Raw genomic sequence first — 144,179 nt, forward strand, 5'->3', positions numbered from 1 at the left:
TTCCTTCTTCAGTTGTAAAACTGATGGTCTGTGAAGAGACTTTGTGCAAAAACTGTCTCGTTTAAAAATGTTTTTTATTTTGCATTAGTGTTTTCCTGAAAATGTATAGGTTTCCTTTTAAATATATATATATACAGTTTGTATACAACTATTTTTACATCATTGAATAATTATGCATAACTCACATTTAATTATACTTTTCATTATGTATCATAGAATAACATAACAATATACAGTGCTTTCACCAAATGTCATCCTTTTGTGATGTTCAAGCCTTTTCTGACCTAAAATCAAAAGTGTAAGTAAATGATAATCGAGTTGCACTATAAATAGCATACAGTATAACAACTACAATCCACAGCACAATTTTACAACAAATGATCCTGAAATGCAAATAGAGTGCTAATTTTTAAAATAACACCAGAAAATTTCATAGCATTGATAGAGCAAAATTAGTCTCTGTACTGTATACTGTACATGTAATGCACAGCTTACACCTCTTTGTTGAAAAAAATATATTGTCTAAATATACATCAAGGCTATTTACATTTTCAAGTCATTTATTTAGTAGTGCGAGGTTCCTCACAGAGGTAACATAAGACTTGTTTTCACAAGATTTAACAGAAATAATCTTTAACCATAGAAAAGGACACTGTCACTAACTGTTAAAGGGCGCACTAAGGGATTGGACTCTTTTCATCACTAAATTTACAGCTATAAATGGAAATGTCTGAATGGAAAATAAAAATGGTTTTAAATAGAAAGTGTAATTATTCATTTTGTAATTAAGCAATCACAAAAGTGCAGGGCTCTTAACCCATATGTCTAAAAAATTTCACTCTGGGCTTCAGCAATCTAGCTATCTAAAGCTCCCCTTAATTGAAACAGTTTCTCACTGATCTGTTGGAGAAGTGTAGTGAGGCTGCTGTTGCATAATGGCTGCCATGCATCACCCAGGTGGGTACTTTATTTAAGTAGTGGATGAATTATCCTATTTATGTAACTCGCTTTGGAATCATATGGGATGAAACATGTTTTCTTAATGCAGTTAATGTGTAAACAGATTTTAAAGACTCCATATCCTCTTCACACTACCTGATATAGAATCATCATGTGTTTTTGCTAGTATTTTGCAGTACTCATGAATATGTAAAGCAAAAACAAATATTGTATTGCAATTACTATGAATGTATAAGTTTGTATTACAAAGGTTTTCTTAAGCAACCAAGAACAGAATCAGTGGGGCAATTAATTAGGGAGCACCTACTGTACTGTATGAGTGCCCACAGCTGAAGTAATTGAATCTACTGTAGGTTAAAAGGAAATGAAAATAGTGTTATCTGATTGTTTAAGGAATAAAACACCCCTGTAAATTACTAAAAATGTGTGTGACCTGTATATTACTTTCTATTAGAGAAAACACAAAAGCTGAAGCTGATATGAAGATTATTTCAGCTATTGAAGTTCTCAGTAACTGAGACTTCAAAAAACATCTCTCCTGTTTAATGGTTCTAAGATCACCTGTTTGGATAACTGATGAGGCCTTTAGATTGCAGATTTGGAGGTAAGAATAACCAATTTACCTTTCATATTTTTATTCCACAGCTCTTAAGCAATTACAGAATGTTGAAAATTTGTTTTGTCCTCTACAAACAACAGTATAAAATGGGCTCAGGTAATCTTATTAATCTAAAGAAAGAGCATGCACTGTTAAGAATGTTGCTATAGAAAGGATGGATGTACTTAAAAGCATAAAGACTATGAGCTGTCTTTTAGTCCTGGTAAAGGACATGGTAAACAAAGCCTATCCCAGACAGTGGGATTGCACTCTTATCTGAATGCCAGTCAGTCAGAAGGCACACACACACATAGACACAATTTAGAGACCTTAATCAACCTAACAAACCAGTCTTTCATAGGTCAAGCACATCTAAAAAATTCATGACCTCAGTCTGAAATTGAACCCAGAACCAAAGATCAGTAAGGTAGCAGTGCCAACTGCCTCACGCCTCACCACCATTCCTCCCTGCTTTTAGGTACAAATTATTTTGATGTAAAAAATTGAAACGAGCTTGTCATTCTTGCTAAAATAATAAAAACTGGAAAGCTTCTTATTTAACCAAGGTAACAGCGAACATTGAAAGCAGCGAAAGACACAAATGAGGCACTCCAGTGCAGTACAGCTCTTATTAACTGACCCTAACATGTACTGTAAGTGTAATTAATATTACAGTGGAGGGCAGCAATGTTACAGGTTCATATTGGCAAAGCCAAGAACCCAGGGTTAATAAAGTGGCAGGTTTCAAATGACTAAAGCCAAATTGTAATGCAAGTAAAAGTCAATTCCAATTATTTTCATCATTCTGACATACCATGGAGCATTTCCTCAGAATGTAAATCTTGGCTTTTTCTACACTTTGACCAAACGTCATTAATGCTGTTGTATTTCAAACAGATGGATATCAAAATGTATTAGTAAAATGTAAAGCTAATTGGCTCAGAATTGGGACTTCTTTTAACTTCACTTGAAACTATCACATTGTTTTTTTTTTCAGTTCTTAGAAATGTCAGGTAAAATCCTGCATATGTGTGTGTGTGTTCCAAAAAACTTGTTGCTTTAAAAAAAATTATCTTATTTTTTTCGAGTTTCATTTATTTCTGTTATGTTGGTCCACAGGAATCAAATCTAACCTTTTCTCCTGGTATTGTGGTGTATACTGTATCTCATTATTAATTCTATATTGAGCATACCCCTAAATTAAAAGTAGTGGGTTTCAAAGGAAAGCATAGTGGATCTGGAAATACATTATTTTGTAGCTAGTATTGACTTTTTTTTTATTTGTTTAAAAATACAGCTGATAAACCATTGTTATTTTGCTGAGCTCCCAAACGTGTTTTTAATATAACTTTCAGCCTGATACAAGAAATAATGATAAAACGATGAAGCTCATTTCCTCTTTGGGTTACTCAAATGATAAAAAGCACATCAAGTTGTCGATGGACCACAAGTAGTGCATAGACTTTTAGTAAAAACTGTAGTGGCTTGCAGTTGACAATAATTGAAGTGCAATTTACACCTGTAGTTATACTGTATATATTATGGCATTGGAAAGGACAAACGTTACACAATGTTGTATTTACACCTTTAAAGAAATTCTCTTTAGAGGCTTACAATGGATCCTCTAACTGGCAAAACCGTACCGAACCAATATTTTCTACTGTAACTTTCAGTGATAGAGTTACCTCAGGTGATTCTACACACTGATGTAGTCCTGCACTGTTGGCATCTGTGGAGTCTCATAAATACTGACTGGAATTCATGAGAATCATTTAGTTTTCTTCAGTCCTTCCCAAGCCTGCGAAGGACTTACCGGGACTGAATATCTATTAACATGGACAGCAAAGCTCACATCTAAGCCTCTTGCACAGGAAAGCAAAGGAATAAAATCCTTCCTAACTGTTCCAAAGATTCGAAGACTAGTTTTTTAGGCATTTGTTTATATGAGCAGGATGGGTAAGACAGGTCACGGTATGCCCAATTAAATTTTGGTAATTAGTTTGTCATACTTTTCTGACTATAGCTGAATAAAGACCATCTGCTGCTGCCAAGCTAAAGGAAAGACAATGTAGAGAGAGGCAGGCAGGTGAAATCAATGTCACTACTGTATGTTTCTGTTCAGTTTGACACACCTTGGGTTTATTCAATTTCTTGGTTGATTTGTGAACCGATTTTTTAACATAGATTTTCACTCTGGTTTGAATCAGCATTCGTGTAAAGAGAGAGCTGCTGATAGCACATCCTGCAATCCAGCACTTGTCATCCCAGTCATTTGCTGTACCTACGGGGCATTCGTGTGAGTGGTGATCATGGAAATGCTGTGACGGGTCTCTTTCACTCCCAGCTTCTGCCACTTCATCTCAAGGCAATGCTTCAGCCGTTCTTGGAATGAAGCAGTCGTGATGGTGTAGAGGATGGGATTTAGGGCACTGTTGATGGGCAAGATGAAAATCACAACCCACAGGATTATTGTACCTACAAGTGTGAAATGAAATAGAAGTCAAAAGGAGGACCTATAAAATAGCAATTCACCTTAAAAGCAGAGCTGTATACTTTAAAAAAATATATTGGATTTTTAAAAATTATATATATATACAATTATAAAATTATATTTTGTTTCTACAATTTAATGTATTATGCTAAATTCATAAGAATATAATTCCTTTTTTTGTGACCTTTCAGTTTCTTATTCTTTTTATCATTTCTGTTCTGAATTTAGGTTTACTTGAAAACCAAGTGATCAACATCTGTGTCCTTACATTGCAGCCATCAATCTAGACATCTGATGTAATAACAGCCCTTCTGAAACTTTTTATGCCATGTGTAAAATCCAGAATAAAGTGGCACAAAAAAGCCTTAAAATAGACCAGAAATCCAAGCCAGTAAAATTAGTGTTCTGACAAATCAATCAATCAATAACTAAATGTCAATTTAAACTTAGTTTGCTTAAAAAAATGAACAAATTCAAAACATAGAGCAGAACTATTTTGTCTGGACATGTTACCTGTAATTTCCACTTGTAACAGTGAGAGGATTTTGAGCAGAAAAATTGGTATCCAGCATAAAGCATCAGTGAACACAATGAAGAAGAATCGCTTGGCAATGGCCACCTCCCGGTTAAAGACACTTTGCCTTGCTGTTTTGGCACCAGTTTTCCGCACTGAATAAAACATGCTGGTGTATGAGAAGACAATGGTGATGAAAGCAAAAAGATTTAGACCTGAAAGAGAGAGAAAAGTGCAGTGCTTCAAACATACAATGATTAAAAAAAAACAGAACTCATGTTTTGTGCACCAATAGAAGAATATCCCACATTGCTTGCAAATGCTGAAATTTGCAATTAAGATTTTTTATAAAAACACTTTTCAAAAGCATCAGGATGTTGGATAGACTTTGTAAACATTTTCAAAATGTGCAAAACATGAATTGCTATCAATAATTCTGATTATACAATAATAATACTCGACTATACTGTTTTCATATTATTACTGGCTTCAGTGAAGGTGTTGGGGTAAGACTTGGACTTACCATTTTCAGTCCTAAGGACTCTCTATACCTGTTCATTTTCATGATGTCTAATCTCCACTACGTAATCAAGCCTTTAATTGCTTAATTTCAAAGTCAAATGTCACATCTACTGTTAGGTTATATAATTGACCTAATGAGATTACTTTATGCTTTAAAAGTGTGTGCGTGTCTGTGTTTGCATTTGCATGTGCCATCCAGTGGACTGGTGTACTATCCAGAGCATAGCCTGCCTTGCACCTGTTGCTTGCCCTGATAGGAGTTAGAGAACTTTATTTATAACCTGGGCAGTTGTTGGTTCAAATACCAAGTGTGTACTGCTGTTATACTCTAGTAAAGTACTTTTCTCAGATTACTAAAGTAAATACATATGCTGTACGAATCTAAGTTGTTTTGGGTTAAAATACCAGCCAAATAAATGATTAATAATAGGTGTTGAAGAGAAAGCTCAATATTCTCTTATTAAAAAGTGTTTCAATCTCAATCACTGAAGAGGATTTCTTCCCATTTAATTTTTCTCTGCATGAAAACTTTTGTTTGTATTTCATCTAGAGAAGGTGTAAATACAGTCTTTCATTTGACCTTATCCATTGCAGGAAATGTTAAGTTGAGTGAGAGATAACCTTTAAAGCTTCAAATGGTTGAATTCAATCTTGCACGCTGGATGATGAAAATCCTATAATGATTATGGCATGTCTTGGAGTAAAATAAGATGAAATGGAAACTTAATCCGTGAACAAAAGAACACATCCTTCTTAAACTTTATCCTGAACTGCACAAACAGCCCTAAGGACTTCTCTATTCAGTTCTCTTACCAAGAAATATTCCAGTCGAGTAGCTCCTGGCTCCTGGTTTTTCTGTGAGATCAGAATGCAGAGGGAAACAGACTCCATTCCTTCCATAGTAATTTCCAAAAGTGTTCTTGTCCCAGAAAGGGATTACAGCAATGATAAAGCCCAGAATCCAAATCGCAATGAGGGTTGAAAGAGTCTGTTTCTTCCCTGCTCGGTAATTGTGAAAAGGGAAGACAATGCACAGGTATTTCTCTAAGGTCATGTAGGTCAGCAGCATCACAGATACTTCTGTTGAAAGCATGGCCAAAGAACCAATCAGCTGACACTGCAAGCTTTCCATCCAGTGCTGAGCATGTCTGTTATATTCACCACAATATCTAATATCAAAGGCTCCAATGAAGAAGAGATAGACTCCCATCAAACAGTCTGCACCTGGGAGATAAACAGATCAGAACTGTTATTTTTATATATATTTTTTAAGTGGTAAGCGACATTCATCCCTTTTTGGTAATAACTTGTTTTTTTTACACATGCCACTTCAATCATCTTCATCTACAGTTTTTTTTTCAAAATAAAAAAAAGAGAAACCTCGCAAATAAGTGGGACATGGAAGTATAGTACGACTAACTGTTCTCTGATTAAAACCCTTTTCATTAAGTAGCTGCATGAGAAGATTATGTATGTTGGTAAACAAATCTATGTAACTGATTGTTAAATACAGTGGTGTGAAAAAGTGTTTGCCCCCTTCCTGATTTCTTATTTTTTTGCATGTTTGTCACACTGAAATGTTTCAGATCATCAAACAAATTGAGATATTAGACAAAGATAACACAAGTAAACACAAAATGCAGTTTTTAAATGAAGGTTTTTATTATTAAGGGAAAAAAAAAATCCAAACCTACATGGCCCTGTGTGAAAAAGTAATTGCCCCCTAAACCTAATAACTGGTTGGACCACCCTTAGCAGCAACAACTGCAATCAAGCGTTTGCAATAACTGGCAATGAGTCTTTTACAGCGCTGCAGAGGAATTTTGGCCCACTCATCTTTGCAGAATTGTTGTAATTCAGCCACATTGGAGGGTTTTCGAGCCTTAACCGCTTTTTTAAGGTCATACCACAACATCTCAATCGGATTCAGGTCAGGACTTTGACTAGGCCACTCCAAAGTCTTCATTTTGTTTTTCTTAAGCCATTCAGAGGTGGACTTGCTGGTGTGTTTTGGATCATTGTCCTGCTGCAGAACCCAAGCGCGCTTCAGCTTGAGGTCACGAACAGATGGCCGGACATTCTCCTTCAGGATTTTTTGGTAGACAGCAGAATTCATGGTTCCATTTACCACAGCAAGTCTTCCAGGTCCTGAAGCAGCAAAACAGCCCCAGACCATCACACTACCACCACCATATTTTACTGTTGGTATGATGTTCCTTTTCTGAAATGCTGTGTTACTTTTACGCCAGATGTAATGGGACACACACCTTCCAAAAAGTTCAACTTTTGTCTCGTCAATCCACAGAGTATTTTCCCAAAAGTCTTGGGGATCATCAAAATGTTTTCTGGCAAAACTGAGATGAGCCTTTATGTTCTTTTTGCTCAGCAGTGGTCTTTCTCTTGGAACTCTGCCACGCAGGCCATTTTTGCCCAGTCTCTTTCTTATGGTGGAGTCATGTACACTGACCTTAACTGAGGCAAGTGAAGCCTGCAGTTCTTTGAATGTTGTTGTGGGGTTTTTTCTGACCTCTTGGATGAGTCGTCACTGCGCTCTTGGGGTAATTTTGGTCGGCCGGCCACTCCTGGGAAGGTTCACCACTGTTCCATGTTTTTGCCATTTGTGGATAATGGCTCTCACTGTGGTTCGCTGGAGTCCCAAAGCTTTAGAAATGGCCTTATAACCTTTTCCAGACTGATAAATCTCAATTACTCTGTTTCTCATTTGTTCCTGAATTTCTTTGGATCGCAGCATGATGTCTAGCTTTTGAGGATCTCTTGGTCTACTTCACTTTGTCAGGCAGGTCCTATTTAAGTGATTTCTTGATTGAGAACAGGTGTGGCAGTAATCAGGCCTGGGTGTGGCTAGAGAAATTGAACTCAGCTTTCCGAAGATGTGATAAACCACAGTTGATTTATGTTTTAACAGGGGGGGGGGCAATCACTTTTTCACACAGGGCCATGTAGGTTTGGATTTTTTTTCCCTTAATAATAAAAACCTTCATTTAAAAACTGCATTTTGTGTTTACTTGTGTTATCTTTGTCTAATATCTCAATTTGTTTGATGATCTGAAACATTTCAGTGTGACAAACATGCAAAAAAATAAGATATCAGGAAGGGGGCAAACACTTTTTCACACCACTGTATATCTGAACGCTTTTGGTTTCACTAACACAAGATATGTTAATCTGATAGATGTGCACCTCCTTTAGAGCACAGACAACATTATGGAGGTCAGAGATGTTTTATACAGGGCAAACAACACCTGTGCACTAACTTGGTCCAGTTGTACATTGTCATTTTGTTGGACAGTGAGAGCACAATCTTCTACCTGCAAGGATTTGCTTTGATCTTTTACTTGATCTTCTGACCTACCGACCTACCGATGCCATAGAGGAGTAAGCCAAACCCTTCAGTCCCCCTTGGGGTAAATAGTCAGCAAACAGTGAGAAAAGACTTTGTAGTGTTGTGTCTTCCTTAAGTCTACCATTGTAAATATCACACAGTTGTGTTACAAATACACATGCAAAAAAAGCAAAGTTTAATCTGTGGAAAACAGGATGATTTTAGTTTGTAGTGATGAATTTAAAGGTTTGATTGCATATTCAATTAACTTTTTTGGCATTGGCCAAAAAAAGCTGTTAACGCAAAATCTGTTCCTCTTGTGTTATACCTTGTTTTTGCATTTGGATGGTGCATTTTCTTGAATCCAGATTGTTTTTGATTAATTTTGGCCCCAGCACCTCCCTCCCAGAATGCAGATTTACTTACAGCATAGAGATTTGATGGACATAGTGTGATGTCTGTTCTCTGAAGCAATGCAGGACCGAAGGCATATCACAAATACGTTTCCAAAACAGATTATGCAGGCCACAACCCACACAAACACCCGAAGGATTATATTAGCCAACAGGTTCTCAAATGATGAGATGCCATCTGTGTTCGGCTTACAACTGCGGACGTTGGGGGAGTAGCCACAGTACTCAAACTTCTTAAAATATCTAAATGAAGCCATAGAGAAAAGCAATGGTTCAGTAAATCGTTAAAGCATAGTTATATGTTATAATCAGATAAGTTACTCAAGCAAATAACCACAGACGATTAATTCTTGTCATATTTCTTCTTCAAGGTACAAATTAAGAATTATGAGGCATAGTATTATGGAAATACTATGCCAGATACTTAATTTTTAATGCCTCACTTACATGTGTGAAAGATTTCCAAGAGAACGAAACATCCGATTACTGATGTTTGGAATTTCAATTCCTTCCATACCCCTAAAAGTTAACACAAATTAATACACAGCTTTTAAGACATACTTATATACAAGTATTGCTTTGTTATGGGTAAAGCATTCACTCTGTGTGATTTTTTTGTCTTTAAGCCACAATTATAATGTACTGTATGTGCACCAAAGCATTGTTATTGTATACTGTAAGTCACCAGCAAAAAATGTTCCTCACATTACAAACAGCTAAAAACTAATCACAAGAAAGAAAACCCTAAATATATATATTTTCTGACAGCTACTGTGTAATGTCTCTGTTTGAGATAAATTTAATTGATTGCTTAGCATTTTCATTAGAATATAATATTCATATGACACACCATTAGAACGAGAGGACTCTTTATTTTGCATAAATGCATAAATTGAATTGAAATGAAATGCTGCATTAAACAGTTACAAATTATTTTCTTGTTTATCAGCCTCCAGTTTGGTAGAAAACTCTGTTTCAATCAAAACAGGGTTTTTACATGGTTTATTTCAATGTGGAACAGGAACTCTGCCAGGAAATCGAGCAATTACTGTAGATATTTTCACATTTTTTTTTATTTTCAACCCTTTAACTAAAACAGGCAGAGAACTGGATATTAAAACAGTACAGTTCTTGTGAGAAAAAGGCAGGGGACTTGGAGTCTAAATGGAAAAAATAGGAGATGTGTATGGATTTTAAAAAATATTCTGCTCACCATGAGTTTTTGCCCATTACTATAGTTTCCTTCCACTTTCCATATACAGTATACTGATGGAAAAAAGAAATGCAACATTTTGTCGAATGAGAGTACTATAGTTATAGCTTCTGTACTTTCGCAAAAAGTTGTCCATTTGTTTTAAGCCCTCTGACCAGCAATGCAGCTTGTGCAGTGAGGCATTGTAACTTGCCAATCACACGAAGCTCGTTAAGTGCACTTTTACCCAACGAGCTTCGTGGTCCAGGTGGAACAAAGCCTGATCAGGTCACCTTTAAAAAGGCCTTAATTCAAAGCTTAGGTCACTGCAAGAAAAAGGCCACACTAAGTCAGTTTTCTGTGCATTCCATAATGCCTCGAATGTCACCAGAAGCAAGGGAGAGGGCCGTGGGCATGCTGCAGGCAGGAATGCCATGTGCCAGCGTTGCCAGAAGCGTTGCCAGAAGGTTTCAGCAGACCTGCAGAACAGATGACCATCCAAGATCCGGTCACCCTCGAGTGACCACACCAGAGCAGGACCAACAATCAGACTGGTCCATCTGAGAGATCGCTTCAGATCTGCCAGCCGTACTGCTGCCAGCACACACAATGCCACACCAGTGACAGGACAGTGAGACTCCATGCTCCTGGCCTCAGAGCAAGGCGACCTGTCAGAGGCCCTCTGCTCACACCTCCTAGACGTCACACCCGACTGGCTTGGGCCAGACAGAGGCTGCGACGGACTCGTCAGCAGTGGCATCAGGTCCTTTTCACAGATGAGTCACTCTTCAGCCTGTTCCACGCAGACGGGAGGGCCAGAGTGTGGAGGAGGAGGTGTTTCTTTTTTCCATCAGTAGGCTGTGTTGGTGTCTCTAAATTACCCCTGTTAGATGGTGTGTGTATCCTGCAGTTACTGGCTTGCAAAAATAGTCCTGACTGAAGTGGGTAATTTCATCATACGCTAGGTTACCATGACCCTCTCAAAAAATAAGCAGCTTTTTGATAATGGGTAGACAAATTCAATTTGGAAATATACATCAAAACTGGTAATTGGTTGTTATAGAGCTAATGGGTTATATTATTAACAACTGTTGGTTAGCTGCCAGTACTGACTCAATATAAAATGTGTTTTGTTTTTTGCCTTTCAGCTCAAATGTAAAAATGTGAAATTTAACATACACAGACTACTTACAGTGACAGCAAATTGACAAAGTTGTCAAACTGGTCTTCATAGATGTGAGTCAAAGGGTTGTGAGAAATGTTCCTGAAAAAAAACAACACAAAATGTAGTATGGGATGATGATGTTTTAAGGAATAAATAGAAAAATCGAATCTGCTTTGTTGTATGTTCCACATGTGACTTGTCAATTAAGGTGACAGATAGGAGCTTATAACAGACAATGCAGGAATTGATGAGAAGGAAATTATGGTGAATAAACACATTGTAGTCTTAATTATTTGCTGAAATGTTTGTATTCCATATTTTGAATAATAATAATGACTGCTAACCTAAAGGAAAAATAATAATGAAGCCACTGTGATTCTCTAAGGACAAAGTTTTTAATGAAAATGGATCATTGAATGGAATAATGAACATATACAGTACAATAATTTCAGATGAATGCCCATAAAAAATGCTGCAATAATATTTAAAAAATCTCATTCTTACATTCGAAACCCTAAAAAGTATTTGCCAACATTATTTACTTTTTAGTTTAATGCATATTCTATATCACAAAAAGCTTGAACGTTTAGCAATGTTGCTGTGCAAACTTTAGGTTACATTTTTTTCCTTAGGATTTGATTAGGAATCTTATATTTTTTTCACTGATTTGTTTTTATTTTTTCTTTATATTTATCAAAATGTATTTGTAGTATTTAGCAGCTAGTTTTTTAAGCTATACAATGTGCTGCTACAATAGTGTAGCAAATAATTTCCTGGCCTACTTGCTCAGCTCCCTCGTCTTCTGTATTTGTTTAACAAGCATTTAAGATGCCTTTTTTTCACAATGTCATCGCATACTCCATGCTTGGATACTCATAGCCATCTTCATAAAATGATTTGGAAAAAATCCTAAAATTAATGGAAATGTACTCTAACAAGAAAAAAATAGTACCCGAGAAACTTGAGTATTCTTAGGATGGAATTTTCCTTCTTGAAAACTAGCTTTTCAAACAGTAGTTTGGAAAATAATTGTGTGAAAATACTTACAACTGCTTCAGGTTATGAAGGTTTCTGAACAAGGATGGAGTCAAGTCTTGTATCCTATTGACAGACAAGTCTCTGAAATACGAAGACAAAGTTCTAAATTATGCATGAAAGTAAAGTGTGAAAGTGAAGACATAATTAGGCTGAAGTAGATATTTGCGACAGTGACCTCTCATTATAATCTGACCTCTTTCACATTTGAAATTGAGGAAAATGAGAAAGGACACCATTATTTTTTTTCTGTATTTCCATGTTAGTGCAAGAGTATCGATACACTCTATGGTTAGTGCCTCATGGTATCCTTTTCACCTTTGGTTTTCCACCTTTTAATTTAATTCTTTCAGCCTTACAGTTCTATTTGGTAGGGTGACTTCCTTTCTTTGTTGCCTAATTTGGAACTTCTCATTCGCCACTGCATAGCACTCTTAAGACTAGCGGGGCAACAGATGAGGTGATGAGGAACCACAGAAGTTTCTTTTGTATTAAAATGGGCTTGAAGAATTAAAAAGGATAAAATAATATTTGTACATAGAGAAAGTACATTGTGGGACTACACCCTGGAGATAACATGGAGGAATACTGATTTGTATGTTTACATATATATTTGGTTTAATATACTCTGTGTGCAAAAGTCATTTTTCATTTTTCTTAATGAAAGTTAGCAGAGATTGTTTTTTAGTACAAAAACAACATTTCAGGTTTATGAATGCATAGAGAGGAGGAAATGTTGAGGAGGAAGAACAACTGATGATGAGTCCTTCAGATTTGCTTAGTTAATGTGTTTGTTTAACTACTGTACAACAGCACTTCATGTTGGTTGCTCATGCTTTTAATGAATAGAAATAGACTACAGATAAGGGTTGAATTGTTTTTTCAAACCCTGAGTTGTTTTTATTAGGCATGTAAGGATGTGTGTTATAATTACTGCTCTTCGCAATTTATATTAATGATCTACATTCTGTTATAAATTGTAAACTGGTGTGGTTTGCAGATATGACCAAGGCAAAAGGATTAGAAAAGCTGTAGAAGATACAGAGGAAATTCAAAAAGATTGTTAGCACAATGTACAGTATAAGCAGGCAAACACCTAGCAATTAACTATGATAAATTTCATCTGCCAAGTATTACATTCATGGAGCAAAAAAGATATATTTAAAATGCCAATTAATGAGATATACAGTAAGAAGAAGCTATGTATGAAAAAGACTTTGGGGATTTAAAATGAAACAATTTCCATCTTCTAGACAGTGTGGGGAAGCAAGAAAAAAAGGTAGAAGGTTAGGATATATATTTAAAAGTACACCATTTAAATCAAGGACCAAACATGTAAGTACTGTAAATGTTAAAGATCTCATCTAAAATATTGTCTACAATATTCGTCAACATACAGTATTACAAAAACATATATTGCTGCTTTGGCATCGGTCTAGATATTTTCCTGAGTTAAAAGGAATGTCCTACACTGACCGACTAAAATAATAGAAGGTTTTTGAAGGTCTTGAAAAGACCAAATCACGGTGGGCACAAGTGTCTGCATATACAAAACTGACAATGGCTTGAAAAAGTCAAATCCAGTAGGTTTCATTATAATCTTTTTCAGTACAACCACAAATCAACAAAAGGAATTCACTCTAAAAATCCCATACTCCTACTATTAGCCAAAAACCAACTGCACCCTCATCATAATTCTACTGTTAATTCTTTACCAATTAACCAGCAATTTCCAAATTCATCCCCACTGTGACTATAAATTCTGATCCATATAGCGGACTCTAGTGGCAGGTTCCCTGTAACTTCAGCTCATTTCTAAGGTGAACTGCCACAGTGTTGACTGCGTCAACCCAATTGACATTTTCAGACTCTAAAGTGAAAGACAAACCAGAAGACACAAGTGGAAACTAGGGGAGCATTTGAACCTGAGACCAGGAGGCATTTTTTTAAGTTGTGACTTTCTGATGCTCATACCCATATATGTCTATTCAGACATGGATCGATTAGCCACCAGCAACGATATGAGTTAGATTGGCTGAATTTACACCTCTTATTTGCAACCTCCCTTACTTGTTACTGTGTTCTTAAATGCACAGTGTAAATTGTCTAGGCTGGACTGTAATTTTGCATTCAGCATTGGAATTGAATTGAAGTGGCTCTTGGTGCCATATTGGTCCTTTATCATAATATTTACTTGGGATTTTTTTTCTCTTACGCCTATACATTACAGGGGTGACATACAGAGCAAGGCAAGAAAAAGGCTAATGGAAATTCCTTAGTTTGTTCAGAAAGCTCATAGAAATGAAGATAAAGCCACAATCATGTGAGTTTTTCATGTCTAAGAAACAGCACATAAAACTGAAGGGTCATAGAAATGCCATAGAATTAGGAAAAATGAGATGCAATAGGTGGAAAGCAGCTTCCAGAACAATGTGGATAGTGGTTGACAGCTACATTATTCTCTAGGTCTATGTTTCATTTCCACTCAGAAAAGTAATAGAGATTGCTTTGATGACAGATAAGAGTTCTTGACAAAAGTTTCTTTTAGGAGCTGAAATAGAAAAGGAAGGTGATATTTTTAAATTAACATTTTAATTTAATAAAAGGTAACAAATTCAAGACAGAAGACTTACAGATCTATTAGCTTGTGCATTGTGGAAAATGTTCCTTCTTCAATCATTTGTATCTGGTTCCTGCGTAGCGCTCTGAAAAAGGGTGAAAAATATTAGATATTTTCCTTCCTATGATTGGGTATACTCCATGATGTGGCTTTTTGTGTAGTTATTTCCTTGCATTCATTAAAGTTAAAAGTAAAGCTACTTCTAACCCCACATCATCAAATTAATCCAAAAAAGGCAGGTAGAGGCAAGGGAGGAAGAGACCAATTACAGTAAAACGACCATTGGGGGTAATTGATAAAAACTCTTCCTTGCAATTCTTTGATCATTTACTAATTACCAAAATAAGTAATGGGCTCTGTGGAGGTAATGAGATTCTCATATGAACATACTAAGCAGAGTTCAACAGAAATACACAAAAAACTGATATGTGTTTACCTGACTAGCTTCCCTATAAACCATATAAACATCAGTGATACAGTAGCTGCAGAAGGTGTCTTAAATATTAGGTACCTTACAGTAAATACAATACACTTAGCAGTAAGTTTTCCCTGAACTAGATATTAACTTAGAAGCTTGTAAATGTGAAGGACAACAATAGGAAACTGGATGAGCAACATTTCACATATCCTAAAATCTGTGTGTCTTCTAAGTGGCTATTTCCATTATATCCCAAGACGACAGTGATGATAAGGGTGAAGAAGTAAGGCAACAACAGAAATTCTAATGTTTGGGATTGCATTGAAATAACAATCCATTGAGACTGCCTGCAATGTGTCAGGGTAAAATTTCCGCTTAAGTCAAAGCTAATTTATCTGCTGGAAGTACAATCAAGACCTGTCTCCTCTGCCAATAAATATCTTATCATTCTTAAAAGATGAGTGTGTTAAGAGCAGAAATAGTTATTTGAAGTGAAGCACCCTTCCAGATAGTGTTAGTCTCCAGGCTATTGGAAAGCCGTAGTGATTTTATAGTGAAATGAAAGGAAGGTAATATCTGTCATTGATACAAAATATAAAACATTGCTTTTTCAGAAATAATGAAAATACTGTGTAATAGTTTATAAACAATCTCTAATTATCCAGTAATGATTAATAAAAATTTTAATGTGTGCAAGTGTTTTGGTACTTTATATGAACAAAAAACAGTGCTTTTATACTGCGTGTACAATTGCTACACACAATTCTGTCTTAACTGTCTAAATATGTACAGTATGTATCCATTTCAGTCATCTACAAATAACCTTTGATATTTAGTGTAATAACTCTGGTCCATGTTAAACGTTACTCTGCTCCCACTAGATATTTGTATTATCATCTTCACCATCAACTTAACAGAGCATTGCTGTTCTATACAGAAAGTACTAATCTCCTAATACTTAGACAGCAATCACATGAATGGAATTTTCTTTCCTGGCTTTTCTCATTATCAGCACCAGCAGACAATGTCCTAAAGGTATCATTGTGTGATAGAAGCTGCCAACCTCATTATTTCCAAGTTTATTTCAGATCATGTTATCCTCAGTAAGAACTGTGCCATCTATAAAATGCTCAAAAATCTTGACTAATAGCTATGTTCTCTAGGCTTGTGTATCTTAATGATGTATTTCACAAAGTTTAACAAAAAATGATTTTAAAATAAGGCTCCCAGGTTCCCTAAGGAACCTTTTCCATCATCCAGATTAAATGTATCGCACACTTAAAACTTTTGTAAGTGTAAAAACATAAAATACTTTTTAATTAGAAATATTTATGTAATTTTTCATTATTAAAGGAATGTAGACCACAGGAACGCCGGGCATTTCTGCTTCATTTCAACTTTATCTTTAAGAAACCAATAAAAAAATAATTTACAGTATACATTAAAAACTAATATTGCACAATCTATACAGTGTGTTTGATAATAAAAGTTTGATGTTTTTAAGGCATAACAAACTTATTTTCCCAAATGTACTAAGCTATATCCACAGCTTTTACAACAATTTTAACATGAAATGATCCAATTTCTAACGTACAAATAGCGTAAAAATATACTGAGCATCAAAAGTCAAATGTGTAAGTGCAACAGAAGTTGTTATTATTATGAAAATGACTATTTTTGTAGCAGTAACAATGGCATTTAATGAACTGATGTGACATATGTAAATGTATTATCCTGATTAACATTTATCATCAAGCGGGTTCATAAACCGGGGGTCTAGAGTGACAGTCAGAATTTAGTAGCATGTGTCACCAGGTTTGGAAGAAATACAAGCCATATATCTGTGACACACTCTCTGCACCAGTGTGCGGAAGGTGTCTTGTGGGATTCTGTCCCCTTCCTCTCGTATCCCACAAATGTTGGCTGGAACTCATGTTGTGAAAGTAGGGCATACACAATATAACTTGCCTTGGCCTCACATCTCAAGAAAGCCTTTATCACATGAGCAACAATAGCAATACAATATGTGCTGACATGCTGTATCTTATTAGACCAGGGTGAGCCTGCAGGAAGGGCAGTAAGTGAAGTACTGTACATGGACTTCACCTGTGAAGCACAATACAGCCAGGTTGGCATCAATCAATCAGAGGAGTGCCATAGTGACTAGACATTCTTTGCCAGACCATCACACATGGACCTCCACAGCGATTGGTCCATTGTACACAACAGAGGATTCATCTTTGTGCACACCTTGTGCATCATTGTGCGTGTTGTCCATCATGGTGGTCTACACAGAACTTTGATTCATTGTCAAAGTGGAATTTGCTACACTGCTAACCATACACATGAGGATATTATACCAACACACTGATAGCAAAAAGGTTTTTTATCTTAATAAGCAAAAAAATAACTTGTAGCCTTGAAGCATACAGTAGGTAGTATTGTATCCTTTCTAGACTGGAAAGAAAACTAAGCTTTTAAATCAGCTACTGTATGTGGATAAAAATGCAAGAAGCACACCACCATTGTATTTCACACCAATTGTCTATTTTGTTAATGAGACACACATACTGTAGTTCTTGGGGCACTGTAGGATACAAATTAATGAATTCACTAGAATTTCAAAGAAGAATTACTATTCCCTGCACTGCAGGGAATGGCAGTCAAACCAAATCTACTGGCAGAAAACCTGCTATATGATTATGATTTCCCCCATACCATGGTTCCAGAAGTAAGAGACTTTTTCCCGTACTTTGTCAAAGGTGACCTTTTAAATGGTGCATCTACTTAATGAGTTTTCCTCTGGGAGTCAAGAGAATATCTTGGATCACACCACCTTGTGTTTTAGTCCTTAGTTTCTGTAGTGAAATGCACCAATGTTGCTGCTGAAGCTATCTGCTGTTGGGATTTTCAGGTTATGTACCTCACATTTTCAATCAGAATACCTGTTACCTTTGTTCATGTATACCATGTTTCTCTTACTAACATTGAAACATTGCATATTTGATAGAAGGTCCATATACTTGTAATACAAACACCATGCATCTTAACATGTTAGGACGAGTGAGTGTGTAATATACTGTATACTGTATGTAGAAGTGATATTGCTGGCAAAGCGTTTAACAATGAACAATATTTACAAGACTAAACCAAATTAAAGAATGAATATTTTAGGCACAAGGTGCCAAAACCTAAGCCTACCACTGCAAATTGTACTGAATTGTAATCATTTCAAAATAAATGTAAAATGATGTAATTTAATGTCTACTCACAGCACTGTCAGAGAAGTACATTCTCGAAAGCCAGAACTGTGTAATGATGAAATCATGTTGCCTTCTAGTTCCCTGTTGAGACAAAGACAAAATTTGACTAATAGAAATTGAATTGAATTTTATCTTAATAAAAAATGAAGATTTTTCATTGTTTTAGAAATGTCAGGCACAAGTAATAAGATAATTTTGGAATTGGCAGCAACCTGATTGTCAATAAAAGCTCCTTAATTTGGAGACCTTTATTGCAAAAAATGATTCAATATTGTCCTGGATGATACATTCTAATACAATTGGTTTAATCAAATATATTTATGCTATGTCCTACAAAAATCTTGACAGAAAAAAATCTTCATGACAGAAGAAAACAGCAAATGAAATAAGGAAAACCAATGCATGAGCCACTGTATATATTTATTACTTACAGCCAGTTCAACATCGGCATTTCTAAGCAGAACGATTTCCTTGGGATATGTTCAAGAGAATTGTTAAGCAAAGATCTAAAAATATAAACAGAGTAAAATATGTTTTTTGCCAGTAAGAATACATTAGTTTAAGCCAAAATAATTTACTCAATCCAGCTGTTTATTGTATGTTATTAACATTCCATGACCTTTAAATTCATTTGGAAGGTTTTAATGATTAATTAGTGACACTGTCAGTAAGTGTTGCATTGCTTATTAATAGTTTATTAATGCTTTTCCCTTAAGAGAAGTTGAACTACATCTTATTTTAGAAGTCATGACACTGTATCTACTCTATATTTCTTTTTTGGGGGGATTAGTCCTAATATCAAAATTTATATTATGCATCACCTCTTTTAAAATTGTGTTTAGGGACACCTGGATTCCTGTTGAGTTTGTCATTAATGTGCTCAGCTTTGCTCTGTAGTTTTTCATTCCTCAAACTCTCATTAAAATCTGACTTTTCAACCAGTTAGCAGCACCTGCTCTCCTGTATCCTGGAATTCAATTTTTTGATACAGGCACATTTATATTAATCATACAGAGACCTTTCTGAGATTCTGAGTAGAAGGACAATTAAAATAGAAACTAAAAAAAAGCAACAGTGTCTTTACAGCTGTGAAATAAATTTTGTGATCCTCATGCAGTACATTGCAGAAATAAACTATTAATATGTTATTCGTTGTTTCATCTCATCCTATAAAATAAGGCTTTTTAGCTATTGCATTTTTGCATTCTTGACTATTTGAATATTGAATGCATAGGATAAAAAAAACTGGCCTTCTGCTAAAATGTGTTTGTTTTGCAAATATGTCACCTTGGCAACCACACCCGTTGTTGACGAAACAAGTTTTGACAACCATTTGATACGTTTTTAAAAAAAATATATATATGGCATTTTAAGCATAAGGATTTGAAGAAATTAGGCTGTCTGCACCTGATCATACCAAGGTACCTTTTGGCATCTCCTCAGTTTAATAACATACTTTACTCACTGAACATGTTTACATTATTCTGAGCTATCTCGAGCAGCACTCTCTATCAATAAATATATAAGTAATAACTAAAGAACATAACAACTCTGCTGCCTTACAATGTATGTGAAATGCTTATTGCATCACATATATTGTGCATATACATACAAGAAATGGCCTTATTGTAATCACATGAAGCATTGAAAAAATAAGAAATGGAGAGACATCATTCTTAGATCTTAAATCAATTGTATTTACTTAGAACTCATTCAAATGTATGTTTTCATTATGAATTACCGAAACACAATATTAAGCTTCAATTTGCATACTTCAAAACACTGTTACAGTAATAATAAGGTTTAAATGTTAGCAACAGGTTTTCATCAAACTGAGTTTCTTTTCTCTTTTACTTAGAACTGGTTTATTGTCAGAAATATTGTTAGTCCATGATATAGAAACATACTGTACATGGTGGAATTTTTCTGACACTGACAATAAAGTGTTTGACACTTATGCACTTGTACAGTATTTCACTATGCTTGTACTTTGTACCTACTGGTTTGTGTCAAATAATGTGCTATGATACTTACAAGAAATATAGTGATTTGAGTCCTGTGAATGACTTCTGTCTTATGATAGCTATTTTGTTCTCTTCTAGAATCCTGAAAGAAACAAAATACACAGAAGAGCATCAAATCATATATTTGAAAATAGGACGGTATTTGTTTTTAGAATTCATAAGTATACTTTTAAACAACTTTACTGCAACTGCTGAAAAAATCGAATACACTATAGTTAATAATATAGCTAAATATAATGTTACAACATTATTATTTCCATTAGTACAGCATTAATGTATGGCATTTACTCCTACACTAATATCCTCATTTGTCAGTGGACTACTGGAAGACTGAAAAAAGCAATTATGAGGGCTAGAACGGAAATTGTAATGCAAAATGTATTAAAATAAATTAGCTAAGGTAAAAGGTTATAATGCAAAATGACTCACTACAGTGTAGGAAAGATTAATCATATCACATAAACAAGTATGAAGGTTGTTATACATGGCAGAAACTCAATGGGGAGTATAATTACAGAATTATCCATTCATCCATTATCAAAAAGCCACATATTCCTTCCATAGATAGTAGAAATCTAAAGACAACCTTCTGTATACATTAAGGCCACAAGCTGAGATTACAAACTACAGTAGATGGTATGCCAGTCCATTGCAGGGAGCACATGCAAGCACACAGAGTTAATTTAAAGACACCAGGTAACCAACCCACAATGTCATTAGAAGGTAGGAAGAGAAAGAAAACACAGGGAAGAGTGGGCAAACTCCATACACAGAAGGTGTCCCAGCTTGTAATCAGTTCCAAAGAACAATAATCCCAAACTGCTGTGCCACCATACCACCTGCTGCAAAATTAACAAGGCCATTTCATGCTGAAGGATCGCAGAGGTCTTTCACAATCTGTTGAGCTGAATCTTAAACGAATACTTAAAGTAAACAGAGTTTAAGATAAACCAAAACATAATGATGCATTAATCTCATTGATTAAATGCGTTAATTAAAGGAAGGATGTATGATCTGTATATTAATTTGTATAATCATATACTTGAAATATTTATATACTGTATAAGTCTCCTAATCTGTATTTTTATATGAAAAGTTCAAGTGCTTTGGCTGACAGCTGCATGTGAAAATAAATTTCTATAGTGGAAGATCAAGGTTTCTTTAAAATGATCTGCATTTGACAAAAGAATCTACAATAACATTCATTCTGGCTTTTCAACTCTTTTTTTACTGGTCTGTTATTATTGAAATGTAAAATTGTACAATTAGGCACCACCCACCCTTTATTCTCTGTAATAGTATCATATTTTTCTAAGTTACAGTAAAATATTTCTTCAATTCTATTATTGTAGAAGTGCTACAGTAATTCACTGTACTATAATTCACTATTGATTACTTCAAGGCTGCCCCTTCTATGTAGGCTGAAATTTTAAAAAGATGCTATTAAATAATTATTGTCTAGTGGTATGAAATTACTCATGAGACCTACAGAGAAACATTCTTTGGATTAAAGCCAGTTTGCATATGATAAGTAAACTAGCGTAAGCCAGGATAATTTCAGAATTATTTCTCTAAAATGTACATATTGACACTTTCTAAAATAATATCTGCTAAAACACCACTAGCAATTGTAAAACCAAAGCGAGATCATTTATTTAATCATTAGTATTTGGAAATATATTTACAGTAGATAAACTATATCAGTGTGTTTATGTAAAAACAATGTTTCAGAGGAAGAAATAAGACTCTCACCAAACAGCAATTTGAACTCTTTGGGGTTTGTGTTTTAGAAGCTGCTCTTGTACAAATGATGCAGCAAAGCAATTTATTGTTTTAATTCCATTGTATAAACTATTTCACTCAATATAAGGTTTAAACATCAATTAACTAGTGCCGATGTACTGTACATACAGTTGCATAGAAAAGTATTAATGCACAGAAATCATATCCCATTTTGTTGACTTTCAAGTGTTACATTTTTAATGTGAATATTTTTAATCAAAACTTTAATGATCAAACTGAACAATTCTATTAAAAATGCAAAGGAAAATCAAGAACTGAAATGTATTGATAGTGCAATAAAAGCAGAAACTTTTATATTGAACAAATGTAAACAAATTTGTACTAGTGATTTGTGGTATATGCAAGAAGATATTTTAACTCAACTTACAGCCATTCAAGACTTTCAAGGTCCCTGAAAACTCCAGTCTTCAGCACAGTAATTCTGTTTTGACTGAGGAATCTAGTCAGAATTCAGAGAAACACATTCACATTGATTTCATTTTAATTTCATTATAATTTCATAATATGAAATACCATCAGAACTGTACGATTTGAGTTAACTTTTATTTTCCTCGTCTCTTAATTGAACACTCAAGGCAGACACTCACAGCTTTTTTAAATTCCGAAGTCCAGAAAAAGCTCTGTTGGATATGTTGCTGATGCTGTTATTTTGCAAGTGTCTGAAAAAGAAACATAGCAATGTTTTTTTCTTTTACATACACAAACTGTCATGCTTTTGAAATCTCCTTGTAAAAAAACAAATGCTATAAAGAGTAGATTATAGTTCATTTTCCAGACAATCAGTTTCCATGGGCCTGAAGACAGATAAATATACTGGGCTGCTATAAATATCTCCTTTTTATGATCTGTTTCTGTAGATCATTTTTGTAGTCATTTTTCCTTTGCTTGTGTGTATGTGAATGATAAGGAAGGAGCAGTGTAGTGTCCATGAGCTGGAAAGTGGGCTTTTAGACTTACTGGGGCTGCTTTATGCAGTGGTGAGACTTTGGACTCACAGCATGAGATTGGAGAGCTGCTTCTTCTAGGAAGAAAATGTCCAGGGCTCTTGTTTTTGGTTTGCATGAAGTTGTCATGACAGCTTCAATCGGTATGTGAGACCCCATGCCTCTCCAATTTTGGAGCCCTAGGGGATATACATTTAAGACCCCTTTGTGGGGTCAGGGAGACCAGTTGGTACTAATGTTTGGGGTTTCTCCTGTGGTGAAATCAATAACTTACACCATGTTGGACAATTTTGAGTCTGTACGCACCCGTCATCCTCAGAGCTCACACAGATTCTGAACAAAAGTCATAACGTAATCTGATTATAATGTGTTTCCAATTATATTCCAGAACTGACAGGTTTTATTCAGCAAAATAAAATACCATCTAGGTGCTCTGAAGTACACAGTTTACTGGAGTTACTGATACTCTTCTATAGCAATCCAGTTTGGTATAGGTTAAGAAGAGGAGGGGTGCTAACGCTTGTTTTTTGTTGTCTTCTATAACTAATTATATTAATACACTTAACAGCTGTTTCACAATTAAAAATCACTTGGCTACTCACCTCCCAAAATAAATAACTGCTACCTTAGAGGCAAACATCCTAAAACTGTAAGATTACAAATATGTTTTATTTTTGTTTGATTTCTAAGAACATCTATTGGGTGCCTCACATTCTACTCCCTTTCATATGAAATGCAGTTATTACCTCATGGGAAGTGCCATGTCACTGACCTCACTCCGAACAAAGGCAGCACGCAGCATTACTACTTTAGGATCTGAGATCTGTTGTAATCAGACGATAGTTATGTCTGGCTCTGGCCAGTACTGGAAAACCAGGTTGCTGTTGCAAGTAGAATTAGTAGACCAGGAGGTGGTGTTCTTCTATGTGAACCTGAATGCAGCACAAATACATTGTGCTGTAGGAGAAGCTGTCCTTTGGATGAATTAAACAATGGTCCTGACTATTAATAATTCCATAGCACTTTTCAAAAGTTGGGGTGTTAATCCCATTGTGCTGGCTAAATTTCACTCTGGGGCTCTATAATCCAGCTTTCTGAATGTTTCCCCTTAATATAATTTGTGAAGCTGGTTCTCATGTCTTTACCTAAACTATTGTATAGTGATGTGCTGCTGGTATGTCATGGTCTCTTCCTATATGTGAAGTGCTTTGAGATCCTTTAGGATGAACAGCACAATATAAATGGAAGGATTTATTACTATGAATATGGTAACTGCACTCTTTAATGACACTGACTCTATTAGGAGAACCATTATGTAGCTGCAGAATACCTTTGCTGTTTAGATATACAGTAGATTGTGATTCCTGAAAACTCTTTTTCTCATTCATCCAAAAAATTATAAGTCCTGTTTCTGGTTCTGGATGTCCAGGATTGACCAGGTCAAAATGCAGTCTTCAAAAAGGATGCTTCCAAGGTATCTGAAGTGAGGCACAGTGGTAGGTGTGGAGTCAGAGATGGTAAAAGCAGGTAGCTCAGGGAAAGGACTAGATGACCACTGACATGGAATCTCTGTCTTTACAATATTGACAGACAGTCCCATTCTACTGCATGCTTGTACAGCTGCTGTGAGTGTAACTTGCAGTGCTTTGGGGCTGTGTGTCACAAAAGCACAATCATTGGCGTACTGAAGTGTTCTAATCTTAGCTTAGTGACAGCTTGGAATCTCCTAATATTGAAGAGATTCCCGTCCAACTAAAGATCTAAAACACCCTACTCTATTCTACCATGTGCTTGTGCAGGAATGATGTAACACATAGGAGGAAGATTTTAAACGTGACAGATGCAATCATGTGGTCCTGTCTTATCTCAATACCAATTTTAAAAGACTACGACCCCTGCCACCAGCAGTCATTTTAGCCATCATAAAATTGATGGAAGAATTGTCAAATTTTACAATGGTTTATATCATTTTTTTAGTGTTTTGTGCAGGGCCAAATGCCTGGCCTGAAACAGTAAGACAGTGGTCATTCACGACCACTGTCTTAAATATTTAGAAGCTGCGCATGCATTTATCACAGTAGAAGATTGTTTGCATGCTCTTGTGCAATTTACATTACACGTATGCCGAAAAAGCAAGTTGATGTGATTATCTATGGAGCATTCTTCTTTCTTTCTAGGGTGCAAAGCCCACTCCTGCATCCAAGGCAGTGTACCTTTAAGTCTCCATAAAGCCCTCCATTTTGAGACTTCGACATTCAATTGCAAGTCCATCTGGCTCTCTCGACTTCGATGCAGATTAGTATTCCTCCCAAATGCATCGCCCACTCCTTATAAAAAGTGTGTTATAAAAGGAGTAGACATGCTGTCATCATTCTTTTTCTGTTGTAGCATCTACAGTATAGCTCACCACATACGCATACTAGGGAGTCCACACCTTACAGCGCTTATCAAGATGCAAAGATGCACATGGAGGACTAGAGCCTATTGGAGGAGTGGAAAGCCTCTGTATACAACATGGGGATGCTCTGTTCCTGCCCCGTGGGTGAGAATCTATTTCTTCGATGGCTTCTGGAGCGGGCTATCTTAGGGAACCTCAGGAATATCTGGTTCATTGAGGGGTCATGATTGATCCCTTTGTTATGCAGGTGGTTGGAAAGTGGTACAGGTTATACTTCTACAGTCCAATGGGCCCTTTCTTTGGTGTAAGACAGATCTCCCTGAGAGCAACACGGACCTCGGCCAGAATGTCTGTCGATTTTTATATACTAATTTTTACAGATGCATTGCACCTTTCTGTTAGTTGTGGTGGGGCTACATTCCATCTTGAAGCATGTGGTCAACTCCTGATTGGTGCTGCCTCATCCTTCTTCTGTGACTGCATGAGTATATCTGCTCCCATGAGGTAACAACTGCATTCCATCTGAAAGAGAACATGGGATTGGTGTTGCAACCTTGGTTCCCTGAAATGAAATGCAGTCATTTCCATTTTCTTTCACCTTAATCTGCCTCATCTGCAAAACTTCTGGCAAGAATGCCTCACATTCCCCCAGCATTAAATGAAAAGGGGTAGAAGGCACAGCAGAAGTATACAGCTTTGGTATACATGCTTAGTGTGAGGTCAGAGATGTAGTAATGGCTGCATCATTTTTCAGGAAATGAAAGTTGTGACAACAACTCTATGTTCTCCATAATGTGAGAATTATATATCGTGAAAACAAAGGTAAGTAGATTTCATAAAATAATCCATGTTTATTGCAGAAACTAAATCTCTGTTAAAAACTAATTTCTAAAACATGCAACAATCCACTTACAATGAAAATTAAGGTGGAAAGACATACAAAAATGTAGTTTGTTGTACTGATAAAAATAGCATATACAGTGTACATACTGTATACAGTATACTTATTCCACTTTAGATTTTAGTGTAAGTACAGACACAAAAAGCAGACAGATTTTACAAAGTAATTTGTATTAGTGTCCCCTTAACGTTTTAAAATTCACCTTTTAAGTCCATTTTTAAAATTTGGAATCTTGGCTTACCACTGGCACTCATACGATGTGAAACCATGAAGTGGTCATTCTTTGAAACATATCAACACATTTTAAACACTGTGAGCTCCAAGCACTAGGAAAAGAGCTACAGTATTGGAGGAAGAATTGACTCAGCTCTGTTAACACTGCAAGCCATGTGGGGGTCTGGTTGCTTGACAAATCAATGATATGGTGATATGTTTGAACAAAATCCATAGTGTTGGTTTTTATATTAAACTTTTCTATGGGAAATCTTGGTCAGTCAACAAACAACATAGCACAGCCCAGTTTTGTGTCTTGAAATCACTTGAAACAGGCATGTTTCCGTTGAATTGGACAAGATTAAAAAAACTCAGTAGATTATATGAGTTGCTCCTTTTTCATTACTGCTGATGGCAGAGATGAAAAGAACAAAACATTGAACTTGACTTTCAAACTTGTTTGTTGTAAACTTGGCTGGAAAAACAGCTTCTAAACAAAAAAAGCATAGTGGTTAGATTAACATTTCTTTCTTCTCTTGTTCATTGCATATCAAGTTCTTATTTTAGACTGTTGAACTATTCAGCACTTTTAGGATTTGCTGCAAATATCGGAAAGGATTAACGGAGTACACTCATGAGAGTGACACCTTTAAAACCAATTTCATTTTTTAGATAAGAGAATGCTAGCTAAATGCAGTTTATTTTCAGTTTATTTAAGCATTATAAAATATTTTTCATTTGTCAGAGCCAAATATTATGCATTATACTAAAAATGGGGACGGCACACTACATTGTACTTTATCACTAGAAAAATCCATATATTATACCTTTTTCCAAGTATAATAATTTCTCTATTGTTTTTTTTTCTATTCTATTGGACTTATTTAAATGTTTATTTAAAGACTTCTTTAAAGGAAATGTATTTATTATAAGTTAGTATCTGTCATGATTGTAAAAATAATTGTATTTAAAGTTGCATATTCTGCAATACCACCTGTTGTGCATGTAACACATTACATTTTCACAGCTAATCACATGGTAATAGCTCTTATCTATCTTAAGAGTCTTCACACTTTGCCCTCGAATTTATTTAAATAAATACCTGCAACTGCATCAAATTCTAAGCAGATTATGATTCTACAGTAGGATACTGTGGAAATATGAGCAGCACTTCACAAAAGTGAATTGCAAACAAGAAATTCCACAGAAAGATACAAAGTAAATTGGTCAAGAATTTAGAATAGTTATACTTACAGTTTCTCCAGATTTCTGTATCTGATAAACAAATCAGCTGATAAAGATGTTATTTGATTGTTGTTCAGCTCTCTAGGGAAGAAAAGGACATTTTAAGTACCTAACACAAGGTACAGTATGTGGTATCATTAAATGACATGATTTCTAAATATATATTGTTTTCAATGACATTTTCCAGAATAATTTTTACATGTATTATATTATGCATTAATTCTGTCCAATAATTCTTTCAAGAATTTCAAGAATCTCTTTTTTCTTTGCAACAAGAGAAGTTTTGTCTAAGCTCCAAATTGTTTGATTGATGAACGAGAAAGTATGACTGAACCTTTTACCACACCACTGAATATCAAAGGACATTGAGTGTAACAGCTCCAGTACATCTGGAGACATCCAGACATCCGGTCTGTGGCTGGACCAGAGTTTTGAGACATGCATTTCCAAAAAGTCCAACTGCAACATGAAGCAAAATATGGAACCCTTTCCTTTTCTTACAACACGATACATCATTGACACAAAGCCATCTGTTCGAGTTTGGACAAGGCTGAGACCAGATACAGCATTCCATTTCCATTTTTAAATTCCATCAGGACAAGTGCCTGACCAGCATATAATTTTGTTTAGTATACATTCACATTGTACTGTTCGCAAATAAAGCTCTAATTCCAACCCAGTGTGTTTAATAAAGATTACTTCATGGTAATACTTATGTACTGTACTTGTCTTTCAATTGTATGAATAATGGTATGTTATATGGGTTTAACTGCTAACCATCACCACGTTTTACTCTTTTGCTATTATTTCTTTTTCTAATTATTTTCCTGTATGATTGATCAGTGATTCGTGTATATCACAGCAACTTTAATCATATACAATATACACTATTGTCACCTTTTATATTGCTTATGTACATTTTATAGTACTATTAATAAAACGTGTACAGAATATTGTATCTTTTGAGTCTGAGTGTACTGTACGTGCCAAAAGATTTTTGAATGATAACTAGTGATAATAAAGAACTCCCGAAGTGAGAAATTTAATGTTCTAATTTCTCATTTTTTCAGTAAATCCAATCCATCATCACTGCACCTGTATTCAAGTAAATTATACTTGGTAAAAAAGATACAAGAGTTGCTTTGACAGTTCATTGTGCAACTGTGTATAGTTCAAGTCATAGAGAATTAAAAAAAAACTTGAAATTCAATGCAAAAGACAGATATGAAAAGTCCCATATAATAATTTGATTAAAACTTTTAACAAAAAGTGTTGTTCAGTATTGAGTTCTAGAGGTCAAATCCCAAGATACTTTAACATATGTGAAGCAACTTGAAAACTGGTCAAAATAATTACACAACTAACAACAAAACAGCTGAACACTCACATCTAGTCATGGAAAAGTGGAATATTCATCCTGAAGGGGTTCATTTTAATTACATCTCCAAGCAAACACTGTCTGTTTTCAACTGTGACAATCTGGCACTGAACCCCATGCCAACTGGCCCCTGTTAGAGATAACAGTTCCTGAGCCAGGAGGCCACTGTTACCCTGAACTATTATAATAAATAAACTGGGATTATACAAAGAATTTTGCAAAAAAGCTAAAGTAGTTGTGCCCTTAACATATTTTAAAATGAAGTAAATTGTATGCAATATCAACAGTAAAACAATGCATTTATTTTGTGTAACTACTATATGAAGGTGGCCAATTTGGTGTAATGGGTTAATTAATACTGAAGGTGGGACAGTGGTCAGTGTGCCTGCCTCACAGATGATCAGATGGGGAAGCTTTCAAAGCAGTTTGCATATCATCCCAAAGTTCTCATGGTTTTTTTTCAATTGCTCCTGTTTTATGGTTTTTTTCCATCCATTTACCTTTTTTATTGCACTTAAAAATTATCCACTTTTGTGATAAATCATGTCATTTCTTAAATTAAATTTAAGAAACTCTGCATAAATTATACAGACATGGGGAAAAAGTGTACAAATAGAAATGCTTACTTGAATTTTTTAAAAACTTTTTCCATGACATTCTGTTTTATAATTCTTGGCTTAATCCTCCAGAAATGTCTTAAAATAGCACAGGACCCAGAAAGGCTCATTAGTGTTTCATGGGGAGTGTGATCATTTTCAAGAAGACATAGTTAAGCAGGGCATGCACAGCATGATAGTAATTCTGATCATCCCCCACTCAATATTATGGAATATGATAATTCTAGCGCAGCATACAGTATATATTACACTACTTTAAATTTCAATGTCAGTGTACTGTAATATAGTATTCAATTTGAGTTGCCATATTAGTTAAGTAAAATGTTTGCAAAGTGCTTAGACTGGAAGCTTTCAGTTTTCACCAACTGTTCTGCTTTTGATAGGTATGTACAGTACTACCGGAAGGAATTAAGCACATCTCAGTTCTTCACCTTGGAGTGGTTAAAATTAATATTGCAGAAACGTGTCAGTCAACAAACAACAGTATTTCTTTAGTTATCCCAATTATTTAATAATGTTATTCCAGCAACTGAATTTATTTAATCTCAGCCGACTGTTTTAATTTTGTTATGAAAGCACTTAATTAAGTGTACAATAAGCACCATGGGAAAAGATTTCTATTGTAACTAAAAGTAAATTGAATGTATGGCCCCAAGATACTTTTATTGTCAGTGAATAGAGAATACATAAGCATGTACGTATGGTGCTTTGCCTTAGGGGTCTGAAATTTCCAGGCTTGTTAGAAATAGTGGATTAAGAGGAGTTTGCAGTTTTCTTTCTTTCATTCCAGCTTCATTTCTGATGTGCATATTTCCAGTGTCATTTGTAGGGGTTTCATTCTTTTCAAAAGTTAAATACATTTCATTTATAACACTGTATAACAGGACTAGAAAGAGGCAGAGCACAGTTAATTTGTGAGAAACCAGGCTCACATTTGGTTAACACCTCAGTTCAAGGCAAATTTATGCTCACATACTGTATAGTGCATATTTTGACACAGCTGGGGTTAGTGAAGTTCAAGCAGAGAATAAAATATATTTTTTATGACATTAAAACAGCTCAACATTCAGTAATATTGTTTTTCAATCTATATTAAGTGAATTCCAATTACACTATGTGTGACAATGTCTGTCTTCTATTTGGCTTATCACCCAAATAACAGAAAATTTTAATTCACATGACAAAACAGGGGGACCAGCAAGGCCTTTCCCTGGCCTAAAAATAAAACAAACTAAATGTCTGTGGGTGGCCCAAGTACTGCTCGAAATGCAAGTGATATGACTATTTTTCTACTGAATTTAGTGCTTGTGCTTCCTGATTTGTTCATTTTTTGCACCCCGTCCCCAAATTTGTAATTTCACTGAGTGTATGAGAGTAGTTGCTAGCCCTCTCTATACCCAGACTCTTTATTTAATCCTAAGAAACACAAAGCACTAGTGTTTATTCCCAACACTCAAGTTAAGAATGAGCGGGTTACTGTAGAAAACATTGTACCTTACTGGGGAGTCACTTCTGAAAGAGCAAAAGATACTAGCTGATAACAGACCTTGCTGCCAGCAAGGACCTGCAGTCTATCTGCCTTGGTGATATTATAATCAAGGAATGGACAATACCTCTTAGTGGTGGTAGTCTTTACACCCCTGACTGCAAAACTGGATGCAATGAATGAAGCAAAGGATGGTGCATCCAGAAACCTCCAGAAACCTCACATCCTAACTAAGAATTCAGGATGACCCCTGTCTCTGGCACCAGTGTCATGTCTGCAGAAAGCACTTGGCTCAAGGTGAGACATTTAATGGGACTATGGAGTTTGAGACGTCAAGTTTCAAAGGTCAGTGAAGCCTAATGTATTGGATACAAAAAGTGGCCAGCTTTTTTATGTGTTTTGATGATGGCCTGCTGGCAGCCATAGGGAGAAACAGCTTGCCAAAAGTTTCACAACTCTCTTGCTGGATGGAGAAAGACAGGTGAGTGGCTAATCAAGTTTTGCTGCAAATACTTGCCACAGACATAAAAACTTCTCACAAACACAGAGTAGAGCAGAGAATCAACAGACCATTACTGTCAATTAACTGACTCCCATTTCACTCAGACAGCATGTAGAATTGGCTTAGCCTTCCAATCTCTATTTAATGAAATGGTTTATCATGTATTTCATATGCCCATTTTATCATCTTTATGCTCTTGCTCTATCTTATTTTTGCAGAAAGTTATCGATTTGCATCATTTAGGTCAAATTGAGTTTCTAAGTGCAAAATTCATCCCACTTCCTATAATGATTATGTAATGAGTTTTGAGTTTAGAGTGCCTACAGGGATGTCTAGAGCATCCCTATTAAACTCCATTTTAGGAGCCACAAAGATCTTATTACTTATAAACTATTACTTATTAGTTCTTCACCAGAGTCAGGAGTGAGTGAGATATAGTATAAGGGCTACAGTACTGCCTTACTAGACAGTAACTAATAAAGACATTACTTTCACTGTGATAAAGACATTATTATTAGTAGTAGTAGTAGTATGAGTAGTAGTATTTACTTTTATTATTTATCATTTTCTGTTATTATAGTACATAATAATACTACATACTGTATTAGATGATACTAAATGATAAATATATTTTATTTAGTGCAGCGATCCACTGTCGACTGTTAATCAGTGTGTGAAATATATTGTTCAAAAGTTCCAAGTGGGATTTCTCAGATTGTACTCACAGTGCAGTAATATTAGAAGAGACTGCAGGCACGCTGTGAAGGTCTCTGTTGTTGCAATCCACTTTTCTGCCCTCACACTGGCATTCTTCAGGATATACATCCAACACTGTAGGATCAGGTTATACAAGAGTTTAATTTTTCAGCTGTAATTGAATATGCATTTCTCTCTGCACCATAGGCAACAATGAACAAAAAATATATTTGTACATCTAAAGAAAGTTAAAGCCATTGTTACTTCTATTTGAATCCTAGGGACTCTAATTGAATCTAATTGCTTTTACCCTGTCAACTATAATTTGTGTTCCTCCCTCTTCACTTTGATAAACCATACATAAAAATGACTTGGTGAATTTTAAGAAATCATACCTTTTAGATGTATGATAAAAAAAACATTTTATTTTTTATTTGAAAATACATTTAGAGAAAGCACAAGCAATATTTGTATGGCATTCAATTTGTTACAGCAGTACATGGCGAATATACTTTTGAATTTATATGGTAGTTTCAACCAGAGTGCTCAAATTGTTTTTGTTTTTACATTTATACAGTGCCTTGCAACAGTATTCAGAATAGTGAAATTACAAAATCCTGAATTTGCATTTTTTTAAAAGTAATATTTTTTTCAAAAACTGAAGAGGTGAAGGTCAGACTAAAGGCATCTAATGGTAAGATTAGTTATAGTAAATCAGCAAAAACAAAACTGAAAAAAATGAAATATCCTGAATGCATAAGTATTCAGACCTACGAACTCCATATTTGATGGAAGCACCTTTGACAGCAAGTCAGTCATTTTGATTAAGACTCTAATAACTTTGCACACCGGCTTGAGACAAAACTTTTCCAGTTCTATTTTGGCAGATTTACTCAAGCTCTCTTAAGTTGCTTGGGGATTGCTTATGGATAGCATTTTTGAAGTTTTTTCACAGATTCTCAATATGACTCAAGTCAGCACTTTGACTGGGCCACTCAAGGACATTCTCTTACTTATTCTTAAACTACTCCTTTGTGGTTTTGGCCTTCTGTTTTATATCATTGTCCTGCTGAAATGTTCATTTCACACCACTTTTAACTCTTTAGTAGATTGAAATACAAATGATACAAATGGTAACTGTCTTGTCTGGTTTGTGGATGCACTGGTAATTCTGGGAAATAAACAGAACCTGTGGCTAGGAAGTAAGGGGCCTAGGACCTTTTTTTAATTGCAAGATGGCAAAGTCATGTACAGAGCATGATTAATTCATGATTGAGGGGTCACCTACCGTAACAAATGTAAAGGCAAAGCAAAATGTTAGAAATCAATATTAAAGTCTCTGAATATCCCTGGGAGCACATTCTGCGAAGTAGTCAAGAAATGGAAGGTAAATCATACTGTACCACTCAAACAATACAAGGCAATGGAAGGCACTGTGAGGCAACTCTGAGAGTGCTACAGAGTTGAAACACACACATGGGAAAAAATATGCATCAGGCAATAATATCCCTATCCCTAACACTTCACAAAACTAGTTTATGTGGCAAGGTGTCAAGAATTAATTCATTACTAAAAATAAGCCACCTTCAAGACTGCATAGAGTTTGCAACATTGCATTTAAGTGATACTGTAAACATGTGCCAACGGATTTTTGTTCTGACGGAAAAGAATTTAAACCTCTTGTATTTTATGCAAGTTGACTGGTATAATCCCAACACAACATACAGTATTACCTGGTCAACTCTACCCCTACCCTCAAGCATGGTGGTTTCAGCACTAAGTTATGTCACGCATTCCGCACGCACTCACACTGTCAGGCATGGCATTACACACGCTCTCACAAACGCCGTCACATTCCCCCGCGCACCCACTTAAACAGACGCTCACGCCGCAACTAATCTTCTTATCGCCTATCACTCCCATCAATACTTTAACCCTGCTCTTTTCCCTTTCCTTCCTTCCTTCCGCTAGTTTCTAAGTTGGTTGCCTCGCTGTATTGTCTCTACCGTCTACCCGGTCTTGACTATCGCCTGCCCTTTGGATTTTGGATATTAGGACTTGTTTCTTTTTTTGGTAGCCTTTTCTATTAGGATTTCCTATTACTGCTCAGGGAATAAACCTGCTTGACCCTGCACAGGGTCCTTATTTTCAGCATTCATAATTACTAACTGTCACGATCGCTACTCCTCCTCTTAAGGGTGCTCCAGCCCTTCCTTGTTCTGCCTCATTCCGCACCTGTTCCTTATTCCAGCCCCTCTTCAGTTCCCCCTTAAAAGCCAGACGCAGACGTCATTCGAGACTCTTCATCGAACCCCGTTTCATGTGAGCCCGGGTTCTGCAGCGTCTGACTCCATTGTGGTTTTAACTTTCTGTTCCTGTTCCCCCCGCCGGTCCCGACCTGGTTCCCGTTTTTAATCCCCTGGATGGATCAGCTGGCTATGGATTTATGCTTCTGTTTTGGATTCCTGTTTGGACTTCGTCTTGGATTGTTCGCCCCGGACTCACTTCCCCTGGACACCTGCACCCCTAGGACACACTCCCTGTCTCCATACCCGTCTCCTGCATAACTTTTCCCCCAGTGTTTCCTCACAATTCTGGATTGTGTCGTCTGCATAGGGCCCGGAAACAACTGATCATGACACTAACAAGTTATGAGTTTGCTTCTCATTTTATTTCCATATGTAAATTATCTCTTCAGCAGGAAAATAACCCAAAACACGTAATAAAACTATACTGTTTTAACAAGAATAAATTAAAAGTATGTACTGTAGGTGACTTAGACAAAGTCTTTACTTGATAAAATCTGTAAAAAGACTTGAAAAATGTCAATCAACAATCCATTGTAAACTTGGCAGAGCTTGCGCAAGTCTGCAAAAAAGCATGGATGAAAATTGCACCAGTGTACCGAGTTGCTAAACTTATTCAAAGAGACTCACGGCTATAATTACTGCAAAACAGTAACCAAAGGGTTAGTGCTTATGCAATCAACATAGTTGATCATTTTCTTTGTATTTGTGCTGACATGTACGTAACTTACTGTATGGTACTCAGTCTGAGCATTCATGATTTGATTAAAAATATTCATGTAAAATTGTATACTTAATATATAATTTAGCAAAATGAGACAAAATTAGGAAATGGGAGTATGTTTGCAAGGCACTGTACTGTATATACAGTACTAAAGTATATAAGAGTATACTTGTTCTCAGGATTTAGTTTACCCAGCTATTAGATTAATACACTTTGTTAAATAAACTCATTGGAATGAAGACATTATTTTTGAAACGTTTGTGTAAAAAACAAATTATTCAGCTGCCACCACACGTAGAAGATCCTTATCCTTATTATATGGATTAATAATATGGATTAATAATAATGGAAAATCAGTTAAGATGGGTAAAAAAAAATAAACACTTAGTCACATCAGTCTCCAGAATTCATCACCTCAATTGATGTACAGTATTCTAAAAATGTAACAATGCATGTGAAAAAACTCAAATAATGTAAAATAAATCAAATGTTTTGTGTTCATTTTGATTTTTCCATTTTGTTCTCTCTTAACAGTCTGTTGCAATTTTAAGTCAAAAGGCAACTACACATGTTTTCGATTTATTTTCCATGAACACAATAATAGTAGGTATTTTTACAATACCCTTGCTCACATATAATCCTATTAGTACTTTAATACCTCTAATGCCTAAGTCTTCTGATTGTAATTATTACTTGTATGTTATCTGTTATGTCAAAGATTACTAATTGTATGTGACACTGAAACTGCTAGTTAATTTCCTCTTCCTATTTACTAAGTTCTTCCTAAAAGAAAAAGTGAGGCACAAAATCATTTTCTTCCATCCAAATTAAATTGATGCTCAGCACCGTGGAATACAGCATGCTCAGAATTCAAAACAGAATAGATAAAAGTATTGACAGACAGGTCCACACATCAATATTAAAACGTGGGCAAATGCTCTCTGAACGTAAAGTACTTTAATCTTTGTGAAAGTGCTTTAATCTTTAAGAGCAATTTTTTTATACAAATCCTCATCTGAGTAAAGTAGGATTGGGGGAGGGGTGAAGCTGAGATCATCCAGCACATTGTTTGTGATCTGAATTTTACTATTTGCCACAGGTTTTAGCCCGGACAGCACAAAACCTACTGTTAAACCACGGCAAACAATCACACCACACAGAATATTTTTTTTCCTCTCCTGGCTATGCCCCCTCCCCCACCACATACAAGAACAAATTGCTTTAAAGAAAAAGATGAATTTGAGCACTACACCAAAGGGATTCTTTTACTTACAGCACTCTTTTGCTTCCTCAAATTTGTTCTTTGAAAGAGCATCAAAAAGATGAGGCCATCCGCTGTTATCAACTATAAAGAAAACAAAATGCAAAAAATTAAAAAAAACACCTGGTTATGGAAAAAGTCTCATTCCTTGTTCTCATTATAAGTACTTATTTTCTATCCGTCTATCCATTTTCTAGCCACTTTATCCAATACGGTGTCTTGGGGATACTGGAACCTTCCCCAGCAAGCAAAATGTGTAAGGTACGATACACCCTGGATGGGACACCAGTCTATCACAGGGCACACACAGACACAAACATGTACATATTGACAGCAGGTCTGATTTTCCCAGAAGCCAATTAACCTACCTGTTTTTGAACTGTGAGAGGAAACTGGAGCACACAGATTAACCCACGCAAACATGAGGAGAACGTACAAACTCCCTGCAGATAGCACCCCAGGTCTTCAATTAAACCCAGGGCCCAAGTGCTGCGACGCAGTAATACTAACATGCATGCCACTGTGCTGCCCGAAAGTAAAATTTTGTTCTGAAAAAATACTTAAGGAACAAAAATGACTTTGTATTTAAAGAATATTTTGAATTATCTTATTTCTGTGTGTTTCATCTGCTTTCGTTTAATTCCTTTTTACCAATTTCTGACTTTTCATTTGGCCCTAAATTTGTCAGTTAGTCTGTTTTACTTTCCCCTTTCACCTCATCCTCTCTTGGATGATGTTTTTTCCTCCTTTTGCAATAATCTTTGGGCAAAGTATCAATTTCTTTGCTCTGCAGTCCTCCGCTAATGCTTTTGTAAATCCCAAATTCTGGGTTCATTAAAGTTGGATGATGGTTCTTACAGGTTTCCTACAGAGGGACTCAGAGATATGGCAGAGGATAGTTCTTTGAACTCCAGTGTCTGACACCATTTATTTTGGCAATAACAGCCTGTCCTTTTAATCCTACTTTTTGAATTCCTTCCTTATGTCTTTCTTTTTACATAATGTGAGCGTCACATTGACTACATTGCCTTATGTGTGTACTGGAAAGCATTAAAAAACAACAGAAAATGAAGTAGTAAACTTCACCCGCTGACCCAGAGCTGTGCTTCATAGAGAGTTTTAAACCCAGTTTTAAGTTTTAAGCACATGTGAGCAATTCAATACTTTTGAACAAAAACAAAATAGTCAATTAGTAGCACATGTGAGTCACTAGGAATTAGAATTATAGCCAAGCTGGCTTTCATACCAGCATTAACTTACATAGTATGGTCTGTTGCCCATAATTATGATTTCTGTATTTGCTCTGAAATTTATACTGCAGGTGTCTTGAATTGCTTGAAAATGTTGCTAAGGTATGAGCTGTCTGCTTTGTCTCAAAAATCTTTTCCACTAGCAGCTGTTTCTTCCACACCGTATAAGGTAGACAATTTTCCACCTATGTTAGCACAGGAAAGACATCAATCTCCTACCCTGCTTTGCGCCGTTCATCTCCAGCTAACAACACAATTATTTATTTTAATAAATTTTACTTAGGTGACTAGTCAGCGCTGAAAGGAAACATCTTTCTATCAGATATCTTGTGTCAGATATCCATTTTGGAGTTCTCTGGCTTCCTGAACTGTGCAGCAGTTGACATTTCAGACCCTAGACAGCTGAAATCAACAAAAGCTTCTCCTTTATCCAAAGCAACAAAGATGACTCACCACAGTTGTCCTCATCAGCTCCATTAGCACAGTCCTGTACTCCATTGCATTGTCTCAGCTGAGGCAGGCACACTGAGAGGTTTCCACAGGGAAAATGACCCAGAGGGCAAGCTTCAGTGCCAGGATAGGCCTGAGTAACTGTAGATTCTATAAAAAAAATACTAAAACATTTCTTATTCTAGAACAAAGAGGTCTGTCCCCTTGGTTTCGTCATGGCATTAAGTAAACACACTGTTTTGATGTATCAGCCATTATGTAACATTTAACTAAAGCAGTCCCAGAAAAGCCTTTAAAAATGGTGGTTACTAACAAAATATATTTGAATGATAATCATCTGAAATTACAGTGGTTACCATTCTGTAATAAATGAAATTGGCAAAGTACATATTGATTGATAATACAATAGCTCATTAATTATAATTATGTGTACAAATCTTTTTTTATCTTATCTGGTCTATGTGAGAATACCATATAAATAATACAGACATTTGTATTCCTGCTGTGAATGCAATGTAAAATGTTCAATTTAATTAAAAGATTAACTACAAGATGTAGTAATGGAAAACAATAAAATACTTTAAATTAATTTGATATTTTCCAATATACAGTATTTGCTAAAAAAGTAATTTATTGTAATACCAAAGTTTGTTCTGAATAAATGTCTGGAAGGCTGGAAACAAATAAACAGTATATCTCAAGGGCTGACTACTGCTACAAACAGTAATACAAATTGAATACAATACATATACAGTATATAATCCTGCTCTTCATACAGTAGGAAAAAAAATATAAAAAAATCTTGTCAAAATTCTGTTAAACATGCTCGTGCGTTAGAGGTGGCTTCAGAAGAAAGCCACCTAGCGTATTAATTAAAGACAAAAAGGTTAAAAAGAGACACACCTGGTTTAGTTGAAAAATTGGCACTAAGAGGAATGAGATTCCACATGAGGGAAAGACTAACCATATAAAAATCATCTGAGTGGAATTGGCCAATCCCACGGATTAGTTGGATGGTGTATAAAAACAGCAGGAAAACAGGAGGAAAGGGGTTTTAATCTGTCTAGCTTCTAGCATAAGAGTAATGGTAAGGAGGGCTCAAGAGGAAATAGCCAAATGTGGCTGGAAGGTTGCTGGTTCAAATTCCATGGCTGGCAGAGGAATCCTACTCTGTTGGGCCCCCAAGCAAGGCCCTTAACCCCAGCTGGTCCAGGGGTGCTGACCCTGCGCTCTGACCCCAAGCTTCTCTCCCTGTCTGTGTGTCTCATGGAGAGTAAGCTGGGGTATGTGAAAAGATTAATTCCTATTGCAAGAAATTGTGAAGGTCAACACAAGTCCTGCATGGTAGCCACGCCTGACTTAATGGGGGTGAAGAGCACTGCACAGGAAAAAGGCTGATGGCTCAGCCAGGACTACTGGGAGGTGTTAGCACCTGGAGAAATAGGGCAGGGCTACCAACGTACAGTAGCATCACTGTATCTTAACATGGGTGTTTTTTTGTGTACTCCCACCTTTCTGAGAAGGTCTGTGAGAGAGATTTACTGGCTGCTGCATCCTTGGCCAAACAAGATTAGCTGTTATAGGGAATGAAGAGTGATTTGGGAACAGTAAGAAAGTGGGAGGACGGATTGTGAAGAGTGTCAAAGGATTAGTGAGGATTGATTCCTTTAGTAAAATGAAGATACTGAGTGATTTTCGTGTGACTTTTGTGACTCTTACTGTATGTTTTGCTTGTGTGTTTTTGTACTTCTGTCGGAGAAGCCAAAGACAAATTTCCACAGCAGTGGACAATAAAGTATCTATCAATTGGGCAACATGGAGTCAGTCAGGTAATGCTGCAGTGCTTGATTATATTAGGAAAAGTATTAGGGAAGATACTGACCTAATGAGATATTTGACTCAGGGAAACCCTGAGTGAAGAACAACAACAATAAAACCATGTCTTCTCTGAGATGGGACCAAGGATAGGCCTTGGAGCCCCAAGGGAAACCCTCTTTGAGAGTGAACTGTCAGGCCACTAAAATATAAAACTTAAGGCAACAAAAATTTAGGCCGGCGGGACTGCAATAATTGTGGTTAAGATGCTGGTGATGTTACAATGTTATCAAACACTTTCCCACATTTAACATCAGTAGTTTTCCCAGCCAATTCAATGTGACACAGAGCAAACCAAAGCCCCCAGAGCCATTTAAACAAAAATCTGGTGTGTGAAAAGCTCTTATCTTGTCTTTACAAATGTTCATGCAATTGGTGTAAAGTCACATACAGTAGCTGTTTATCTCCCACTGGCAAAAACACAATGCAGCACATCCTGAGTGTTGCTGCTTTTGTTCTCTGTGACTCTGTGACATCTAAAGGAGAAAAAACTTGTGATATATTTCAGCTGGTTTTTGAGCTAAAGAACTGTCAGTGAGCTTAAGACATTTCATATTGATATGATCAAACAATCATTTACAACACGTGGAAATCAGTGTACATAATCAGACATCTGGGGCATTGTCCTACACAGATTATGTAACAGACTCAATTACAAAATCCTTTAAAGAGCCCACCAGTCCTGTCTGTGATGTGAAAAAATGTCATGGGCTAACCTGGTCTTGACATAAGAGGTAGCAATTTAAAATTTTAGTTAAGTAGGTAATTGTCATCAATAATTACCAACAAATGATTTCCCTATCAAGCCTTTCTTCTTTTTGGCACTTACAAAGTTGAACAATATATAGAAATACATTTTGTTGTTCTGTTATCAGATCCACTATCACACAGTGAATTAATCAGCATGACAAGTGTGTCAGAGAAATTAGCCAGAGATGGTACACAGTTCCCTTTGAATGCTAAGCCAGGATCATAACTATGATGTAGTCTCAGTTTTATATTTATCCTATACACCCTTTGATACCCTAATTCCATTTAACCTCTTTATGAGAATAAATTTCTTCTATACTAGATTTTTAAAATGATTTTTGTATTGCCATCAAAAACAGCCAACAAACTAGCAGCATTACAATTATACTGCAATTGCCAAATGTGTTCCAGAATTGGGATTTGTCTGAAAACTATTACCACGTGCCAGTATCTAGGGGGCTGTCATCCATGTTGCTGCAGACAGGCAGACTATTGATCTTTGATCATAATATTAGCATACCAACTTGTATGACTACTCATTAGGTTATTATATATGGTTGATCAGGCATGGTACTAAATTAATGGATTTTTCATGCCCAAATTGCTTCATATTCTGATCTTCCTAGCAGTATCATTTCTAGTACCACTTCCCTCACTCTTTCTGTGTTTTTAAGTATGCACCTATTAAGATAAGATCACTTTATTGGCCATATACAATTTCTTGTATTAGGAATTTGTCTTTTCGCATACCCCAGCTTGCTCAACGTGAGACACAAAGACAAGCTTGGGGTCAGAGTGCAGGGTCAGCCCATTATATGGCACCCCTGGAGCAGTTGGGGTTAAGGTCCTTGCTCAGGGTAGAGTAGGATTCCTCTGCCAGCCATGGGATTCAAACCAGCAACATTCCAGCCATGAACGCCATGAACGCAGATCCTTAGCCACAGAGCCACTGCACCGCCTTTTATTGCTTTTGCATCTTGGAAACTTGCAAAAGCACATTGCTTACCACACCTGTACTGGTACAGTTTGTAATAGAATATTTAGAAATGCAGTCTATTATTGTTACGTTTCACATCCCTCCTCTAGAGGGCGCTCCTACCCCTTTCGGTTATAATTAATTTCTATTATTTCCTGGTGCGTCTCGTTTGCTTTTTGGTTAGAAGCCTAGCATCTCTGCAGTTCTGGGCTCAGTATTGGAAGATGGACGCCACAAGGCTTGCCTATTTTCCGGGTTCTCCGAAGGCAGGCCTTTTCCCTGGCGTCCTGACCGCCTGGGTCTGGGATGCAGAGTACCTGGTCCTGTTATGTTTTTAGTTCCTGTTCCGGTTCCGACCCGGTTCCCCCTTTTAACCATTTGTCTTGGATGGATCTCCCGGCTCTTGGATTATGGACTGCGCCCCGACTTCCCTTTTGGATTTCCTTGGACTTGGTTACTACCTCATACCCCCCGTGCACCTGCTCACTGCAGTCACCGCCCCCTGTCTTGTCAACCCATCCTAACCCAGTTGTACCTTCCTCCGTTGTCTTTTACGGATTATACCGTCTGCATAGGGTCTTTAATAACGCACTCCACGGGAGTCAAAACCGGCTTTCGTGACAACTACTGTATATAGCTTACAGTACAAAGGTACATGTATGTCTCAACATTTAAAAAGGTTTAAATTACAAAAAAAAACATTGATAAAACGTGATTAAATTGCTAGTAACTTAAAACTAACATATAGTCATTAAGCAAATGAGACAAATAAGTTCTGAATCTTGTGAATGTCAGATCATACTGTATGTGTCGTTTGATTTTTGAGTGATGCATACACTTGTCCGCTCAACTAAAGTAATCTAAGGCCATGGTTGAAACCCTCTTGGCATGCAACTCAATGTATTCATTCCCATTCTTACATCAAAAGAAATTTGATTATTTTCTTCCTAATCGTATTTCCCTCATTTACAAATTAAGTTCTAAAAATATCTCTAGCTAAACGGCTAAAAAAAAGACCTTGTTTTGAAAGCTTTCATTTAGACACTAAATTTAGCCCCCCACACATACATGCAATAAACAATGTGGTATAAAATTATAGATTTAAAAAATAGTTAAAAAAAATTAAATACTGCTGGCATTTCATAGTGTTTGAAAGCAACTTAAATCATCTTAATTGAAGAGAGAATAAGGCCTAGTCTGACAGATATATTTCAGGAAATGCAAAGTAGATGGATTCTGAAGCTAAACAGTTTCCTCTCACATTTTACTGTTTAATTTCTTTTGTTCTATTATCATTGTCAGTATGGTTTGAGCAGAATCAAAAACAGTGTTTCTAAGGAATATGGAAACTTATTTTATATGCCCTGGCCATTAAATGTCACCTTCAACTGAGGTATTTAGTGACAAAAACCAGGAGTTGAACATTTACATCTGAGTATTAAATTCATCAGCTTGTGCCTTTTATTCCAGTAAACATGAGACAAAAACACTGTACCAGGGAGAATGCACCCAAACGTTATTCAGTATCTCCAAGGTTTCTCACAGATCATGTTAATTTTTATAGGAAAAGGAAGTCTCTACACAACTTTTTGATGACAATATTACTACCTATTGTGGTGCACTTGTATTGGCAAGAACCCATTATTGAGATCTATACACAGGATTTTAATGAGCAAAATATTTTAAAGACACCAATACCCCTGGCTGTGATATAGTACACAACTAATTTGTAATTGAAGTGAAACTGCAGTGAGTTATTGAACAGAATTTCCCTAGTGAGGTAAATAAAGATTTGTCTATGTTTTCTTAAATATAAATTTGACAAAAAATATTTTCGATCCACTTTCGTAAAGAAATAACTTGAAAAGTTAAATGAAAAGAACAAATCAATATTTAATGTTTCTTGAAATGCTGATGAAGGTGATAATCAATAACACCAACATATTGATTATGCATGGTCTTACATAGAAAACAACAGCACTGGCATTATGAAACAGCGGAACGTCTCTTTTAAACAATAAAAAGTTATAACACATTGAATAATTTTAACAAAAGAAAAATTATTGGCTGAAGTAGAGGACGTCATAGGTATTGTAGAGAAAATCCGCTTAGCTCCGAAGTGTCTCAGTTCATGATGCTGTCAGGTCACATGACTGATGGAAGTAATCCTAGACTACAGTTGCATTTCTGCCACCACTCGTGTGACCTCCCAGCCTCAAGACCCAGCTTCCAGATCTCGTAGACAATCGTATAGGTTAGCAATAGCAGAATCTCAACCGTACAGTAGGTGTGCAGGGTGCCACAGCAAATCTGAAGGTCAAAAATCTACAACGTCACCAGTCGTATATATTTGTTAACACAATACAGCTTCCATACAGCTTTGTCCTTGGAGTGTCGTACTTTCTACAAAAGTAATTCAATAGAAGCAGTAGAGTTTCTTTATATTTATTAAATCTCAAATGAAATCAACAATATACAGTATATATTGTATATACTGTATGTTTTATGCAGCTCTACAGTATATACAGTAACAAACACAAGGATTTGGATCTAGCGGTTCATAATGTGAGTCATGTAGCTTTTTGATGATGCAGACAGCAATAATACTGTATACAGTAACCCAATTACAGTAAAAATAATCCTACCCACTTCCAAAATTGGAAAAATCCTCATTTTTAATTGACTAGGACAGTGGTTATTATGGTCCTCAGAACCCTCACATTTTTGTTTGTTTCAACAGAACTATTAACAATTAACAATTTATTATTTTGGTGTTTTTCTTTTCAGTTTTTTCAACATATTGTAAACTTGCATTGAGCTATGCAATATGTGTACAGTAAGTTCCATTCTGCAGCTTTAGAGATAAAGAAAACCTTTAAACGAATTCACTTAAGTAAACAATAAGTGTGTATATAACATATCAATGTGGTGGAAAATAATACAAGTTCTGTTCTGTTTTTAATTAGATTTTTGGTCAAAAGGACCACTGTATTGTTCATAAGTAACACTATAAAACTGTCTCAGATTGATAAATTAAACCATAGTATACTATGGGCTACTGCAGAGGCAGAGTCATAGAATTTGAGATTTGTAAGCACAATATACATTGTTTGTATCATAGACTGTGCATTATATTTGTATAGAGTATATGTTTTTTAATACTTTAAAAATTCAATTAGAGTCAGTTCTATTGCCATGAACATTTGACATTAGTATGCTGCAAACATGCCTAAATTCGGAACTAGATTATGCATCATTGGACCATTTTCAGTTGCGTGCAACATTTAGTCACTATTGAACTAAACTTCAGAGCTAAGGATCTGCAGACCATCGGGGTAGCATACAGATGAAGACCCTCTCCAGACCTCACAGTACAAACCAGTTCCATCACACAGCATTTTAGTAATATAAGGTGATTAAGAAAGGTGAGTGCAATACTTGTCTTGTTCATATACAAAGTTGGATAATGGAATGGCATTTTCAGAACGCTCCTGAAGTATTTTTATAATTGGTAACATTAATTAATACAAAAAAGTCCCTTCAAATTAATTGACAAACTTCAATAATGAGTACAATAATATGTAATATTATATGTCTCATGCATTAGATTTGCTTAGATAAACAATGCACAATAACTGGAATAATCGGACACGCTGCATTACTGCGTTTTATAAATGGCACCATTGCAATGGAAATGTTCAGTTTAAAACTTTGCGGAAAAGGCTAAACTGATGACAAGGAACTTTAAAACAATCCAAAGTCAACAGAAAGTTAACAAAAATCGAATGTGGCGTCAGAACAGTCCCCTGTTCAAATTATTACACTCTATACAGTGTGATGAAATATGTGATGCAGTGTATTTTGCCCAGAAACTTTGTGTAATGTCGAACGTAAAACACAAAATTGTCCCGTTGCTTATAATTAAATAACATTTTTTTTTACTATCAATGGGCTATTCGAAGATATCCGAGATCAGAATATAAAGAAAATACCCAACCCGCTTCTGTATTCTCTCAAAACATCAATTATTAGAATTATTAGAATAGCATAATTACATATTACAGTTGTTCAAATTATTAAATTAAACTGGGAAGAATATTCACAAACCAATAAAAATACATTAATGGACGGACGAATAATGATACCAGCTTTTCAAAATTAATGAGCTCATTAGCTTCGAGATTTAATGACAACATTCACATCCGTCTGTTCTTTTCAGAGAACTTGGAGTGATAATTTTAGCGTACATCAGGTTTTTGTAATTATTATTTAATGTTTTATTGTAAAACTAAAGTCCTCCTAAAAACCTTATGTCTTCTTAAATTTTTACTATTAGTTATAGTAATAGTAGTTCTTAGTTATCGCAATTGGGATTACCTAGCACACTACATTAGTCTAGTTATGCAGTACTAGAAAAATATTAAGTATTGCCAAGAGAGACATAAAATGTATACTTTCTATAACAAGACACAGGTTATGGGAAAAACACCATCAGTACTGAGTAATTTAGCATAACAGACACTGAAGTATTGCAGGGACTAGGATATTTTAAACTAAGAAGAATACTAAGAAGAATACCTGTGTTTTTCCCAAGTTGTAATTAAGGAAATCAACAATTCTAGAGCTTTAACCAGGACATTTCAACTGACACTAAGGATGGGACCTGTACCCGCAGATCAGAGAACTACAGAGAACAGAAAGACGCAATTCACAAACGGGGGAACAAAACAGAGAAAATGAATCATTTCTTTATACAAAGATTTGTGAGTTTCTGAAACAGGAGTCCAAGACTGGTATTGAAGGATTCAATTGGACTCTTTTAAGAAGTGTCTGAACACAATTTATGGCTTTTTTAGATAATATAATGAACATGATGTGTTGAATTTACGCTACTGTATATACTAATTACATATCTCATTTGCACCACGCAATCATTCAAAAAGTCTTGCATTTTCATTTGCAAAATAAATTATCGCAATAAAATAGGAACCAATGCATAAGTTTTGTATTGGACTGCATTTTCTTTCAAGGCCTAAAGAATCTGAGAAATTAAATCCTTGTGTACTAAATGGAAACAATGTCTTGATTTGTTCCTTAAAAACAAAAATGCACAAACTACAAGAAGTTAGGATTGTGGTGTGAATTACAGTTTTAACTCTTTGCCCATTTCCAGGCTTCTCCAATTCCAAGGAAAGTGTTTAGTTGATCTTTTGATCTAAAACTGTTGCTTTCAATTTCATTTTCAATTTCAGGCCTAATGCAATCAATAATGTTTCCCAGTGCAATAACACTCTAGTCATTAATGTGCATATGGTTTATTCTATAGTTTTAGACTTGTCTCATAACCAATAATTACTACTGGGGTGCCAGACTCACCATTGTCCAAACAAAAGGCACCTCAATGTAATCTGGAACTAAAAACCTGTAGTATTGAATTAAAGTAGCATTGATTTACCTGAAGGCAGATCTGAAGAATTAAAAGTAGCTTGAAAGCTACAGATAAAAGTATCCTGAAACTGAAATAATGCCTGAATGCTTTGAATAGGCATCCAATTATTTCCATTTCAGTTGTTTAAGCTTTGATAATTCAGCAAAGTGAATTTAATTTCTCTGATAATCCATTGTCAGTATTTCTTATAAAATTTGCCTGGCTGTTTAGAGCTTTCCATAAAACAAATTTAGCACTCTCACTGTTTTCTGATTTCACTAATGACAAACGGTCGAGTACAATTTCCTGCTTATTACATTTTATATTATATAATTGAAAGTTTGGATGGTGTGAGGCTTCAGCTATTATATTTAATATTGTTTGCATCTTTTCTTAATCGATGGAGAATTTAAGAAAGTTTATATTTAAAGTGTCTAAGCCATAACTAATAAGCAATCATTAGTTATTATCTATCCTTTATCAATAATTAATTATTTAATTCTAATTTAATTTAAATAATTAAGTCTTTAATTATTGTCCACTACTGTACTATAACAGCCTTTATCCTTGAATTTGTAATTTGTAATAAAATGTGTTGTTTCCAACATTATCAAATATTATCTACCTAAATCTAAGATGCTTCAAGATGTTTCATTTACTATAAAAAGGATTTATTTCTTCAATGGGTCTATGGTGTAAACAGGAATTACTGCACTGTTGAGCTATGAAACAACCAGATTGCTGGCCACTTGGATTATTAATCCACAGAAATAAAAACATTCGGACAATTACATTTACACGTGCCTTTTACTGTTTAAGTGTTAATTCAAGTAGGCAATCAGAAGCACCTTTGTTTGCCGAGAGGCGATCATTAATAACATGGGATTGTTTCAAAATCACTCTTTGCAGAATGCACAGATACTGTTTCTGCACTGAGAAATGGAACTGAGGAAAAGGAGTGAAAGTGATTTTACTTCTTTTAGCATGTGGACATTTGTGGAAATAGCAATCCATATCCCTTTAGTACACTGTGCAGATATATTATATATATCTATCCTATTTTTGAAACCAAAGTCTCCTATGTCTGGTATGTTAGAAACTGGGCTGTTTCTATACGGTTATGTAATATCATATATACAGTATTTATAATTATACAGTATAGTCTCCTCTGTCATCCAAGGATACTCCAAATAGCACTGGTCATGTCTACAACTTCTCCTGGAAGTCAAAATGGAGCTTTCTATTCTCATGATCTCATTGTACAATGTTTTGTTTTTGGTCAGATAGGTATACAAAAGGAGCTCAGAATAAATATATATATAATTACAAAGGCTAAATGTAAAGTATGCATTTCTTATTAAAGCAAGATTTTTGTTATAGACAAATATCCTTTTAATACCAGAGGTGGATTATAGTACAGCTCCTCAAATTTAATGAAATTCATTAGGATATAAATTAGATTAGAAATCCCCAAATAACTCATTCATTACTTCTTGAGAAAATATGCTATGGAAAAAAAGCTTTACAAAAGCACTTAAAAATGGCATAAACACATACATTTTTTGCAGTTGCATTCAATTCAAGCTGTGTCTTTGAGAGAGGAATTGTAAGTTATAATAAGCAACATCATTACATAAATGACATTTGCAACAATATTTTTTTTCAATTGAGATGCTGTTAGTTCACATAAAACAAGTCCTTGATGATACATAAAGCCACTGATGCTCATAACATGTATTCTTGAATATTATAATATTTATGAAAGTTCCTTAGCTTATGGGTATATTTGTTGGTGCCTCCTCAAAATTAATGGAATGCATAAGTAAATCATGATACTGTTAATTAATTTTTGAAATACAGTACATGTTGAGTGTTGAATCAAACTATAGAAATATATTCATCACTGGATTGCTAATTTTGCTTTCTAGCTGGCTAAAAGGAGTTTTCAGATCTTCTTAACAAATTAGTTAAGAAGATCTTAAGTTGTGCCTGTGATGTAATGTCTATAATATTACGGTGGTTTTCTGAAAGTGCCATTCTGTTTTAAAAACATTGTTTTACCAATTTCTTTTCAGGTCTACTTAAATACTTCCTCTAATACAGTTATTCTTTATTATTTCAAGATTTTTTGCGAATCTTTTATTGGTATTATGAAGGTTAAATCTTTTGTCTCATCGAAGTATCTAAACATAAAACATCAGCAAAAGACTCCCGTGGCAACATATGTTAAAGAACTTGTTTATACAGTATATAGCAGTACGGCATAAATTATTTCAAAAAAATGTTACCAGGCGTGTATGACAATATCATTGGTTATATTATTAACAAAGTCACAAATCTGCTCACTTACTGTATATAAACAGTGCAAAACATTTCAATGCATAGAAAAACCCAAAGTATTACTGTTAAAATTACTGTTATTGTATCTTTCTCTGTGCCTGCTTTTCAATGCCAGTACTAATAACAATGCATTTGAGCTGATTCAAATAAATCTATTTTACCTTTACATGGAATGTTCAGGTGAAGACATGATGATGATTGTTATTTGGTATTATTTAAAAAAAAAATCTTACCTGTGATTGTAGTCAGAAGAAAGAAATAAGAAAAAACAGCCATGTGAAACATCATAGTAGCATTAATTTATTCCTAGCTTCACAAAATTGCCAGTGAATTCCCAGTGACGGTATAACTGAGTCCTCAAGCTTTTGCTTCTATGAGAACACTTGCACAGAGACACAGACACACACTTACACATGCACACACCCCAGCACAGGCACCGTCACATTACCACATGCCTCATTTATAGCCACTGCACAAGTAGGTAGAAGAGAGTCAGAAAGCCCACTGTATTACAAAAAACTGATACTGCCTTTTCTAATGTTCTCCCCTTTAGCTTTAGTATAGCTTCTTTAATAGGGCAAGTTACAGTAATAGCATCTCCAGTTTATTACCCACACAGACAGTGATTTGGTTTTTGTGCCATTCCAAAGACTGTTTCTCTGGAAACCCAAATAGATATTTCTGATGATAATCCTGCAATATTTTTTTTTTATTCTCCTGCTTTCACAGAATCAGTTTCTTTTGCTGTAATCAGGTAAGATCAATTTGGAACATATTCTCATTTTCAGTCTAAATTCAGGGCATAAATTGAATTGTGTGTACAACTGACTTTGTGTTTAAGACAGGGCAAGTTAAATATTAAGCAAACAAGTTTTGCAAACCGTTATCTGTATTCAGAGGTAATATTGTAATAATCGCAGATACAAGAGTGAGAATTGGAAATTAATTTCTGGTATTGGAAATGATCTTGAAATGAGATTAAAATAACATCTGATTTGGATTGCATTTTGTGTGTTAGTTTGATACATAATGAACACCACATTGCTATATTTTTAGGGATTAAAGTGGTCACATCTTAAAGTGTATATATTGAAATATATTGTAATTCAGAATGAAATATTCAAGCCACCTTTAAATTCCTCTGGAAGTGTTTCACTTACATATGATGTTGGGAATGCATCACCACTACCCACTATTCAACAAAAGAGAATAGAGGAGGGTTTACTAAGAAGTTTAGCAAGGGGTATATCTAAAGCTTGTACACCACTATTTTGGTGCCACCTGGTGTACCTGTTCAACTACACCAGCTGGAGAATTGTGTCCCCAAAAATACATGTTTATAAACTGTATGTTGCATTAAGAACACAAAAATAATAATTTCACAAAACCTCTACATCTTTGACTATAAGCCTCCATAATCTTAATGCAGCGTATTGTATATTGTTCTTTGTTAATATTTGTCTAATATATCTTAATAGCTTGTACATAGATAAATAAATGGTCAGGGGTTCTTTAAATTTGGGTGGGCAGAAATATTGCAGAGTTGAGCACAACAAAACAGGAATGAAATAAATATACAAATGATTACAATAACAGTGATAATCAGGATTAAAGGATTGAAGTTAAAGTGATAATCAGGTCAAGGGATTCATAAAATGATACATGAGCAATGATTTCCATTTGGAAAACTACAAAAACAGGCTCCAATATCCTTCTAAAACTCACTACTTGAATGCAGATATGCATTTTACTAGCATATACAATAGTAATACAATTGTATATTACCTATAATGGTAATATGCTATTTCTTTATTTTTTAAAAGTCATTAGAACAAAATGCAAATGAAAATTGTTCACACAAAGATACTGTAGGACAGGGACTTTACAGAGAGAAAGCTGGATTTACATGCACAGGTATATATACTGTAGGTCAGATTTCGAAGATCTTTCCCAGGTACAACATTTACACTTTTATTTCTTCCTTTCTGGATAAAGCCCATCCCAAACCAATTTTTAAGTGAATATGTACAGTATATCAGAAAGCTGTTCATCCTGATGAAACCACAGCCTATTCCAAAATCAAAGAGCACAAACGGTACTGAGATCACATGATATGGATGAGACACTTGTCCATTGCAGGGTAATTGACAAGAGACTATCAATCAATAGGTAGTCAATCAAACATTCCCAGCATGCCTCAGAAAATGGAGGATTCCAACGCATACTCCACATAGACAAATTACTATAATTGAACTGAAGATCTTGGAACTCTGAGTCAATGTTGCATGTCACCTTCTGCTTTTACACGATTCTGTATTCCCCACCTACAGTGTATTGTCTTTTGCTTGACTGGCGTACAGTATTAATACCTGGCAATAATTTCCAGCAAAGTTGGAACCAATTGTCCTATAAATCACCTTTGAAACCCCCCCCTATTTGTATGGTGATACTTAGGGTCAGTCATGTCAAAGTTGTCTTAGTTGAAATCTCCAAACCCAAAATATTTCTCCCAAAACATGTGTCAAAGAAAGTAAAATCTCCACTCTCGTACAAAGAGCTCCAGGCAGACAGCCATTCACTCACACTGGTGTAGCCACTCACTGCAGTACTACACCGTCTTTTATATCCTATATGCCTAATACTGAACACAATCATGAATATGAGTGCTTGCAACAGAATGAGGTTAAATAAAAAGTGCCTCTAATCTGATCTTTTCAAGTGGGTGCTAATTAAACTCCACTCTATAAGTTTTCACCTTGCCCCGTGGATCAGTTATGTACAGTATTTTATTATAACTTTTTAACAGTCTTGGTTATAAGACAAAACTAGATGACCTACAGGGTAGTCAAAACCAATTAGGTAGATTTTAAAGCAATTTAAGAATTGCAGTGTTGGTGATAACAGTTTCAAGTAAGATAGAAAAAAAATAAACCATCTATATGTGTAGTTTGCACAAGTACAGCATTTTGATAAGACACTAGAGTTTGATTGAAGATGGTGCAGTCCTAGTGTTTACAGATACGTGGCTCCACCAGAGGAAACTGTTGAGAGTTAATTTCAGGAGTGTTCCCAGACAGACAAATGGTGGTGAACACCTTTCTCAAGTGCTTAGAAATGAGAAAGATGAGGTAATCATTTTGGAGTGATACCTTTTTTTTTAAATGAACAAAAAATATATCAGATAAAATATAAGTAGAGAACTGATTAACAAAATATAATTCACACAATATTTTTCAGGATTTAGGATTAGGGAAGATCAGACAGTCTGAAGTAATGAGACCCCAAATAATAAAACATTTCACCATTTTCAAGTTTCTATAGCTATCAAAATCCATTTAAAGTTATGAATGTGCTTCAGCTAACCTCTCAGAACATTATATGTACCGTATGAGGGATTATATGTATGATGTGAACTGGTATTAGATTCTTGTATTTAATTATCTTTGTCTGCTACAAAAATGTAATATTACCATTGTAATCCTGCTTATTAATTCACATGATATTTATTTCATAATGGGGGATTTAGTAAGATTGTGAGTCAATTAAGAAGCAATTTTGTCACTTTTAATGCATTATTAGGGCTACAAAGATTAGTAATATGGAATGTAACTCTCCCATATAACAGGCCATCAAAAGATATATAAAGATAAATAAATACATATAAATTAAATATAACCAAAAATATTTAATCATACATTGTAAGTCTCCCTAGCTTCAGGTGCTAAGCAAATGAAGAGTAATCATAATACTACTTTAGTTAATGGGTCCAGGGAGCCCAAAATGGCTTTCTTCAGGCATATTGATTTCTTAACTAGAGTGAGCTGCTTGGCCATTAAATACACCTACACCTATCAATCAATGTACAGTAACAGATTTATTCTCTTGCTTTCTTCATATCCATTTTTCATTGCAGAGAGTAGAAGGAGATCACTAGATTAAAGAATCTTACATTAGCAATGTGCTGTATGCCTTACACAACAGTGTTCCATCATGAATTCAACCTGTAGAGTACTCCTAAGATTAAAGTACAGCATGTCCTCAGATCAATGTTTTAGAAACTTGCGAGATCATGTTGAAGTAATACTGTTGGTCCAGTACTGAATCACTATCCCACTTCTCCTTTTCTACAAAGGAGATCAGACCCATTAAGCAGCTTAACAGAATGTAAAAAAAAAATCATTTACAGTGTTTTGGTCAAATTATTACAATGAAGCTTTCTACTACAACAATTCCTTAACTTTAAATGGTACCATATTTACTCAAATACATTGTCATTAAATTATTATAGTATGTTTTACTTACTACAGTTATCCAATATCTTTAGCATGATAAAATGTTTGTGAGAATGTTAGCACAGTGACACATCATCAGGAAGCAAAAACTTGCACGAACTACAGTATGCACAAGGTTTTCATAGAGAATTTAAATGTTTTCATGGGCCAAGCTGTGTTGAACTGAGGTTACACTGGAAGTCTAATTGGTGATATAGAGACAGCTGGAAAAGCGGACAAACCACAGTTGTTGTAGGACATACTGTAGACATGCTGAATGTACTGTACACCAATGTGCAAGCTTCTCAGACATCCTAGACAAAATCAGGGTTAGCAGTGTACAGTATGTGCATTATAACAATTTACGCAAAGCCTACTGTAATGTTTTCTAATATTATAATGTGTTAGTTTGCATGAGAGGAAATAACATTTAGAAATTTGCATTTAGCAATTTTTTTTCACATTGAAGTGTTGTAGTAGCTAATCCATCACATTTAACATAAATTATTCCTTAAAGCTCCATAGAACTTAAAGGGTTCTTTTCATTTGACAAATTATAGAACCATCAGGATTAACAATTATTGATGAAAATCGGTAAAATTATATTGAAATTGTTCTATAGAATTGTATTTCTGCATAAAAAAAGGAAGAACACAGAGTGAAAAGAGTAGAATAACATTTTACAACAATACAGTAGAACAAAACTTTTGCACAGCAATTTATACCGCAGCTGTCATCAGCATATGGAGATAAAATTAAACTTCGACTGACTATTACTAATGAAATACTTTATCAATACTTTAAAGTTAATGCTAATTTTAATAGTAAATTGATAGATGTCTTACTTTTTATTCCTCAGATACTATAGTTTTGAAGTGTTAGTAAATTTACTGAATAATTATTTTTAGATAAGAATCTGTGAATAATTATAAAATAAACAGTATAAAAATCAAATCTCAGATATCAGGTCACCAGCTTGGTATGCAAGCCAAGAACTAATAAGATTCACACCTATATAGTCAGGGAATATTGAGTATAACATGGCACATGTTCTTTCTTTCTTCAGCACAGCTAATGATAAAGTAATGACCAGGTGGCAGGCTTAAACAGACAGACAAATATTTATTCTTAATAACACACACAGTGTCTCGCTACTTTTATTTTCAGACAATCTATGATATTCTATTTACAATTCTATGAGTTTCAGAGCGCTACCTACTGTAGAACAGTCATAGAAAAAACAGAACTTTCTCAGAAATCAGGACACAAAACACCTTAAAAGGGCACAGAGAGAAACTGTGCCCCATCAGATAGGGATTTCCTGTCCAGGACTATATCACTCTCTAAAATGAATGCTAAAGGCAGGGGAACCTATTTCTTTATTCAGAAAATAATGCTTCACTAAACATAAAAAAATCTTTAGCCTATGGATCCTACAAATAGAAAATTCCCTCACAAAATAAGACAATTAGCACCTTTATTGAATGCCTAGTGCACAATACTCTTCCAGCACTCAGATTTACTGCGAAAAAGTGGTTCCTAAGAACATACTGTATATCACCATCCATCAGGAAGGCAAGGCCGAGCGAGGAGGTGTTATGGACCCAAGAGAAAGGACATCACAGTCCAGGAATAATGGCCAATGCTCTGCATCATGAACAGGAGTTCAGACTGGATGCAGGAGTGCAGGTGGGGCTGGAGGGTCTGCACCTGAAGCTGGTCTGGATGAGCTACTGTACATTCCCACTGGAGGCTAGAACTGGTGCAGAGTGCCAGCAGCCATATCACTCTGTAACTCACAACTGGCAACCCACTGAAGCTAAGCAGGTGTGAGCCTGGTCAGTACCTGGATGGGAGACCTCCTGGGAAAAACTAAGGTTGCTGCTGGAAGAGGTGTTAGTGGGGCCAGCAGGGGGCGCTCACCCTGTGGTCCATGTGGGTCCTAATACCCCAGTATAGTGACAGGGACACTATACTGTAAACAGGTCCCGTCCTTTGGATGAGACATAAAACCGAGGTCCTGACTCTCTGTGGTCATTAAAAATCCCAGGGCGTTTCTCAAAAAGAGTAGGGGTGTAACCTACTGGCCTGGCCAAAATTTCCCATTGGCCCTTACCAATCATGGCCTCCTAATAATCGCAATCTATGAATTGCCTTCATTACTCTGCTCTCCTCCCCACTGAGAGCTGATGTGTGGTGAGCGTTCTGGCGCACTATGGCTGCTGTCGCATCATCCAGGTGGATGCTGCACATTGGTGGTGGTGGAGGGGAGTCCCCATTACCTGTAAAGAACTTTGAGAGCTGTGTCCAGAAAAGCGCTACAGTATATAAGTGTAAGCAATTATTATTATTATACTGAGGAAAGGAGGAAGCCTAGACAGGAAGCCTGGAGGTCTGGAGCTGTGTTTTCATTCAGGTCTCAGGGCAGGGATGGTCATTCCATCCTTGGAATTGGGCAAGACAGGGCACACATTATCAGGGCGGTCAACTGAAGCTAGAGGAAGCTAGACAGGAAGCCTGGAGGTCTGGAGCTGTGTTTTCATTCAGGTCTCAGGGCAGGGATGGTCATTCCATCCTTGGAATTGGGCAAGACAGGGCACACATTATCAGGGCGGTCAACTGAAGCGTGCCAAAAACCAAGGGTGAGCGGAGTGCGCGCTCTTCGGGACATTCTCCTCCCAAGACCAAGGCCTACTGCGTGCTGTCAGGGCAGACTACAGAAGGCACACCCTGGACTGGGATGAGCAGGTGGAGCGCCCACTAAAAACCAGAGCCAGTGCAGAGCCCCCAGCCCCACTGCCAAACTAGCAGGCTTGAACCGTCCTGGAAACACAGCGACAGACTGGGCTTCCTAGCCAGAGTCCAGATATATTGGGGAAGCAGGAACAGGAAGGACTCCTCTGGGAAGCTCCTGGTGATGGATTGGGAGTGAGCTGCACACGCTCCACCATTCACAGTGGGACAGACGTAACGGCTTGTTTTGAAGGACATTGTGGTCATATACAATATACAGTGGTGTGAAAAAGTGTTTGCCCCCTTCCTGATTTCTTATTTTTTTGCATGTTTGTCACACTGAAATGTTTCAGATCATCAAACAAATTGAAATATTAGACAAAGATAACACAAGTAAACACAAAATGCAGTTTTTAAATGAAGGTTTTTATTATTAAGGGAAAAACAAAATCCAAACCTACATGGCCCTGTGTGAAAAAGTGATAAATAAACATAAATCAACTGTGGTTTATCACATCTTTGGAAAGCTGAGTTCAATTTCTCTAGCCACACCCAGGCCTGATTACTGCCACACCTGTTCTCAATCAAGAAATCATTTAAATAGGACCTGCCTGACAAAGTGGAGTAGACCAAAAGATCCTCAAAAGCTAGACATCATGCTGCGATCCAAAGAAATTCAGGAACAAATGAGAAACAGAGTAATTGAGATTTATCAGTCTGGAAAAGGTTATAAAGCCATTTCTAAAGCTTTGGGACTCCAGCGAACCACAGTGAGAGCCATTATATACAAATGGCGAAAACATGGAACAGTGGTGAACCTTCCCAGGAGTGGCCGGCCGACCAAAATTACCCCAAGAGCTCAGCGACGACTCATCCAAGAGGTCACAAAAAACCCCACAACAACATCCAAAGAACTGCAGGCTTCACTTGCCTCAGTTAAGGTCAGTGTTCATGACTCCACCATAAGAAAGAGACTGGGCAAAAATGGCCTGCATGGCAGAGTTCCAAGACGAAAACCACTGCTCAGCAAAAATAACATAAAGGCTCGTCTCAGTTTTGCCAGAAAACATCTTGATGATCCCCAAGACTTTTGGGAAAATACTCTGTGGACTGACGAGACAAAAGTTGAACTTTTTGGAAGGTGTGTGTCCCATTACATCTGGCGTAAAAGTAACACAGCATTTCAGAAAAGGAACATCATACCAACAGTAAAATATGGTGGTGGTAGTGGGATGGTCTGGGGCTGTTTTGCTGCTTCAGGACCTGGAAGACTTGCTGTGGTAAATGGAACCATGAATTCTGCTGTCTACCAAAAAATCCTAAAGGAGAATGTCCGGCCATCTGTTTGTGACCTCAAGCTGAAGCGCACTTGGGTTCTGCAGCAGGACAATGATCCAAAACACACCAGCAAGTCCACCTCTGAATGGCTTAAGAAAAACAAAATGAAGACTTTGGAGTGGCCTAGTCAAAGTCCTGACCTGAATCCGATTGAGATGTTGTGGCATGACCTTAAAAAAGCGGTTAAGGCTCGAAAACCCTCCAATGTGGCTGAATTACAACAATTCTGCAAAGATGAGTGGGCCAAAATTCCTCCACAGTGCTGTAAAAGACTCATTGCCAGTTATCGCAAATGCTTGATTGCAGTTGTTGCTGCTAAGGGTGGCCCAACCAGTTATAAGGTTTAGGGGGCAATCACTTTTTCACACAGGGCCATGTAGGTTTGGATATTTTTTTCCCCTTAATAATAAAAACCTTCATTTAAAAACTGCATTTTGTGTTTACTTGTGTTATCTTTGTCTAATATTTAAATTTGTTTGATGATCTGAAACATTTTAGTGTGACAAACATGCAAAAAAATAAGAAATCAGGAAGGGGGCAAACACTTTTTCACACCACTGTATACGACCATATAGTGATGTACTTTCTCCCAGTCAATAAATACTACAATATTCTATTTGTCTTTTTTTAAAACAATAAAACATTGTTAACTTTCAGTTTCTCCTCCACCTACAGTAAGTAGTCAGTATGAGGATACAGAGTCTCTTCCACATTTTAGCCACTTTTTAAATTTTTTGAATCACAACAGACTAAATAAACTTTTTAGCCCAACCCATTCTTTTGTCATGCTGCTTTTTTTTAAAATAAATTACAGTTCGTGACCCCAGGGACACCAAACAGTGCTTTCATCAGGGCAGGTTAATCTATTGAAGCATTTATTAATATTACCTGCAAAACTAAATACATTTAGTCAGGTGTGTGTAATTCATAGATACAAATTACCATTTCCAAAGGTGAGTGATATCTGAACCAGGGAGAAAAAATAGGTTGGCTTTTTAAAGGCAGTAGTTGACTTGTTATCATTTTATCCACCTGGAATTAATATTTACCTAGACTGACTTCTATGTGAATATATATATATGGAATAAAATCAATTTATATCTTCTGCATGAAGTGCAAATGGCATTTAAAATTCTGACTTCAAGCTATTTCATTTATTGCCTTATGACGTACAGTAAATCCCATTTAAATATTTACCATTTCAGTATTTATTTACCAGTTCAGAAGCGTCCGAACAGAAACTTGTACATTAAACATCAGTTGATGAAGCATCAAACATTGCATGATAAAGTGGAAAATGGTGAATTTTGCAAAATGGCTGATACGCCAAGAGATTAATCAGAAGGATACTATTTCTGTCTACAAGGTGATTTCTCTTTGTCTAACATTACTGTACTTTATGTTTTACTTTGAATGTTATTAAATCCAAAATATATATCGAATATTATATATGGTGTTTTTGCATGCATTACAGCCATTTTAAAATATATATAGAAACTTCAGTTTTAAGGGGAAAAATATTTTCTGAAAGTTCACAAAAGTGAATTTGCAAGGTTCTTTATTAAAAAGGGTTTTTGCTATATTCTTGGATTTATATTTTTCATTGTTTCTTATTATTTTTGTATTACTGAACCTTATATTTTTGTACTTTACCATGATTTCACTTTTATTCACTGCTTTAATACTGTGTTTCCATCTTATTATACTTTACTGCCCTAAACCCTTTTTAAGTTTGTTATTTATGATTTCTTCATTTTGTTGCACCTTTGTGAAATCACTTCTTATCTCCATACTGTATTTATAAATAACTATAGATATAATAGTGTAGCAGTGACTACTATGCTGAATTCAGAGACCTAGTGAATTTGATAGGTCACTGTATGACCTATGAAAGTATAATGTGTGATTTTATGTGTCAGCTGTCCACCATTTATTACTTTTATAACATTAGTGAATGCATAATTCTGAATGATTCATATTTCATGGACAACGAAGAGTTTATTCAGTGGACATTGCTGCATGTTAGTGTACACAACATGTACAGTTAAACAGGCTTTGAGAAGTCTTTCTAAAACCTATATGGCTACGAAGCATTGCAAACTGAAATTAATCTAAACATGAAGAGATAATCACGCACCTTTGATAGCTGGAAACTTATATTTATGATGAACATCTGGAGCTTGAGATTTTTTCATTTTCATTAAAACAACAGGAGCAGTGCAAAAATGATTGATGTCACTATTGATATTGATGTCACTTTCTTCATTACATTTGCAATTAACTTGTCACAGTTTCTTATAACAGTTTAAAAACATCTACCTAGACTGAAAATGGTAGGAAGTTTTGTGCTTAGATAAGATTTAAATGAAAAAATGTTGATTACTTTGTAGAACATCTCTAAAACTTCTAATTTAATAAATCAGAATTTCCTGTTTTATAGCACAGCAATTTAACAGTAATAGTAAAACTGCCGAGGCCTACACAGTTTGTAGAGTAAGTATGTAATGAGTGCCTCCCACAGATGAAAGAATCAAGAACTTATCTTTAAACTAGGGAATTTAAAACCCCTCAGAAAGAACATTTCATCCTGATGGTACAACGTGATGAAGTTACACTGCTTTGAAACAGCTGAAGGAATGTTTTTCTGAAACAAATATAATTCTATGCAGTCTTTTATTTTTTGTTTTTTCTCCCAACTATTTGCCTCACGACATTGTGAAATTACAAGAACTAATTAATATTCACCTCCTTACTTCATACAGTATGTATCTAATCGTTTCAAATATAATTTTAATTGCTTCTGCTAACACTTTACAAGCATGTGCAGATTGCATATTTACAGTACATCAAAATTAATACAAATATTTTATGATTACCTCATGTATCTTTTTGTGCAATTCAGAAGAGACTATGATGTCTTCAATCTCACACTTTCATTTCTTAAATGTAATTCTGTGTTACAAATGTTCAGTTTAATTAATTAATATTAACTACTTTTAATTAAAAAAATCACAGTTTACATGTTAAAGCACTTTATGCTTGAATTAATCTTCAATGTCATTTCAGTTTAGCAGTGAAATCTTCTTTTATAAAGTTCAGCACAATAAGAAGTGTTACATTAAGGTTTCTGTACATTAAACTTCTTGAACTATTATGCATCATTAATTAACCTTGCTGATTTTTCATGTTCTAAGTGTAATTTGTACTTGTCTGATCTTTCAATACTCTACATACTGTATAGTATGTCCTATTTTAAAAGCTGAGGATAGAAATCTTAATCACTGGCTGAGTGCTCTGTTTAACAAATGTCAGTTGCATGGGTTTTTGTGAAGGACATTGTCAGATAAATAAGTTAGGATCAAACGGCACTTATTAGGATCAAGCTAGAATCAAAAGGCTTCTTCACACCCGAAGAAGGCTCCACAGCCGAAATGTTGTGTTTCTTTTCTTCTCTCCTCAGCACAAAATAAACCTTTCTTGTTCCTTTGCAGCCTATGCATGCTGACACAACTACAGTAATTACTTGAACTACTCCAGATACAGTATACAGTACATACAGTATACAGTATACGTACCATGGATATTGTATATATATATAGTGCCTTGCAAAAGTATTTGTCATCTTCAGATGATGTGGCATTTTGTTGTATTACAATATATATATTTTAAGTGAAGATTTATTTAATGAATGGAAGAAGTTGAATATCAGCAAAAAACACAAATTAAAACACTTTGATTGCTTAGGTTTTCACCTCCACTGCTAAGACAAAGCTAAATTAGTTCAATTGCACAAACTTGCATTGAGATATTACACTATTAATTGAGTGGCCTCTATCTGTCTGTGAAAAAAAAACAAGAGAGTTCAGTTGCTGAGAAATGTCCAAAAGGTTTTATGTTCAGACCTCATTCCCTGAATCTGTAGATCAGATGGTTTCAGCACACATACCCTAGTATCAAATAGTATAACTTACAAATCCAACAGATCAGAGTTTCTTCTGGGAGAATATGTAGGTTTTGATCTACAAACTTAGTGCACTATAACTTGTAAATTAATACAGTATCAATCTCAGGCTGATGACAGTTGTATCCACCTATTTTCTAACTGCTTTATCCAAAACAGGGTCATGAGGTAACCAGAGCTTAATCTGTCAAGCAACAGATGCAAGGTGGGATACAGTAGGCCCTGGACAGGCCGCCAGTCTATCACAGGGTACTGCAGGCATAAAATGTAAATTCATTTTTTCCAGCATTTCCTTAGAAATTACATATCTGATCCAAACAAAAATGTGTTATGCATTGCATCATTGTACTTTATTATTAATTCACCATTTTTTAAGGATTTTTATTTTACTGAAATATTTGACAATATTATCAGTTGGCCTTGGAATTCAAAAATAGGCAATCTATATATACACATGCTGTACAATACAGTACATTATTTACTTGTCATTCTCAACTAGATGTATATGTTCATCACATCAACAGACAAATGTGTTCCATTTTCATTCTGGGACCATGGATGAAATATACCAAACACTAGTCTTGACAACAACTAATAAGAAGCCACAAAGAGTGGTGGTGGCTGTTAGAGACTATTCTCTGGAACACTGCAGATGAGATTTCTACCACAAACAGTGACACAACAACAGTTTAACAACAAAGAATAGAAAGGCTTCTACCTTGGGCACATGACAACTCAGTTGTTGTTGTTCACGTGGGCAAAAATGACATTGCTATAAACACCACACTTTAGAAAAAAATTCAAGTGACATGGCAAAAACCTGAAGAACAAGAATGAATCAGTGATTTCCTAAGAAGTTTTACCTGCTCCACCCAGAGGTGAAGAACTACAAATGTTAATCTGTCAATACAAACCATTCAGTTTCCTTGGTCATTCGAAAGCTTTCCCTGGCAAAGATCATCTTTACAGACGTGAAGGATTGTACCTGAAAAAGATGGACACCTCCAGCAGTACCCAACTCCTCCTGCTGTCACAGAGAGGAAGCCCAGCAGTCCTAAGGAGAAATGTTCACATATACCGCTTGTACCCACAATCTCATTCTTGCAGTCACTACACACAACTCGTGACCCCAGGTGCAGTGATTATAATTCCACATTGCATAATGAGCTTAAAAAAGTATGTGCAAAATAAATTGTTGTTTCTATGAGAGACTTCAAAATAAGCAGTGAAGTATGAACCAGAATTGAAACTATGAGGAAATGGATTTAAAATTCAAAACAGGAGGTACAGGTACTTCTTTTTGCAAAAGGTTGTGGGAATATGGAACAAACTATGGCCGTGTTGTTGAAGTTGATACCCTGGCTTTCTTCAAAATACAGCAGGATGCATGGATTGTCTGATCTTAAAGTAACCCATCAGTACTGTTAATATTCTTGTTTACTATTGGTACTGCTCCAGTATTCACAGCATTGCACATTTGAACCCAGGGGATTTGTCATGCTAGACTTTTTCTTTATTCCTTTACTATTCATCAGCGGGATCATGCAGCTAAAATTATTGTCTGCACACTGTGGAAGACAAAATCTCACCTCCTTGTACAGGTTTATTCCCCCGGTAGTACATTTTTCTTCTTGCAGCCGACATCCTTATGAAAGGACAGGACACCGATGCTTTAGAAAAGTGTAGGATGACAAATCCCTGGGTTCAAATGTGCAAGCCAAACAGCATTTCACATTGAAGAAGCTATTTTCTACAGCAAGCAAAAAACAGGAGAAAAGCACGTAGGCAGTCACTCTTCTTGATACTTTGTATACCTAAATTAAAATAAAACATATTTTGGATTGTTATAGCTTGGTTATTTAAAAAGCAAGACATGCTTATTTAACAAGATGAAACAGAATGGTTAGTTACAATTATAACCAAACACATGTATTTACAAAAAGAATAAAACCTCTTGAGATAATTTAAAATTCCTAATAATGATACTGTAAGAAATCTACTCAGTTTATAGATTTCAACAGAATGGAGGAGTAAGAAAAAAAGAAGACTTTTAAACAACTAGAACCCATGAAAATGCCGATTTAAAAAAAACGTAATGTAAATATATACCATACTTCATTGAACACCTTTTACACATCACATGCTTCCGACTAAACATATGACAAGCCTTCAGTTCAACATAATATTTTGAGCACATTATTTGCCATAGGAAACACAAAACCGAAGAAAGATATATAATGCTTTTAAGACTTATTTTCCAACAGCTTTCTATATCCACGAGATATAAAAGAAATCAAGAATAACAGCTCATCCAAGGGAATGGTCCAAAGTACAAGGAGCAAATGTCTAAAAAGGATAAAAGGAAGTGCACATTGGGGTAACATGTTGGCACAGTGGTTAGCATGTTTGCCTTGCAGTGCTGGGGCCCTGGGTTCAATTATTGGGAGGGTGTCCGTGTGGAGTTTATATGTTTTCCTTGTGTTTGCGTGGGTTTCCTTGGTCCTCCTTCGGTCCAAAGACATACTAGCAGAAAAATTGGTTTCTGAGAAAACTGGCTCTGGTGTCGGTGTGTGCGTGTTTGTGCCTGTCCACCCTGTATTGGACTGGCGTTTGTCCAGGGTCCAAGGAACCCTGCCTTGTGCCTGTTGCTTTCTAAGATAGAATCAGGTAGCCCTGCGACACTGAATTGAATTATGCAGTTAGAGAATGGATGGATAGATTGAAGTTTTAAATCGACATTTTTAATCATTCTGTGAAAAGGGGATTTTGATGTCCTTTTATAGTATTTTCTCATTTCTATCAACAGTAAATATTTATGCACATTTTACAGGATATGTGTAAAATGGCGTGGTGCCATTTTTAGTGTCTTGGGTTTGCTTCAGGACTCAGGCACCTCTGAATTGTTTTGCATGCGTTTTTGCCAGGAGCTCTGGTTTCTTTCCACTTCCCAAAGACATGTTGGCTAGGTTGTTGGTTACTCTAAATTGTTTCCCTCTGGGATTCATTATAGTCATACCTAGTCCCCCTTATATCCTGTTTGCAGGGTATGAGATTATACAGACAGGTAGCAGAACAAAGGAATTTGGAAGTGTTTGTTATCTCAAAATAGTTGTTTTCAGATTAAATATGAAAAGACTATCAAAGTAAGCAATTTATCCCAGGAGGCCTAACAACCACAGTATTTAATGATCTATATTGTCTTATGTAAATATATTTAGCGCCAGCAACAGTGAATATTTTTCCTGATGTGGATAACCATTTCCACATAAAAGTTCTAAACCGTGGATGTTAAAAAACGTAAGTGTGTTGCATTGGTATTTGTCTATGATTTAATTTAACACCTGTTCTTGGGCTGTCTGAACTAATTATATATTTGAATCTGAATAATTGGCACAGTTTTGGCAAAGAAAACTGTTCAACTGGATCACATGCTGCCAATTCATTAATCAGGTCCTAAAAATACAGCCTCTTAGGAGGAATTTCTTAATTTATCTGTGATTTCTTCAGATTTAGTGTTACCAAAATTTTGATTTTTTTTAGAAAACTCCAGTTACTCACTCAAAAAGGTAAAACATGTATTTTAGAATATTGACCTATTAATCACTCTGTCTTATATTTTGTAGCAAATGGTCCAGAAATGAATTTAGAAAATACCCTGGTGAACAGTGCTATTAAATACTTTTTGTTACTGGATTACATTACATAAAATGAGAATTGTTTGTTTAATACTAAAATTATAAGCAATAACGGCAGATATCAGTTACTACATTGCAAATTATAATATCTAATATGCTTGTATTCTTTGTATTCTTGGCAAAATCCGAAGCTGTAATACTTAATGTACCTGTGGACTGTACCATCATATTTGTATTATGATAAAACAGCTTTCTAGTTTTGTTCCACCTGTCATAATTTATTACCAAGGAAAGAGTAAAGCCTTCTCCTTAGGGGACATGCTGTAATGGCTTTTCTTTCAGAAATTGTTTTGAATATATCTGAAAAAAGGTGCTTACTTTTGTTATGTAATTCCTCTGGGGATGGTTGCAGTAATTCATTCTGAATAATTAGTGATATTTTGCAAATATGACCTGCATTCCTCCCAGCAAAAAAAAATAAAAAATTGAATTTTCACTGATGTTGTCATAAAAAAGAATTCATTCTGTTGTGGTTTTTGTTGATTGACAGTCACAAAATGTATTTGAGAGAGAATAATTCATCATCTGAGGTCAGTTTCAGGAAATCTCATAGCAGACAAGTACTTCAAAAGCTCTGTAATGGCAAATTTGCTTTAATACCAACTTGGAGTTATTTTGTTTGTCCTTTTAGAAGCTTAATCTTGACACTCTCGCAATCCTATTACATATGATTGAATTTCATGATTGGAAGGAACCGTTTAAAAGTGAAACAAGAAAAGAAAGTGTGCGATTTCTAGCTAAAGACAGCCATTGTATTGGTGCTAATGATTAAGTTTGTCACATTAACTACAACTGTTGAAGAGACACTTTTTGCCTCGGTACCCTGTGCTAGTAGACACTGACAATTAATGAACAGCAAATATTTTGAGACTTGAGTGCTATTAGAAGCATGTACTGTAATTTAATATTTATATTAAAGGTATTGTGCAGGGGGAAAATTAGATTTATTGAATTGTGGAGTAGGTAAATTGCACTGGGTGAGCCAAAGTGTTAATACTATCTAGCATACAAGTACAATAAATAAACCATAAAAATAAATTAAAAAAACAAAATCCACCCCTTTTTCTCCATATAAGCTTTTTTGTACTGTGAATATGGAATAATACCATACCATCAAGTTAGCACAACTCAGGTGTTGTTAGACAGTTGTAGATTCTTTACAAGATCACTACAGTACATAGGTTGCATGCACAGCCTGAGGCAAACTGTGTTCCTGCAATTTAAAAAAGAAAGAACATTTGGCTTCTGTTTACTTTGTAATCTGATGTGAATTATACTGCTTGTACATCAGTATTTCTCTCTCTCAGAAATCAGCAGATACGTAATTGAACCATTGTAGTATTCTGAATGAAAACAAAAAAGAAAAGAAAACCATAATTAACTGATACTTTTTTGTAATTTACTGGAAACCCACTGTGCTATACATGCCACTGTGAAATTTCAAGTGAAGATGTCTTAAATTACTTTCCATAAAAGGAATGTATTGCCTTCTGAGCATAAAAAGAATTATTTATTATCATGCAGGTGGACTCCTTTTGTGAATGCTTCAGCACTACAAAGACCCAGAAATGAAAATCTTAAAATATAATTAAAATACAGAAATGTCATTCTTGTATTGATAGACATGCACTTATTTGATGCATTTTTAAGATAAATCATTTCAGTGCAGAATTTCCATATGCTTTGTTGTTTGAAACTTTGTAAAAATGTAAGGTTTGAACTGCTTTATTTTGTATGTTTATTGCCATATTCCCCAGTTGTACTGTATTTAAGCCACTAAAAAGATAATTTGCTACAGCATATTAAACATATTTAGCTGTCTAAAATAAGGGTTCAAGCAGAGATCTATGCAATGTTTGCTCTTTTCTTAAACATCTCATATCCATCCATTACGGGAACGTGCATATTAATAAGCTTTTGCCAAACAAGACAGCAGAGTTATTGAAACAGGCTTCTAATTTGGGTTTTAAGACACATACTGTATTAGCCCTTTTCAACAGTAAAAGATAGTTATGACAACATTACAATGTGGAAACAGCTGTCTTTGGCTGCTAACTTTGACTTTATAAATCATCATAAAAAACCTCCAGAATTAATAAAAGTTGCATTCTCATAATCCATAGCACTGTTTGCCAAAATAATAATAGCTGAACTCTTTTTTTCCCCACAGATTTACAGAACACTTCATATACTGTATAAGAGAGCCTCAGAACAGACAAGGTAGAGAAGTGAAAAATTGTTTCACAGTTCAGTTTGAATTAAGTCCTACAGCACATTCATACACACATTCTTTCAAATTATGCATTTTGTTAAAAAGAATGGTATATTATTTCTTATCAATAACAACCTAACAACATTGGTGACTGTCACTGGATTTGCTGTAATGATAAACCATCACTACTCCCCATGTTACTAAAATAGGTATCCCCTAGGATGTAGCAATCCTGAGTACACTCCTACTGCATAAAACATCTTCAGCATAAAATACATATAACTGTGCCATTCAATAGGCCAGTGGTTTTAAATCCTGGTCCTGGGTAATCTGTGTGTCTTCTGGTTTTCTCCAGCCACAATCAGGTTAATTAGGTCAATAATTTCAATTTTCTATGTGAGGTTTTTTTTAATTTGCTTTCAGACCTTAATCAGCTCTTTAACTAGGGTATTTTATGAAACCAAGAAATAAGTGCAGAAAAAAGTCTAAACCACCAAGCAGATTAGACAAAATTAGCACTAGCAGATAAAGGCCCAGCTGGAACAAAACCAGCAGATACAGATATACTCTAGGACGAGGATTGAAAACCATTACATTAGGCAATTGGATTCAGTTGAGTCAGGTACTGTACTGTACTCCTTCCTGTATAACTAAGAACACTTGAGGACAATTTATACAGTGCATTAGTTATATAAAACTGACCATGGGTTTCATAATTAATGAAATTCATCTTTACATATAGAATTATTTTATCTACTTAGCAAAATTAATAATGTTTTCTTAACTTCCGTTTGTAAAATGTGACATACTGTATAGACAGACATTACACACTGTACATAAGAATGAATGAACTAGAGTACATTGCAAACCCACACGAAGCCCGTAGCGCCTTGTGACGCAATCATTTCGCGACGCTCTAATTTGTTTCCTGGAGTTTTAAAGGAAAAGTCTTGGTGTGGTTTATTAGGAGTAAAGATGCCGAAGGTTGTTTCGCGTAGTGTAGTTTGTTCAGATACTCGTGATCGGGAAGAATATGATGATGGGGAAAAGCCGCTGCACGTCTATTATTGTCTGTGTGGTCAAATGGTTCTTGTGTTAGGTGAGTGCACTTTTTAATACGCTGTAGTCCGAAGGCCTGTGCTGCCAGGGTCTCGAGTAGAGAAGCTCCCTGGTTTAGTTCAGTGTTGTGGGCAGTAGTTCATGACTGAAGACTCGAGGCGGAGCACTTTGTAGAACAGAAATTTATGTTTAATCCTTTTTCGTGTCAGAATTGTATGAGCTTTTATAATAATGATGAATATTATTATACAGTAGCTAATTTGTCTTGTTATAAAACCGTTAAAAAAAAGCAAAGCTTTCTGAGAGCTCTGTAACGGTTTAGTATTATTAATATTTCACTTTTCTATTCTGGTGTCATTGTCTGCTAGTATAGTTTGCTAGATCCTTCCCTTAGATCCTAAAACAGCCATGTGAATAATGAACTCAGTCGACCCATGCTTTGTGTGAAAACAATGTTTTTGCTTATTCCCTATTCAACAACTATTATTGAATTAATATTATATGAGTTTTATTTAATCTCTGCATATTTTGCATATGTGAACAAAATATGTAGAATTTTAAGCTTTGCCTGCATTCCGGTACTTTTGTTTTTAAAAAGAAACGTCATTTTTTGTATATTTTTCGAAACTTATACGACGCAGAATTTTATTAAATGATTTTGACATATATTTGATTAATTATAACTATTCATGATATATTCGAATGACTTTGTCTGTTTGATAGAGTGCCTTGCAAAAGTATTCACACCTTTCCAACGATGTTCCATTTGTTGAATTACAAATAGTTGTAAATAATGTCAGTCAAAACCTGAATACTCAAACTAAATGCATATAAGTGAAAGACAATGACTGTCAATAAGATAGATAATACTTTATTAATCCCATAGGGAAATTAATGTGTTACAGCAGTCCAGCCCAAGACAAGCAAAACAGACATCAGAATAGTTATAAAACAAAAGACAACAAAATAAATAAAAACAAATAAATACATAGGTGTGTGCAAAATGTGCTGATCATAGTCATTGTAAAAACAATAAAATATGTGCAAAATGTGCATAGGTTTATATAGACTGATTGTCCAAAAAGTACAATGGAGTAAACATGCTGTCCATAGAGGAGCAAATGAAGGGCTAACAGTCCTAGCCTAGGGCAGCGTTATACACCCTGACAGCCGCCGGGAGGAAAGACCTGCGGAAATGTTCCCTTGAACACCGTAGCTGTAGCAGTCTATTGCTAAATGTGCTCCGCTGCCCAGTAACAGTCCCATGAAGCGGATGAGAGGTGTTGTTCATGATGGCTGTGAGCTTGGTCAGCATTCTCCTCTCAGCCACCACCTCCATGGGGTCAAGGCTCATCCCCAACACAGTGCCAGCCTTCTTGATATGTTTATTGAGCCTATTTGCATCTTTTGTCATGATGCTGCTGCCCCAGCACACAACAGCGTAGAAGATGGCCGCCGCCACCACTGATTCATAAAAAAAGTGTAGCAGTGTTCCACACACACCAAAGGACCTGAGTCTCCTAAGAAAATAGAGTTGGCTCTGACCTTTCTTGTACAGGGCGTCCGTGTTACCAGACCACTCCAGCTTATCATCCAGGTGTACCCCTAAGTACTTGTAGGAATGTACGCCCTCTATGTCCTCACCCTGGATGGAAACAGGGTTCAGCGGAGACTTATTCCTTCGAAAATCAAAGATAATTTCTTTGGTCTTGCTGGTGTTAAGCTGGAGATGGTTAAGATGACACCACTCCACAAAATTGGTAATCAAGCTCCTATATTCCTCCTCCCTCCCCTCTCTAATACACCCCACGATTGCAGAGTCATCCGAAAACTTCTGCAGATGATATGTCTCAGAGTTGTACCTGAAGTCAGAGGTGTAAAAGGTGAGCAGGAATGGAGCAAGGACATTCCCCTGTGGAGCCCCAGTACTGCTAACAATCTGTTCGGACACACAGCTCTGTAGCCGTACATACTGTGGCCTGCAGGTCAGATAGTCTATAATCCAGGACAGCAGGGGAGTGTCCACCTGCGCTGCCCTTAGCTTATCTCTCAGTAAAGGTGGATGGATGGTGTTAAAGGCACTGGAGAAGTTAAAGAACATAACTCTCACAATGCTCCCCGTCTTCTCTGAGAGTTAGCTCTGTGTAGCAGATAGATGACTGCATCCTCCACTCCCAGGTGTGACCAGTAGGTGAACTGCAGGGGGTCCAGTGCTATACTCACCAGGGTTCTGAGGTGGTCCAGTACAAGCCTTTCCAGAGTTTTCATTAGGTGTGATGTAAGTACCACTGGTCTGTAGTCATTCAAGACTTTAGGGTGCCCCTTTTTGGGTACTGGGACCAGGCAAGATGTCTTCCAGAGCATCGGAACCTTTTTTAATCTCAGGCTGAGGTTGAAGATGTACTGTAGCACTGAACCCAGTTGGTCCGCACAGGTCTTTAGCACCTGGAGCTGACACCGTCAGGACCAGCTGCCTTCCCTGCATGGAGTCTCCTCAACTCCCTTCTGACCTGGTCAGCTGTGATGGATAGGCCGAGGAGGGCAGGGGAAGATGGAGTAGGAGTAGGAGGGATCACATGATGGGGTGACTGAGGACATGAAGAGGGTGTCTGGGGTGAAGGCCTGAGAGGTGAATGGACAGTGGACCCTGTATCGAATCTGTTGAAGAAAAGATTCAGCTCATTGGCCCTCTCCAGGCCTCCCTCACTCTGTTGGCCGCCGGACAACTTGTATCAGGAGATCTTCCTCATGCCATTCCACACTTCTCTCACATTGCTCTCCCTCAGCCTGTCCTCCATTTTCCTCCCATAAGCCACCTTGCTCTCCCTAACTCTCACCTTCAGCTCTTTCTGTGCTCGCTTCAGCTTCTCCTTGTCACCTGCCTGGAAAGCCCTCTTTTTCCTATTTAGGATGGCCTTCAGATCACTGGTGACCCAGGGTTTATTATTGGAGAAGCAGCGCACTTTCCTGGTGGGCACTGCACTGTCAACACAGAAGTTTATGTAGTCAGTGATGCAGTGGGTAAGACCATCGATGTCATCTCCATAAGGCTCACAGAGTATCTCCCAGTCCGTTGTTTCAAAACAGTCCATCAGTGCATCATTAGCCTCAGCTGACCATCTCCTCACTGTCCTGGTGGTTACTGGTTGCTGTAGTACAAGAGGCTTGTACAGAGATAGGAGGTGAACAAGGTTGTGGTCAGATCTGTCAAGGGAGGGGAGTGATGTGGAGCTGTAGGCATTCTTGACATTAGCATACAGCAAGTCCAAAGTCTTGTTATCTCTAGTAGGTCATTTAACAAACTGACTAAAAGAAGGCAGGGTAGAGGAGAGCGAAACATGATTAAAATCACCAGTTATCAAGAACATGGCTTTTGGGTGACGAGTCTGTAGTCCGGCTGTAACAGTGTGTATAACGTCACACGCTGAGGCTGCGTCGGCAGAGGGCGGGACATATACCGGCACAACAATAACCTGCGAGAACTCCCTAGGTAGGTAATATGGCCGCAGGCTAACTGCTAGTAGCTCAATGTCCGGGGTGCAGAGCTGTTCTTTTACAGTTATATGATTACAGTTACACCATCTGTTACTCACAAACACTGCTAGCCCTCCTCCTCTCTTTTTACCGCTCTCCTTGATTTTCCGATCTGTACGCACTATCTGAAAACCCTCTATTGTAGCGTTAGCGTCGGGAACCAGTTCATTCAACCAAGTCTCTGTGAAGCACATAATAGAGGACTCACGATATTCCCACTGGCTCCTCGTCAGCGCCGCTAGCTCCTCCATCTTGTTGCCAAGAGATCGTACATTCCCCATTATGATGGAGGGTAAAGAAGGTTTGTACCTCCTTTTTTCAGCCCGATACGTTGCTCCGGATCTACAGCCTCTACTCCGTTGAATTAGTTCTCTGGGGATCTCCAATCGCTCACCCGAGAACACTGCCGGCTTCCGTAACATGAAGAGCTGGTCTCTGGTGTAAACAAAAGAGCCCGGTTTGCCCGTAGTACACACCGATTTAAAAAGTTGCTCAAAGACCGTCATGACTCCGAGAGAAAAAAAACACAGAAACAAAAACGAAAGTAAACGATATCCCAAACTAAAACTAATGTAACTACCGGTAGTAACAACAAAAAGGACACACAAATCACAAATTAACTGGAGCTGCTGCAACAGGCTGCCGCACTCACGGCGCCATATTGAATTAATTGAATTAATTTTATTAATTAATAAAACATGCTAAAAAGAATAAAAATCTTAATACACCATTAACATATTTAACTCCACTCAAGGTGGATACTTGATGGGAGCACCTTTTGTGGAAATTACAACTGAGTTTCTGTTTGATGAAATCTGTACCAATTTTGCGCATTACAGTGGTGCTAAATCTTTGCAGACTTGCTCAGCCTCTGCGAAATTAGTTGGGTGGGGATCATGGATGGACAGTAATTTTCGCCTCTTGAAAACAAGTCTTGCCACAGATTTTCTATATGATTCAAGTTAGGTCTTTAGGTTACTCACAGACATTTCCTTTCGTCTTGTTAAGCCACTCCAGTGTAGCTTATAGTCATTGTTGTGCTGAACTTTTGCTTTATGTCTATGTCTTAAGCAGATATGTTTCCTTTATGGTTTAGGGATACTTGCTTTATCCATTTTTTAGCTGTCTTGACCCCATACAATATTACAGTCACCACCATACTAGTAGAAATGTGCTGGGTTGTGCATTAAGTAATGCTTTGCATTTAGATCACAAAGTTTCAGTTTTGTCTTGACTGATCAAAAAATCTTTTGTCATGTCTTCAGTATCCATTAAATGCTTTGTTACAAACTTTATGAAGAATTAGAGATTGGTTTGTCACTCTGCCATACAGGCCAGCTTTGTCGGATGTTTTAGACTTATGGACAGCCTTCCTCATCTCAGTCATTGAGGTCTATACCTCTTTCAAAGTTACCATTGGTTCTGTGGTGGCACTCTTAACAGTCTTATCTGGGTAGTTGGATAGAGCCTTCCATATAATCAAATTTCACTATGAGATATTCAGCCTCTTTGAACTGTGATCTGATCTGATCTGCATCTGAACTAATTTAGTCTTGGCATAGCAAAGAGGTGAATAAGTATGCAATCTGCATTACAGGTTTTGTTTTTTCAGCTTTTGCTGATATTCAGCTTTTTTCACCTGTAAGTGTTCTACTTGAGCATTTAGGTTTGATTGAAAATATCCACGTATAAAACGTAAATTTATTAAAATGGATCCATCATTGAAAGGGGCTGAATACTTTTGCAAAACACACATAGCCCTAAATCACATAATTTCCGAGACTTGATAGAGCCTAGATGATGAGTTAAGATAACAACCAGTTTGAATCCACACCTGGTGAAAATGAAGAAATAAGAATACAAAAAGAAGCCCAGTTTGTAAAAAGATCAGTATCTTTGTGCCATTGGGGCGGATCGTGCACATCCTTGCGTTGCTTGTGTTACAATGGCTTGCTTGGATGGCCTACTCACTAGGACTAAGCCGCATCGAACATTTCTGGGATGATCTAGGACAGTGTATGACTGTGGCACAAGGAACTGCCATGTGCTTCTCAAGGCCTATAAGCAACTGGGAGGTTGCGAGGGTCACTGTGTTGCTGAGAGAGCTCTGGCATATTGGCAACCCGCAGCCATATCACCCTGCAACTCACAACTGGCAACCCACTGAAGCTCAGCAAGTGTCAGTACCTGGATGGGAGACCTCCTGGGAAAAACTAAGGTTGCTGCTGGAAGAGGTGTTAGTGGGGCCAGCAGGGGGTGCTCACCCTACGGTCCATGTGGGTCCTAATGCCCCAGTATAGTGACGGGGACACTATACTGTAAACGGGCGCCATCCTTCGGATGAGACGTAAAACCGAGGTCCTGACTCTCTGTGGTCATTAAAAATCCCAGGGCGTTTCTCGAAAGAGTAGGGGTGTAACCCCGGTGTCCTGGGCAAATTTCCCATTGGCCCTTACCAATCATGGCCTCCTAATATTCCCCTCTATGAATTGGCTTCATTACTGTGCTCTCCTCCCCACTGAGAGCTGATGTGTGGTGAGCGTTCTGGCATACTATGGCTGCCGTCGCATCATCCAGGTGGGGCTGCACATTGGTGGTGGTGGAGGGGAGTCCCCATTACCTGTAAAGTACTTTGAGTGGAGTGTCCAGAAAAGTGCTATATAAGTGTAAGCAATTATTATTATTATATTAATTCCACTATGCTCTCTTTTGGCAAATGCTATTGTTTGCAAAGTCCTAGTCGCAGTTAGCTAGTGATGTCACTCAAAGCTGAATCCAGGGTGACTCAAAGCTGAAGCTCAGCTTGCGCTCCAGCGAACCTCTTTAGTGGTCGAGACACTCAAGAAATAAACATAAGGATTTTAAGTACGTCTGTTCAATAAAATGTCAGTGCACCTATCCCAAAAATATAGTTTTATAAGAAGATTTGCTTTATAACAGCTTCAATAAATTCACAGTGTTATAAATGAGAATATAGTCAGTATATAAGGTTTTAGAGATTAATGTTTGAAACTCTCTCTATATATATTAATGAAGAGAAAAATAAGATAAGAACACTTTATTGGCCATATACAGTTTCTTGTATTAGGAATTTGTCTTTTTGCGTTCCTCAACTTGCTCTCCATGAGACACACAGACAGGGAGAGAAACTCAAATAGCTTTATGATGGAATATTGCCAAATATCTAAAATAATTTGTAATGATGTCAATACTTGCACTCAAAAATGATATTATTAATAGCCTTAGTTTAAAGAAGAGCAAAAGAATAATTCATGGTCTCTGGGGATTGTCATATACAGTTAGGTTAAAAAAGTATCATCGTTGTAGACCAAGCCTGATTGAGAGAATATTCAATTCAAATATGTAAAATACTAATGACTAAAGATAATGACTGACCAGGAGCATGCTTTAGACTTGATAGCAAAACAAGGTCACAGGACAACTTTCGTAAAGTCAGAGGGGAATTCAGTTATGACAAAGAATAGGAAATGAAGAGTTGTGGATATATGAATGATCTCCATAACAGGAGACCCTCTATTCAGATTAAGACTTTTTAGATTAAATGAGCTACTAATTGAGGAAGATGAACCAAATGACCCCTTTTTGGTTGGTGACCTTTATTTTCGTATGACATCTGTGTCTATAAAGTATGTTGGGTTGGGGCATGATTTAAAACCCTCCGTGGATATTTTCTATTTTCTAATTGCATTGCTTTGAAGTTCTCCTGCAACAAAGAAATGGATCATGCTCTACTACAGCAGTGTGCTCACAGGAGGTTGTTTAGAAAAAAAATGAGGCTATTCTTCTCAGCTTGTCTTCCCCATCTCCTGATTTAAACCTAGTTGAAATAGCTTTCTTCACACTAGAAATTGCCTAAGTATTCTTCAAAGGCAGAGTTACTAAGACATTAATAAAATGGAACACATTTGACACTTCCTTGACTAGGAAACTTTTGGATACTATGCTGTGAAAGATTTTAGAATTCATTAATGGTAATCAAATGTCTACAGATTTTACTTTAATTAGAATATTCTTAAACATTTTCATTAATGCAAATTTTAAGACTTTTGGATGGCACAATGCTTGCTTATAATTCTGTATACAGCACACTACTTTGAGTCAAAAGGGATCTTTATACATATAGCTTAGAAATGGGATCCATTCTATATAAAATCCTCATTGTTTTCACTTGTGGTTTGCAGATGCTCAATCTAGCAGTCTGCAGTGACGAACTGAATGAATAATTGATATCTGCCACATCCTTGGGGCGACTAAGACTTTTTCTGATGCAGGCAGACTTCTGTTTATGGGAAAAAAGTAGCAGAAATTGACAGTAGTACTCTGAATTTAGAAACATTTATATATACAGTATTTATTGCATTTACAAGATAATGGGCTTTCACTTTCTACTTTTCCTTCAAACAATAAAAACTTTCTTCCCTTATTCTATATAATTAATATACTGTATAAGAACAAAGCCTCTTATAAATCTAATGTTTATTTCAGTAGTGGTGCTAGAATATCTCAACACCAACATACTGGTCTACAAGCCTTTGTGAAATGAATGCCAAGAGAGAAAATGATGTTTATTAGGCTTCCTTTTTTATTTCCAGGAGCTGGAATAATTACATTTACTAACATGGCAGCAAAAATATCTTGGCTTACTTGCAATAGCCTTTGTGACATGCTCCATGGGTTTATGATTCTCAGCTTTTGTTCAACGGTTTAGAGCAAGAGAAATGTGATTCACTTTGCTTTGGTGTATGACCAGGATTTGATTCGTGTTCTGTAGCTTGATGGTGTTATGGAGCTCTAGCTTACCATCTTCAAAGTGATAAAATGAGAATTGGCATGCGTTTGTGATTCTGGTATCTTGTGTAAAAAGAATAATGCACATATTGTTTTTGTGAAGCTTGTACTGTGTTGAGCTTTTAAGAACCAATTAGGAACAGGAGGAAATATGCAAAACTGTGCAGTCCATCACATTTGTCGGTTGCTACTGCCGAATACAGATGCTTAGACATCCCTTTCGTCTATGATTACTACTCTAAATTCAGATTAAAGGGGAACTGTAATCCCAATTTCTCAGACTGTTTATTAAAAATTTACAAATTCTGAATTAAACACAAAATCATTAACTTTGTGAAAATAGTGGAAAGTCGCATGTTTTGGCAAACTGCTGGTCTTGCCACAGACAATACATTGTGATGTGAAGCGGCCCTTCCCGCTCACTAGTCAGTGCAGCGACTAATGTAATGTGATGTACAAGCAAATCAGATTGTGCAGCAGACATTTCACCACAGAAATGTTCCAACCTGATCTGCATGGGGAGTTAACAAGTAATTAGTATTTATTGACATTACTCAATGTCAAGAGCATTATTTCTACTGGATTAAAAGGGATGTATTCACAAGCCTGCTTGTTTACAATGTTATAAGGCCGATTCACATCGCCGAACGATTTGTTGTCTCATTCTGAAAGGCGGAATATGGAGCTGTGCATACCTGGAAAGTTTTGTCTATTTTGTGATGTAAATTTGGGGTTTTACACATTACAGTGTACATTTTTCCTTCATTGTGATTTGAAATGTACTGATCAATGCTGTTTTTTTCTAACCCCGAAATATAAAAATAGTGCAGCAGTACCACTTTAGGGCAGTGTTTTTTATCTTTGACTTAAAGAGGTTGTAGGTTAGCTTGTATCTGGGGAAAAAAGCTTTTAAAACCTAGAGTGTTCTTAGATAAATACCATGCATTGCTTTTAAACATGATGATGATGTAAATAAGAGAGGTTTTAGTAAGGCTAATGTACAAGTTAATGGAGTACTATCCTTAATGATTTTTACTATGTTGAAGATTATTGTTTGCACAGAGACCATTAAGTTGTAGTATGTCGTACCTTTTAAATGAATGTCATGTAGTTTTTTGTGTACTTTCATAATGCATTAGGCTCTCTGAAAAGTCTTATTTTGTAAGAAATAATAAAGGTCCTTACAAACAGTAAATGAAGGTTGTTGCATGAAGTCTTCACTGTAAAATTTTGTTTGAATTTGACTTTTAAAGATGCAATGCCTTGGTGCTTAACTTTTTTAGGTATGTATAGTTCAGCATGGAATTTGGAAGAGCTTGGTAACTGCAAGTCATAGGATGTGCTTCTTAGAGATCTTTTAGCCTAATAAATAGTTCTACTTCTGATATTTTTTTTATACATTTCCAACTGGTATACTTTGAAGTGATTCATCGATGGATTGTTTGATTGAATACTGATTCTCTGATCTTTCTGTAGACTGCCAGCTGGAGAAACTTCCCATGAGGCCACGGGACCGAGCCAGAGTGATTGATGCAGCCAAGCATGCTCATAAATTCTGTAACATAGAAGAAGATGAGAGTGTTTATCTTCGAAGGTATGGATGATATAAAAGTATTTCTGTGCTGTTTATTAAAACATAAAAACCTTGGTGGAAATATGTGATGAAGTAGTTGTAGATTATGTTTCCGTGCTTATTTTTCTTAATAAGATAGAAGTAGTGATAGCAATTACCTTAGTCTACAATAAAAATATATACTGACCCTTTATTTGCAAATGCATTTGTGATCACTATTGAACTGAAATATGATTACTTGCAGAATTGTTCAGCAGAAAAATAATTCTTGCATTGTTTTTGCATAAAGTGTTTTTTTTGTATATACCCCCGAGCTGCTATTAAATAGGTACTGTTTTTATCTATATAGGTCCTTGCACATTAGAATTAATATTAATATTAAATGCAGCTAGAAAGACAAATGTCAGCATAAGCTTTGAACCTTCTTTGATTGTTTTTTATCTAGCTTGCTTATCGCACAAATTGTTATTAGTATAACGTATGAAACATGATAGCAGTACTCTTTTTAAAAATGGCAGGAAATATTTTGTTAACATTTACTTTTTGATGTCTCTTTTTTTACCTGTTTAAATGATATTCTTCTCATACAACTGCATGTTCAGGTGGACCATCTGACTATAGTACTAGTGTTCTTTATAAATAATTTCACATTTTAAATGTTATGGATTTGTTATGTTATGTACAATAGTCTTAAAAATTAACTGAAGAACAATTGAACATTGTCCCCCTACTCAAAGTTTTTTTTTTCTTCTTCTAGACCAGAGGGTATCGAAAGGCAGTTTAGAAAGAAATGTGGAAAGTAAGTATTTTAACACAGGAATTAATAAGACGGAGAGATCCTTATTTTTTAAGGATTTGTTTTCAGAAGATGCTGTATGTTTTGCTTTAGGTAACTGAGACAGGTTGCTGTCTATGAGTGACAGGTTGTCACTTGATATAAAGTGAGATACGCTCTATCTAGTCTGGCAGAAAGTGCTGTTTCGAATTTGGATGAGTTAAAACTTTTATTTTGCAATGGAGAAAATAACAGAGTTGATATCACACCTGATTTGTCTGTATTTTCCCCCCTGCTTTCTGATAAATCATAAGAAACAATTCCCATGGCATTTTAAGTTTTTAACATAACGCCTTTTTATCTGTGAGTAGATTGTTGATGTCTACTGGATGATTTCATTTACCTCTCTGGAAAACTAGATAAGGAGAGGTTGTCAATCAAATACAGATACAATCTTCTGTTTTACTGGTAATTCATGTTTTTACAAGCTGTCATTACAAAAATACAGATGGTGGCCTTTTCTGGAAACTAAAGGAAGTCCCCATTATTGGTACTATTGTACCCTTGAGCAAAGTACTTCACCCCAATTGCTCTATTCTACTGGGCTATACAATTAGGTCCCAGCACTGTTGGGGCTAATCTTGTGTCACAGACTCTTAGTCCGCTTAACGTGGAGAAATTCAGGACAAGCTCTGGTCTCATGAGCCTCTAGATCAAGGATTTGAGTTTGGACTATTGATATGTCTAGGGCTATGTTAGACAGATACTTTATTGATTGCATGAGGGAAATTGCATCCTTTATGTTGCTGCCTTAGTTATTACTGTCTGTGTGCTGTTAAAAAACAACTTTGTTTTTAACAAAAGTTGTTTGTAAAAACAACTGTTTTTAACGTATTACAACTATTATTACGGTGTTTGCCATGCACATTTTAGACTTAGAAGTTCTACACGTTGAGATTACTGAAATAAACACTGCTTGTTTTAAGTAACTAAAAATATTGTTCCCAAATCCAAGAAAAGAATTACGGAGGTGCACCAACATCATCATCTAATTTAATCTGATAAGCTTAACACTGAGTTGTTGCATTGAAGTTTGAATACGGTGTTATACTTATAGTCACATTTTCATTCAGAAGTAGCATAATTAAAAAAAAAAAACATTTTAAAACTAGAAGCATTTAATAAACCACAAAATAAAATATGATTCCAATGAATTAATAGTGTTTTAAAACAAGCTGTTTCACAATTTAATGATTTCTCATGTGTTAGGGGGATGAATTGTAAGGCTTCTTTATAAAGTAACCATCATTTAAGAATGTATATGTTAAAGATATTTTACTCTATAAAACAGTTGAGGATGTGTGATAGTTACAAAGAAATTATATGCTAAATGCTTTGTATTCTGAGAAGAGCAGGTATTAATCTGTGCTGCAGAAAATGAGCTGTTGTCATCCATTTTATTAGGCTTTAGAGCATTTTTCTTTTTACTCTGTTTACTGTTTGTCATCTAACTGTATTTTTTTTCTGCTGGCTTTCTAATCTCTTAAATATCTCCCCATTTTTACAATTTTTGTCAAAAAGTAGTAGCATTGCAGTGCCCTTCTGCTTTGTGATGTGGCGTCCATTATCAAGTGGATACACCAGTGATGTCATCCTTGATGTTATGTAGATGAGCATCAGTGGATATAGCATTTTACATTTTGTTTTGTAACTTGTTTAACACTTGCCAGTGTGGCTAGTAAGACTGTGTGCTAATTTTCTTCCCTGGTGTGATGCATGTAAGCTCAAAGCAGTAAGGGCATGTGACTATCACAAAGATCTCAAACTATTTTGGCAAAGAAAAAACAAGCTATTTATCTTCTTGAATGCTGAATAAACGGAAGAGCAGCACTGCATTAACAAAGCCCTGTGATTTATTTCTGGTGTTTCATTGATGTCAAATGCCATGAAAACCATACCCAATTTGTTATGGAAAAGTGACATGAAAACATGTCTTCTAAAACTCAGTTCACAAGTGCCTGTTCCAGAAGAAGTGGCGTTTTGTTCCAAGGGCTTTATTCTGACAGAACTGATTGGTATATTGGTTATCTCTGTTGACATAGGGTATATGTTCTTGTGTAGACTTGTGCAATTTGTGTTATGTAATTTAAAAGTCTAAGCATCTCTGTTTAACCTTTGAAATGTAGATTGCAAACAAGCCAGACCTTATGCTCCCAGACTCCTACAGGCACTTGATACTTACTGATTGGAAGCATCCTTCTCTCAGTCATCTACGATTAATTTCCGGGCTTGAATATTGCAAATAGCCAGTTTAGATCTAGACAGTGACTTGGTACTTTTGTATATTTTCCTTTTCATCATGACAAAAAAGACAAAAGGAAGGATCAATTCAAATTCAATGTTCTTTATTACTTTTGAAAATTTCTTTCCTTTGTGAGAAAGGGTACAGACACATAATGTGTTCAATTTATGAAACACTTAAGCTGTCACAATGTATGTTAATCAGACGGTCTCAGCCGTCTATCTTTTGTGAATTAATTTTTTTAGGCACTTCCTGGTTACTGAGTTTTTTTTTTAATCAAGATAAATTACAGTGCTCCTACTTGTTTGAAACAAAATTGTAGTATCATTGAGAGCCATGCAAAGTAGTTTGTGTTTTGACAAATGTTTATACTTGGAGAGGAATACTTTAGAATAGTGTGATGTACAGTTCCCCCAAAACATTTTTTTTTGCAGAATTTTTCTTTTTTTAGAATACACTCTTTGTATTTTTAACTTTTTTTTTCCCCACTAACAATTCAACACAAAACCTCACAGCATTTTTCAAAGTCTTCTAACGGTTGCATTTCTTACTCTCTCGTCTTGCACGCAACCACCATCTGAGACAGGAGCTGGACAGACACCCCCTCCGACTCTTCTTCTGTTAGTGTTGGGTTAATAATTCCTTGTACTTACGTAGCATTTTTCTGGACACTCCACTCAATGTGCTTTACTGGTAATGGGGACACCATCCACGTAGATATAGGCTTTCTCTCCTGCTTGTAGGCTTTTTCTTCTTGCCTTTCTAACTATACCGGTATCACACTAGATGCACTTACCAGGTTATGTAAGGGTTCAGTTCAAGTCTTTATGTAACCTGAATCCTTCATAAGTCAAAAGTGACTTTTAGGTGTTGTGTGAAGTCATATTGTGAATATATAAGATATAACACTTCTCTTACGTGCCTTAGCTGTGTCTGGGAGTGAGGAAGGAGGGATAGGGATAGTACAGCAAACGTGCATGCTCACCAGGGTTTATTGACCATAAAAGGGGAAATGCAATGCTATATTTATATTTTGGGGTTAGAATGAATCAGCTTTGATGACTACATTTCGAATCGCAATGAAAGAAAAATGTACATAGTAATGCATAAAACCTCCAATTGACATCAGACAAAGGAGAGAAAATTTCCAGATTTGTTCAGTGCCATATTTTGCAATTTAGAATGTGGCAACAAAACATCTGGTGAGGTGAAGCTCCCCTGTAAGATTGTAATCAAGTGACTTCTGAATACATCTGTTCAAATCCAATATAAATATTGCTCTCGACCTTGACACGGTTTTGCCGATAAATACTACTAGTGAACTCTGCATGCAGATCACACTGCACCATTTTTGCAGTGAAATGCCTGCTGCACAACCTGTACTCATTCGCTCATACATCACATTACATTACTCATGATAGTGACTAGTGAGCAGGAAGGGTTGCTTCACGTCGTAATTCTCGTAAAATCTCTACAACTGGGTGTCCATACACTACTTTCACAAAGTTCAACATTTTGTTTAATTTGTAATTCTGTAAAATTTTGCTATACTGTCAATTTATTTTATTATTGAGATTTAATAACTGGCCTGAGAAATTGAGGCTGCAGTTCCCCTTTAATGGTTAGTAAGTATATGTGCAAATCATGGAGGGAGGTAGAGAACAAGAGGGAGAATGCAGTAGCAGTCAGTCCAAGAAAGTAGAAAGGAAGAAATTTCCTCCCTTCATATATAGAATGAATGGAAAAAGTATTTTAAGCTGTACAGTACAGATACTGTACTATTCAGTAATTAAACATAAAATAAATAGTATATAATAATCAGTTGGGTGCTAACCTGACATTATTGCAATATGGATTACTCACAGTTTTCATTCCGTTCAGGTCTTTTGACATGCCTGAGATATGAACAGTGGTATTGTTGGTATAGATGTTACTAGATCTAATTGGATAGATTGTTATGTGATTTGGAAGGCAATTGGTTTGCATCAAAGCTGATTTACAGTTGCTGTTACTAAGGGCTATATCCAACCCATTCTTCTAGGTTTTCATTTGTAAATACTTTTTCAGAATGTTGGAGTATTTGTTTTCCACTTGGATGTTGTATGTTACAGTGTGTACAAAATGTCAAATACATTCTGGTTTAATGTATCATGATTATAGGCTGTTAGGCCAAAAAATGTGTAACTGTGGAAAGGGTATGTAAACTTTCTATAGGCACTATACCTCTAAAATGTGCTAGGTAAACTAGAGGATAACTTCTTTCATATACACTGATTCTTAATTATTTTTTCTCCTTTGTTTACCATTATATATTTTAAAAACATTGAATTAGTAAATACAAACCCTTTTGGGTATTAAAGAAAAGACCAATTTTGAGTAAACAAGAGTAACATGGTAAGAAAGTGTCATCTCCATGATTATTGTGTGTTAACAATTTTCCAGGGCTTTTAAACAGGCAACATCAATGAGAATATGCCCCATAAGATAATGCCTGTGTAGGTTATAGATTTTTTTTAGCTTTAGTAGAGAGATTGTTCTAATATGAAACATGAACTCTTCACAAATGTAATGCTTATTTTGTGCTGATAAGCATTTTCCTTACTGTGCTTACTCTACAAGAAATTAATTACCCTGTAAGTTTTGGAAAATGCACATAACATGCTTTACAAGTGTTTGCTGTAAATCTCTCTCTCATCCTAGCGTTAATCCTGCATCAGCAGGGTCCGCTTGTCGGCACGCTTGTCTCCATTTGGTGGTTTGAACCAAATCTTTGAGCTGACGTTGCCATTAAATGCGACTGAGAATACTCCAACCGGCGCGTCGCTCCGCCTACCGTCGGAGTGGGGGGGAGGAGAACAAAGTAATGTAGCCAATTCATAGAGGGGGATTACTAGGAGGCATAGGAAACTTACACCCCCACTCTTTTTGAGAAACACCCTGAGATTTTTAATGAGCACAGAGAGACAGGACCTTGGTTTTACATCTCATCCGAAGGACGGCGCCTGTTTACAGTATAGTGTCCCCGTCACTATACTGGGGCATTAGGACCCACATGGACCGCAGGGTGAGCACCCCCTGCTGGCCTCACTAACACCTCTTCCAGCAGCAACATTAGTTTTTCCCAGGAGGCCTCCCATCCAGGTACTGACCAGGCTCACACTTGCTTAGCTTCAGTGGGCTGCCAATTGTAAGTTGCAGGGCTGCTGGCCAAGTGTTTGCTGTAAATACTTTTCTTTATTATGAAAGCTTAAAATAGTACAATAATCCTCCATTTGTCTTGCTTAAAACCAGCAAGCAGAATTCCATTTTTTCAAATGCTTAAATTTAAAACATTTAATTATCCTTTAAGATGATTATAATACTTGCATTCTAAACTTTTATTAAATTCAAATTCCTAGCCTCCAGTGAATTATATGTAGTAATTATAATTTTAAAGGAACAAGTAATAGGTTTATTCCATGCTGAAAAAAAGAAGAAAGAGAACACAACGTTTCGGCCGTGGAGCCTTCTTCAGGTGTGCTGAAGAACACACCTGAAGAAGGCTCCACGGCCGAAACGTTGTGTTCTCTTTCTTCTTTTTTTCAGCATGGAATAAACCTATTACTTGTTCCTTTGCAGCCTACGCATGCTGACGCAGCTACCCACCTGAATTATAATTTTAATAACTGTTTTTCTGTCACTTCAAAGGATTAAAAAAGGCATTAGGAAAGAAGATGAATGGTGAGATGGGTGTTGTTATGTGATTCAGAATTAGAGTGTGGAGGTTTTTTCATTTTCCTCATTCCCAGTTTGGGTATTATTCTCCGATTATACAGATTTTTTTTTTCATTTTGATTGACAGCACAATCTGTATGTAGTTTTATAAAGTAATTTATAAACAGTAATATTGCGGGCATTTCCCACAAGTAATAATTGTACAACTAAAGTTTTTTTTCCTCATATACATGCTTTCATAGAAATGTACAGACAATGTTTTAGAAACAAGCGTGTGCTGCATGCAGTACATTAAGCAGCAGTTAAGATGTTATTCAAACCATTGGGACAAGCAAATAATCGATATGCAAGATTTTTTATTTTATGTCAAAGTTGTTTAAAACAAGCAGTGTTTATAAGAAACATTTCTGTAAACCAAATTTAGTTTAGTTTTATGTCTTATCTAATGTCATATGTTTTATGTCAAATCTAATTTTAAATATGTTACAGTTCACAGATCCAAAAAATAAAAATTATGAGATTGCCTAAAAATCTAATGTAATAAACAAAAATGTACAAGGCTGCATTTTTTCTAAATTTTCTAATTGTATTTGGAGTTTAGTATTTATATTTACATTAGTCACATTGTCATCTGGAAGTATAATTAAAATAATTAAATATGTAAAAAGGAAATGTCATTCCAGTGAATTAATAGTAAGTTAATATTAGTTGTTTAACAATGACCCCAATTTCCAATTCCAACTTCAAATTTTATTATTTCTAATTAATATATATTAAAAGTATAAAGATATCAGAATAATTAAGTTGACTTCTGAAGTTACCATTACGTGATAAATACATGTCAGAGAATGTGTTTTATATAATCTTGGACCAGTTTATATCATTTGGGGATCCCATTTTTTTTCCAGTGAGTGTTGTACTCAACCTAGCATGAAAGTGCTAGGTTAACTTCAAATCTTTCTTCCCCATGGTTATTAAATCTTTTGCATGGTGTGCATATATATTGATTAAAAAAAATATTGTGCAAGATTGTGGTTGTGCTACATTATAGTAGGTGAAGATGATCTGTTGTATTAAAAAATGATTGCAAATTTCTTTTCTTCCCCAGGTGTGGCCTGTTGCTGTTTTATCAGCACCAAATGAAAAATACTCCAGTGACATTTATTGTCGATGGAGCAGTAGTGAAGTTTGGCCAGGGATTTGGCAACACTAGCGTTTATAGTCAAAAGCAAGAGGCTCCCAAAAAAGTGAGGGTAGGTATCATTTTTACTTTTTTTATTTCCCTAAAATGTTTCTGACCACTAAACCCAAGTCCACATATTTACACCTTGATGCTTTTTTGAAAACAAATCTGAAATCTGAGATGTTTTTTTTTTATACCAGCCCACTTTGTGGATAGACCAAATTTTTGTTGACCCATGGACATTTTCTCCCATCTCATCCACTGAATTCTTAACTAAAATAGCTATTAACCTTGTTCTCCTTGCCCAGCTTCTCCGTTTGGTATCACAGCCAGATCTAGTAGTGTCTGGATGCTTTCCTCATCTGTGCTGTGTTGTTTTGAAACACACTGTTTTACAAGCTCCTTGGTCTTCATAGTACAATCTTTGCTTGAAATTCACTACCTGATTAAGGGACCTTTTAAATATCAAGAGTTTTCCTTAAATATTCTCAAAGGGATCCAAAATTCATAACATTAAAATCACCAATAATTTTAATCCCCAATAATTGTGATAAAAAAATACCTGTGCCATGTAGAATGCCTCTAAACATCTTTTGTGAATTGCAAATTTAAGAAAATCAGTCTTTTACTGAAAGAATACTAGAGTGATATCCCCCGAGCGGGGGAATTGGCAGTCTGAAGGAGACATCCATCTCCACAGGAGAGAGAGAGGAAAACAAGTTAAAGGTCCAGAAATTTATTCATCAGTAGGTAATCTTAACCTAAACAAAATCCACTACTCTGACCCACCCTTTTAATGCAGACTTCACTTAAATGAGGCAAGGAAGCAACACAAATTCCTGAAAAACTTCTTGAGCTAACCTTTTGTGGCTGCTGTAAGCATTTTCTTTTTACAGTGTTGATACTCATCCTTATCTTAAAATACACAGACATTTTGTTTTATACTGTCTTCCGGCTCTTGTAATAAAGCCTTATATATCTTACTTTAATTAATATAGTACTTAATCCCCTGTAGGAAGAAACAACACTGGGATTAAAATGCATTAGAAGGCATGGATTATGCAGATCCACTGTTTAAAACAACTTGTACTGTAATGCTGTGCCAGTTATTTCTCAACAGACTTCACTATTTTGAACATTAAAAATGTATAACAAAACTTTGTTCTTTTGAAACCGTTAGCAGTGGAAAGGGAGTTTCTAAATGGCAATTTCCCACTTTCCATTTGGAAATATTAGGATATTCATTGCTGTCAGTCATGGAGATGTGAAGCACTAAATTAAAAAAAAGACACCACACAGCAGTACATTTGGCTTAAATAAAATGCATCAGCTGTCATCTAGTTTAGACAGAGGACGCCAGTCTGCTTTGTGATTAATTTTAACATTTGCATAGAAACATATAGTTAGCATTTCAAAAGCAAAAACTGGGATCCATTAGTCAAAGTTCAATTAATCATAGGTCCATTAAACTGCCATTTGGAACTAGAAGTATCTTTTAGTGATGCTTACATAGTGGTATTAGATACGGAGAATTTGGCTAGCAGGTTATCGAAGCATTATAGTGTGAACTTATGGTCAAGCCCTTATTTGTAACCACGGGTTAAACACTTCAATGCCAGATGAGAAATTGTTTGACATTATGCTGTATTGCACAATGACTATTCAAAATCAATAGAGCAATTCTGGAATATGTACTGTAGGAACTGTACTGAGTGCATGATTTTACAAAATGGTTTAAATTGCTTTCTCTTTGCTGTTTGTAAGATGTGTAATTTATAACCTGTTTTCTAAAGGCACCACAGATGAATGCAGAGTGCATGACTATATTACTGTTTTCAGTACATGGGCGAAACATTTTAACCCTTAAAATAAAAGTTAAACACAGAAGGGATAGTTTGCTGAACCCTCAACAAATTAAAGCATGTGCAGTTTTTCATTTTCTTTGAAGTGCTGCACATTCTTCCATCAAGGCCATTTTACTTTTGTTTCTTTCCTTTGTTTCAAACTTTTCACAGTTTCGTAGTAAACTTCTCAAATAAGATATGAATATTGCTGAAATTTCTAGTCACTGCAGTGAGATAGGAAAAGAAATAAACAGGAATTGATACTTTTAGAATTTAATTTTTCATGTAAATTTTTCATGTTACTGGAATTGACAAATTAACTCATTTGTCTTGTGCAATTTGGTTCGGAGTTGGTGGTGTTCTGAGTTCTGCAGTTATGAACAGAAAGGTTATTCAGGTTAAAATAGTCATGTGGGGAGAGGACATGTACAATTTTAAAGATTTTATTGTGCTAACTAAACCCCTAAAGCATTCATTGGATGTCACGTATACATGTATAATGTCAATATGGCCCACTATGGAACACTAAATATTTTTAAATATTTAAGTTAGAGAAAAGCAAACTCAAGGGTTAAGATAATTTAGCAGCAGAGTGGTCTGCACTAGGCAACCAGAACAGTAACAGGTGGATTACTGCCAAAGATGCATGTATACTCGTGTGGAACATAGCATACACAAGAAGAAGAACCAAAATGAATTCCTTTCTGACCCAACACTTTTGTTCATATTCTGCAGAACATATCTCATTTTAATTATGTTGTTGTTTTTAAAAGGAATATCTTGCAAAGAAATAGTGGTGATTGTAACTTGGATTGTATCATTAATCTAACCGCTCAAATGTGAATTAAGACTACCCATTCACACAGGGCAGCTTAGTCACTGCCCAGAGGCAGTTCAAGCTTTGTTTCAATTTTTATTTGTAAGCTACATCTTCCTACACTTTATGATTGTGTTAATACCACAGGAAACACCATCCCTTGAGATGGTTTCAAAGCCTGTTTTCCTTGACTGCTTGCCTTAACATAATGACAGATTTTAATCTCCGCTAGTGACAGAGGAACAGAATTGTCTTTGTTACTGGTTAAGGGAAGAGCAGAGATCTGGCAAGGTCACCGAGAAGTCCGGTTTCTAAAATTGAAGGCATTTTCCTTATCTGAAATTGGGGCCAAAAGGTATGTTGAAGTCAACCTTAAGAATGACTTAAAACTTTTGTAGAATGTAGAACTGGAAAAGGAGCAAATCCATTAATATAGAGGACAGCTATAGTTCATTTATACAATTAATTCTGCTTCTCAGTCTTAAGAGGGATGGTCTATTGATTATTTTGTTAATTTTTCATCTTCTGTAATTCCAGATGTTTATCGTAGATTCTCACAAGATGGATTAGGATTTTTAATATTAATGCTTCAAAGCTGAATTTCAGTACCTTTCATTCAATGGAAATTGTAAAACACTATTTTGCAGATATCTGAAGAAATATATATAGAAGATTAAACATTTCCACAGCAGTGGACACAAAAGGCTCTATAAAAGTATTGGTTAGTTTGTTGTTGAAGATGTAATGTGAGAAAAAAAAACACTTCAAAAGCTGCATACTGAATAGTTTGAATTGATATTATCTGACATTTTTCCACAACATCATATAATATAATGAGCATCAAACTAAACCAGAAAAATCAAGTCAAGATTTTGAATATTGATTTTTTTTTTTGTTTTCATTAGTTTGACACACATGCATAAGAACTTTATCACCTCATTAGTGAGAGAGTTTATTGGGTATGTATGATGAGGGGATGGGTAGAATGTCAAGGCTGATAAAAATTTACAAGAAGAGAAATGTACCAGTGTTATCCCACTTCTGAAAAGCAAATACCTTTTGGCCATTGGTATGTTTGAGGTTCATCTAAGTCACCTCAGGTGGAATGGCCAACAGTGGAGCCAAGTTCTGTGACTCAGGAATTTCAGCACGTCACTAATGGATGTCAGCAAGAAGGGCACAGACATATAGTAAGATATGCTAATTCTTGTGTACAAGTTGAATATATGGTGATCTGTGATGTAGATTCCACTTGTGGTAATTGATAACAGCCTGACTCCCCAACACTATGCTGATCAAATCCTGGGTCCTCACTCGCTGCCCTTCCATGTGCCGTATTTTGAAAATTCCAACAAGACAGTGCTCATGCTATTCCATGCTTAAAACTCAAGCATTTATGTGATGATGTGACATTTTGGGTTCAGAGATCAATATACTGATTTATGATCAGGTATCTGCAATCTGGTGCCATGCATGCATCATATATATTTACAGCTTAGGTTATTTCCAGCAGTGGGAGCGCACATAACTAACCTGTGAGTTTCGCAGTAGATGATCTATTCATGGTAAATATTTAGCATAACAAATTTCTTCATGTCATGCCTGTTCAATAAAATCTGGATCTGCTAACGAAGGATTGTCTTTTTCCCCGATAATAACTTTGTGAATTGACTGTAGTTGAAAGTTTCTTTTGATGCTCGGTGTATTATTTATTAATCTTATAGCTCTTCCTGGAGGCAGTAAAATCGTTTGTACTCTCAAGTAGTTTTTGTCTTTCATGGTAGATTTAACAGGCTTTTTCTCGCTCAGCTACTGCCGAGGTCACGTATGTAATAATGACAAACCCCTGCTTGCCAGAACATTAGCTCAGATAACTGGCCCTTGGCTTTTGTTGCATTATTTTTATGATTATGTACACTGTATTTCACAATGTAGCCTGGATTTCATTGTTCACATCGCATTTTTCATTGAGGTGAAAACGGCAGGTGCTTGTAAGCATAACGGGTCTGATGGTCTTTCTGGCAATGATGGGTTTGAAGTGAGAAAGCTTTTTTGAGACACTATTTCTTGTGGGAATCCTGTTTGAAAATTTATGCAGACTTGCCTACTGATGTATAAGTGTGGTGCGTTATTGATGCATTCCCAAGTGGTTCTTGCTGCCAATGACCTTTACAGTGTTCTGTTTTCCTTTCAGTCTTCTCCTTGGAGGTATGATTTTTTAAACTTGTTCTCCAACTATTGTTCTCATTCTGCTTTTTATGTTCATTGTCTCCTTGAACTAAAACTTTCTTGTAACCAGTTCTTTTTATTTCGAATAGGTGATGATGACAAAGCGCACAAAGGATATGGGAAAATTCAGCTCTGTTACTGTCTCGACCATAGATGAGGAAGAAGAAGAGATTGAGGCTGTAAGTCATAATATTCTACCATATCCCCTGTTTCCATATGCATAGATAATGACTAAAATCAACATTTCCTGGCATAGAGTGGAAATATATTTAAAAAGGAATTGACAGGACTGTGCTCAAAACACATCCCCTCTACTTCATGTAATGATTTTTTTTTCTCCCTATTCAGTCAAATTAGGTTTAGTAAAAGCATAAAATAAAACCATATTACTTACAACAGTGATGGGACAAAGGATCAGGAGGCATGAAATCAAATTACATTTTTATAAAAAATTTAGCTGTTACGAAGATTGCTTTTTACCATGACCACATGTCAGGTTTTTCTTTCAAATTTAGACTGAGGTTGAGAAGCATTGTCTTTGATTGAAAAGGCACTCTATGTGCCCAAGAAAATAGAACTGACTTTGGATCCATACGATTAATTTTAAATGAGAACAATTGAAAGAAAAGCAATTGCCGCCGCATGATAACTCTAAAAAGAAAACCTTGAACGTATTGCTATGGCAAGTAGTGAAAACATTAACGTGAAATGATTATAGACCCTTTCCAGTCTTCACTGCTGAGGCCTTAAACACTTGTAGTGTCTAAAAGATAAAAAAAAAAAATTTCATTAGTTATTGCTTAATTGATTCTCAACAGGGGAAATTATACTAAACCGGATCATTTATTTACACACAGGTACAATTAAATAGACAATATTTCATGGTTACATTAATATGAACTTTCAAAGATCAATACGAATATAATCATAAAGGAATTCAAGTAGGTAGCTGTGTTAGTCGAAAAGCTAAAAGCCGAAAAGTGTTTCTTTTCTTCTCTTTTCAACATGGAATGAACCTTTACTTGTTCCTAATCATAAAGGATGTTATAGAATGATTAGGAAATTCAATCAACAAAGGTCTCGCCCAAACACAGTTGACATAACATGTGAGGTATTATTAGATGATTGTGAATGGAATTTCCTGGGTGATGGTGCATACGTTGCACACCATATCACATTGGTGACAGAGATGAGTTGACCAGGAACTTTTTAATGCCCCAGTGTGACTATCTGCAGGCCTGGGTGCTGTCAGTGAGGGTAACATTTCACTTAGTACTGAATCTTTTGTATGTGGCTGTGTAGCCTGTAACGTCAGGAGATTAATGGCTCTAAGACTGTGAAAGCTGGAGAAGTCTCTGCACCTCCTCTTTCTCCTTGTCTGTTGGATTTCTTACTGTGAGCCAAGCCAAATGTAAACTGTGAAACACTGTTCATGATTCCAAAATGTGTGGACCAGGAAAGAAATGGGTACGTTAGAAAAAGCAATATATTATAATGACGCTAAAACAAAAGTTATTCTGAGCTGTAGAACCACAAAGGAAAGGCAAGATATCACGTAAAATGTCTTGAAGATGATAATAGGAACCTTTCAGAACAGGAACGGGAAGTGGCTTATGTGTTAAACAAATATGTCATTAACGTATTTACTAGGGAGAATATTAACAACAAGCCACAGGTTGAGGAAAGTTCTGTATTAGTTTTAAGCAATGAGGAAGCTGAAGTGGTAGAGGTACTTAGGAGCACTTAACAAAACATCCCTCATCTGAAGATGAGGGATATTATTTATAGATATTTTGAACAAGTATTGAACATATTTAAGATATGGGTAGTACCTATTGACCAGAAAAGTAATTGCATAGAAGCCATTAATTAAAAGAGGAGTAAACCAATCAGTTGCAGGCCAATAAGTCTTGTTTTTACATTAATGGAAACACTGAATTAAATCACAGGGTAATTTATATGGTTATAGGACTGATTTAGAAAAGGCAAGACTTTCTGTCTTGTTAATAATAATAATAATAATAATAATAATAACCTGTCCCTTACTGGACACGACACTCAAATACATGTACATTTTCAGAAGGCTTGTGTTAATGTTCCATATAAAATATTTAAAAATACAAATAAAGGGTGAATGCAGACACTACAGTGAAATAACCAATTGTGCAGTGAGTGGGTCGGTGACCACAGCTCATCCTAACAGATATTAATGATGTATGTTCTACAAACTAGTAGTGAAGTTCAGTAATGACGTCAACATAGGAGCGTTAGCTGGCATTACAAAACGGCAAAGGAAATTTTAAAAAGTGTTATTTTCAGAGTGAGCAAACAGCTGGCAGGTAATGTTTAATTTATACAAATACAATTTATACAACTAAATTTGGAGAAACCACACTTCAGGAGGCTGTTTATGAAGAAAGACTAAGAAAGAAATGTCAACAATGCCAAAAAAAGACTTTGGCATTTGTTGACATCATTTTTATAAGTTAGACCATATTTGAAATACAAATAAGGAAATACCCAAAAAGTGTAAAAGTGCAGAATTTAAATTCAGAGATGTCAGAAGTGCACTAGTAGAACATTATTTAAAATGCTGTATACAGTTTTGGTCACCAAATTACAAAACTAATATTACGAAAGCAGAATCAAACAAAGTAACCATGTTTATTTTTGGGCTTAATGAATGACAGAGCTGCACTAACAGGCTAAGAGGACTGAATCCTTTTTTAATATTCAACAAATAAACTATGACATAACCTGTATCAGATATTCCAGATTCTAAAAGGCATTAACAAAGTCAAACCCATTGGACTTCCTCTACAGTGAAACATAATCCGGAGTACACAAGTGTACATTCTAAGAAAAGTGCATTTAAAACTGAGAATCAGAGGCACTTTCTTACACAAAGGACATATTGTTAAAACTAATACCCTGGCTTCATTTTTACAAAAATACATTACGGGATAATTGTAAATAGGTTTGTTTGACTTTACTTCCACTGTACTAAAGTATGCTTTATTTCTGTATAATTCATGTGTAGGAATGTGGTATCATGTGACTATTCCACACCATAATCTGAGCGTATCGCCTCAAATTTGTGTTAGTGATAATACAAATGTTTGTAATTTTTTGTTTTACTCTGATGTAATGTCTTTAATCGGGATTGAAGGAAGAAACTCTTAGATCATGTTATCTACAGTGATAATACCATGTAAGGAGATCACATAAATTAAACAAGAAGTAGAGCTTAATTAAGATTTGTCTTCTTTTTCCAACAGAGGGAAGTTGCAGATTCATATGCACAGAATGCAAAAGTCATCGAGAAACAGCTGGAAAGGAAAGGCATGAGCAAAAGAAGACTTCAAGAGCTGGTAATGTAACCATAACTGTATTGATGAATACACTTTGACTTAGATTAAATACGGTGCTTTACAAAAGTATTCAGAACTTTGCACAGTTTTTTACATATTGTGTGTTGTTTTAAAGCTTGCAGTCATGACACTTTGAAGTAGCAGTTAATCAAGTAGTAGCTACAGGATTTAGTGTCTGAGGTGGGAGAAAAAGTCTGTGGGTCAGGAAAATCTCAGTCACTCCACAAAAGGGCCTTTTATGGAACTGAAAACACCTACCTAACATATAGCCAGTACTTTATTTAACATTACTGTTTACAGTCACCTAAATATTAGGTAATATTAGTGGGTAAAGCTGAAATAATGAAAGAAGCACCAGCGTTGCTTATCCCTATTCCCATGATTCAGTTCAGAATAAGGGCCACACAAGCAATGCAACTTTTTTTTTAATTATCTGTAATTACATTGCTCCAGTACCACATTTAATAATTGTTATTAAATCATTAAATAATACAATTTAAATATAATGGCAACTTAAATCATATTAAAATATTTTCCAATGACTGGGTCAGTGCTTCTCAAATGTTCTTTTAAAACAGTTTTTGTAATTTTGTGATCAATTGGGTTTTGTCTGTTTTTTTCTTAGTTTGTAAAATTGCTGTGTATACTGTTTTTGGTTTTATTACATAAGATTCCTTTACCGTGTGTTCTTTTCATTAGCATCTTTGTAAAGAGCTTTCACACAAGCGCTTGTTATTTTTTTCTTTTACCTCTCTTATGTGGGTACTAAATTAATTTTGTTCAGATGTACTTTTTAAATTTCTCTGTAGTTCATGTTTAGGCCTTATTAAACATGTTTCATGTGATGTGAGCCAGTATTAGAATCTGTCTGATTTGGTTTATGTTACTGCCTTCAGCAGTTCTTGGTTATCATCTATATATATGATGTATTTTTAGATCACCATCTCCTCTGTTCCAGCTTTTGTTACTACTTGGCTAACACTTGTCATATTATCATGACCTTTTCCTTATCTGGTAATCCTCTAAGTAAATGTTTTAGCATGCAGAAAAAAATATTCGTTAGCACTTACAATTGAGAGCAAACATTATGAATTTTTTTCCCTGGGAGCCTACCCAAGAGAATACATTTATTCAATTGTTTATTGAGGGAATGCAGCAGTGGAAATGCTTAAGTATGATGATTATTTTTTCCTTTTTTTTTCTCACAGGCTGAACTGGAAGCTAAGAAAGCCAAGATGAAAGGAACGCTGATCGACAATCAGTTTAAATAAATCCCATCTGCGGATCAGCTTGTGAACCAATATCTGAAATGAGTGTTCCTCTCATAAAAAAATATCGGATACATGGCTCTGGTTTTCTTTGTTCAGTAGGCGCAGGTTCTGCACTTTCTGCACTTAGATTTTTACTTCAGACCTTCAAGATACATGTTGGAAATGGAGAATATAATATTAAATGTTATGCCTCGTGTTTGGTTACTTTCCCATATGAAACCAGTCAAGATTAAATACTTTTGCAGAAAGGAGTCATGACTACAAAGATGGGACAAATTGGGAATTTGGACTGGGTGTGTTTATAATTGCTAGTATTTGAAAAAAGGAAGGGTTAGTTGTAAAAGCCCTTAGATCTGTTAAAAATTAATTGAAAAGGTTTAAAAAGCTGGTCAATTAATGATTTGCATATCATTTGCCTTTTAATTTTAAGAAGATATCGGAAGATATACTAACAAAAAACCATGCCATTTTTCCATAAAAAAGTGTTCACGTGTAGAAATTGCTGTCCTTTTCAAGACATTTGTCTTCTGAACATTTCTGGTGTGGTCTGTAACAAAATTAAAAGCATCATGAAAAGTAAACTCCCCCTTAAACACATAGCTCAATATAAGTCAGTTGTCACCTTAATTCCATAAAGATCCAGCTCACCCATTTGTTTATAGCTTCTCGTGTGTTTTGTTAAGTTTGCATTTATCGTGGTAGACAGTACTTGATGAGCTGTGTTTTATAAAAGGATGGGATTCAATGTGATGTATTGTTTTCTTGCTTTTGATAATAGTACTCTTGTCAAATAGAACCAAATCCCAGGTAAATTTGGTAATAACCACATTGCTAATAGTTTTGCAAAGGTTTGCATCCTTTGAAAGGTTTTAAAAATTAGTTTATGTACCATTATTTTTCACAAAAAATAGCTTGTAATTTTTTTTAACTTGTAAATGGCTTGTACATACATTGTATTCATAACAATAAAGGAATTTGTTTAATACATACAGGAAAAACATTATTTTTTTTCTTTGTAACATGCAAGATGTTTTGTTTTTAATTTAGCATAAAGCAATTCTTTTTGAAAGGCAACGTTGGCAAATGTATGTTGAGACATTTGCAAATTAGTCAATCACAATAAGCTGGAAGTCCAAGTAATTTCTTTACTTTTTTAGAAAAGTTGTTTAATTTAGCTTTGCAAAAATTATTTTTGAGGTACCTGGTTAACAGTAATCTGAAGATTAAAAAGTTGCTTTTTGAACATTGGCGAATGCTATTCTTAATTGAAAAAAAAAGGGCCTTGCTCAGGGGCCTAATGGAGTAGGATTCCTCTGCCGGCCTCAGGATTTGAACCGGCAACCGTCCAGCCACAGTGCCACCGCTCCGTCCTATGGGCACAAAGCGGAACTGTACCCAAGAATGACATTCCACCATAGGACAGAGGTATGCACACATGGACAACTTATTTTTTACAGTATAAATCTACCCACGTCTTTGGCAGTTGGAAAGAAACTTGAACAGCCAGAGAAAACCCATTCAAACACAAGAACATGCAAACATTGTGCCAGAATATATTTGTGGCAGGTGAGCAGTAATTAGGGTAGTAATTTAAGCAATCCTGTAACTAGAGTTCAATTGTGGTCGTTTATATTGGGTTATTTAGATTAGGTTTCTTTTGTTTCAAAAATCTTCTTAGAATAAAGTCTCCTTGTACAGTAGTTTGCTTTCCATTGTGATTCGTCCCTGTGTTTAGATCTCACGAACCACCTGCAGGGAACTAGGCTTGTCACATTATTGTATAAAGTCTTTCTTGAGGTCAGAAATGTTGACATGAGGGTGCATAACTAAAAAGGCTTATATAGCATTTCTTTTCTTGTTTCAATAAGGTCACGCTTCAAGAGGGTTCTCATTCATCTTTCATTTCACCGAGGCATAATTAAACTATTTGTTGATGTATTTCCAAATGTCAATGTTCTTCTTCTATCAGTGGATTAGAATACCGTGTTTGATTAGAAAGATCATATTTGGAAAAACGTGTTTCAAGGGTGTTTGTAGAGTGGTCCCAATGCAAATAAATATCAGTGTCATCATATTATTCAAACAGCATCTCCTTATTATCATATTACAAGAGACATGATGAAAGCCTGTCTCAGGTAATGCAAATGTGGTGCCAAACGTAAGCCCTCTGAACATCAGTGTGATGAGCTAGGATGACGGGTAGCATCTAGGGCTGGTTGTCAAGAATATTCAAGAGAAATAGGACAAAATCTCACAAAATAATACTGTATGCAGCTTTCCTAAACAGTGGCAACATGCACAGCTAGTGATTTTCACAGTAGACACCCTGTGGATGAGTCATATTGATTAGCATAATGAATTTATCCATGTAATTTCTATTCAATAAATAGTACATCTGCTACAGAGCTTTTTTCCCAATAACCATGAATTTGATGCAGTTAAAAGTTTTTAATATGCTTCATATAGTTTTTGAAGTTGACTTGGCTTTTAAAAGAATACCTGCAGCTTTCCAAACATATAATAAATGCAGCCTTTAATCACTAAATCAATTAAAGTTTTAACATTATATCTTACATATACTGATATATCACTATTAATGTATATTATGTATTTCTGAATTCATAACTGCTTTGGTTTTGATACGTGTGGTGTAATACATTGAGTTAATAATTTGCTAAAGATGCAAGCCGCAAGCATTCTATTCATAGCAGCTGGTTAATGTCTGCAAGCAAACCTGCTAAATGAATTTAAATGATCTACTGCACACAAAAAAAGGTACCAAACTCCACATATTCTTTAGTAAATATATCTTTTAGTTTTTGAATATCGCTATAAATTGGATTAGATAAATCCCCCAAACAAAACTTCAGCCATTGTATCACTTCAACAAAATAGGCCACATGAGTAAACTTTTGTTGCTGGTTTTATAAGAAGTTTACACTTTATCCTATTTCCTGTAGCATGGGGAAAATATAAACTGAGTTCTAGACTATAAAGTGATCTAGAGCTCAATGAAATTAATATTAGGTAATGAATCTGCAATTATAATATTTGTATGAGAATATTAACACAAATCATTCCAACCTTCAGTCAATTTATGGTTACTGGACTAAGTAATATTAAATTACTTGCCTTTTTTGAGAATAAATGTTATACCACAAGTAGCCCTGAACTGGGGACTGAACTAAACATGACAGATTTATTTTAAGGTTTTGAGAAAAAAAAAGATTTAAAGTTGGATATATAGATGGATGACCTGTCGGCTCATTTCACAGATTGTGATTAGTGCCTTCTATTGAGACAACCTTCTCTCTGCGGTAGGATTAAGCATGTTACTCCCATTCTGTGGGCTCCAAACAGAGACAGACCTGGTTTTGAAGTTGGTGTTGAATCAGTAATAAACACTTAATTGCCTTATCTTACAACTACTACTGTTCCAAAATATCTTAGCCCATATGTTTCCATTTGTTGAACACCTGTGACTAGTTCATTTTTCTGACATATCAGCTTTTGCTGTGAAACAATGACATGTTGTAAATCCATTGTAAATCAGTTTTTTTTTCAAAGTACAAAGTAAAGCATTATTTTGTAATGAGTTTTATTTATATGAAGAATGAAAGTGATTTAAAAAAATATTTTTTTTATTTTGTTGTTTAATTAATTTACAGTTCAGTAATTCAAGTGTTTTCTGTTAACTCGGATTATTAACTGCAGTCCTAATCTGGGATTTCAAACACTACATCTGTTTAAGGCAGGAGTCATGCAGAGTTCTGGCAGACGTACAGTAGTATGATTGACCATGTTTTACTGTATATACTGTATACTTAGAAAACAGTCAATCTGAAAAAAACAAATCTACTACAACAGCTAATCAGGTCAGTGTGTGACAAAGAGAAATTCTACATTATTTGAAAAAACTCAGCACCAGTTTATATACTTTCAAGATTAGAAATTATTGAACTGAATCAAAAGATTATTGTTTTAGCATATTTAAGGTTTTTAGCCATTGATTCAAAAGAGCTTGTGACATCAGAAAAGTTATTTAACTCCAGGACAATAAAAGTAAAAGCTGAAGTAAACAACGTTGATTGTTAGTTGCTGAATTGTAGCTCAGATTAAAAAAAAGAACAACTTTGCTGAAGATGTTGTAATAAAGCTTCACATAACTAAATAAGAATACTGATAAGTAATGAACTGTATTGTATTACCATGTATAGAATATTAGTACCCCAAGCACCTTCATAAGTGAGCTGAATATTTCTGGCTTATATTGATTTTTCTTAGTAACTGTCTTCACTAATTATTTCACCTCTGTTGGTTTAATAGCACACTTCTACCATCAAATCCTGCACAAACTTAGAAGGCTGGATCTAGCAAAAGGCAATATTATTTCTAACATTTTACAGTAGAAAATCATTACAGATTTTCTTCTACAGTTCAATATGCAGGGAAATTCATGCTTTAATGAAATATCCTCTACTTAAAAAGCACTCAAATTCATTTCATGCTACTTGTAAAATATTTGAATTTTCTCTCAGCAGTAAATTTGTAAATATAACATATCATTCCACAATAATGTAACCTTTACTTGAGAAGTATTGAGATTCCAAGGTTTTACATTCTTCTCTTCAAAACATTTGAAAATATGTTCAACCCTGCTATAATCTATATGACAGCAAATATTTTTATAAATATTTAGATAAAGTGCAAGTACAACTATTTGAATTATGCAAACAAATAAACAGTTACTACATTAACCGTTAAAAATCTGTTTCGATCATGTAGCTTTCTGCTCATTGGTTTGTTCAAAGGTGGGGAGCTGAGTAGTCATTGAGCTCCAGCATCCCGGAGTACAACAATTTACAGGTTTATTTTTTAATTGAAAAATAAAAAAGAGTGTGCTATTCTCTTATTCACAAAATTAGCTGCAAAAAAGTAATTCATGGCTGAGTTATAATGAAAAGCAAATGATGCTCAGTCTCTTAAGCACAGAAGTTGCCCATCCCAGCTACAAACATTTTGTTCTCAGAAAAGCCTACAGTACTTCCTCAGTTGTCAAATATTATTAGTTAAGCTGGAGAGATGCTTGCACTGACAACACTGCAATGGAAAAATTAATTGATTAAGTAGAATGGATGTGGTTTCAGTCTGCAAAAGGCATGGGCATCTGTGAAGGGTGTTGCCTGCCTTGTGCCTGATTCTTGCTGGTTTAGTCTTTGGCTCCCCTGCAACCCTGAAATAGATTAGGCAGTTAGAAAATGGATGAATGGATTTGGTTTAAGAATCCCTAGATTCTTCAATAAGCTATTAAACAGGAGTCCTCAACTCCAATTATGGAGCGCTCTATCCCTGCAGATTTTGCTGTTCCCGTGAAGTCAACAATATTTTAATTCAATAGTTTAGGACAATTTGAGCTAAGTATTAGTTCATCTGGGTCTTCAACTGTTTATGATTGAAAGAGAGCGAAAAAAAACCCCTGTGGACTGTGTTCTTTGAAGTCTAAACATGTTCCCTTGGGCCCAAAGGTTTCCAACTCCAGTCCTCAAGATCCACAGTCCGGTACGTTTCAATCATTTGTAAAGACACAGAATGATTGTTAGAGTTAAATTAGTTTGGTAAGTGTTAGTTTGTCAAATTTAGATGATTTAGTGTCCACCTGAAGCGCAAATCTGAACATACTTCAGTCATCAAAGACCAGATTTCTGTTAAATGACTTAATGAATTAATAACTTTTCAAGGGCTCTAAATTCAATTAATAGTTAAGATCCAACTAAATTGAGACAAATCCACATTAGGATAGCTTTTCTTCCAATTAATTAAAAAAGATTTAAAAGTTGACCAGAGTTGGGAGGGGCAGTTAATTTGGGAACTGGTAGGAAGGTGAAATTGTTTCAGGTGAAAAGGTTTTTGTCTTTATAATGCTTTTGTTTGTTGACTGTAGGATACATAAAATAGGGGCAATAATGGGTTATCACATGAGTTATCTGTTTGTCTGGGGAAATATTTAACATGAAAATTGATAAGATTTACAGCTGCCAGTCCTCTCACTCCTAGCAGTAATGCTACATTTATGTTTGGATATGGTTTGAATAGGAATCTGATGAGATTACAATTATTATGACACTGAAAAATCCCGGATTTCATGTCCATAGTTAACTAAACTCACTGAAAATGGGACATATGAGTAATACTGCTTTTCTTCTCATTTACTTCCAGCTCATTGCCTCATTACATCTGCTGAAAATGTCCCATACTAACAGGAAGCATTGGTAAGCTCTGTTAACATTGTTTTTTTATCTTAGTTGATTGTTGAAGTAGTCTTATGAAAGCCACTTGTTTTGTGATTCTGTTTATTAAGCCACAACTGTTTAAAATCAAAATAGATTAATGTGGCTTTGGGTTTAAGTAACAATATTCCCTTAAGAATGAATGTTTCTAAACATCAAGAGTGGTGGATATTTAGAAATAACACTGCTAGTATTTTGAAAACATTTGTTTCTGATATACAGTACCTACTATTGTGAAATGAACTGTGTAAGCATCATTATGGTGGTTCTGAGGTTCCAATTTCACTTCAAGATCTCCATAGTCCAGTGTAACCCGGTACTAGTGATGTCCTTAAATGCCCTAACACCTTAAAACTACTCTAATTAATTTTCTTAAGTTGAAAGAATATGTATGAATAACAGACATGTAGTCAAACCTTTAGTGAAATTAAAATATGTAATTACAGCTCCAAAGTCAACAAACTAACATTGGAGAGAAAAGCTGCCATTTTCCATGGAAGAATGGTACTGTATGTGTGCAGGGGTGCAGGGGATAACTGTAAATAAGTGGTTTATAGTTGTTTTTTTAGATTTACAACAATAACAAACATCTTTATAAGAAACAAAGAATGTCATTTGATGGAAAGAAGGCAGGTGTTGAAATGCAGTACAACCCATCAATAGGAGAAAATTATATGAATTCAGAAAATTTTGATTAAAATCTTCTATATGATCAAGGATAGAGGGTGCAAATGTGTTGCTATTTGGAGTTGTGGAATGGAAGCTTTTCATGCTGGATAAAACATTTAAAAATGAAAAAACTAGTTTGAGTGCATTCTTCTGCTCTGCTGGTTATTGTCAACTTTTCTAAGTATTTATGTAAAGAATTGATTTAAAAGTTCATTTCTGTCTTCCAAGGACAAATTCCTAGTTACTTGTTTACCTTTGGTCAGATCTAAATGAATGGGGTCTATTGTGCTTTAGATGGATGTGTTGTTTATGCAAATACTTGTGCTGTTTATTATTACTGTATTCACAAGTACAGGAAATGTAAGCATAATTTAAACATGTTACAAATCTCAGGTAATCTTAGTATTGCATATGAGATAAATTTCTGTATTGAATCAAACTAAATCTCCCCATTTTTATTTAAAGAAACATGGATCAGAGGAAAATTAGAGGGCATCTGTTTAGAACTGAAAATAAGACACTTTTCACCAAGGTTTCTGTGTGTTTTAAACAAACTGCCCATCTGTTGTTCAAACTCAAATCCTATAATCCTTTAAGGATCACATCAAATTTGGCTCAGTCTCCTATTCTGTGACCAATGTAGTCTAAAAAAAGATGGCAAATCAGAGGAGTACTTCTGTGTGTTCAGTTAAAGCAAGCAAATAAGAATGTCTTCTTGGAGACGATCATCATCTTTTAAGTTCTTTGTCATAAGCATAAGAAAACACTAGCTCCAAAATTGGAATATGTCCTAATGAATTTTCCTTAAATTGTCAATTTATAATGTCATGTTTAAGTCATTTTAATTAAGTCATTCAAATATTAAACGTTTTAGCATGTCAGTCTTCAAGTATTGCACTGTTTGTTCAAGCTAATTTATCTTCCTCCTTTTTTAAATGGGTTTCCATCCATCTTTCCTTTGCCTTAAACTGCCACAGACATATCATTGATTTGTAATTTTTGTCTGAGTTAATTTCTTACTGTATATTGGTTAAAAATGAAGCAAAAAGGGCCACAGATTTAGTTTTCAAAATCTCGGACGACAATTGTAAAGGCACCAGGGCCTTGTACGTCAAACTTTTCAATTAATGTACTTGCTCTGAAAAAGCTTTTAATGTCTTGTTTATGTTAAATGTTCTAAAGCTTTAGACTTTATGTTGAAGCAGAAGGCTTTTGTAGTATTTAATATTTTTATTTAAAAATATAGTAGTAAATCCAGCAGTATTCTGATGTAGTACAGTGTAGAAAAAACAATTACTTATTCTTGTTAACTAAGAACCTTATAAAGTGTTGACTAATCTACTGTATTTCCTAGTTTATACTGTCAGAAAGAATATCACAATTTGATAGAACACTATAAAGTTTTGCCTTTATAAACCTGATATCATAATTTCCTCTTTCTTTACTAAGAATCTTGATAATATGTCATACCTCCAGCCTAGAATTCTCTTCTTAATCAGGTAAGTTTGCATAACTGTTGTTCCTTAATTTCAATTTTGTCAGATGTAAGAAAGCCAGAAAACCCTAAAACCCCAAATCCCAAAATGCAAATATTTGGAAGCAATATTTTATAATAGATATCATACTTTTTAAGAATCTCAGATTAATGCTTGTTGCTACTACAGAATGTTTGTCTTGGAATGTAGTCTACAGTATATACAGTAAGGTTTATTAGCTTGGAAACATGTCCTTCTGAAAGCATTAAGAGGTAACTTAGGGAAAAGAAAAGGCTGGGTGTGTGAAGATTAATCTTGAATGTCATATCAATATGTGATTGATGAACAAAAAGAAATTATCCCAAAAAAACGCTAAAAGAACAGAACTTAAAAGTGTAAACAGCTCAATACTTATGTGAAGATATAAGTTACAACACTTGACTCACGATTAATCATCTTCAGTGTGGATGCCTGCAATGTCTTGGAAGAATATCAAGTACTTTATCACGTGAAAGGTAATTTTAGGATTATCAATAAATAATAAAGATGACTGGATTTTGTTGGCAGCATTCTTAATATCCCAGATCTCATGTCTAGAACAATTATATATTTTACCATTAAAAGTGAAACACAATTAATTGTTCCTAAACATCTTTGCTTATCTTAGAATTAATTTTATATCATCGTAGCATCAGGTTCTGTTTCAATCATGATACCCAAGACTTAGTTTATTCCTATTTATAGAAAGAGAATTTATATTTATATATTTATTTTTCCCCCATAATGTATTTGAGGAGCAAAACAATATTCATTAATTCATTTATCAATTCATGGCTTGTTAATGGATGAAGAGGTTAAAATAACTCATGAGTATTATATTTAATTTTGTATTATTTTTAATATTATTTTTCAGATTCAGAATCAGAATTTGATAGCGGTTGTTTTTGCAGTCTAGCAAATGCTTTGTTTTTAAAAAGGTTATTCACTGATGGAGAAAAATATCATAACTCCAATGTGAGGATTAAAACAAACTATCCACAGGCATCTGCAAGAAATCTGACAACAGGTTTGTAACTTATATTAATCTGAAATAAATTAATTCAACATGAAAGAAGTTAACATGGTTATGTGGTATACCATGTATGGTTATTTGGTAATGTAACACAGAGTTTAATAAGCCACAAAGTTGTAACAGTTCTAAAAGTTCAAAGCTCACATGCTGAAGTTCTGAAGCTACTGTACAAGAAGCTCAATTTTCATACTATGTCTTGTGACATAAAAACCATAGTATTTGCATTTGATAGACAGACTTGAATGACAGAGTTAGCTATTGTTTTCCCCTTGAATAAGGGAGAAGTAAAATTTAAAATAAAAAATCACATAGTGCATTCTTGGGTTGGCACTTGGATTACATGACATGGAGAAAGACAATATTTTCATTTCTGTATTTAAGACAGAGTTGCCAAACTCAAATGCCTGAGATACTAGTGTTCTCTGTTTTTTGTTCTAACCTAAATAGTTAAACAGCCTTTTTATTGTCTATGATGTACAGTAAATAGGCTCTTTCTTAAGTTCTCTTTGAGTTCATTACTCAGAACATTCATTTCCATGATGTAGTGTTACGATACGACACCTTGGAGCTAGCTTAAAAGTATCTCAATTATGCAAAAATTACTGTCAGTCTGCTGTGTACTGTACCTGAAAGATTGGAGTAAGTAAAAACCTGGAAACAGTGGGCTTCCAACGCCCCTGTGTTGATAAACAAAGAAACAGATGAACAGATTGCATTCATGAACTGAATTCACAGCCTGTATTAGAAGAGACCAAAGTGACAGGTTATTGTTGTCTCTTATGGAAACAAAATCAGCAAGGGTCTTCCAAAATATTCCATGCATGCTGGAATCATCTGTTCCAAGACTGGGTTTCATTGACACCCTCTAATGTGAAATTCACATTATGCCATGTAAAAAAAGAAGCAATCTTCTGACACTCAAATGCAGAATGTTGTCTAGCAATATCATCTATGTTTCAGTATTTCAACTAAGGCTAGGTGTTAACCCTTAAATCAGCTAAACATCAAAGGCATCATGGTTCCCATAAGAAAGAGAAAGCTGAGTTTTATAATACCTCTGTTATGCTACAGTATTATTGTGAGCATACAATATTATTATCGCTTAAACATTTGGTTTTCTTCAGCATTCCAGAAAACAATCTACATTTTCAAAGCTTATGTTGATATTGCAAAGGAAAGACTTAAAAACCTCAAAGGCTTGTACCCCTGCAGGCAAATACATCATACTGGGTTTAGTGTCTATATTACTTATTCCTAGTTGATATATCTTATGGGCAATGATTTGAAAGTTGTTTCCATTCATCCATGATCAAAAAGATGCTTATCCTGGTGAGGACTCCTGCTAGCAGCCTCCTAAGGTGAAAGGAGATACCGAGATCACTATTCTGCTAAGGACGATGCAATACCATTACATTGTTATGTTTATCTGCCAAGGAATCGGAAAAAAAATAAAACTTAAGTTTACTGTTAGGTAATCCTCTATAAGAAAGCTAAGAAGACACTAATTACAGTCACCCATTTATTCATATCATTTGTGGATATTAAGAAGTACATTAATCAATATTTTATTTTCTATATGACATTTTAAGTAGATTTATTTAAATGAGTATTTCCAACAAACAGGAACAAATAATTTATAAACTGTAGCCCAAACAACTATTGGAAACAGAAATCTTACAAAAATAAACTCACATTTTCTCTAAAATTATTGCAGAGGTTGTCCTGCTTACTTTCTGGGTTTTTAAATAATTGATCTAATGCAAAGATTAATAGGAAAAGCCAAATTGTCATAAAAAGTAGGCTTAAATTGTCATCTTATCTAATTAAAGATGAGATTCATCCATTTATCAGCTAATATCTGGAAATAGTGGAGATGAACTATTTCTGTTCAGTAATGATAAATAAAAATGTAAATGACTGTGCAATAAAAAAAATTGAAAATACAAATTCATAGGAAGTCTATATATAAGAAATCCAAATATATATTTTTCATTTCAGATGCATAAATTGATGGCTACTGCTTTGAATGTCAGCTTTGTCATTGATTTTAGCGATTTTTGTTTGTGTGAGCTGTCAAAGATATTTTTCTTCTATGGAGTCACCTTGTAAAAAAATGAATAAAAATATTTTTTATTCCTTGCTTGACCCCAAAAGACAATATAAATGGAAGTGGATTGGGTAGAAATGGTAGAATTTAAGATGATTATTTTAAAACAAAGGAAATGCAAACTTAAAATGCAAAATTTAGATTTTTCTTGACATTGCTGAATGTGGGGATGGTAACAGATTTAGAAATAATTAACGCAAATCTGGTTGCATGAGCCTTGATAATGTGTATTACAGAAATGTAATAAAAACATTCATTGAATTGTGGAACCTTAACTCTTTTAAATTACCTTACACTATTCTTTTGCACACTCAGATTAACAAATAGTTCTTATCTGAATCAAATTATCATCCTTTGTCATTTATCATTTTTTTTTTCTGTAGATGTAAAGCTCTATGATTCTTTCTACTTAAATTCTGGAAATGGATTTGTTCCAGCAGTTCTCAACCAAAAATGAGAGTAGTGATTAGAGATAACCTTGCCTACAGGTCATACAGAATGAGGTCAGTTCATGTTTAAAAGCTATTATAATTAAGGACAAATTAGGAATGTAACTGATTTATGAATTGAAAATTATTCTTTTGGAAGTTTAAAATAAAGATTTAAAAAAACATGTATTACACCACACTGCTGTATTGAACTCTTCTTGGCTTAAATGCATAAAGATAGAATATGTGTTGCTAGTATTTCTCACTGAGCTTCTAAAGAAGTCTCAAAGAGCAGAATAAATATATGCTGAACTGAACCTCAAATCTGATAAGAATCTGTTTGTCTTGCTGCAGTTATGGTTTCAGGTATTAACCTAAAAAATCTCATTTAATGTAAATCAATTGCATACTACAGTCTTGGGTGTCTCGGTGATGGTAGTAAGTACCTTCATAAGATGTGTGATACGGTGTGATGTCAGCAATTAAAAAAAAACATTAAATTTTCATATTTGGATTAATGTCAAAAGGGCTTTCTACTTTATGTATGCATTTCAGGAATATTTGGCATGATACATAAAGTATTGTAATACAGTATGTCTGCCTTAGTTTACAAAGAAGTATAAATCATGTTTCCATTAATAAATTAATGGCATACATTTTTGTTTTTGTAGATGAAAATCAGCTGTAGGTATAGTATATCATCTCTTCTTGATAGAACTGTAATGGGAAAATCTTAGTAAAAGTACGGTGAAGTTCCACAAATCTTCACGTCTGTGTCTATTGGTGGTCAGTTTGCATTTCTTATTTAAATTCAAGTGCCATTCTTAATTCATTCAATAGTTTCATGGTTCATTTTTACCAATTAGCACAGGCCCTCTGTCACATTACATTGCAAGGGTTTTTAGCAAAGAGTACCTAAGAGTTTCACAGCCCATCTACAGATTCCCATGCCAGTGTTTATTTCTTCAGAGAGAACTCCTATTATCTTGAATTCTAATTATAATCTGTGGAAAGGCTTAAAAAAACTTCTGTCCATAAGTGATTCTCCAAGTGGCTTGAGACAGTGTGAGCAAATCTGTCAAGAACAACAGAGAAAATTTTAACCAGGTTGGTAGAGACTTACTCCAAAAAGGTTTATGCAAGGTTTTGGAAATTCAACATGGGAAGTGTCTGAATACATTTTCAAGGCACTGTATATATACAGTAGTTACTGAACAAATGGATAAAAGTTTGTTTGTATTATGCTAACGTCCAATTGTTTTTCTTTAGGATCAACAAAAACAAGATGTTCATCTCCACATGAACATGAACAATTATAGTGGCATAGAGAACTAATTCCAAAAGATACCCTGTTTCAAATATGTATAGCTTCATGACAGGAAATACTCTCAAAATGATTCAGAGACCAAGACCAACATTCATGGAAAAGTGAGTGAAATTGTGTTTTGAAAATGAATTTGTGGCTGTTTGATATGTTTCAAAATGCAAATCCATTAGAATTTCTTCCTGATTGTAATTACTCTATGAATAGAAGTCAGAGGTTGAAAGGTAATATTAATTCCTAGACAGTTAAATTCAAAGCTCACTACCTCAACTACAAATTGGACATACTACAAGAACTGCAAGTAAATTGTCCAGGCTAATTATGTGAAGTACAACAGTAACTCTTAATCAAAAAGTAACTGTTATCTTAATTGTGAGGTGAGGTTGGGATCAAGTAGGATGTTGAAGGGGTAGTTGCACTTGTACAAATTGTAGAAGTATGCCTAGTGAATTATTAATGGCATGGTAACAAGAATAAACATAAAATACATGAACCCAGAGAATGCTGATATACATCAGATGATGTACATCTAATGTCTGTGATGTGCCAAGCAAGAAACAATAGATTTAACTGATAATTTACTGAAATTATAAATAAAATAAATTATTAAAATTTTAACTTTAGTGTGCTGTTTGTAAGAGAAATGGAATGTACATTGGTTCTTTTTACTGTACTTTAAATGTATTACAAAAATGTTTTTCAAAGGGTTTTATATGAATATTAATATTACAGGACAGTCCTGTAATGACACAATGATGTAGCACAGTGACAGTTACAGATTTCTTTTGCATATAATCTTCCATGTGTACCTCTGTTTTTATGTGATGAACTGACAATATTGGATGACTTATAATTTACCTTCTCCTTCAAAATCCTTACTGAATTATAGATTGAGGCCACAGAGACTCAACATTTATTTTAGGTTAGCAACTTATCACTGTGATTAAAAAAAAAGTCATTGTTCTAGGAATGTTTTTTTCTTTCTTTAATTCTAATTCAGATTGATTAAGTAATGACACTGAATGCCTTGAAAAGTTCAAGGATATGGGGTGTTTTGAGATTTCTGCAGGTTTGGAATCTCATTTTACATCGGACAGGTGAAGAGAGTATTGCTGACTGAGACCGCCTCCCTGCTATTTGGAGTCACTGACATGACTACATTTCCTTAACAGAAGAAACGCATCACAATGTTTTCATATATGACCAACTGCTTCACTAAAATTTGCAATATTGTTGCCAACATAAAAGTATCAAACCAGTCCACCATAATCAGCAAACAAGGGTAATTCACCCATTCTCTTTCCCAGTTCATACCACTTAGGCTGTAAGCATTTAGCCATACCTGTTTCATCTTCAGGTGTAGAAAACTTTTCCTGCTACACAAAAACCTTTCAGACTTGAGTAGTGCAAATAAGTGATGCTCAATTTGAAACATACATGATGATCAGGTAAATCAGCATTTATACATGTTGAGCTTTATGCTTGTATGAATAGGTTTCATTCTAAGACTGCATGATGCAGTGTCAAATTCTTTTTTTTTTCTTATGTATTTCTTGGACATGTTCCCTCAATTTGGAATGTCTAATTCTTAATCATCTTAATCATCTTGACATTACTGTTACATTACTGTTACAATGATCCTGTCCACACAGGAAGGATGAAAAGCATAATCACTGTTCAATGAAATGTGTACATTTCGAACAAAGCCACTTGCTGTTTTCACATTGCAAGCTCCGAAGTGTGTACCAGACAGATACTGTTTTGACAACAGATTGCCAACAGCACAGTATCAAAAGTCCGCAGAAAGTCACTGCTGCACAAAAAGCCAGGATATGCTGACAAAAGAGCAGCACATACTGTATCCCCAAGGGCATTCAGCAGATTGAATGCTGCAATTTAAAGAATCCCAGTCACAGTCACTTTATGTGGCAGTCCAAATTCAGCATTAGGCAAAATATGAACTACAGGGTTCAAATTGCTCTCTAAACGAAAACCTTACTGACTGAGAGAACTATTCCTGATTTACATATAAAAGCACCACAAACTGCTTATAAAATGATGTTAATATTGCTTATAGATTTTTTTTTTGCATTTGGTGAGCTTTAAATATTTATCTCCTACTATTATCTTTGCCCTTTCTATCATTTTAGCCAACTGCAAATGTAAATGACACTGTAACAATAGGGAACAGTTTAATCTACTAAACCAAAGTGTTACTATAAAACCCTGAAACAATCGTTAGATCCAAAATGGAAACACCACAAAAAAACCTTTCAGAATTGTCACCATCTTGATTTTTTTTCATTAGTGTTCAAATAATATTTCAATATAATATTAAATGGTATGTTATCTGTTTAAAAATACAAAATATGAATCGGCACACATGCTCAACAAAATTCAGTTGTGCATGCTTTTTAGAATAATGTTGATTCATTTAAATTTATTTCATGATAGATTATTTAAGCTTGTATTGTGTTTTTGCTTTTGGAAGTATTCCTTTATATTATTTGATGATATCTTATTGCTGTAGAAAGGGTTCCTGGGGTACAGTACAAGTGAGCAATTACAGTACAAAACAATACCTGAGCTGACTATCTCAAGACATTTGACAAAAATCCAATAGATTCTGGAAATAAAAAGGCGTATGATTAAAAAGAAAAAAAAAACAATGGAATATCATTTTGTCATGCATTTACTCTCAAAATTGTCTGTAAACTTAAATTTGAGGAAAGGAATCATCTGTGAATAAATTTAGATCTTTCTTTTAAATTGTATTACAAAGGTTCTATGAAATGTTGTCCATTGTCTCATGTAGCGGCTCATGTAAACAGTTATCTATAGGATCTATTGCCACCACAAACCAACACAATCAAGAGATGTGACTCATACTGTTGTTTTCTATTATATTCAGTAATGTTTCTGTATAAAATAGTCTTTCTAAGCAAAGTCCTTTCAAGATTTCTTTAAAATAATATAGGCTGTCTTTGCTGTACTGTTTTTTTTTGTGTATTCTTGAACAGAATACACTGGGTATTCTTTTACAAATTCATGTTTTCTGTGAAAAGACAAGACACCAGTCTGTTAAAAGGTAGAGTTCAAGGTGTAGCATTTGTTGAGAAAAAAAAGCAATCTTTAAATAAACTAGGAGTGCTCTAAGTCAATAGTTGAGCTGTTAAATTAAGGCATGATTAAAAACTTGCAAATTTGCAATGTGTTTTATACCAGTATTTCTTGAGGCATACAATTGTTATTAACATTTTAAATAGTGAGCATTTAGGTGTGTTCAGTGAAATGTAGTGTATAATAAAATACTGAACTTAAGTCCTGTTATTATTATAAATACCACATACAGTACACACTTTTTGGCATTTGAGTTAAGACTGATAAAGCAAGTTAATAAAGAGTTGAATATACAGTAATAGTAAATACTTTGATCAATACAAATAAAGTGAAACTTTAAACAACGCCCTACATGAGTAATAAAGATTACTGAGTTGCTATCAGCATGATTGAAGGTGGCCTGTCTTGAGAAACATTGCCTTAAGAATGAGATCTGCTTTAACAATTAATAGAGAAATGGAGAAACCAGAAAACTGGCTCACTGAGGGATGGTTAATTTCCTGCAAGGCAGAGGACCTCCACACTGGCCGAGGACTGGCATATGTTTGATGTGTTTACATAATGATTTTCATACTGATGTGGCTACAGCATGAACAATTCCAGGAAGGAATAACCTGTGCATCAACAGGATGATTGTAGACCACCATCTGCATGAGAACAATCCACATGCTTGGAGGTAGTTCAAGGATAACGGTGTGGGGGAGAGTTTTGTTTACCAATGCATCTCGCTTTGCCCTTAATGAAAATAATGGAAGACATTATGCAGGTTTTTGCCTTGTTGAAGCCAAATGGCGTTGTGGTGGAAATGTGATAATGTGGAGAGAAATTGTCTTTAACACAGAAATGCCTTTTATGCCAGGAGGGGGAAAATTACTGCCCAGGGATGCAAAAACAAAGTCTTTGAGCCAACAGTGTATTCATTCCTATACTGTAGCCAATCAACTGAAATATTGGTTTTCCAGCAGGACAATACAAGACAATAGAGTGTTTGGACTGGCATATCTTTCAGAAAACAATGATAATGTCTGTTCTTAGCCAGTGTTTTCTTGTATCTGAGTCCAGTAGAACATTTGTAGGATGAATTACCAAAGCCTACAATAGAAGACAACTGGTGAACAGCACAACATGCCCAGCTGACTGCAGCACAAAAACAGTGGTAGACAATCCCACATATATTTGGGTAGAGGCTGATCAGGTCTATATGTCAGTGCTGCTAGGACCGTTAATGCTCATGGAGCATAACCAGTATGTAGTCTGAAGACAGTGTGTCTAGACTCCAACTTTGCTACTTATATTTCTTGGATATGGTCCTATTACTATATATTTCCGTTTTTTCATATTTGGTTTAATCCACTAGATATGAGAGTATTTCATGTATTAAAACATTCTAAATATATATTTCTGGTAATATGATTAAACTATAGTATTGAAAAAAGTGACCAAACAGTTTTATTCCATTTACTCAACAGATTATTAAAACAAGTGGTCCCTAAAAAGACATTTTAATGCTGGCTAAAGCTATTTTGCTTCATCCCATCAACAATCCCATCATCCCATCATCCCATCATAAGGACTTGAATTCTCAGCCCTTTCAAGCCCTTAAATTCTCACCCTTTTGTTCACAACAAATACATTAATTATGTACATGACCATGAAAATGTATATTTTTAAATATATACAAAACTCTTTTTATAGTCCAGAAGATGTGCAGAAGTGCAGGTAATGCAGTAGTGCTGAATTATTTATTGTTCTGTTTTAATCTAACCCACTTTAGTTTGGGATTGGACTTGATAATTTGGACAGAAACCATCCCATTGCAGTACAGATGCAGCCATTCAAAATGCGCGGGCGATACCGCATTATTTTGCGGTACGCTGTACGCAGTCTACCGCAAGCTACCGGTAAATACCGCGAGTTACCGTAAATTCTCCTATAATACGACAAGCAAAATAATAGTATCCGGAATTTCCGCAAGGTGGAGCTAATAAAGCTCAACCTCTCATGTTTGAGCTGTGGCCATCAAAGTCTTTAACGGAGATATTACTAATAGTATTAATAATGAATGACCTTGGACAAGCTGTAAGTGTAAACTCAAAGTATTGCCCTGGTCAACATTCTTTTTTTCATTGACCATCTTTGTAAAAGTAACACCACAGCATTTCGCAATCACGCATTTGTTTCCAATCATGCAAAGTACAGTGATTCACCATGCCTTTCACATGCTCATAAAAGAGATTGATTTAGGAACATAAACATATTACCGTATGCAAACTGTACTGTATACAGTATGTATATGTATATTTAATGTCTTAACTGTGCCCGTTTAAGTATTGACTATTCATATCTAATTTTACCACTGAAGGGAAATCTTAGTAGCTGAGCATAAAAAGAATAGGAGCATACTGCAACGCGTGTGAAGGCCATAAACGATATTAATTTTGGAACATAAACATACAGTATATGGCTGGTCTCGGTACTTTAAAGAAAACATACACGAAACATGGTTTCATTATGACCAGAATCTGTCTTGAGATATTTTTAACTTGATTTACAGTATTTGAGAGGTATGTCTTAACACCGATACTACAGTGCTTAAGTACTGCTCACGTATATGTTTCTAGGTTTATATTATGCATTTCATAAGGTCAAATTACTTTTGAGCAACTAATAAGAAGCGCGAAACGGTATGCGTTTTAGTTGCGTTTCGTGCTGGGACCCGTGGATTGATTAGAGATATCAAGTACATACAAGTCATTTTTTAAATGTTGTAGTTCGTCTTGAAAAAATGTTACGAGTACATCATCTATCAACAATTACACAGGTTCTGTTTCCATATTGCGGATTTTGGTTACGTAATATTATTTTCTAGATTTCACGTTGTGAATATATGATTTGGGCAAACAGAGCCGCAAAGAAGTACATTATGGGTTGTTGTTTTTTTTATGCAGTTTTATCTAGAACAAGCGATGCTTAAACCTTTGTCTGATTCTTGTGAAACTATCCACACGACAGTTACAGTACCTAGGAGTTGACTTCAGTGATGTCACTGATGGGATGTTTCTAAAAATCCATCCTCTGTAAAACGTCTTCTCTAGTTGTCCTGCATATGTATTCACTAATGAAGCTGTGTGTTCTGAGCCTGGATCTCTACATTTCTGTATGAACCAGCTTAGAGGGCTAAAGACAGCTTGTGTTTAAATTGAGTGTAAGGCAATTTATGCTTCTAAAGTCATGGTCAGCATTTATTATTGAACTGTGCTGTAAACTTGTTCTGTACCAAGTCACATTATTTTATAGCGTTTTTATAGCGTTATCAAATCCGGTGGAGTTTCCTGACTCCCATGTCACATGGTCTGTGATTGAAACTTGTAAAACCGGTTTAATTCGTCACAGCCAGCACTGCGGTTGTAAAGTAGAAGCAGGCGAGATTTCCAGCGAAAAACACCTCCCCCTTCTTCAGGTGTGAGGGTCTTCTGCTCAGAATGAAACGCTAAAATGTAATGTAGGCTCTGAATGGGTTCAATTGTGATTTGGGCTTGATTAAGGTCGCTGCCTTTCATCTAAAACCCTACTTGAATCCTTCTAAACTAAAAATCAGTGTTTGTGAGTTCTAAATAAAGAGGTATCCAGGTAACAGTGAAACGGGCGGACAGTCTGGGGAGATCGCCCGTTTTCCATGTAAATAGTTCCCTGGTTCCGCACCCCTTGGTGTTTCTCTCGCTCTCTCTCGGGTCACCTGATCATTAGCTCGAAAGATTTGAGTGCTTTGTGTATATTCTAATGGTAGTGGGGGCAGGGTGTGTGGGAACAGGTTTGGTTGAAATTGCATTGGAGATCTATGTTCTTCACACCTGAAACATTTTCTCTGAAAGCATTTTCTTCGCAGTTTAACCGATCTTGTTACAGCATGTTACAGTTTACTATTATTAACCATATTAATTTTAAGTGCTTAATGTAAAATCTTGTAAAAATATATTTTCATTGTTCAAATATACATTAAGTCTGACTATCATATAATAAGTTAAATACAAAACTAAAGAAAAAATAGGGTTAAATATAATTCAAAATATTTTGCTAACAATGTTAACTGTTTATGAATAATAAAATGTATTAGCTAAGGAGTAGGATGGCACAGTTGTTAGTATGTTTTTTGTTTTGTTTCTTTTTCATAAATACAACAGTAGTACCTGATGTCTCAGTGGCTTTCAAAATTAAATTATGCATGCAAACCTGTGAACTAGAAAGATAACTAAGATATCCATCCATTTATAATGGTGGCAAAGTGGTTAGCATTGCTATCTTGCAGCACTGGGGTCCTAGGTTCAATTCCTGCCATCCTGTGTGTGTGGGGTTTACATGTTCTCTCTGGGTTACATGGTTTTTCTCCATATGTGTGATATGACTCCCTCTCGCACTCCAAAACATACTGGTAAGTTAATTGGTTTATGGGAAAACTGGCCCTGGTGTGTGTGTGTTTGTGTCTGTCTGTCCTGTGATGGACTGGCGCTATGTCCAGGGTGTATTCTGCCTTGTGTCCGTTGCTTCCTTAAAATCTAAAATATGAGCTCTACTTGCCACTTACAGTACCAACAGTACCAGCTAACTTTAGTAGTGACATTTTCATGGATCTTTTTAACAATAAAATTTACAACATCAGACTTCAGACACAATTAAACAGGCCTCAAAAAAGTCTGGTACAAACATTTTCAGCATGGAATAAACCGTTACTTTAATGGTATAAACCTTAAATGGATTCATATTCTCAATACAATTTGGTGCTCAGTAACATGACTTAGAAAATGACAGAAGACATACGTATCATGCTTATCCTTCTATTTTTCATAATCGTAAACTCCTTAAGGCAGTTACATTTTCTCTGTTCTGACCTGGAGTTACAGAGAAATTTAAATTCTAATAAGAGATTTGTAATGAGGAAAGTCATACCAATCACTCATACAGTACCAGGATTTGCAATTACAATACAAATACTTTCTTTCTGTATGTGTTTATTTTGCAGTTTGAGTCTATGGCATTCCTTTGGGGGTCTATACTCCAAGGCATGACTTTTTTATGTATAAACATCAGTATTTACTGCTATTAATTACTGTACGATTTATAGTTGAAATCTGAGCCTAGATATAAAGTTAGATATAAAGTTAAAATCTCGACAAAGCAATGTAGGAAATACAGAGAAAATAAATCCTTTCTGACATCTAAAATCAGTTTCGATCAAGGTCTCTAAAACGAACAAGAAAAAGAAGATTTTCGGAGGGCAATTACGCTGTGTTTATATAGAATAAGTGATTTATGAGCAATCTAATTTCTTGTTCGTTTAAAACAGTGAAATGTCAGCTGTAAAAGATCGCACCAGAAACAGCACTCTCTCTGCCTGTCATAGACGTTCAGGAAAGGCTGAATGAAGTCATGTCAAGTACAATAATTCGGAGATCAATAATAACAGTTGTAGAACAGTATATAAGGAGGATAAGGATTTTGAAGTTGACTCGAAATCTGATAGGTAACCAGTGCAAGGACTTGAAAACAGGTGTAATGCATCCCTGATAGGATTCTTGCTGTCATATTCTGAACATATTGAAGATTGCTCAGTGTGGATTTAATTTCCTCAGTGAACAGGATGTGCATTTATTAATTCTAGAAAAAAACTAGATTTCTCTAGTTCTTAGTTTCTCTAGTTCCCTTTAAAATAAACTATTATTCCACAATGCAGAGTATTACATGGCCAGTATTTACACATGATATTTGTGATTTAAAGAAATTAACACAAGCAGCTTTTGGAGATTTAAGTGTTGGCTGAGTTATTGCAGGATAAAAGACTAGAGATGTTGGCAAGAAGAAGATAGTTTGGGGAAAGCTGAGGAATACACTTATAACAAGAACACTTCCTAATGGGGTTAGGCATACTTTTGATGAAGATGATGAAGTTAACAGACTATATGTTTACATAGATACTGAAATAAGGATTGTATTTTAGATTATGTGTAGTTGCTGGCATTGAACTGTGTGTTGGATGCACATGAATTGAAGGAATGGGCAAACATAGCTGATGCGGATCCACAGAGCCAGCATATTAAGATGTTTATAATTAGAGGCAAGTTGTTTAAATAACTAGGTATGGATACTGATGTGCAAGAGAGGTGGAAAGGCTGTTTCCTTAAGCCAGCAGTATAAAATATTTTATTCTCAGTGAGATGCTGCCATTTCATAGTGGGTTTCTAACACTGTGTATAGTTCCATCCACACAGTGCCTTTACTTCCATTTCTAATCTCTTTATCCAGTACAGAGGATTTGGAGCCTATCCCAGTAAGCGACGGACACAAGGCAGAATACACCCTGGACATAGCGCCAGTCCATCACAGGACAGACACAAACACACACACACCAGGGCCAGTTTAAATCTAACCTCAGAACCTTTCTTTTCAGAAGACTTAGTGTCTGTATCTGCTTCATTTTCTAATTTTGGTAGCACCTCTAACTGCTTGTCTTTCTTATATGCATTTACTTTGTAATCTGTGGTCCTTTTATCTGTTTTTACATCTACTGTATTGCTTTGAGATGCCACCTTAAATGGTGATATATCAAATAAAGTTTTTTATTATTGTTATAGGGAAACATGATCAGATTGTCCCTGGTTCAGAAAAAAAGATCTAAAGTATACTAGTTTGTCACTCTTCTAATTCCCCTTTGCTAAATGACTTTTCATACTAATCTGATCAATCTAACTGCCAGTTTTCTGTGCTTTCTCTATCCTGCTAGATTTGCAATTATTCTGAAAATTTTCATCTTGAAATAACTTATTTCTAAATACCTTTTTCACTGTTAACATCTTGCAGCAACTCTGCGACAAAATATACACTCTGACAGTTCATCCTGCTACCAACATTAAATAGAACAAATCTTAAGATTTCTATATTTATGTCTTTATTTAGTGGTTTCATTAGTGACAAAGGCTAAACTTTCTTGGAAAAATGTCTTTTATGTGTTGTGGAAAAAACTGACTTGCTTTAACAAAATATGTTTACAAATCCTACGGCATTTTCGTAGTTAGAAATTATGGAACGCTCTGTTAAAAGCAAGGGAGTTTTTATGTCCGTTGCAGTTCTTTTGCAACATGAATATAATTATATCGTTATTAATTTCTTGAGATACGCGATTCCATATTATATTCCCTTTTAATCAAATTCTAAAAGTATGCTTGTTGACTTCGGTATCGTGTTAGTTAAAGACTTCGATGCTTAAAATGTTTAGGGAGAAATGGAATACTGGTGTGTATTTTTTTCTTTAAAGTACCAAGACCAGCCATATACTGTATGTTTATGTTCCAAAATTAATATCGTTTATGGCCTTCACACGCGTTGCAGTATGCTCCTATTCTTTTTATGCTCAGGCACTAAGTAAAAGGAGATGCTTCATATTGCTTGACTAATTTTAAAAACTAAGTTAGAAATGCAGACGCTCCCTCGGTGCGCTGCTCTGGTGCGCCGGCTCTTACACAGTGCCTGTCTGCCGTAAGCGTTACAATATACATACCCAACACTGCTTGTACCCATCTGTCATGCAAATAAAACACCTTGAATTGAATTGAATTGAGGGGAGAAGGGGGGGATACTAAAGCCAATACTGGCTCAATGGGCTTTGACGTGCTAATGCGTTGGTTTAACAGTCCGGGTGTGGCAGGCTTCCAATGTCAACTCGACTCGATTGGAAGACAATGAACGTATTTTAGCCCTAAATGAATAAATAGCAAACATGGTTTACATAAAATACATTTTTCCAAGAAAGTTTATAATAATACAATCTATAGTTGAAATCTGAGCCTACTTTAAAAATAAAGGAAAAGCATTTTCAGAGAGCAATCACGCCATGTTTATGTAGAAAAAGCGATTAGGTTTATGAGCAATCTAATTACCTAATCGCTTAAAACGCTATATAAAATAAAGTTTATTTAGAGATGAATGATCAATGTGGTAGTTTAAATAATGTGAGTCAGGAAACTAACACAGCGCCACCGGATTTAATAACGCAATAAAAACGCTATAAAATAATGTGACACAGTACAGCACAGTACAATAATACTGACCATGACTTTAGAAGCATAAATTACCTTACACTCGATTTAAACACAAGCTGTCTTTCTGTATGAACCTCTAAGCTGGTTCATACAGAAACTGTAGAAATGCATTAGCCTGATTATGATTAAAAACACATAATTAAACACGCGTTTGCGATTTAAATCAGAACACGATTTAAATCAATATAAATGTTTATATTGTAACGCATACTGTCCAGCCTCCATTTCTCTATAAAAATTTACTGTTGCACACACACACACAATAGAAGCGGGAACCGCTGTCAGAAGGGAAGATATGTTCAAAATATCGCAAATATCGATCATGTTGCGATATTTTGAAATATAAAAGTCAACTGATTGTCCATAATATCGCTTACCTATTTTTTCGAAGAAATGTTTGTTAAAATAAAAGTTCAGCACCAGCTGGATTCGAACACACAACCTACCAGTTGGTAGTCACGCACCTAGACCAGTAGGCTACAAGACAGCTTGCATGATCAGGCAGGCGAAACAGCCCTACACAGCCCTGCCGCAGTACACGGATATAATCATACCGTTATTAAATTCTTTAGATACGCGATTCCATATTATATTCCCTTTTAATCAAATTCTAAAAGTATGCTTGTTGACTCCGGTATCACGTTAGTTAAAGACTTCGAAGCTTACAATGTTTAGGGAGAAATGGAATAACGGTGTGTATTTTTTTCTTTAAAGTACCAAGACCAGCTATATACTGTATGTTTACGTTCCAAAATTAATATCGTTTATGGCCTTCACACGCGTTACAGTATGCTCCTATTCTTTTTATGCTCAGCTACTAAGATTTCCCTTCAGTGGTAAAATTCAATATCTACAACGGGCACAGTAAAGACGTTTACAGTAAGTCTTTCTACGACAGACCAACGGACCACGAGTGCCCCTGTCGGTCAACCAATCACGCACCGCGGTATGCCGTGTCATCATACCTGCGGTATCTGTACCGCGGTGTCTGTGCCGCGCACTTTGAATGGCTGCATCTGTACCACTGACTGTCATTTCGCATGACAAATTATATTATTATATCCTGGAGAGATGGTGATACTGTAGTGACTAGCTAATTATGATATACCATCTTTATAAATGGAGCCGTTGTAGCTCAGACGGCAAGGGCGTCTAGCTCCTGACCGGAAGGTCCCGGGGAGGGGCAAGTGATGTAGCTTGTTCTAATTCCTTCCAGACAGCTCCCAGGTCCACTCAACCTGCTTTCCAAATGAGTAGCGTGGGTTAATCCTTCTAGGGGTAATAGGCTGGCTGGAGCGTGATGATGACCACATCACCTCCACCTCCAGTGTCGGAGTGTCGAGAAAAATGGTTGACCTTGCCCTCCATTCCCCAATGGGCCTTTATGGCCTGAAAACGGGACCTAACCTACCTACAGTACCATCTTTATTAATTGTCATTCATTTTTCATGAACAATAAATACACCATTCACTACAAATGTCATTATATTTCCCTTTGATACTGGAAACTTTAGAAAACAATACCTTTTGGTGTATTGTTAATTCAGTATATGCAATCTGTTGACTTCCAATGTTTTATAAACCTCTGTAAATTCAGTGCCTCTTCTGTTGTTATAAAGGAAGACATTCTTTATTTTCTAGATATTTTTTTTAAAATGAAAGTGCTCCAAGTGTCTGATTGTGAAGTTGGAGCTTTTCATTAGCATGTTTGGAATGTAACCTAGTAAGTTGTCTTCTTATTCTTGATTTTTGTTTTAACAGACTTTTGCTTCATGCAGTCATTATTTATCAAAAACAGAGAGAGAAAATCTACTATTTGTATCTTTTCCACTTGACCACATTTTAGAAAGTAAGTTAATGTGCAGCCTTGAGCAGTCATGGAACAATAAATGAGTGTGTACTGAATAAATTACATTACCAATTAATTCTGAAGAGAAATATGGTTAATTTGTAAGCCCTAATTAGGTTTCCATTAAGTGTAATTCCTATTTATTAAATCCTTTGTTTTCCTCACCTATTTTATTATTTATGCACATTCCCTGTGATATTGAAAATACAGTTGCAGTTTTTTTTAATGTAGATTAAACTCTTTAGGGTTTAATTTGATATGAACAACTCATTTGCTGACCATTTACTCTTAGGTATAATTATGGACAATAAGATCTTCAATGTTCTTTCAATGTTCATTTCTTTGCATTTGTAGACTGGAATCGTGGCACCTTTAGATGTTTCATACATAGTAGGCTACTGTTTACAAGTTCATGGGTATAACCTGTCAAGAGCATTGAAATCCATTGAAATCACCCTTGTATGAGAAACAGGTTTATTCCAGGTTCTCTGTTACATAGGTACCAAATACACTGAAAAATGATTTTACTACTCAGCCAATTTCATTCCTTTTAGAGCAAAAAGAAATGTTTTTGTTTATGTCTCATAAGTAATATTGAGTCCTAGAGAAAAGCCCTAAGAATGCATGTTCAATTTCTATTCTTGGCAATTCTATACTTATCAACAAGGGCTATAATACAGTACCTTAGCAATTTCACAGATTTTCACAGAAAATCACTTCCATAATACCAGTGGAATGAAGACATTGGATTTATGGAATAGTTCTATAATTGATGTTTTTTAACAAGACTAATGATTTGAAAATAAGATTTGGAAGATAATAAAAAGAATAAAAAATAAAAAAAGAGTTGTATGTAAAATTTTAACGTTACAGTTTTATAATAAAAGGGAGAGCTTGTTAATTTAATTTTATGAGAATTTCAATAGACATTGAAGGGCATTGAGTTCTCTCTATGACAGAAAGGTGAATCATTTGATAAAATCATTTTTAATCTCAACAATTTGTATTTCTACCCACTGTGACACCCCAGGGTTTGCGGTTCCATACCGCATCTTAAGTTCAAATGCAGCTGTAAGGTACAAACCAGTGCCCTTTTATTCACAGTACAGGGAAAACACAGCCAAAAGTACCACAAAATGAAAACCTGTCAGTTCTTTGCTAGCTAGTCTTCTACAGAAGTATCCCACCCAGAATCTACCCATGACCTTTCAGTTACAACTTCAGCACCCTAGATATAGTACTAAGGTATATTTGAGATTTTGAGGTACAATATACTGTATGAAAATGAAGTTACTCTCTTGGGGCTGAATTGGATTTTCTTTCTCTCCGGTGAATGTTTATACATAAAAATGTTTGCTTCAATGTATGAAAAATAAAATCCTCCCAACATATTACATACGTCTAAGAAATATCATGCACTTTACAGATCTCTCGTTATTTTATCTATCTACTTTACTCTTTTGGATTAAAATACAGTATCAAGATGTTCTCTACAATTTCATATTTGCTTTGGCTCAGGCTTATAAAAGTACTCCTGGAACCCTAAATTGCCAATCAATATCCCAGACACTTACAAATGAGTTGCTTCTGCATTTTATTTATAAAGACTATGCGACACGCATCTTGTGCCTCCTTGTTAAACTGTGTATTTTAACTCAATTCATAGTGTGTTCTGAGTAAACTGGTTTTCTCTATAAGCCTTTTTTATTTTTCCCCTCTCAACCTTTATTTCTTTATGTTTTATGTTCTATAAATCTTATAAGTTGGTTAGAATCCAGAGAAAGTTTTAAATTTTCTGATTTAGAATTTAGAAATTTTACTCTTCTGAACCTTCAAAATTGGAAGAGACAATTGTTATTTAGGGGTCGCTGGTGCATGATAAGCTTAGGATCCCATAGGCAACTGCTGGCACTAGGGGGTCCTGGCAGTAGTCAGTATACCGCATGATCTGAATTTTAATAGGACTTATCCTACACCCGAGTTGGAACCTTTTGGTTTTGTGACATAACAATATTATGTAAAATAATAACTCACTAAAGCGTCTCAAGAATTTCCTACATTTAAACTTAAAATTCAGTTCTGATTACAATGTTAATGTAAAGATATCTGACATCTTCTCAGGTTATCAAAGTACTGGATACAGAAAAAGAAAACTGTTAACAAAATATAGAGTATCATGAAGTTGTCAAATTAAAATGGAAACGAATGAAAAATGAGCTAAAAGTGCAAAAAAACTCATTTATTTACATCAGCAGTAGAAAAGCAAACAATGTCTGTCAATTATTTTATTACAGTGTGAGTAGGGATTATGGACTGAGAGTGGTTATATTTTGGTTGGAAGAGGGTGAAAGTAATTGTACTGTACCACCTTACCATTTGTCATGACATATTACCATCTGTTGAAATAAGTTCTTCAAACAGGACATTCTGTACAGTTTTAAAAACGTGTTGACTTTCCTACTAAAAGATGTATAATGTGAAATGACCATTATCTGCACAACAGGATACTGTTTGCTTGCTGTCAACAGAACTTCCAAATTGCTCAGTGGCGCAAGTATGTACCCCGTGATATGATGGGTTTTTTTTGTGCAAGAGTTTTATTCTTAACAATGAAATTGAAAATGTAAATTAGTTACAGAACAGAACTGAAATTTACCTGTATTTCTTTTTCTTTTACATTAGGCACAATCGTAAGTGCAGCAGTATAATTAATGGAAAGAGACAATGTACAGAATTTTAAAATCATTTTCCATTTTTAAAATTGGCATTAGACTCTCATTGTCCTACTGCTGTGACTCTTAGCTTACACATACAGTAACTCCAAATTTTACTGATCATGATAGGAGAGTCTAAGCACAACACAGTTGTTTTAAAAACACAGTTAAATTGAATGTTCAAGTGTAAATTAAAACATCAGGCATGATGAACAAGCTCATTGATTAAACTGAATATTCTGGGAAATGAGAATCAAATGCTGTTTTGATTGGAGTGCTTGTTGGAACACATTTTTGATGGGATAACCAGTATATATGTACTACCAGTACTGTATAAAATGTATTGTGAAAAGAATTACAATCTATTTTTCTGCAATCTTTAATCAACAAAACAATCAGAATCACTCTACTCATTGTATGTTTGGTGCTTGGTACTTATGATATCTGGCGAGGCTCAAATTACTTGTCCGTACAAATGATTATCTCTTTAAATAGTCTGAGACGTCTATAATGGACACTTTAGAAATGTTCAAAGGTTAAATTATTAGTATGAATTTATTTATGCTTGTTTTTACTTACCTATTTGTATTCATGCTTATTCAATGATAAGTAGGTTGAATCCATTGCATATATAATTTATAAGTCACTTTGCTTCAAGTGTAATATGAGATCCACTTTTCATCAGGACAAAAAAGGAATATTTTTTTTCTAAGGCAGAGTATATAAATATAATTCTCATCAAAGCAGTGCCCTTAGTCTTTATAAAGTAGATGCAGTACCTAACAAGGGTTTTCAGACCCTGACACATTTGTCATGTTTTACGCTTCAAAGTAGCAATATCTATTGTATACACAACCTACTCCACACAGCAAGAAACAAAAAGACAGAAATATAGTAAATAATTAACATGAAAGAAACATGGAAAAATCAGATTTAATTAGTATTAAAATCCTTTGCTATGGGAAACATTAATGTAAGTGCAGAAAGGTACCTTAACAAACCACACAATTTGATGATTGGCCTCTATCTGAGCGCAATTATAGTAATTATATGACACCTACGGTGTCTGTAAGGTTCTCTCAGACAGGAGGATAAGTTCTAGGAAAGATTCAACTATGAACATTGAGCAGCTTTCAAAACAACTGAGGAACAAAATTCTGTAGAGACACAGAACAGGAGAAAAGTCTAAAATCCCTTTTTATGTAGAACTGTTTCTTGGGATAGAAAGTTCATTTTTACTTACAGTAGTATAAATGCTGCTGGTTAAAATCACTATAGATTTTCTGAAAGAAAAAAAAGTTCTATATAACTTTTAAAATGGTACAGGTACAGGTACAGTATGTATATAGAAACCAGTGTAAATCATGAAAGGGGGAATTGTGAAATATTGGTAGGGTATGGGTTGTATGGATCAAGAACTGGCCAAATTTCCCATTGGCCCTTACCAATCATGGCCTCCTAATAATCCCCCTCTATGAATTGGCTTCATTACTTTGCTCTCCTCCCCACTGATAGCTGATGTGTGGTGAGAGTTCTGGCGCACTATGGCTGCCGTGGTGGTGATGGAGGAGAGTCCCCATTACCTGTAAAGCGCTTTGAGTGGAGTGTCCAGAAAAGCGCTATATAAGTGTAAGCAATTATTATTATTATTATTATTATTAACTGTTTGTTAAGTCTGAATGCTGTCAGACCATAATCATGTGTCCTTAATGCATTTTCTTACAATGACCTTTTCTACTACCAAATTAGTGGAGTTGCCATGGGTGCCAGCATTTGAAACAATTGTGAACTTTTGTTGATTAGGTTTTTTCTGTCAGAGAATATCCCCCTGTATCTGTTTGGTCTCTCATTTAACTACCTGGGATAATCAACCTCTGTGTATTACAAACCCACTAATTTGCACAATTACTGTATATCCTTTACCGCTCCTTCTATCTCAACAACATCAAAAACTCTTTCCGTTTCTCACAGTTCCTCTGATTTCATTGGTTATGCAGTGAGACATGGACTTCCAAAATTAAGCCCTTAAAATATGCTTCTTTTTCATAGTTAAATAATATTGCAGTAGATACGATACCAAATATTATAGTTTTAAATGTAGTAGTATTGATATATACTGTACCTTTCTCCTGTGATACAAACTTTAAGTGGGTACTTGAAATGTAGTCTGTTGTTCATTTTTGCCTTTCAAAGAATGGTCATAATCACCCTTCATCATAAGGAAATATTCTATAATCACCTAGTAGCTGCATTGCATAATTGCTTTTTTAGTTCATTTTCATCTGAGTGGCTTGATTGACAACCTGAGGTTTTGGGCTGAAATGTGGGTTAGTCAGGTCAAAGTAATTCGCCTGTGAATTTTGCAGGGCCTTACTACTGCTATACATTATACATTATTTAACATTCATCAAATGAAGAAAAGGCAATAAGGTGTGTCAGGCTTTGAAACTTCAATCAGTGAAATGAATTATCTGGACATTCTTAGGTTATGAATTACTTATCTTCATGATTGATTCCAGTGGCAACACCGTTTATTTTCTTGTCATTTGTGGTGACAGTTTCAGAATAGCAAATTCTCAAAGCTTAAAAAATGATATAAACAAGAACAATTTTGAACTGGGTGCTTTGTACTGTAGTTTGTTGTTCACAATTGAATGGTGTTTTTTTAAACATTACTTTTTGTCCTATTTTCTCAAAAAGAAGATCAAAATACAAAGTCTTCAGATGTAGCCCAGTTAAAAAAATTGACTTACAAGTTGAATAGAATGTTATTGCAGAGTCACTGAATTTATTATGTAAAAATCACGTTTTACTGTACTTAACTGAGCTGCTTTTTAAGGTGAGCTACAAAGTAGTGTATTTAAAATGTGCCATAAGAGTTAGTTAGTATAAAATCACAGGAGGGATACAAAGTACAGTATATAGGAATGACAATTGAGGAAGCCATATTTTAAAAGGTACTATATTTAGGAAACCAGGCTCAAAAGAAGAAAATATTGCCATCATCCACTGGAAGTTAATCTATTTCTTATGTACACAATGCTGCCAAAATGGTGAAAAAAACAAAATACGGAAGGGTGTTATACTGTAGGTTTAGGTTATAGGTTCACAGCTTAGTATTGGTTACAATTATTATCATTATAGGTAGAGTTTTGCTGTACAGGGTCAGGTGACAGGGGATGTCAGGCATGAGATTACTTGAAAGAGGGAGAGACTTGTCCATAAGCTTGTAATGCTTGAAGAATCATAACATAAGATTTTTTTGGATGGATAAGACATGTGTCATAGCTATTGCCCAAGCTGTCAAACTGAACTATTTTGAGTGAAAAGGATGAGGTCTAGTGATTAAACCAAAATAATCTCAGTTCTGGCAGTTTAGCATTGCTGACATGCAGCAGAGTTTTCCCACATCTACATTTCTACATAAAGACTAATGGAAATCCTCTACATCTATTTCTTGGCATTATCTGAGAGTATAGGCTGTGTTGTTGAAATATATTACCTGTGAAAGTAAAGACATTAAAAAGAGATGTCCAAAAACTTGACTCTGTAGGACATATCATCAAGGAGTGGCACCGTTATGCTGTAGTCCTATTTGTTTGGACCCAGGTAGACAACAGCATGTAAAGAAAACAATTTGCATGGTCACAGACAAAGAGTCTGGGCCACTAATTTCAAAAGAATGTGGATCTGCCCTGTAACTGGATGGATCTAAAATTTAACACAGTCAAAGGCAAAAGGACTAGATTATGTGGACTAAACAGCTTCTTTTTTAATTCACTAATGTACTGTACTTCCATGTTCCAATGTTATGCAATCAATAAATTGGATTAAATCAGGTGGTTTATGAATTGTTTTTGATAAACTTAGGGACATAAGCAAGATTACTGATTTCTTCGTAGTTGGTGATTAATAAAGGCAAAGCAAAGGTAAATATAGTATAGCAACTTCAAAAACATGAACCCCCGTACAAGACTGCAACAGCCAAAATTATTACTGAATATCTGTTGCCCAAACTAACAACTAACATAACACAGAAAGTAAGAAAAGCGAATAACTAGAAATCAGCATTTAACTCGGAATCCCCCAAATTAGTTCACATAACACTCCTGAGTAAATGATTTCCTTCACTTGTGTCTATTGATATTTTAAAATAATCTAAGAATAATTTGTCAACTGGAAAAATCCTACAATTTGTGACTGTGAGAGCATTTTAGTACTGTCTTGCAAATATGGGACAATTAAAAAAAAAAAATTCTGAAAAGTCTGTCTCTTAAAATAAACCTGGTATGTTTCAAGAAATGTAAAGAGATCTGTTATTGATGATGACAAGTATGGTATAAAGGAAAGGATTAACTAGTGAGCAAAATTATTTAAAATAGTTTAGTGGGTGTTTGTTATCAAATCTTACATCATGGTTAAAAGGTAAGTATTAACTAAATACATTAAATAATCTTAAAGTCTGTGAGAACATTTTTCTGATATCAAACATGCAGTAATTGCTAGCAGCTAATCAAAATCCATTTTTTCACCCTTGGCTTGAAATGCCAGTTAATCAAAGTTCATTATAAGCATGCAGTATGAATAGGAACACATCTCAGTTCTCTAAAAGCTAGACATGATATAATGAGGGCATTCAAGTCTACAATTATGCAGTCAGGGTTTAGGTCTCAAAGATTAACTGCAATTTATTTGTAAAAAATGCCACTTGAAATGTCATACTTTCTTTACTGCTTTTTTATGTCAGTAAAACCATTGTATTTACCCTGCAAAATAAAAATTGATGAGTGACTACAAAGAAAGAAAAAAAATTCAGATCTCATACCTATGAAATGTCAATGTTTCAGTGACAAAGACCTGAAGTAGCTATGTCAGCATGGTGAAAATAATCTAATTATTTTTCTTTTTACATTTACCTTTAGTAGATATTGCAGCATGAGGAAAAGGGTATCTAATTACTGGGTGTTTTGTGTTATTATAAGTAGGTGATTTGTGCTGTTAAACATGAACTTTGTTAAAGCTATACAGAATTTAATGTCATGTAGAGGCCATAAAGAAGAACGAGTATCTTTCTAAGAATGCATCCACATAAAAGTAAGAAAGACAAATTTTCCTTGACTGATCTAAAAAGGAAAATGAAAGATTTTCATAAATATGAAACATCTTTTCTCTAAACTAAAGCTTTCTCTGTAGTGTCCAATACCTGAAACCTAGTGTTTGGTTTGTCAGTGAGGAATCCAACAGTAGATGATTGCAGAGGCAGAGCCCTCTCACCCCTGTGTTTGTGCTTCTCCTCTGCCCTTCTTTTTCCTGACCTTCAAGTCTATTTTTAAGTACAGCGATGATCACACAGGCTTGGCTGGTCAGTTTCAGATAATTCCAGACACAAAAGATGTCAAGCTACATTCTGCCTGCACTCAATTGGGGTCCCTGCGTCTCTGATCAGATAATGCTGTTTACCCCCCTCTATCTATCAATTCAGGTAACACAAGCACCAGTGATACTCTCTAAGACCATGGACAATGAAAATAACCAGCCTTCACATACAGGACACGCCAATAACAAAAGGGATTTCTTGATTTACAGTATGTGGCAGATGTGTTCCTGGAAAACAGCGTAAATCACAAATGCATAAATTAAGAACTAATTTCCCATAAGAATGCATGTAAATAGTGGGGGATGCGTTCTCAGTCCCTTCCCAACTAGGGGGTTGAAATTCCAAGTAAAAATATTTATAAACATTTTATCATCTAAGACATTTATATGGTTGTACTCAAAGCCATTTTAAACTAAATGTGAAGGGAGCGCTGTTGTTAGTAGTGTGTGGTGAACAATGTACATAAGGAGTAATCTGGACTGTGCAACTGTCTTCAGTCCTTTTATTCTGTGAGCCTTTTAGATGCCACTTATTTTTGAGCCTTGTAGATATCTTTACAGATTGTTTTTTCCTTATTTAGTTTTGTATTTGATTAATAACGGTAGATTGTTTATTCAATTATAAGATTTTCTTATATATTTGAAAAAATATTTGAACCTTTAATTGCAAATTCTTGAAGTAAATTTAAATTTTAATATTTGTTCACGAAGTAGCTTTGTTTTAGAGGTTTATTGATTTTTCTAAAAATGTTTTACAATGCAAACAAGATGCAGTCTAAGGCATTGAACACATTGTATTTACTGTACAGTAGTAAGTGTCAGCGGATGTGGGATGAACAGTAAGACAAAGATTGCCCGGCTGCCCATGTGAATATATTAATCTTGGGTCGTCACTGGATGTACACAGTGTGTACTATCTTTAATACTCCACCAAGTTGACTGTTGCTGGCCACCCCAAATTAGAACATCCATCCATTTTCTAACAGATTCTTCTAATTAAAATTCTTAAACAATTCAAATTCCAAAGTCCATATATCCACACAAATCCGCTCCGTATCCAAGCCGCAAACCATAAATCGTAATCTGTAGTCCTTTTGTTAGTCTGTTATACCTTAATTCCTTAATTCCTTTAAACACAGTCCTGCTCCTGCTTTTGCTCTTGCTCCTGTTCTTCCATCAAAACGCATTCACCTTATTGGCTTTCGCACTGGCTCACAAGCATTTATGTTTTGTTTCCTGATATAGCTCACCTGTGTCTCATTGTTTCGCTGCATAGGCCTTTTCCAAAAGCGGGTCAGCTGGTTCTCCTTGGCGGCCATCTTGCTCAGGTCTATATCAAGTATATTAAGTGTTTAGTTCCGGAAATACCGGTTATAAATGACCCTTCCCCTGGTCATCTTACACTCTTAAGAATGTGTGGTCCAGTTTTAAATTGATTCATTTCACTTTGTGTCTGAGAAATGCAACTGGGGAGATGTCAAAATCCTTCTGTACAGTACGTCTCCCAATCTTTTAAGCATTTTAGTAATACTTTTTCTAAGACATTGAAGGTTTTTATCTTTTAAATAGCAGACCGAAAAGTCGAATTTGCCCCTCATATGTATAAACATATATATTTATAAGAATAGATATAAAAAGTAGTTTTTTATACATTTTTGCCTGGATAGAAAAAGTTCCAGCTTGCTGTGAGATAAGAGTCAAACCTTTTCAATGACTAATGAATCCCATGGTCTGCCACAGTTGAGGGAAAGATTGTGACCTTTCCTAGTGATGATGGGGTTCTAGTGTCCAATTAAAGCTACCTTCCAAAGGGAATACAGAAACAGAAAATGGAGGCACTTTGCACCTTTGACTCCAGTTCAATGACTAACTGAACTCAGATATTCCGTTTTGTCTGTCTTCTTCCACATTTGCCAAGATGATCAGTTCCTAGCTGTAGCTAACAACATTTTTGTGTTCATAACACTAGTAACCACAACTACAGTATGCTTATCCATCTGGTGTCAGCTTTTATATCTACAGTATGTACCTTATTCTGTGGGGGACAAAATTCTTATCTATTAATAAGATTTGTTTTATTCTACTATTAAAGGGTACTGAAAATGCCTTTGAGAAGCGGAAAACAAACAGATGAATGGCAATTACGTTTAGAACGCTGGTAGGAAAAGCCTACTATTTCACTGGGATTGCGTGTGTCATTTACTCTTTAAATGATTTACTGCAGTCAATACAGAGGGCAGCCTTGCATTTTATATTTTGAGGTCAGTGAAAAATAAATTTCTACAGAGTTCATAAACTTTTTACCCCAAAGAATGTAATAAATAATAGAGAAAAGACTACTTTCACTACATTTACCAATATAAATGGACAGCAGATGGGAAAAATACAGGACCACTTCACCAATTCTCTTCAGTGTATTTTTTGTCCACCAGATAATGGTAAAAGAAATTGTACTGTGTGGCATCCTAAATGACAGATAACTTTGTTTGATATCATTTATGTACCCTGACAGAAGCTGCAATAAAACACTGGTTTTCACCCTCATATCTCGATGAGTCAGCCTGTGATCAAATAGCTATAAGATCTTGATGTGCAATTTCAGAATGCCAGATCAAATAAGGAAACTGCAATGAAGCAAAAGCTGTAGAACTGTTCTTCATTGATTTTTAACAGCTCACAGGGTCCTCTGAGATGGTTATTTTGTACTTCTCAACCTTTGATGCTGAAATGCAAGCATCTTTTGTGTAACTTTTCTGCTTGTGCAGTGTCCTTTTTGATTAATTTTCCAAGGTAGTCTGGCTGTCAAGAAACAGTTTGAAGGGCTCCACAGACCACTTAGCTTCTAGCAACAAAATGAACAATACAGGTGAAATTGTTTTCATATTTGTAATTTCTCACATGTTATTAAATTTTAAAATACATTTACACTGAAATACACACCTAAGCATCTTTCATAGCACTATATTTGTATTATTTCTTCATTAAAATATGTAACAAATTGCTTCATAACTGGCACAGTGAGTAGCTTTCCTGCCTCAAAGCACTGAGGCACTATCAGCATGGAGTCTGTATGTTCCCATGAATTTCTGTTCGCATGTTCATGTGAATTTCCTCAGGGTGTTCCTTCCACAGTCCAAAAGCATACTGAAAGGTGAAATGTGTTAATTGTGTGCACTGCGATGGACTGAAGTCCCATCCAGGGTGTATCCTGCCTTGCTCCTGTTGCTTGCTGGGATACAGTAGGCTTCATCTCCCTTACATCACAACCCTGAATTGGATGAATCGGTTAGAAATGGACGGATGTATTATCATGAAAAGATCTACTGCATCATTCTACCCCTTTATTTTACAAGTCTTTATGGTCCATGCTTTGTTGAACTTAATTTAAAACTAAAGTTTTAGGAATTCAGTCAGTACTCAGTGGGGGTTCAGTGTTGATCTTCAAATCAACATAATTTGTTACTAGAATTGCTTGAGAAAGGAGCTTAATATATTAAACTGAGTCTACAAAGCAGTTACCAAAACTACTGTGCATATATTTTTAACCAATATGAAATGCTAACTTCATTTCAGCTGTTAAAACAATATCATAAATAGCGTGCAGAAAGCCAATTACTTTCTAAAAGAGAAACAATCATTTTCATGTCAGTTATCCCTCATTCAACAATCAGATGCTATGATAATAATCCTTCAATAAAAAAGAGATATCTGAATACTGCTCGCTTATTCTGTAAGAGCAATAAAATAAAGGCCTTTAAAGTGTGTTCATGTAGGGCACAAACATTATGCAGTGTCTTTTCTCCCTCTAGTGGTCGTAATAGGTATTTCAGCTTACTCACAATGGGTTTGATCAAACAACAGGAGGCTGACTGAGTTCTGCAATCATTCAATGTATTCTGTACCAGAAAGCTTTTATAGTACATTTATTGCAAAATATGCCTAAAATCCTTAATTGTACAAAACATTTAAACAATTGAAAATTCTAGCTTAAATTGAGTCAATAACGTACTATATTTAATATAATGTACAGTATGAACATTTTTTTATTTCTATATTCAGGTCAGGGGATGGTATAAACAAGAAACTTCCTACATAAATCAGTTTTAACATATGAATGCAATGCATTCAAAATGAGACTAAGATCAACAAATAAGAAAATGTAAACATGAGCGTATCCCACCTTTTAGGCTTGAGAGATACAGTACAGTACTGTATATGTATTTTTGGTAAGTACTGTATATTGCTTCTTTATAGACCTGTTAAAGAATAAAAGACTGGTAAACATTCAAGTATTCTTAGGAACTTAAAGACAAAAGAACGTTTACAAACGGGTTTACCTGTTTTGGTAGTTAGTAGTTAATTGATCCAGGCATCTCATCAATCACTTTTTCGAAAGAAGCCAGGTTATCAGCTTCAACACCATGGCTTGCTTGTTACATACTCCCACAGCCATTTAACTGATGTCTCTTCTTCTCCATATTAAATGCACTTCCATTCTGTTTCCACGTGTGCCCTGCGGTTTGTGTTTCACTGCTCATGCTAAAGAAATGTGTTCGATTGACTTTGTCAGTATCTTTGAGGATTTTGAAAATTAGTATGAGGTCCTCTCTTAACCTTCTCAGCTCAATACTAAAAAGATTCAGTTCTTTCAGGCTGTCAGTGAAGGACATTTTTTTCTGGTCACTGTTCTCTAGATTGATTCCACAGCATTATCTTCTCTATAATGTGGCAACCAAAATTGTACACAGTATTCTAAATGAGGTCTAACTAGTGAATTAGTCAAATTTTAATAGAACACCTCTTGATTCTATGCCTTTAATGATATATCCTAGGATTGATTTTGTCTTTTTAATTGCTTCCAAGCATTGTCTAGAAAATGGAAATGTCAACAGAAACACCTAAGTAACCTCTTTTAGCTTCTGATTCCCATTTTGTATTTATCATTTATATTTTTACTACTGTACATGTATACAAAACTCTGCACTTGTCTTCATTAAACATCATTTGCCAGTTCACATAATGGTCTTCTTAGGGAAAAATGCACTTAGGTTATTTAATAGAAAACATTTCTGTGTTTTTTTTCCTAATAATGGCAAGGGTAGCTGGTGGGAGATTCCATATTTGCACCCTAACAGGACATTATGCCTCAATTATACAGTTGCCAACTTTGGCTTTCTGAAGTTACCAGCTGATTGCATAACTAAACCTTCAGCAGTGCTTTAATAAACTGTATATATAATATCTTTTGACAAACCAGTGAAAAAAACACTTTTGAAATAAAAAGCACACTAACACCACCATATATAGCAGGCTCTGCAACTCAAAACACTTAAGTTATCCTGTTCCTTACTTTTGACATTAAATTTTGTTTATACTGTTTTTTATAATTAAAACCTTTTTAAACCTACAGTAGGTAAAAAATCTTTTTCTTAAAATGGCTAATTAAGATCATATTCATATATATTTTTAGAAAGGGCTTATTTAGGTCTACAGTATTTAAAAAAAGGCAGAATACGGAGAAATAGATTTTGTCCTGAAAAATATAGATGAAAAATAACAGAATTTCAGGGGAGGTTCAGCCAAGTTTTTGCTAAGTTTTGAAAATTGCCAGTTCATTAATTACTTGATCAAAATAATAACATAAGAACATGGAAATACTTAGTAAAAAATAAGAAAACATTTTCCTTTAAGAACCGATGTTAGACAATAATAAAGGTAAGATATTTTACCAGCTTCTTAAAACTGAGGAACTGTGGTTTGTCATATTAAATATTAGAATTTTTTTTCTAATCTAATAGTCTGCTATGGTCAAATTACCCTTCATCATATTGAATACTATTTTTCCGGACAAGATATTACTCCGTTATGTTTAGTTTTTCTTTAATATTTTTAGAAATGTTCTCTTGAATCATGCGCCAGTGTACTGTACTTGGATAAAAGTTTTCTAGTATTCTAAAACACTAAAAAACTTTAAAATAGTACAAAAAAACATTAAAATAATCTTTAAAATTAATTTAGCAAATTAGGTGCCAAGTAGGACAAAAAAACAAACCCTCACAATTCTCACTCAACCGTACAAAAAATCATTGGAAAGGTGAATGAAAAACCAGACAGTATAAATGGTTGTCTGACACTTCAATATACAAACAATCACCCAGATAATAAAGTAAATGGCCAGAGAACACTGAGTCGCATGTGATGGTTCACTCTCATAGAATGACTATTGTACTCATTTTCCAAAAAAATGACTTCAGAACCCATAGAACTGACAGCATTAATGCCCTCAGTGTTGTGGTCTATTTAGCACTTAAGAACTCTGAGATAGAAAGCCCATGACCTTATAAAAGAAGAGAATTGATGGGCAGAAAGAGCAGTCCCCACCAAAGAACCATTCCCATAAAGTAATGTAAATAGGATTAGGTATTTTTCACAAGTTGTCCTGGCCTACAAGAGCGATAGAGTGAGCTTTCTTGATGGACTGTGTCCTAATATTCCTGCTCTATGCAGTACATTTGGGAATAGAAACTGTATAGAAAGTTCAGTTACAGTACGTAAAATACTTTATGATACAATAAATCATTTGAAAAAATAAGTTATATATGCATGTAGTAGTAACTCGAGGTTTATATACTGTATACACCTAAAGTTAAAAATTAAACTTGTGAGGTTTTAATGAAATATAAGTTCTTTAAGAATTGCACATAAGAATCTTCACATAAATTAATTACACATAAATTGAAGAAAAGTAGTACAAAAGTTCATTTAAAAACAAAAATCTTTGTGATACAGTATTTTATTATAAGTACTGTACATATAATATTTCAGCATGATGCCCTGCTTTAGGGTTGTATTTTCCTCATCTTGTCAAAATCTTAATACATTTCAGTGTTTACAATACCTATTTTCTCTATTAATTTATATTTTGCTAAACTGAGATCACCGAAGAAGAACAGTTTCTCTACCTTTGTGTTTTCATACAGTAGGTATAGCCATGGTATAGCCATGTTGTTCAAGCCAATACCCCTAGCTTTTTTCAAGAATCAGCTGAAAGTCATCTTCAGATCAGTTTCCTACTAGCAACTGGGGTAGATGTGCTATAGGAAAACTCTTTTTCAATTTTTCTTATTTCTACTGCCTTGACATAAAATGCCTGTATAAATGGGTAAAAATATAAGTCACTTTGAATAAAAGCATTAGCCGAATTAATATAGAAAGATGCCAGAGAAGATGCCAGGTTTATTTTTATGTTAATATATGAATATATGTCATATATTCATAATGTACTGTATATATGAATATATATTAATATATGGTTACTTCATATTGTAATAAAAAAACATTCCATTTCAGTATCTCTAAGCATAACTACAACTTTTGTAAAAATAGAATAAAATCCAAGTTAAATTCATCTTCTCTCCAGATAGGGGCAGTCTATGCATTTTTATTCCCACAATAAACCAAAACACTTTTAGCTTTTAGCATTTTTATTTACTAAAATAGATCTTAAATATACAGTACATATCTGTGATAAGTAATAATTTAAATCGTTAAAAACAATAGACGTGTTTATTTCAGCATGATTTTCCTGTCCTAGATCAACCTCCCATAATGCTTTATAACGATCAGCAGTAGAGATGTTACCAGTTTGGACATTCAGATCCAGATTTCCAGATAACTGTTATATTGCAACATCAAGAGTCTTAAGATGAGCTAACCCATTTCTTGGCCTAGAAAGCAAAAGAAAAATCTAATCTACTAAAATGTAATTTTCATTTATTTTCCTTAGCTCCTGAATGTTTTCCACACTCCACAAGGGGGTGAAATTCAAGCAACCTACTATTCTGATTGCTTCAGCTACTGTAGCTCTAAGGCTGCTTCAGGTCAACTGAGAAGCCAGCTGGCTAGGGCACAGGCTATGAATAGAATTTTCTGGCCTTTGCTTTTCCTTCAAAACTATAAAGATCTGATTTCAAAGTCTGCAATTCTTTTGTTAAATATTAGAGGACAAAGTAAAATAAATATATATTCAAAGACTGCCTTTTTTTCTGTTTGCTCTTAGAAAAACAAAAAAGCATCAAATGGATGTTTTGTTCTAAATTGATTTTCCATTGGGTCAACTGTTTTGGGGGATTTTCTGAAGTATTTGTTTTTTACTTTTCTTGTCAATTTATGGTTAGTGAACTATTTCAGAGTGTCTGCTGAAGCCTGATTTATTTCACAGCTGAACTTTGGTAAGATATTTTATATTTATTTTGTTTATGTAGACTACTTTCTCTCGGTTTCATATCTTTATTGGTTGTTATTTTTCAATTCTTGCAATAGGACTATAGTGTATATGCTCTATGTATGTTTCTGCATGTTGTATAGTAAATAGTCTCGGATGTTTCTTTACTACTAAAGGACATCAGGTTGTTTATACTCTTAATGTGCTTATATATGTAGGGGATGGACCACTTATTGTGGACAATAAGCAGAAAACAATTTTGATTAATGTGAGCATTTTAATATTGGATTCCTGCATTTTAAATAACACTTATTCCGTTATTGTTTCATTATCATGCAATCTCTCCAAACTGTCTATTTCTTCTGGCGATTATTCAGTGTAAGCTGTTTGATCATTGCAAGACTGAAAATATGTAAATATATTTTCAGCAGCTGTTATTTGGCATGTTCCTTTTTGTAACAACCAACACATTGTATATTATACTGTACCAGCATATTGCAGGTACCTGTTTTCATTACAAAGTGAATATGAAAAAATGATTTGAGGACAGAAATGGCATGACCTACAAGCTTGCCAACTTGTTCTACAGTACTTTCCGCAAAATCAAATAACTGATACTGTACCAGTGGGTCATTGATGGCAAAACTGAAATCACAAGACAACATAAACAGCTACCTTCAAACTTATAATATTGGAAATAAAATCAGAAAATACACCTCACTAAAATATTTCTTTTCTACTATGTTTGAGATGCAATGTTTTGGTTGAACAGTGTGAGATTATAAAAACATAAGAAAGATTACAAATGAGAGGAGGCCATGTCATACTGCAGAAAGCCAAACACAACAGTGGGCACATTTGGCTCACATCTGCCTTTTATTCCTCATATCACAGAACTCCCTGACAAACCGACTGTGAGCAGTCAAAACTCAGTAACTCAGTAACCACTGTACAAACTATACACTGTGTGCAGACATGACAGGCCATTCAGCCCATCTATCCCCTTTTGGTACTTAATTGACCCTAGAATATCATATTGAAACCAGTCTCTTAAAAGATAGGGTGTTGGCTTAATCATGGATGGAAAACTTGCTTACTCTTTTTAAAATATAATGCTACAGCTACCCCACTTCTCTCTTTCCTGCCTCTCTGGAACAATGTGTAGCACAAATGTTACATTTCTTTCCATCCTTTTTGGTTAGGAATGTTTCTGTGTTTCCAATATCATCATAATTGCCTGCTAATGTGGTACCTTTTATATAATCTAGTTTAGCCATTTGTCTAATGTAGGTGTAAAAATGTAACTACCTGAAACATTGATTTGTTTTTCTTTTGGTTCTTCCTTGGTGTTTTTTCAACACATGTACAGTATATATTTCCCATTGTCTTTGGTTTCACTTCCCTTTCCACTCTTGTTTAAAATGTTTCTGAATTTCTTTATAGATTCTTGTGCCAAGACAACTGGTTTCATTTAGGTGTAATCCGTCACGTCTGTACAGGTGGTCTTTGCCATGGAAAGATTTCCAGTGGCCCAGAAAACTGAAACCTTTGTCTACACACTATGCCCTCATCCATGTTGTGTTGACAGATTAGTATTTCAGTTTGTTCACCTTTACAGGGTGCTGGTTGATTCCTGAGAAAACAAATTACTTAGTCCTGTTTTTCAGTGTCTTGCCAAGTTGTTTGAATTTGTTCTTGATGAAAAGTGTGCTATTTATTCCAATGTCATTTATGTCCACATTAGCAACAGAAACTGCTCTATCTAAAAGTCTATCAGTATCAGTCACCCTAGCTCCAACAAACTGTTATTGTCTCATAGCTTCTGGTGCAAATCTCAGTTGCGGTGCTCCAGGTTGTTGGAGTCCCCAGAAATAATGAATTCTCTTTTTGGATTCTTAGTCAATACTGTATTTTTCTGGTCAGTAATGGAAGTGAGCTAGGTCCTGTAGTGAGGCCCATTCGTTTGTTGATGTGGTACCGTGTGGTTTTGTTTGGATGGGTTGGTGAAATTATTTCCTTTCACCACCTGGGAACAGCTTCTCTGTCAATTTCTCCATATTATTTATTTGATGACATTTCCTGAATGTTGTTTTTTTCAGTTAATCAATATCTTGGAGCCCTTTGACAGACTTTAGTTTGTTCTCTAGAGTATTAACCTTTTCTTTTAAGATCTTTGAGATGCACAGTAGTTTGGTTATTGGGATTCCAATTGCTTGTTCTATGTCTATAGCATGCACAAGATGCAGATTACTAGTCAAAACAATTTATGAAGTATTAAATGTTATAATAATAATAATAATAAAAAAATATATCCTTACACTTAGAGCTTTTCTACACACTCAACTCAAAGCACTTTACATGCAATGGGGACTCCCTTCCACCACATGTGCAGTACACACCTGGATGATGCGACAGCAACCAAAGTGTGCCAGTACACTTACCAAACATCAGCTATCATAGGGGAAGAGAACAGAGTGATGAAGCCAATTGATGTATGGGGATTATTGGGAGGCCATGATTGGTAATGGCCTTGGAGAAATTTCGCAGGGACACTGGGGTTACCACCACTACTCTTTTCGAGAAACACCCTAGGATTTTTAATGACCAATGAGTGACAGGACCTTGGTTTTACATCTTAACCAAAGGACAGTGCCCAGTATAGTGTCCCCATCACTTTACTGGGGCATTAGGACCCACACAGACCACAGGGTGAGAGCTCCCTACTGGTCCCACTAACACCTCTTTCAGCAGCAACCTTAGCTTTTCCAGGTGGTATCCCATCCAGGTACTGGTCAGACTCACACCTGCTTAGGTTCACTGGGTTGACATTTGTGAGCTGCAGGATTATACAGTTTAGTATACTTGATGCAGAGAACTATATTTTGGACATTAGAAATCTCATCTAGACTTTGTGGATTTTTATCTTATCTTCTTGGAATTGATAACATAACTTAAAGCACTGCTACCATTCTGCTGTTAAAAAGAAACCTCCTTTTTTACACCCAACTATCATTTGTTGTTTGAAATAAGTATAAGTACTTTGTACTGTCACCATCCATTTAAAGTGTAAAAATCTAGCTATAGTAGCAGACAGAAAAAAATCACACATTTATGAGTAGAAACTTTCATGTTAATGCCATTAACTACTGTATATATTGATAATGCTTGCATATGAGAAAATAATTTAATTAATTAAATTACCATATTAAGCATGACACGTTTTTCTAACACAACCTATGTAAAAGAACCTTATGCTAAAGCATTGAGAAATAAAATATTAAAAATATCAAAGTCTGTCCCCATGAAAATAAGATGGAGGAAAGATTTATATTTTGTTTTGTGGAGAACAATAACTTAAAGTGCTGATAGCTCCTGAGCAGCTCTGACAGATGATATTAAGCAGGAAAATTAGACCATTGAGTTGAGCATTTTCTCCAGATGAAGAAAGACACTTTGTGGCAAGATGATGAAGCTGGCAGTAGGTGGTTGATTACACATTATACCTAAATAACAATCTTAAGAAAAATAAAGCCAGAGGGAACTAGTTACCAAAACTGTGAGCTTAGAAGATTTGTTTTCCACGGAAGCAGCAGACGATGAAAGGAGAAAAAGAAAATATTTGAATATAGTTGTAAATACTGTATTTTGATTGTGTTTGTTAGCTGCAGCTACAGTAGTTTCACTCACATTCAAACCACAAAACCACATTCAGAGACAAGGCCAAAGATAAAGCCTGAAAAAAAAACAGTAACTGGACGGTCACAATCCTACTTCCACTGCTGTGACCTGGAGGGTCGCTGGTCTCTCCATCCATTTAAAAACACAGATTTTTAGCCACTTTCCCATAAATGACCATGTTTGCACAAAAAAAATTTTAACATAAAACCCCCAAAAAATAGCTGCAGGGGCATTTGAAGGAAAATGGTATTTTTTTAATTTTGTTATTGTTTTTAGATATACTTTAAAGGCGATTTTCAATTTTGTAATGACCACGGCAGTTCCGCACGGAATGGAGCAGGCTGGTGGCTCGGGATAAGAGGTTAACCGACACATTTATTTACCAAACAGGGGGAAAGGTACACACACAGGGATAGGGATAACAACGCTGCACCTTACCACACTGACATAAAAGGGAAAAAGGGAGCTTCGCCCAGCCCCTGTCCCACTATATACAGTCCGGTAACACAAGTCCCGCCCCTCAGGCGCTGTTCCCAGCATGCCTTAGCCTCATGGCTAAAGCACCCCTCGTGACACTACAATATAATTAAATAAGAGGGCCACAGCTCGTGAAATAATATACATATGAATCTTACACCTCGATAAGGTTCTCAAATATGTTTTTCCATTTATAGTACATGTCCTGTTAAGGAAGCACACCATTAGTTTTTAAGTTTATATAGCAAGTGCTTTAATTTTTTGTTTTCCTCTTGAGCCTTGTTTCCCGAGTATGTCTAGATCTTCCCCAGATGGTGAACAGATTCCAGAAACTACTCTGTTCAATCCTATTACATTACAGGTTTCGACAGCTGAATGACACTTTTACAGCATATTGTGCTCAAAGCTTTTGAGTATGAAATGCTATAAGCAAAACTGCAGTTTAAAAACAAAACATGGTGTTTGGGTAAATTGATGAGAATTTCTGCTTCTGTGTT

At 35.3% G+C, this 144,179-nt stretch overlaps 2 protein-coding genes across 2 annotated transcripts; one reads left to right on the forward strand and one right to left on the reverse strand.

Moving 5' to 3' along the window:
* Positions 1–3,839: 3,839 nt before the first annotated feature.
* Positions 3,840–64,048, reverse strand: rxfp2l (relaxin family peptide receptor 2, like). The gene is made up of 19 exons (XM_088926046.1): positions 63,994–64,048; positions 63,390–63,458; positions 38,736–38,882; positions 37,045–37,116; positions 32,771–32,876; positions 28,072–28,143; positions 22,949–23,020; positions 22,729–22,800; positions 20,569–20,640; positions 18,966–19,040; positions 18,544–18,615; positions 14,867–14,938; positions 12,246–12,317; positions 11,226–11,297; positions 9,289–9,360; positions 8,855–9,084; positions 5,899–6,309; positions 4,563–4,778; positions 3,840–4,033 (listed from the first exon to the last, which is right to left on the reverse strand). The coding sequence occupies exons 1-19, from the start codon at positions 64,046–64,048 to the stop codon at positions 3,840–3,842; spliced, it is 2,223 nt and encodes a 740-aa protein (XP_088782172.1).
* A 5,185-nt stretch (positions 64,049–69,233) lies between these two features.
* steep1 (STING1 ER exit protein 1) lies at positions 69,234–97,781 on the forward strand. Its single transcript, XM_088925378.1, has 7 exons — positions 69,234–69,410; positions 79,190–79,307; positions 80,044–80,085; positions 87,186–87,330; positions 92,240–92,329; positions 95,429–95,521; positions 96,730–97,781. Exons 1-7 carry the CDS (start codon positions 69,287–69,289, stop codon positions 96,790–96,792), a joined length of 675 nt encoding a protein of 224 aa, XP_088781504.1. The 5' UTR covers positions 69,234–69,286; the 3' UTR covers positions 96,793–97,781.
* The last annotated feature ends 46,398 nt before the right edge of the window (positions 97,782–144,179 follow it).

This window comes from Atractosteus spatula, chromosome 9 (assembly GCF_055471065.1).
Source record: "Atractosteus spatula isolate fAtrSpa1 chromosome 9, fAtrSpa1.hap1, whole genome shotgun sequence".
NCBI classification, from domain to species: domain Eukaryota; kingdom Metazoa; phylum Chordata; class Actinopteri; order Semionotiformes; family Lepisosteidae; genus Atractosteus; species Atractosteus spatula.

Excerpts from the sequence above, each read along its gene's own strand:
- rxfp2l (XM_088926046.1), bottom strand. The coding sequence starts at position 64,048 with ATGTCGGCTGCAAGAAGAAAAATGTACTACCGGGGGAATAAACCTGTA. Across the intron at positions 19,041-20,568 it reads CTCAAATCACTATATTTCTT|ATCTTTGCTTAACAATTCTC; the intron begins GTAAGTATCATA and ends TTATATTTTTAG. Across the intron at positions 6,310-8,854 it reads GTCCATCAAATCTCTATGCT|GTGCAGACTGTTTGATGGGA; the intron begins GTAAGTAAATCT and ends TTTATCTCCCAG.
- steep1 (XM_088925378.1), top strand. The coding sequence starts at position 69,287 with ATGCCGAAGGTTGTTTCGCGTAGTGTAGTTTGTTCAGATACTCGTGAT. Across the intron at positions 79,308-80,043 it reads GAGAGTGTTTATCTTCGAAG|ACCAGAGGGTATCGAAAGGC; the intron begins GTATGGATGATA and ends TTCTTCTTCTAG. Across the intron at positions 95,522-96,729 it reads AAAGAAGACTTCAAGAGCTG|GCTGAACTGGAAGCTAAGAA; the intron begins GTAATGTAACCA and ends TTTTTCTCACAG.